Raw genomic sequence first — 122,107 nt, 5'->3', positions numbered from 1 at the left:
TTTTCACAATAAACGCAGCCAAACATGAAAACGTTCATGTACAAATTGTGAAATTCTGTTAATTCCCAACAAAGTATTTTTGTATATAATAAAGATTTAATATTGAAAAATAAGTGGTTTTTTTTTCTCATTGTGCTTTTTGGAGTGGTTTTTTTTGGTCATACTCTAGTGGTCCAGAAGCAGTCTGTGCACATCTGCCTTTTATCTTTACCCAATCCTTTACTACTTTATCCTTCCTGGGAAATACTGAAGTATAGCTACGGGATAGGGGAGGTAAGGCAGGGCATGAAATCAAACCTTTCATGAGATAAGCTCTACCCTTCTCTGAAGGACCCTCAGCTGTTTTAACCAACTCCATTTGCATCCATCAAACCTTGAGAAAGCATTTTCTGTAGGAGGCCAGCCTGTCACAGGAGATTGCAGCTTTAGCTGAGATGTTGTGGCTGCACATCCAGCTCCTCTGAAGTGGATTCTGAATTAATTTGGATCAGTACAGGCTGGGTCCCTGAAGAGGCTGTCCTCATTTAGCTTGGGGGAGGGCAGGACAGGAGTTACTTGGAGAGAGACAATGCTTCTGCTGTACCACTGCATCTTCGTATCCCCAGCTGCAGGGGGGGGGGTTAATATCAATGTGAATAAGGATCCTCATTTTAAGAGTATGAAGGAAAGAACTGGAGAGTAAAATGATGAATATATAACCTATCCTAATGTTTGTTTTTCCTGCAGCTACACTGCACAGTTTGAGACAGGTCACCCTGGGTGACCTGCTGCTTTAGAGGCACCTCTGTGGTCACAGAAGTGCTGCCAAATGGAGGAAAGCTGGGAAACCCCTCTACAAAGAGCACATAAAAGGAGAGGGCCAAGACTGGAGTGCAGCCAGTGACTTCTGCAGGCACACTGATCAATCCTAAAAGTATAGCAGCAGCTAGGGCCAGGAGCCAAGAGCCTTAAGCAATCTTCATGACTAGCAGGAAGTCTGAGGTCTCTGGGGCACACCACTGTTTGCCCAAGTGTCTCTCACCTTGTGTGCATCCAAGGCTGTCCCCACAACTCCTCCTTTCTGGGAATCTGCTCTCACCTCAGGCACAGGGCCTGGGTGTGAGGCCTGCATAGCACGCTGGTATCACACAGAAACTCAGTGTGGCTTCCCACAGCACCACAAACACTGCCAGCACCACAGATGCCCTCACCTTGGCTTCTCCTTATCCTGAGTCTGTTCACCTAGGAAACACTTAGTCTACATTTAAAAGCAAAACAGCAGGAAACAAACAAAACCTCTTCATTAGTGATGCCTCCATAGAACATTTAGCACTTGGGGGTTTTTCCCCTCTTTAAGCAAATCCCCTCTCCTAGCTACAAGGCACATTCTGAAAGCAGTTATGCAGTACAGTGCACATAAAGCTTAATGCAAAACTGTAAGCAAGGCCTGTTAAGGAGCACACAGACAAGGGTGCTACATGAATGCCCACATACCCACTTGGCATCTTGACCTTTCAAGGTCAAGAGCGTGACTGGAATCTCCCAAAGAAGACCAATGGGAATTGCACACGTGAGGTTAGAAGATGTTCTATTGTTCTGACATAACATGTAATAGAAAGTATGATAAATGAATTAGATACAAAAGCAGCTTTGGACTTACCCATTTACATTTCCCCAGAGGCAAAAGACGACTTTCCCACGCACAGACACTGCTCCCAGAAGCATAGTAACATGCTTCCATCCTCCTACAGGGCATTTCCATATACACCAGTGCAAGGTTTGGGCAAAAACATCAGCTTTGTTATACAGAGACACAGAAAGGCCAACAGCTCAGTGGTCGAAGCTGTCCTGCACTCTCAGGGTATGGAAAGGTACTGTGGTGCTTTCTTTGCCAAGTCCATTTGCTTGGGGAAGGCTTAACTGACAGGAGGTTTTAATGACCTCTTGTGCTCAAGACCAAGTGGGAATAGAGCAAAAAGACGAATCCAGGATTCCTACCCTCTAGCTAAGCTGCATGCCAAAGATCACCACCGTACCTGAAGAGAAAGCTCCAAATGCAATTTAAACAGCTGAGGCTTGCTATGGTGAGCATAAACTTACTAGAAATCAGAAATGCTGAACATAGGCATAAATCCCTAAGGTGGTCATAGCTTTTGAAAAAGAAGCTTCTTTATTTCTTGCAATGAGGGGTTCCTATCTGTAAAGCTTAATAAACGACAGCCTAATTGAGTAACCTCTTTGAGAGTCCTCCATTCCACTTGTTCCGGAGTGAAGATGTTTTGCACATCAAGTCTTAAAAGAGCAAAACATTTACTGTGTTGCAGAATCCTGGATTTCTACTGCCTGCTTGTTTGCTTCCTTACAAAAAGCAGTTTGTACTTTGCAGTTCTCTCCCACGCATATTAATGCAAGCAATCAGGCTTCTACTGCCCTGCAGATCTGACAACTACCAGAATAGCTATGTTCAATTTCTGTTCCAGACTTGTCTTTTTTAATTCCTCCCCTTCATCCCTTATTTATGTATTTTCTACTGCAGACATAGCGCAGTGGCACTGCAGAGCAGTAGCACAACTGATGGCAGTTCCAAGCGCTCACCCGGGGTGTGCCAAGTCCACCCTGACCTCCACAGCTCCTGCCTGGACTGCTGCAAGTCTGAGTGGCTCTACTGCAACTTCAAACACACCAATGCTACACTGCTGAGCTACAGAATAAAGAACAGTCTAGAGCAAGAACTGGATACTCAGCAAGGCTCCTATACACTTCCACCTAAAGCACAAAATCCACACAATGCAACATAAAGAACAAGAGGGATGAATCCTGGGTCTTTCATAGTTACAGCTTTTACAGAAGACTCTGTTATTTCCAAATTAATGTTTGATGAAGCAAACAGCCTCTGCACGACATCAAATCTTCCTCTGTTGGTGAGAGTAGCCACTGGAGGACTGCTCAGTGCCACAGAGCCATCAGCTGAAGCAATGTTGGGCTGTGTGTGTGAGAGAGCAAAAGAGACATTAAAAAGGTTTTCCAAGCAGTGTTGTTCCTGCTATCACACAGCTCAGCTCTTGCAGAAGCACCAGGGAGCTTGCAAGGCAGTGGCAAAAGGACAAGATTCCCTTTACTATTAGCCTTGACAAGTCCAACATGCTCATCCAGAACCAAAGACCTCTGCTACTGCGTCACTTCCCCCGGTTCAAATTTCCTCACGGCAAATCACACTGGACTCTCGCTCTCACTTTCAGCAAACAGTAAAACTCCTCTTGCCCCTATACATTTAAAGCTTTTACTACTGTTTTTGTCTGTGAGCTCAAAAAGCTTTAAAACCAGACCTGCCTCATTCCTTTAGCAGTTACAACGAATGGGCTCAGAGTCCTGCACCTTCAGAATCTGCCAACACCCAAGCACTGCTGCTATGAAAGTGCCTTTTCTGTTCCCCTAGGGCAGGCGATGACTGTTCCTGAGACTTCAGCATGGGCTAGTGACACTCTCCAGGCATTAAAATTCAAACAAGTTGCAATTTTCTTTCCTTCACAGCCCATGAAATCTCTCAGACACAGAACTCTCTCAGACATTTCAGAAGCTGGGTGTATCCACCTGCAGCAAATCACCTGCATCTCCTGCCACTGGCAGGCTCCTACCTTGCCTAGGCGAAGCTCACAGCTGAAAGTCACGCTGGAGCCTGACATCTTTATTGCGTGCGAAAGGCGAGAGGGCAGGGCACAGCCCCTGCTGTGGCCGGGGCCCACATGCCGCAGTCACATTCTGATTACTTACCAAACAACACAGTGCTGGAACAACTTGGAGATCACAGCAGGCTCGCAGCAAGACAAGAGTGTAATCAGACAGCTCTGTAAAGGAAACATGAAAAGGGAAAGACTGTTCCCAGTGAACACTGCGTGAGGCTGGCTGCTGAAAGGGGACTTTCCTAACAGAGAGTTCTGTTACAGGGTTCTGTTGCTAAGCTAAGACAGATGAGCTGCATTTCCAAGGCTCATCTGCAGGCAGAGCACCTTGTGAAATGGATGCTGGAGACCAAAGATATTCAGTGCTGAGTACAGTTGCTGCAGGAGCTCTGCTGAACATGTGAGGGAGGCTGATCCAGCCTTTTCCTGTCTGCTTCCCAGAGTGCAGAATAAAACACGATAAGCAACGGGTATAAGCCTCACACTGACTATCCCTGCCCCTGAAAAGAAGGCAGCTTACAGGAAAGATTTCATCCCCATCATTCTCCTCATCACCTGAAGTACCTCCCCAGTGCTGACTTCAGCAATATCACAGTTTGAGAGCAATGACATAGCTGAAGCCACTCTGGGGAAGGGAGATGAACTAAATGATCCCTGTGGTGCCCTTCAACTCTTAACTCAAGGCTGTAATTCCTAATAGAAGCAGCAACAAGCATAAACCAGCTTTTGATTCTTGATCCAGCTACATTTACACCTGGACATTAGCAGCAGACATTATGTCCTGAGCCAGGAGATAATGTAACACACTCAATTAACTGTGACCTGCTGTTAATAGCATCTGACAAGTGTTACCACATCAGCAGCTTTCTGTTTTCTATTTCTCTTCTATCCCTGTAAATGAGTTAAGCTTTCCTACTGGGACACTGTGCCTACATGGATGTCCACTGACATTTTGCTGCAGAGTGCCACATCTAACCAATTCCACACTGGATTTCCCTTCATAATCTCTGTGTCAGAAAATCTGATATACATGAGAGAGGAGAAAAGGATGGCAAGGAGTCCATCTTGGACTTTGCAGATAGCTTCTAATTAACACTGTGGTGCCAACTAGATTGTGAGCATGGCATTTGTTTGGCATTTATGTTTCATCTCCGGGGTTTTTTTTTCAGCAGCTGCAAAACAATCCTCCAACTGCAGGGTCTCTACATTAAATTAATTTTTGTTAAATACAGTTTTGCACTTAAACAATAAATGCTGCTACACTGACTACAAGACCTAACTGGTAATTTTCAGCATTTAGGCAGGAAGAACTCTAGTATGCAGTAAGAACAGAAATTAGCTTGCCAAACTGGCAATGCCCACACTCAGCAGAAAGCAGCATTGAGCAGTCTTGGAGAAACATGTATTTTACAAGCAACAGCTGTCAGTGAGTGAGGGCTGGATTTAATTTGCAGCCAGGGATGCTAAGCATGGTATATGAAACCCATAAAAAGCAACAGAACAAACTACATTCATGCAGCTCACCACCAACTGCACAAAAAGAGCCATAAGCACTTTGACACAGAGGGAGCTCCTCAAAGGAGGATTAAAAGAGGAGGGGTTCTTCTCTTCATTCACAACATACCAGAGATAGCACTGATGAGGAGGTGAGCAGCTGAGAAGAGTTCTTCATCCTGAGGCTGATATTTTTGCAGCAAGTCACTCTGTAAGCTGCACCCTAAGAGCTGTAAGAAGTCAGGGAGGTCTCCCTGAGCAGACTTTAACTCTCTCAGATCTGGCGTGCCTCCTGTGCGGATATCATCTAACTGCGAGTGGAAAAATAAGCACATCTGTTTGAAAAGAGCAAAGTTCAAGCAAAACAGGAAGGTTCACTCTATCTCCAAATTACTTGTAAGAAGCAAGCAAAACTTTCTTCATCTTACCACGTTCTCAAGGGCAGTTACCATTTCTTCATGGAGCAAGAGTTCACAAAGGGTTTTATATAAAGCTCTTTGCTTGTCTTCCGGCAGCTTCACAAAGGGCTGGAACTGAGTCTTCAACCGTGACAAATCTTTCCCAAGAAAGCAGTAAAAAGCAAAATTAAGCATTACTATGCTAATGCCACTTAAAACAGTTAACATTTTCTCTATGCAGTCTGTAAGATCATTTATCACCACATCCTGATTTCCATCAGCACAAGTTACAATGCAAGGCTGGAACACACCTGATTTTATTTCCCTAATGAGCCAAAGAAGCATAAATGACAATTCTAAGAATCCAAGAAGTCAGTATTTTAATGTTAACTGAACCAACCCACATTAAGTTTCTCACTTTAAAGTTCATCTCCAGAGAATATTCATTTATAAGGCAGAATGAAGAGTTCTGCTCATAACCTTACTTCTTAATCTGTGGATTAACAGAAATTACAAAGTCAGTGGTGTAAGTCCACACAGAGAATTAAAAGTTCCTGCTGTGATGCCGAATTGTTGCTATCCTCATATTTCATCAGGGGCACCAAAGAATTGCATCCCTTAATTCTGTAATACATTTTTTGAGGTCAGAGGTTATTTATAGCATCCTAGCCTGTATCAGCAATGGTGTGACCAGTAGGAGCAGGGAGGTGATCATGCCCCTGTACTCAGTACTCATGAGACCACACCTTGAGTAATGTGTCCAGTTTTGGTCACCACAATATAGGAGGGACACTAAGGTGCTGGAGCAGGTGCAGAGAAGGGTGACGAGGCTGGGGAGAGGTCTGGCAAACATGACCTATGAGGAGCAGCTGAGGGAGCTGGGGGTGTTCAGTCTGGAGGAGAGGAGGCTGAGAGGGGACCTTATTGCCCTCTACAACTATTTAAAAGGAGGTTGTAGTGAGGCTGGAGCTGGTCTCTCCTCCCAAATCACTAATGACAGGACAAGAGGAAATGTGCTCAAGTTGCATCACGGGAGGTTTAGGTTGGATGTTCAGAGGAAGTTCTTTACTGAGTGGGTAGCCAGACGCTGGAACAGGCTGCCCAGGGAGGTGGAGTCGCCATCCCTGGAGGTGTTTAAAAAATGAGTGGATGTGGTGCTTGAGGCTATGGTCTAGTGATGAAAGATGCTGGGATGAAGGTTGGACTGGATGATGCCGGTGGTCCTTTCCAACCATAGCTATTCATAGTCATTAGATGTTGTGCTGAGGGATTTGGTTTAGTCAAGGACTTGTCAGTGTGAAACTAATGATTGGAATTGATGATCTTACAGATCTTTTCCAAACTAAGAAATTCTATGATTCTTGATTGCAACACATACAACAGAAACACAAGGGAGTTCACTGCACTACTTTCTCCACAATTCTACTATGAACAAAATGATTATGGCATCAAATCACCATTTTGTTTAAAGAAAATAAACTTTCAAGTCCACAATACCAACTGTATTCCACATTCCAAAAATATGGGCATGCAAGAGTTCTTAACCTTGTTTAAGTGAAACTTCCCCTCGTGTCCCTCTAGTCAAGAAACACACTCTCTTAAAAAGGTGCCTTTTATATCTGAAAATTACTTCACTGGGAAAACCAATCCAAACCAAACCCCAAAAAAGCCCAGCCACAGGCAGATGTTTTTTTGTATCTGATGCAATTGTATGACTGTCTACACAAATAACAGAAGAGGAAATCTACTTTAAATTGCTTTAGTAGATTTTTTTTTCAGTGGGTTTTTTTTTCCCAAAACATAGTTTAGGTTTATTAAAAGAAACTTCTAAGCCTTTTAAGCAAGAAAAGCACAAAGGTATGTCAAACTAAAAGAAAAACCAAAACAGTACCATATCCTTCTGACCAGGGAGGCTGTGGATGACTCCTCCCTGGGAGTGTCCAAGGCCAGTCTGGATGAGGCCTTGAGCAGCTGAGTCTAGCTGAGAGGTGTCCCTGCCCATGGTGAGGAGGTTGGAGCCTAAGCCATTCTATGATTCCTTCACAAAGTGTTTTTTATACATACACAGAGAGTTATTCCTTTCAAACAAGTCTACACTAGAGAATGACAGAAATTATTTCTGGGCAACAAATACCTATTTTGGCCACACTCAACCTGTTCAACAGCCATGAACAAACAGTGAAATTTAGAGATAACTGAAGTGACAAACTGATGGCAAGTAAAGTGTGTTCTGTTTTCTCTTTTTTCATTCCTCTGCCCCTTCCTTCCACACCCCTACAACAAACACCTTGGTTCTGGCCCATTATGCCATTTCCAAACTTCCAGTTATATCAGACATTAATTTTGTCAGCCTAAACTGACAAAGATTTCTAAGAAGCTTATCAGAAAATAGTGAGGCTACATGAAGACAGGGGAGATGCCTTTGTAAATTTTGAGACTTCAAATGACCTTTAACTGGGAAGCTTTACTGACAATATTACCAAATCATGAATAACAGTATTTTCAGCGATCCTTTTTGAATCATCATTCATCTTAGAGAGCTTATCTAGAATGGACCAGAGCTGAAATAAAAGCCTGATTTTGTAAGCTCAGCTTTATGACAAAGGGATTTAGGATGTTCCTAGGGAGCAGTCCACTGCACATACCTGTTGTAGAAGTATTTTTTTTTCTATTCCTATTCTTTCAGTGCATTCCCCCAAGAGTTCCTGATAAAGGCTATTAAAATGAACTAATATAATTTCTTATGTACTATGGTACCAGATTATTTCCTCTTATCACATTGCTTAACTCGCTGTAATGTAATCACATAGAACATTCCTGGTAATACCTTGTCTCAATACACTTAAAGAAGCATCACTGGGAATGAGGTTTTTAGTCCCCAAGTACACCTCATTATCAACAGCATCTGGCTGATAGAGGAACGAAGCATCTTTGAATAGTGCTGAATGGGGGTAAGCTGAGTCTTCTGTGCTTTCTTTTTCAAAACCCCCTTGCTGTTCATCCAGCAGACAGAATTCTGTAATGAGAAGAATTACAATTTAAGAAATAATTCACCATTTGCTGAATAAGATGCTAGCTTACATTATCTAGGGTTCTCACATGTGATTCCTCCATGTCTCATTCCTTTGACATGGGAAGAATGCCAGTATTTGCTGTACGTGAATTAAGGAGCACTCCTACAGCTCTGAAGTTTGGTTCAGTGCCCACAAAATAATGTCCTCTGGTGCAAACAACAGCTTCAAAATGTGACACCAGCTCTGGTGGATTGAAGGCAGCAAATAACAGGAGACCTTCTCTCTGACACTGCAAACCTGAACGTTGCATAAGAGAGGTATGAATTCTTCACATTTTCTACTAACCAAGAGATGTGCTGTAATGCAGGCTACAGAATCCACTCAAGATGGAGACATGTGACAGCAACTTCTGGGATTCCTAAGAACTCTGTGAAGAGTCCCTTACAGAGCTTCTCCTGGTTGTGGCGCTGATAGACTCCTCTTTCTCAGCCAAGCCACAGGTCCATCCTGAAGTTCACAGAATCACAGAATGTTAGAGGTTGGAAGGGACCTCCAGAGATCATCGAGTCCAATCCCCTCTCCAAAAGCAGAATCACCTAGGGGAGTCTGCACAGGAATGCATCCAGCTGAGTTTTGAAAGTCTCCAGGGAAGGAGACTCCATGACTCTCCTGGGCAGCCTGTTCCAGTGCTCTGTCACCTTCACTGTCAAGAAGTTTCTCCTCATGCTGAAGTGAAACATTCTATGTTCTCCAGATGAGTGGAAAATAGGAAGCTTTTTAAAGTCTCTAAAAGATTTCATCAAGGCATGTTCACTGGCAGAATCACTCTGCAATTCACTGACTTTGCACTAACTTCACGGAATAAAAACCCACACTGGATCAACTGTTCTGCCTCCTCTTCATGATGAGCACCTGCCTACTTCACCCAAACAGGACTGACCATTTCCTGCCACCCCAATGCCCCCAGTTTGATACAGCCAAGGGACTCCTGGCACAGACACAGGGAGCCTTTGTAAGTTATGCTGAGAAGTGTGAAAAAGCAACTTTAACAGTGACAGAGCACGGAGCAGACTGCCCAAGGAGGTTGTGAAATCTCCTTCTCTGGAGACTTTCAAAACCTGCCTGGATGTGTTCCTGTGTAACTTGATCTAGGAGAATGTGCATGAGCAGGAGGGATGGACTAGATGATCCTTTCAACACCCATCATTCTGTGATTCTGCCATTCTGCATGATCCTGTGCTCGTGTGCCCAATATTGTGCTCCAAAGATGTAGAATGTAAGCAAAGCCCTATGCATATCCTGGTCATCTTTCATCTGTTCAAATGCAAGATCTGAAACTGTTCTCCTGGCACACTGCAGAGGTTCTAAGGAGAATGCAGAGAGGCTAGCAAGAGAAACTCGATTTTAAAGTCATACCTGGCAGCAAAGGTTAAAAAAACCACAACCAACCAACTAATCAAGCACAGTGCTCAGATGTACCAGGCGCACAACCTAAATATAACCTTCCTGAAGTTGTAAGAGTGTCTCACCAAATTAAGGACATTCAAAGCAGATGAGAAAGCACAGAGAGCACTCCATCAGCAAAAAGCTTTTTCAAAGGGAGAGCAGACAAAGAAATCTCTGCCACAGAGAAAGAAAGATGACAGAGACCTTTATGCCTGCATAACCTTTCACAGAGAAGAGTGAGCTACAGAGGAGCAGAAAGCTATTAACACAAATTAAAGAGCCTCCTAAAGCAATAAGACTCCAGACAGCAGCTAAAGCACTGCAAGGCCAACATGCTCGTGTTACTTCCACTGATAATAACGAGGCTTTCACAGGACCCCTGAAGGATGAAGACAGAGCTAATAAACTACCTGCCCTCCTAGGGCAGAAGGATGCTAGGAAGGGAAATCATGCACAGCATCATGTGAGAAGTTTAAGAGATACAGACCCTGGTGCTAAACTCTGAGGCAGGACTTGATTCAGAGGAAAAACACAGGACTCTGAAAGTCCTGTAGTACTCACACTGTCGATTTTGTATCTCATTAATTTCTGTACTCTTAAAAAAATTAAAAAGAGAAGGCAAAATAAGTGAATGAAAAAATAATACAGCCACCAGTGACAAACCTCCAACAGTGGTTGGATCTTGTTAGCTATTCAAAAACATTATCAAAAAAGGAACAAACCTGGAGAAGATCAATGAAAACAATCAAAGGCAAAGAGACTCCTTTGCGTGCAGAAGCTGAAAAGATCAGCACTGTCTAATTTACATACATTTAAGAGGAATTAAGTCACACATATACAGCAATGAACAGAACAAAGCAAGTCAGCCAGGTGCTACTATAGCTTCTGTTTGGTAAGGCAAGAACAAGACAGCCTGCAGCAAAAGTTTAGAGACACAAAATTGCCACGTCTTTAACGGGAACAGCTTTTACATGCAGTGGAAAATTAACCTGTAGAAATAAAACAGAATTACAGGGAAACATGGCAAAGGGATCAGAAAAGGATTAAACCTTTTATTCTTTTTTTTTCTACTTAGAAAAATATCCAAGCATGTCCAGTCACATCAGCCAGAATGTTCCATGGAAGTTTATATATCAGTCTTCCTTATAGAATAACTGAAGCACTATCAGTGGTAAAGAAATAAAAGAACTTCAGCTTACACGAATCTTAATCTGTAATTATCTATGAAGAGAATCCCATTAACCATTACACCTGCTGCTGGTCATTTTCAGTCTCATATGAAAGGACTACATTAGTCTCTGGACTTAACTTCAAAGGCTATTTTATTTCCATAAACAGACTGATCACTTACTCTTGCTGGCATATCCCTAATTTTGTTGTCAGTTCCTCCACTTTGCTTTCTCAATGACAGTCAGGCAAGGGAAGACAGGCCAAATTGAAAGAAGCAAGTTGTTGAGACAAAACATGAAACAATCTGTGCTGGTTTTGAAGCTTAAAAAATGTAACATTAAATATGAAAAAAAGTGGAAAAAAGCAGAAGTGGAAAAAGAGCAGAGAAATACAGATCATTAACAAGATCCATGTATAATCAGCTAACAGGACACAGGAATTTTCAGCTATAAATCACATCAGTAGGCTATTAGCTATACACCTGTGTAGCCAGCCTTAACTGCACTTGATTTCTCTATATTACAATTCTATTATAACCCTGAAGTCAACGTTGTGTCCAGTTTTGTACTCCCCAGTACAAGACAGACATTTGCATACTGGAGCAATCAGCAAATAGCTACCAAGATCCCTGGGGCTTGAGAGCATTGTGCATGATAAGCATCACGTATGGTAAGAGGCTGAGAGACTAGGTTTGTCCAGCCTGGAGAAAATACTGCTGAAGGAGAACCTGCAGCTGCTATCTGCATCTATCCAACAGAAGCAGGAAGAGAAGTCAGAGCCGAACTCTTCTGTATGATGATAGGACAAAAAACAAGAGGCAGACATTAAAAGAAACCTAAAAACAAGAGTTCACCGTGATGGCGGTCAGACACGGGAACAGTCTGCCCAGGAGGATGATGCAATCTTTGCCTATGGTGACAATCAACACTTGAATAGACAAGAACACAAGCTGCTTGACCTCACTCTGAACTTAGATCAAACTTCAAATGTTTGCCCTGCTTTGAGATGGAGCTTGAGCCAGATGACCTGCAGCCTCCTGAAACCCAAGTTATTCTGATTTTGTGACTTATTCCAACAAGTGAAAAAGCATTACCAAATCAGAAGAGCAGCATTTCACAGCCTCCAACAACAATCACCACCACCTTCACACACAGGGAAACACAAAAATCACTGCCCGACAGATAGCTCTGTCCACAGCTGAACTGTGTGCCACATAAGGCAATCTTTATACTTACCAAACTGGCCACTGGGCTTTATAAACAGCTCAATTACTCCATAAGCAATAGTGGTTGCAGGAGGAATTTCAAGGATCACACTAGAATCCTTCATCATACTTCCATTTTCATTCACTGAAACCTAGAGGACACATTTAGTCACCATTTACCCAATGCAGCTATTGTGTAGCTTAAACACAGCATTAATTATGGGGAAGAAATACAGAGAATTTGCTTTATTCTCTATGATGTCTAACTAAAGCACAAGTTACATTTGACATCTATGAAAACAACTGGATGAGCAGTGAGGTAGAGGTACAATACCAAAAGCAGCTTTCAAACTCTTACCTACCTTCTCCTAATAAAAAGTTGGGCTCCAGGTGCAGCTTTTGCCACACATGAAATGCTGTGTCAGTAGGAAACAGGCCCATTTCGGTAACCTGTCCTACTCTTTTCTATTCTGACACCCCTTTTGCCCAGGAAAGTGGCCCTTGGCAGAGGGTTGCTGAACTGCATAGATTTCTGCTACCCGAGACACCCTGTAGACAGAAATTATTCATCTGCAGCTTAAAAAAACACCCAAAAAACACCCTTACAATGTTTTGACTTTGGTAAATCCTCCCCAACTCACAGGCAATTGTTCAGATATCCTCACAACACAGCTCGTCTCTACTTTCATGATCAAAACCAAATAGGTTCTCAATAAACATCACAACTCAGACACTGCACAATTTTTGCTGAATAAGTGCTTGGTTCTTCAAATAAATTTGCTTCAGCAATGCATTCTGCTCTTCAGCTTTCACTGAATTGTTATACATTCATGTTCTGCTGTAGACAGGAAGCTACATAGAAACTGACTCTCAATTTGACAGTATTGATGGAAACCCCAGTCCTGGCTCACGCTAAAAGATGGCATTTTTTGCCAGTAAGGCAACAGAAAAAAGCGTTTCACCTTTCTGAAATTTAATAGCTAAGCAGTGCAATGAGATCAACATGCTAAAGAAGCATGAAAAATACTCTGAAGTCTATTAGGAGATATTACAATTTCTTCTCAGATAGATTTGCATACTATATTCCTGTCAGATTTTTCATGACTTTTACCTTTACTATTTTTGTACTGCATCCCATCACACCGCTGATTTTTTCCTCTGTCTGGATATGTTCAGAGATGGTGCACTTCTGAGTTGTTATTATCTTTTCTCTCAGGATGCACAGAACTTCACGTTTTCTTTCTATTACTTGTTGCAGCAAACTGCTGCTTAGATTTATTGTTCTGAAAAAGAAAAGATGCCATTAACAACATAAATACTAGAACTGAAAAAAACCCACACTTTCTTAATTGTTTGAAGAAACTGTTGTTATCTTTACAATAAAAGCATGAGCAAACTCCTCAGAATTATTGTCCTCTTTTGTTATTTGGTAGCAGTAAATATCTGTATTCCACAGTAAGTCCCAATACATCTATTGAATACTTGATTCCCTACTCTGAGCAAAAATAGCTGTCATTTGGCTACTTTATACACAAAAAAATAAAATCAAGAGAGAACTGAAGAAAACTTCAAGCTTCCAATTCAATACGAAAACCACTAGCCAGACTCCTGGACACGGGACTGAGTTCTCTGCTGCCGTGACCTCACATTAACACGGACACAGCAGGGGACACCAGATAACCATCTTCTTCAGGGTCTCACATTAACACAGAGGACATCAGTAAGTCAGTGGGTCAAATCCCGCACTCTTTACTGAAAAGAATGATTTCAACCAAAAAACCTACCCAGGAGTACGAACACAAGACTTGTGCTCCTGGTCCATATTATGAACCCCCTGCAGCCTAGTACACTCACTGCATACATTATTGAAGCATACACACAATAAAAATACCTACAATAGCATAATACATAATAAGCATCTAATACAATAGTGTTAACTACATACACATCACAAAGATCTGCTTAGAAGAAGCTGCAGTCAAGCTGCTGGAAGCTGGGAAATATATAGCAAGGAAACTTCCAGTTTGTTTAGTTTATCTTTTTGTAATCAAGCCCCATTTATCCTCACAACAGCCCTCAGTTTTCTCTCTTTTTGCTGATCAGGTCAAGTTCTATTTCTTCTCTCCCCTTCTCATTCAACTCATCTTTGCCCCACAGTCAGCAAGCTCACCAGCCCCCTTCATTTGATTTCACTGCTATTGTCTACCTTTAAATAACACCAGCTGTTCATGGCTCCCAGTCTTAGCCTCCCTTCCTTCTTACAGTTCATTGTTACCACTCTCCAGCCATCTGGCCATACTCGGTCTCATTTATGTCCCTGTCACCATTCAGTCCTGTCACCCCTGTCTTTGTACATCCTTCTACCTGCTGAAGGTGTGCTACCAGGTGCTTCTCAAAAGGAGAGGTGGCATGGGGCTCCTTTGTGCCCAAATACTAATCCTTCAGAGCCATCCTGGATGAGGAGAGCTTCAGGCAACTACCACTGGAAGATTAAAAGATTGCTATCCCTGGCTTAAGTTATTCAGTCTTCTCCCCTCTTTCACTGTAAATGGCTATTCATGGGAATAAATGGCAAATCCCCAAAAATATGACAGAAAGACATGTCTGACTTCACTTAAATAGAGATATCTCCACTTTTAATTAAAAAAGTTTTAGATTTATTAGGTTCTGAGTTTTGGATTTATGCAGTCTGTGTAAGTCTGAAGTCAGCTCAGTTCTTGATTAAATTAAAAATATCCTGAGGCAATTTTTGATCTTTAGAGAGTTACATGCTTATATGAAAGTTCAATCAGTTGGAATGAACTGTCCAAAAACCTTACAGTTGATTGTTTAAACAAGGGGAAGAAAATCCCTCTGAAGCAATGCCACAGCCACTAGAAAAGCACCCCCAAACATTCCTGAGATTATTAATATAACTTTCTTCTTTTGGTGCAAAGCCATGCTTTATGCTTGGAATGCAATAAATCTTTGGATTAAACAAAAATTGAAGACAAGTCAAGCAATCACAAGCACTGCTGCTCTTAGAAGTGCCTGCCAAATCAGAACTATCAGTTATTACATGAATAGACCATTAAGCCTATCATGTACTTCATAATAATTATTTATGATTCTGAAGAGGTGTGCTAAGCATTCTGAAAATACAAATTAATGCATTAGGAATTTGCAATTTTAACACTCAACCTAAGAAGCCACATTGAAAGAAGAACCATAAAGAAGCACAAAAGCAATCTGGCATTTGCTTTCACATGATGTACTTTTTAACTGCTTTAGAGGATGACAAACTTACAGGATATACCCAAGAATTACAGCAAAAATAACAAAACAAGCAAAGCTAGAAAAATACTGATTGGGATTGGCTGTTTCTGAACAAGAAGCATACAGAATGTGGTTAAAACTCTTCACAAATGAATGAACAAAAGAATTCAAGAGACTCTTCCATCCATCTGCAGTATTCAGCTTTGGATCAGACCCTCTCACACTGCTGAGTTTGAGGTTCAGAAGCAGAGTAGCAGAGTGAGAGTCAGAAGACACAGGTAAACTTGCAAAGGAGGTGCAGAAGAAATGTCTGTGGCAGCACTTGAGGAGTTGCCACAGCACTGGAGGCTATGCAGTGACACAAACACCATAAGGGCACAGAGTTACTTGCTTCAGTCCCTGATGTAGAGCTCTCTGCAGGCACTGTGTCTCAGAGGTGACTTGGGGTCCTCTGCACAAAGCTGTGTTGTGTGTCAGAGGTATGGCCACAGCCAGAGCCTCAAGATTCAAGTGACTTCAGTGAGATGTGTTCAGCTGTAAATCTGGCAGAAACGGCCTCCTAAGTTCAGTGAACACATTCAGAGCTTTAAAACACATACCCTTATCAACAGCTATGAACACCTTTTCCTTTAGAACAGCACAGTTAAATGTGCTCCCCTAGATTTCTGGCTCTGAACTTTCTACCACAAAGGCCCTCATCACTCTAGAGGGGTGTGTGGACACATCACAAGTTATTATTGGGGTGCAGCAGCCTATGGAAGGCAAAACATTCTGCTGTTTTCAGCTACTCAAAAAGGAGACAAGATGAGGTAAGCAAATACCTTGCTTATCTAAATCATCATCTAAAATAGTTATCAAGAGCAAAATGCAACTGGTTTAAAGTTTGACAAGCAGAGCAGAGCTTTAAGTACTGAGGGCAACAGTCACTGGATCTGTGTGTTGGTGCAAGAGACGAACTCATCTTCTAGCGTAACACTGAGTATCAAGAATAGATCTGAAGGACAAGAGATGGCTGAGCTAAACTCCTGAGAACATGTGCATGCAGGCACAACAACTGCAGTGCATTTTCTTACTTTACAGACCGTGTTCCTGTTCTACAACCAGCACTCTTACCATCTCTTTCACCACGTGTCATACAGGAGTATGATCCATACTACATCACTATAATCCTTCTCACCTTGGGAAGCAGAGCTCAAGTACTCAGAAGTAACTCTACATAAAATACAAGGAGTTGTTGGTTTGCTAAGTCCCATTACCAACACAGAGTATAACCCTTCTGAAACACAGATAATTTAAATGATAAGGGTTATGGGGTTTTGTTTGGTTGGTTGTTCTGCTTGAAAAATCTCCCTGAGGTAAATGACTTACTGTGTTGGAAACTGTAGGTCAAACATGAACAGAAAAGAATTTCCTTGAGTTTTGGTCTCACTCTCTCCACATCAAATTGTATTAAACACTTTCATTTGCCTGCAAAGGTTTCCTTCACTTTCACTCAATTTTTTTAATTCTTGCATGAGGAAAATAGTGGAGAATAGAGGCACAAAAGCAATCTGTTGCAGAATGGAATCAAAAATTAAGAAAAGCAGAAACCAATGGAAGGCAGGAGAAAACAGACACCACTTGGCAATAAGAGCAGGCTCTTACAGTTAAAGAAGAGAGTCTGGTCTAAACCCCACAGCTGACACTAAGGGTCTTTCCTTCAGGTGCAGGATCTCTGGTACCATTCTCCACAAAGGAGTGAGGCTAGGATCATGGTTCCTTCATATCTTCTCTATTCATCTGAGTAACCCACTCCACAAATCCTCAAAGCAAGGTATTTCTCAAATTTACTACAAATACCAAAAGCACTGGTTATTACTGTGAGTACCCTTCTTCCTCACACTGAACTCAGCACTGTGACCTGCCTGCAGAGATTTTCACTAGTCCAAACAACCCATGAGTGAAAATCTTTTCAGTCCTGCACTGGGCAATGTTAGCTGAACACACCTCTTCTCACAGATGAGGAGGCCTGCTCATGAGGCTCACCCAAATGCAACTTATTCCATAACATCCATATGACTGACTTTGAAAGCATTCAAACTGCTCAGCCAGAATTCCTCAGCTTGTTCAGTCCTCTCCACTGCATTTATAATGCGCAGTAGTCTGATGTCTTCCATACCAATGCTGCTTGCTGCACAGAGACAGCCCTCACCTAGCTTTGTTCCTTCTCTAATAGAAATCTCTAGATGAGTGTCATGGAGTAAAAATCCACCAGCCCACACTCTGCCACTATTCATCAAGCAGAGACACGCAAGATTTTTTTTGTTAATTCATTTCCAACGTAACCTCTCTGACCTACTTCTTGCAGTCATACTGGAACACAGTCATCTGCTTCAGTCAGCTCATTGATAGCATTTCACGATTTTCCCTACAGAATAACATGACACTTACTTCATAGAACATCTTCCCCAAGAATACCAGAGACTTCTGAGAGTGCAAGTGACAGACAGTACCTCTATTTTCTAAATGGCATCCTCCTGTCTCATCACATTCTGTGACTTCACATAACCTGTGTCGCCCCCATGGTAAAAATCTGAATTATTTTCTCACCATACACATAAATGCTTAAGGATTTTTCAAGAACAGATAGCAGAATAGGCTGAATTTCCACTTCACTTGGATCAGGAATAGGTACCTATTTCTGTCTCAGTGTGGACAACAGCAATTAAAGTGCAATATGCAATACTGTAAATATATCTTTCAATCAAGCTAATAACACCTCTTTTTCTAATATGCTAATCACAGTTAGGAATCATTCCCATGAAATCATGGAAGTGTGACAGGCACACTTTTCTGCAGCTGATGTAAACTGACTGACTGCTGCCACTTGGTCCTCTCTCTTTCCTCTGCTGTCAGTGTCCTTCAGAATTCCTCCTTCAATCACCTCAGTGAAAGACTAAAAACAAACACACAAATTTGTTAACCCAGGAGAACTACAGAGATTATTACCTCCTCATAATCTTTTCCCTGGAGGGGAGTATACAGAATGGTTGAGATTGAAAGGTCACCTAGTCCAACTGCCCTGGTTGAGCAAGGACATCTAAAGCAGACTGCCTAGGATCATGTCTCCAAGAAGGGAGATTCCACAACCTTGCTGGGAAACCTGTGCCACTCCTTAGTCACCCTCACAGCATAGAAGTCTTCCTTGAACCTCCTGTGTTTCAGCTTATGTCCACTGCCTCCGGTGGACACAGGAACTACACACCAAACAGTGAAAAGAGCCTGGTTCTACTGTCTTTGCATCCATCTTTCAGGTATTTCTATTAAGACCTCCTCCAGATGTCTCCAGGCTCAACCTTTGGCCAAATGCTGAGGTGCTCATCATCATTTTGTCCCTTCACTGGATTATCTCTAGTATACTCATCTCTCCCTTGTACTCCAGGTGCAGCAATCACCTTCCACCGCCTGTTTGCAATACTCCTCTCCTCATGTGGTCCAGAGTACCATTTGTCACCTTTGCAACTAGAGCACATTGCTAACTCATGTCCATTTCAGTGTCACCAAGAGCCCAATTTGCTTTCTACAAGTTGCTTTCCAGCTGGTCAGCCCACAGCATTTACTGGTGTTCCATTAAGAACTTCACACCTTCCTTTCTTGGGCTACATGATGCCACTAGCCCAGCCTGCTGACATCCTGCTGGATAGCAGCACAAGCCTCTGGGTGTTATCAGCCACACCTCCCAGTTTTGTGTCATCAGCAAACTGGATGACAGTTGCTGCAATCACCCAGATGACTAATGACAATCTTAAATAGGACTGGACTCAGTATTGTCCCATGCAGTACACTGGCCTTTAACTAGACACTGTACCACTGATCGAAACACTCTGGGCCCAGCCATTTAGCCAGTTTTCAATCCACCTCACCATCTGCTCATCCAGCCCAGCAGCTTCTCTATGAAATCTTATGGCAGACAGTAGCGAAAGCCTTAAAACAGAAGATGAAATGTACTCTTAAATGCATATTAATATCACTGTGTTAAAGGCACAAGTCACCTCACAACAGTCTGTCACAGCACTTTGTGAGTTAGCAAGCACAAAGTAAATCAAAAAGCAAGAATAATGCAAGATAAAATATGCTGGTTTTTTAATAGCTAAAAGAACCACTTAATATATTGCATGTTATGTTATTAAGTGCGACACTGCTCCTGCAGATCAGGAAGGATCTCATCCCTCACCCTTCAGCTGTCATCCCTTTTCAGAAAAGGAAAAGTCAATGCAGCATCTGGAACCTAATTAAAAGATCAGCAGGATTCTCCTTCAGAAGGTTCACATACAAAGGGACAGGAAACTGATTTACTGCCACTCAGCACTTCCAGCTTGCTGAACCTTGAAGACTCATGTGACTTCAGTCATTGGCTTTGACTTCTTTTAGAGTTTGCTGCTTTTGACTTAACTGGACCAATGCAAGACCAACACTTTAAAATGCAACATAACTAGGCTCTATGTACTGAAATACTAAACAAGCAAGCAAGCACAAGCAACCTGTATCAACAGATGAAATCAAGAACACTTGGCTGAATCTCACCTCAGAAGGGCTGACGGACAAACACCCTGACAGTACCACAACGTTTTCCATCCAAACCCCACTACCTTGTAGGTAGCAGCATTCCCAAGCACTGAATTCCTGAATTCACACAACGCTCCATGAACAAGACAAAAGCTAGAAGCTTGGAAGCAATCCACCATAAATCACTGAATATTTATGAATGAGTAACTGGATTTTCATTTATGAGGACTGCCACAATTTCCAACAAGCCTCGGTGCTATGCTGAAGATTCCGCTATCTTCACAACTTTCAGTGACCTGGCAGGAGTGAAGTCTTGCCTGATACACGGTCAACTGGACATCAATTACACACTTTGCTCTGGAGGCCTTAACAAGCTATGAGCATCTTTTTTATGAACTAGCTCTTTGTATGAAGTGGCACACACAGTGACCTCATTTACAGTTCCGAACAGATTGGTGTAGAGCTGATTTTCCATGCTTAAAAAGAATACAATATATTTCTACGTATACATCTAAATTTGGGATTAGAATCCCAAAATGTGCTGAAATAAATCTGATTTGCTAGGGGAGGATTTGTTTGAACAGAGGAAGCAACTTATTTCACAGGACTAAGTAAAATTTTACTGATCTAAACAGAAGTTACTCTAGTCTGGTTTGCTACAGGACCCTATCTAGTCTTAGAAACAAGACTCTAAATCTTGATTGACAGTATTTTTCTAATACTAGATGCCTAACAATTTTACAGGCCCAGGATATTCTGCTTTTAATAAGGTATTCAGTACAAACATAGAGAGACATCTTACTGTCACAATACCAGGTTGGAAGGAACCTCAAAGATCATTTACTCCAATGTTTCTTGGTAAAAATGTCTAGACAAGGTGGCCCAACACCCTGTCCAGCTTAATGTTAAGTGTATGAAGTTGGGGAGACTATCACTTCCCTGGGTAGATGATTCCATTATTCCAAACTTATTAAAATGCATTTGGTGATTTGTGAATGCTCACAATTAAAAGAAAAGCAGCCATTTGTTCCTGTGAAAATGGGGAATTGATCATTTCTAGAACATTGGTGTATCTAAAGCAAACTTACTCTGCTTCTGATGCCTTTTGCACTGAAAACAAAAGCCTATCTTCTTCAGAGCATCAGCAAAGGCTATTAAAATGTATTACACCACCTACACCTGTAGATCTTGGGTACACTGCTGTTACAAGCGAACCACCTTCATCTCTCATGTGTCAGGACTTGCAATAGACAGTAGACCCCTGACTTGTCAGCTAGTCACCAAGCAGGCTTTGGTCCACCACTGTCTTACTACAAGATTAAACAAATCCAATTTCAGTGATGTAAAGGAAGTGTTACCTATGCTGTAAAACTAGGATTATAGCTCCCCTCAGCTATTACGGTGCATGCCAGTGAATTTCTAGATCTATTGCTGTATTTTCTTCTACTAGTCAAAGATGCATTGACCATGCTTGCTCACTTCAACTCCAAATAGTCTAATTCTCTGGCACAGTTGCTCATACACAAAAAGCTTTACCAAGCCTAACTGCAAGAATGCTGGTAGCCCTGAATTTGGTTTCCATAGCATATGCCCAAGTAACAGAGAATCCAATCCGATTTGTTTCCATATTGTTACTTCAGTACAGTGCCCCAAAGAAGGGATGATTCAGCTGTTGTTCTATAGATTCATGCAAATACATAAGAGAAAATTGAAGAGAGATGTTTTTAAAACGAAATGGAAAGTTTTGACCACTGAGCTTTCAAAATCTGAACACTTTCATTTTTGCGTATATGACTTATCACCTGAAAACCAGAACTAAACAAGAAAATTCTCCAACAATGGCAGTGCTACATTATCAACTGTACAGTGATCACAGCCCAAGTCTTTTAAGCTCAGCAATCTTTCCTGGTCATTACAATGCCCATGTTAAAAACATACCTGTCCTTGACGTCTTTCATAAGCTGCTGCAAGTCAATCTCCTGCTTCCTCAGGTTTCCAAATGAGGACTGGTTTTCCACATAGCCCTTTCCTCCAGCTGCTAGGCTGATCTTCCCAAAAGAAGTTTCAATACTTGCTTGAACAAAATCTTCAAACTTCCCCGTATATTTTGCAAAGTCAGACTCCACAATGACTAGAAAAGCAATAAAAAGTAATTTCTATCTGTGAAGTGCTGAAATGGTTCTGAAGTGACTGGAGAAAAACCCAGAAACTAACAGAAAATATGACAAGTTAGTGAAGACAAAAAACACTCCTGAAATTTACAGCTCTGCAACTCTTCTGCTTCCTCTGTGTTTGCATCGTCTTTGCTCCACTATCTTTTATATTGTGCCACTTTAGGAAAACATAAGGTGACTGAAATGCTGAGCCCAGACGCTATGGAAGACATATAAAGTACAATTGAAACATTTCAGCCACAATGAAAACCTGCAAAGCAGATCTGCTTGTACAGCAGGGTTAATGCTTTGCCATTATCTTGACACATTTCATTACAGGGCTGTCCCACAGCTCACTGAAAACCAATGGAAGTATCCAATTGAGACAGCACTGTTAGTAAACAGCAGGGCTGTATGGCTTGACAACCTTCAGCACTCAATTTCAGTAGTCTATCTAGGCAAAACATTTTGGGTTTCTGTTTTTTCTTTTTTTTCAAACAAACATTTATTATTACTGGCTTTAGTTAAATCAAGTGAGAAAAGATCCAGTTATCTCAATTTTCATGGATGGAGAATACCTTAAAGCACTTCTCTGAAAGAAGCCCTTCAGTAATACGATTGACAATAATAACAAAAAAGATTGTGCTTTGCATTCTTTTTATCTGCAGTAATTGTGCTTTACCTGGTTTTATCGGTTTGTCTTCAGTAAGCACATCACTCAGGGTGACTGTCAAGAAATGATACTTGGGCTTCTGCCAGCACCAGAATCTCTTCCTCTTTGTAACTAAGCCCAGAAGCTGCAGCTTGTCTGAAGCATTCAAGTGGGAGACAGGGATCAAGTCACCTCCACTGTCAGTTTCTCTCACAAAATTCTTTGTTGCTTTTGCAAACATCTTGGGAAATCAGTTACAGCCTGAAAGAATACATCTGTTTTTCAACAACTGAAGTTGCAAAGAATAAATATTTACAGTGTCACTTTAAGAAGCTCTTTACTGTACCAGTACTACCACAGGAATAGCAAGTCTCACCTCATCTTCTCTACTCTGCACTGGGAATCATGACAGCTCACTTATGTCAAAGTAAAACGTTTTCACAGTAACACACAAAGGAACTTTAGTTAAAACTTTAAATAAGCAAGAGCAAATAGCAAAGAATGATGCACCTCAAACACGACATGCAAGGCTTAAACACTGCAATAATAACACATGGCATTTATGATCATCTAATAAAAAAAGAAAATAAATGTGTGAGGAAAGAAAAAAATAGTTCAGCCTATAGCCAAAAATCTCTTTCAAAGAACACTCACAAGTAATTAATCTGTTAAGAAGGAGAAAACTTACACAGCTTACCCAAAACTCCAAGAAAAAGAATCTACTAACCAGCACCTCACAGAGACTGACTGGGATAAGGAGAGCACTGATGCAATGGCAGGGGATTTCTGCCTCCCTGCAGAATCCTTCTTTTATTACCTAACATAAAAAGTTATCTTACTCCATATAAGGCAACTGGGTATTACTCACATGAATTATCTTATCTTTTTAGTAATGAGTGAACATATTTATGGATGATAATTATTCTATAAAAAGTGACAAATATTTGTGCTGGCATCTCAGTGACTAAGCCTTGTTTTTGAACTACGCCTCTGGAAAGTTGCAATTATTTTTTTTTCTTTCTGAATCTTTTTACCGTCAATATTTTCCAAGTTTCTATTTCCATTAGCATAATTATTGCTAAATTGAACATATGTTATTGCAACTGTTAGGTGTATCTGTTAAACAGCTACATACATCACCTCATTCTAGCTTTTAAATGGCTTTAATTAAGAAATATTAGCAGCTCTTACTGACTAAGGTTTTCTTAATCCTAAGTAAAGCGTTTTGCTGTATTTACAAAGAGCTTTTTCAATAAGGAAAACTGGCTAAACTTGTAAACGTTGTAGAAAATTACCATTCAGAAGTGCTCAACACACAGCTCTAATAAATTAATTTTTAATCTTTTTAAAAGAATCTAGGGTGTTTTTTTTTTAGTTTTTCAACTCCCTGTTATTTGATTTAATGATATTTCCAGAATTAAATCAGTTTTTCAAAGCTGGTAGCATTCCTTTGAATCCTCCAGCTGACACTAACTGCAAAGTTCAACTTCAAAGATCATAAGATGTCCCAAGCATGTACCCACATGTTCATGATTAATCATCTGTCTTGCTCTGAAAAGATGTTAGATGGGTCATTTACAAATACAGGCCAGAATAAATTAGAACAGCCTTCCAACAAAAGTGGATATTGCAGTGGGCATTTGGAATTATTCAGAGAAAATGGAAAACTGAATAAAGGTATTAGTAACTGCACCAGACTCCACGTTTTAGTATCAGCTGGAGGACATAAGAAAAAAAAGAAACAAGATTTTTCCAAATCATATTTCAGATAATATTCTATCCAGTGTTTACCAATTCGTAATAACCCTGTGGCCTACTCTTAGTTCTCTATGTAAGCAAGTAAAGGGAGTTTCCCAACGTCACCAGCAGGGAAAGGATTTGAACATGTCAAAGTCACATAACCTTTCACTGAGGAGCCTTCTGGGAGTGTCACTGTAATTGTGGCTGCAACAAACCTGCAGCGCAGCCCCAGCTGTATGTCCTGGGAATATTTGCACTGACTTTCTTGTTCTCTGACCTTTTCCTAAACTCTGAAATAAGACCGATCTTTTGCACTTACATTCTGCTTCTTAATTTGCTTGGTTTCAACCTCAGTGAGGTTTAACAGAAAATTTTATGGTAAGACAAATTGCAAAACCCAGTTTCCAATCATTTTGGCATTTTTATACACTCAGTAAAGAACAATTAACACCATTTATAAAACTTCTGGTCCACGGTGGTTTGACTTCACTCACAGCATCTATGCTTTTGACTAACAGAAAAGACACCAAAGGAAGACCACAGAGTACTTATGAGGACTGTCAAGGCTCACCAGAAAGGAGAGTTGGGACTGTCTTTAGCTTCAGAATGACATCAGTGATTCTCACGCTTTGCTGTGCTGGGAACGTCTTTGTAGGGAGCATATTTGCTGGTGCAATTGTACCTGCAAAGCAAGAATATTCTATCCAAATTCCTGTTACATCTCTTTGCTTATGATGCCTTTAACACTAAATTAAAAAATGCACCCAAATACCCTCTGGTTCACTAGCTCACAAAACAAAGACATGGAGTGAATTAATATGCTCTTAGCCAACACTAAGGAGTTAACAGGTACCAGGATCAACAGCACCCTGACAATTTATAGGCACAGCATTAAGAAAACTCTGCCTTTGGACTTTTTTCCTCTGTAAATTTTTAGAGATGTGTTTAATTTGGTAGAATTAAAAGGGAAGGTTTCAAATATGATAGGAAAATTCTGTCAGAGTGAACTGACTTGCAAACTGACAGCTAGGAATGAAAGGAGAAAAGGAAGGTGGAGCACCTTCCTTGCCTGAGATACTTAAAATTAGCCTGAGGCTGGGAGGATTACTCAAAGAAGGGGATGAGAGCAAGTGAAGATAGGTACAGCAACTCCATTGTTCACTTAAAAGCTTACTCTGCTTCTTTCCCTTATCACAGCTCCCTAACTCACTACAGTGGGGCACCCTATCTAAAGAGACATTTTACAGATAGTCAGCATTTGCCTTTGGCAGCACAAAAGCAAGTTCTCAGTAACTGACCAGTATTTCTTACATTCTGTACACACATACACTGACCTTTAGAAAATAAGTATCAAAAAAGCTTCTTTTGTAAGATTACCCACCCCTTACCCAGCTCATAGGGCACAGTAGGGAATTTGGGAAAGGCCTGACAACAGGATTGCCCAACATCAGTTAAGGAAATACAACCCCCGAAGGCCAAAGACGATCACACAGGCGCCAGCGCCAGTAGAGCTGTTAGGCATTAACTTTGCCACGCCGTGGCCCTTGAATTCTAATGAAATTGTAGTTTACGCTTGAAGAGCTACTGAAGCACGGGAGTGATGACAAACACGATGTGTGCCTTGGTACAAAACCTTCTTTTCACCTTTCTAAATAAGTGAAAAACAGCCATGAAAGCCAATTCACAAAGCTTAGCAGGGACGTTCAACGCATGTCAGCCCCTTGAATGCATGTGATCCCCAAAACCTCATCAAATAAACGCTAGCCGTGAATGTAGCCCTCTTCTGAGCCTTGAGGACTTCCGAGCATATGACTCAAACACCTCACTGCGAAAACGCCCAACAGCTCCAGGCGCCCTACAGGGACACAACACCCACACCTGGGGCTGGCAGGTGGTGTCCTGCGAAGCCGAGGCGTGAGGGCCTGCGGTGGGAGCTGCATGCGTTGGGGATGGACCCAAGCTGCCCTTGTCCTCAGTGGGCAAACCAGTGGCCACCTCACCAAGAACTGCGCAGAGGCCGCTCACGCAGGCGTTCGAGTGCGGGCATCCCTCTCAAGTGCTGCGCCTAAACCCCTCTGAAAACTACCACAAGTGAACTGGAATCATTCAGCCTCGTTCTCTGACAAAGACGGAAAGAGGAGCACCGGCAGCCTACGCGACCGCAGCAGCTCCTCTGAAGGGTGTGACAGGGCCGGGCGGGGCAGTGAGGGCCACACGGCACGCCGAGGCCCGGCGGCACCCTCTCCAGCCAGCCGGCGGGATGCGGGGACTCAAGCCGGCGGAAAGAGGCGAGCGGCGGCGGCCAGGGTTCTCTCCGTGGGCGCTGGAGAGGCGGATACAGCCTGCCCCCACCACCTCTCCGGGCCCACTCCCGTACTCACGGCTTTCCTGGCGATCGCCACCGCCGGGCCTTGAGGATGCGGCGAGTCCCGCCCGCGGGGCGTGCCAAGCCGCGCCCGGAGGCGAGGTGCCAAGGGCGAAGCTCTGCGAGCAGCTAGGGCAAAGCCCTACAGCCGAGGGTTTTTTTGCCGGCGCTGTGGCGTGGCGTGGCAGGAGGAGCTCAAGCCCCGCCCGGGTGGTCAGGCCGTGCGGGGAGGGCGCGGTGGCGGCGCTCCGGGGCGCTGGCTGAGGCGCAGCCGCCGCCGCCGCCGCCATGTAGCGGCAGGGCCCCGGCCCAGCCCGCGGCAGCTGCGCGCGGCGGAGCCCGTGCGCGACCGTTACGCTCGTGCGAAGCGCGGGGCAGCGCTGCCTGCCCTGCGCGCGCCTCGTCTGCCCCGGGGTTTCCGAGTCCTGCCGCGAGGGGCTGCGCGCAGGGCACGGGCGGCGAGCGCTGCTGGCCGGTGCTGGGCGCAGCTGTGCGGCACAGGCACTCAGCTGGGGGGCTGCGTGGGCGAGTGCGAGGAGCTGAGAGCACAGAGGAGGGCTTGATCGCACCACCTGAGCCAAGGGATGGGACAGCTGGCTTTGCATGGTTACTGCGCTTCAAGTAACGCGGACGGCTTCCCTTCCTTGCTGGTGCTTGCCTGACAGTGATACTTCATGCAATCATAAAGTTGCTTCCCTTGGAAAAGACCTTTAAGATTCAAGCCCAACCGTCATGTAATTACCGAGGGTGATGCTGAACCATGTCCCTTGGCACCACACCTGTATGTGTTCTACACACCTTAGGGATGGTGATTAAGCCACCTCCCTGAGAGCCTATTGCAGTGCCCTGGAAGCCTTCCAGTGAAGATGTTTCTTCTAAGAAGTTTCTTCTAATATCCAGCCTAAACCTCCTCTAGTGCAACTTGAGGGCATTTACAACTCTTCCTATCACTTGTTACCAAGAGACTAACCCCTACCTCACTGCAGCCTCATTTCAGGTTGTTGTAGAGGGCCTCAGCCCCTCTTTCTCCAGACAAATTCTATGACATGATCAAAATTGTTGTTGCATCCTCTCAGCTCTAGCTGAAATCACTCATGGTCAGCAATGTGAGGAGTCGGTGGCCCATGTGTGAAATCTGTAAGCAACAGCACTGCCCCTTATTTGGTTTGCAGCTTTAGGGCTGTCAGTGTTGGATTTGAGAAGACATAGTGGTCTGAATAGGAGCTGCAAAGTCAAGGGCCCCAGTCCAAGGACCCTGAACAGCAGCGCTGCTGCAAATGAGAAATGTGGTCAGTGGAGCACAGAGAGCAGGCTAATGAACAGCAGCATGAAATAGTGAGCTCTGTCACTGCTTCTCAGCCCTCTGAAAACAGTGCAACACCAGTATAAAACAACTTGCTTGTTCCTGATGCCAAAGGACTGTTTTCCCAGGATAATGAATGTCAAAGAAATCGTTTTCAAATGAATGGTGCCACAGATCAGGTACTTATCTTGTGGTTGGAAGGGAGAGCATGTGTGACTGCAGGGTATAGTCACAAGTGTCACATAACCAGTTCTTAATGGCATGACATCTGGGCTTTGGTACAAAGTGGACAGTTGCATGCCCTTATATGAGCAGTCCTGGGTGAGAGGCAGCAGTTAATTCATATAGCTAAAGTAGTATCTGCTTACAGCCTGCATTGGCTAAAACTTCCAATTCAGTTCAGCAGCTTGTAGTCCCCCAGGTGACAGTCTTAGTGAATTGATGATAAACAGGTTTCCCTTCTGAGGCTGCACCTGCTCACAGAAATTTGAACAAGTAATTTGAACTAAGTATCTGCATTTGTGAAAATTTCCTTCATATAGGGTAAAAAAAAACAAACAACAAAGCTCCATCCTTAGAGAAAAATCACCCACACATCCTTAGGAGATGCCTTCTGAAGGATCAGCGCCAAGCTGCTGGCTCACTGGCTCTAGGAATAATCTCCCACCGTGGCCAGTAATAGCATGTTTAGTCAGCTCTCCTGTTTTTCCAGGGAGTGGCAACGTGTGATTCATTTCACATGCAAGTGCCTGCTAAAGCGGACTTTGAGAAATCAAGCCAGGAAGTTGCAGTGAAGCACATTGCCATGGAAATACTCACTGGGGAAGGGAGGATGCAAATAAAGGCAGTGAAACTTGCTAGTCGTTTTGAGGATGTTACCCGTGGTTGCACTAATGCACATCAAATAAAGGGTGCTCGCACCAGGAGCATTTCTGTCCAAGAACAAACTTAAAGAAGAAATCTTGTATCCACTTGAAATACACAAGCCAGCACAGCAGAGCTTTCAGGTGCTTCTTGTTAATTAGAAGAGACACAAACACAGGTCTGGATGTCAGCAGCCAGTTTTGGGGCTATGCAGCAATTAACATAGAGGCTTCAAAGACTGTTTTCAAACCTGGCTGTAAGCAGGAAATGTTTAGGATTGAAAACTCACCTTGAGCCTTCAGTCTTTGTGGAAATGCTTGTGGCATGTGCTGCACAAGTCAGAACTCACAGCGCTTGGTTACTTCCTGACCGACTGGGAGAAAGACACGTCGTGAGCGTGATCTGCACTGGGAGCTGCCTGCCACACGCTCCCATCTCCTGAGCTGAAACCTGAAGTGCACCACTTCTGCATTGGAAAATCCTTCTGCATTACTCCTGCAGGAGAGGAGAAAGAGCAGGAGAACACCAGAGACTTTCGCCTGTAGGACAATCCGGGGTTTTGTACAGGACTGGATTTGTCTGCCTCATTTAAATAAGTGAGACCCGTGACAGACACAAGGACTCCACAGCAACAACTACGAAAATGAGTAATGCACATAATAAAACATAAATGACAGTAGTCTGGAAGGGAAAATAAAACCGCCCACATTGTTGCATGCCCTTTGAGCACGTCTGTGTGAAATTCCTCAGGTGATACGAAGATAAGGAATCATTGTGCAGGCCACCACAAGATGTCAGCATTGCAGAATGGTTATTTCTGTCAGGTACTGAAAGGGGCTTTGCACCCTCTGACTATTTCCCTTTAGAATTCTAACTTTTAAATTGGGGTTTTTTTTGTATGATGCTGTAATCTGGCATTATCTTTTTCTAACCCTTGACTTAGATCATGGTGTCTTGAGTACAGATGTTGATATGGTGGAAGATAGTACTGCATCTGCCTTTGGTGTGCTGTGGCACAGGTTTCCTCTCTGCCACTGTGAAAGCTCTCTTCTCCCTACCTGTGTTTTAGGGTTAGCTGTAGCCTTCTAAAGATCTGCCTGTGAAAATTTTGTTATTATTGGATGACTTTACCATGATTTAAAGAAAATGATCAGAAAAGCTAGGCTAGGACCATGTCTAACAGGTTGTGGTTACAGTTAGTAATGTCTAAATAATACAGAGGACAGCTTACCTGAAGCTGCATGAACTATGTGCTTCAACTTTAAACTGTAGATTAGATGGCAGCCACAGAACTTTATTTATGACTTGGGGCAATTAATGAGGCAGGAATTATAAAATATGTAGTTATTTTATTTCCACAAACTGTATACAAATGAGTTAGATTTAGGTTCTAATTCATTCGGGAAACTCTTCACAAGGATGCTTATGGGCAATTCATTAATTTAGGAGAACCAGAACATTGGAAAAGGTTTAACCACAAAATGGCTTTGCCCCACTTATAAATAGGCAACCTGGAGCCCTAGGGAAAGTCTGTTATACTCACAGTGGTGGAGTAGAATTCAGAGATAGTCCCTGGCTTCTTTGCAGCAGTGTTGGAACTGCTCAGTGTCTTGATAGCTGTTGAGAGGTTTTTAGATCTTCCCAGCTCTAGCAGGGTGCTGGGAAAGAGGCAGACAATCTCTGGCCTGATCCTGGTTCCTCTTGGCACAGAGGTTTGAAGAGGTGCAGGCAGGATCTCTTGCAGAGCTGCAGAGAGCAACGTGTCACTGGCATTTCTCACCATGCCGTGAGGCACTTAATGTCTTCTCCTAGTAAACTTGAGGCGCTTAAGTTTCCAGGTAATTCAAGCCCAAAACATCAGGGCTAAGCCCGTCTGAAGCATGAGGCAGAGCAGAACACATTGTCCAAGCTGAGAGCAGTGAGGCAGAGCAGCAGAAGCTGAGGCAGAGGCAGCACAGCTGCTTGCAGTTTAGCTCAGTTTGTATTGTTTGCCTGAGTGTGTAAAGGCTCCTTTGGCCACAGACATTCACCAATCAAAATGGCATTTACAAACTTGACCATATTAGGTGAAGCCAGGGCTTGCTCACCCTTATTTGGGCAAGACACTAACAAGTGCATAAACACCTGTTTATCACTTTGGGAGGGGTCATAACGACCCAAGCCTTTGTTTTCCTCCCACCTTTGCTTCCCCCATCAGCAGAAGGGTGGGGCAAGCCAGGACATGTTTTAAGCCCATTAGCCTTCCAGGACAATTTACACTAATGATAAATGAAGACTTAGGAGGAGATAAAATTTCTAACATGTCTCAAAAGTCTTCTTTCCATAATAGTTTATTATGAACCATCTGGTCTTATCAATGTTTTATCAAAGCCCATCTGGCTGCTGTATTGTTCAAGCTATGCAGCAGCAAGAGTTCCTTACAAATTAGCCAAAGGAACAGCTATCAAATTATTGTGTAAGAGCCCCAAACATTTATGTCATCCTACATAAACAGTTGTTTTAAAAGCATATTATTCCACATTAAGATGAAGAAGTCCAAAAAAAAACACATCAGAAAGCAAATCTAAAGTGAGATTTATTCCCTATGCCTCTTCATTCTTCTTTGTTTTACATCTTTGGTTTCAGGCAGTTTCAACATGATCTAAAGTGCCAAATGAGGAAAAACACCCAAATATTAGGGTGTGGTTTTGTTTCAACAAAACATTGCAAATGGAGGATATCTGTCACTGAGCCTCAAAAAAAAAAAAAAAAAAAAAAAAAAAAGGGAGTCCTATCAACTTTGTATCTGTGCACACACACATCTTGCAGACTGCAAGCACTCTGGCAGGGTTTGTTAAAGTACAACTGTGCAGCACATGGCACTATTTAAAGTATGGTTGTACAGTGCTTAGCACTACAGGCAGCAGGGTACAACCAACTGTAAATCATTATATCACGTGGATTAGCATAGCATAGAATCAGTCAGGGATGGAAGGGACCACAAGGATCATCTAGTTCCAACACCCCTGCCATGGGCAGGGACACATATCAATTTAGCATCTTGCCCTAAAATTTAGCATCTCACTTCAATTTACATCTTGCCTCCATTTTATATCTTACCCCAAAATTTAGCATTTTATCTCCATTTTATATCTTACCCCAAAATTTAGCACCCTATCCCAACATTTAGCATCTTATCTCCATTTTATATCTTACCCCAAAATTGAGCATCCCACCCCAAAATTTAGCATCTTAGCTCCATTTTATATCTCACCCCAATATTTAGCATCCTACTTCAGTAAGTTGCATTCCCACTCATAACTATACAGTTAGGATTTCAGTTCAATAAAAAATGTGATCCTAAAATTAGCGTGGTTCATACTGAGTTTGTATGTTATAGAGAACCTCAGAGTCACAGTGAATGGAAGAACTAAGGCAAGCACATCTAAAGGCTCCATGGGAAGTTTGGGACAAAGCTGGCAAAACAAGAAGAGTTGATTGATCCATGGGGAAGAGCCTGTGACTGAAGCTACCTATAGGGAGGAAAGCTGACTGTAAAGAACAGTTTTTCTTTATTCTCATTTACACAGTTCTCTGGCATCCTCTGAAGGGATGTCTGCACTCACACCCTCACAAACACTATCTGACTGCAGAGGCAAATGATTTGGGCAGAAATTCCCAAAGAATCCACAGCATGTGGTTGCAGTTCCTCGTGGGGCAGCCAGCTGGATGGTGTTTGGATTACACTGACGGAGAACTCGAGCATGGCTGTAGTCAAACCTCGCAAAGTGTTCAGGAGCTGATATTAATATTTCACTGACTAACAGCAGGCACTTGTTTTCATCCACTACAACGTTTGTAGCACTAGTGTTATTATGAATAAAACACATTTTGTCTCTCCCTTTTGTTTTTTTTGTGCCTCCTTTGCTTTTCGTGTGTGGTTTTTGTTTGTTGTGTAGTTGTTTGGTGGGACTTTTTTTGTTGTTTTTTTTTGTTTGTTTTGGTTTGTTTCCCAGTTCTTAAAGAGGGTCTACAGGAAAGATAAGCAGCTACTCTTTATAAGGGAATGTAGTGATAGGGTGAGGGATGACAGTTTCCAACTGAAGGAGGGTAGATGTAGATGGGGTATTAGGAAGAAATTCTTTGCCATGAAGGTGGCAAGGCACTGGAACAGGGTGCCCAGAGAAGCTGTGGGTGCCTGCTCCCTGGAAGCGTTCAAGGCCAGGCTGGATGGAGCTTTGAACAAGGATGGAAGTGGAAGGTATCCCTGCTCATGGCAGGGAGGTCAGAACCAGATCATTCCATAATTTTATGATTCTAGTTTGCAGCTCCTTAGTTCCCTTTCCCATTACCTGTTACCTGTCAGCTTGATCCCTCTTTCAGAGCTGAATGATTACCAGGATTCTTTTTCCAGGGCAATATGAAAAGGATTTCTGCAGGAGAATGAAGTGAATGCACAGAGACAGAACCTGAGCATTTTGTTTAGATGTTGAAGCAAGCCTCAGCCCACAGAAGTAGCAGATGCAGGGAGGAGACGACTATAAACAGCGAAGAAGCCAGTGCCTCCAGAGGGTCCTGAGGTGCTGTGACCTTGCGCTGCTACTACAGAGGAGTCAGAGCTCCAAGAGCTTCCCCACCCAGGGTCTCAGCAGCAAGAGCTACCAGTGGCTGCATGTGCCTTGTGCTGTGGAATTGCACACCACAAGGGAGACAAAAAGGGAAAAACCCCACCCCATTTAACATGAGGCTGATAGTTCAGCCCCACTGGGTACTGAGGTTATTGGTGTCTCAGCTTCAGCATGCAAAGGGTTTTCTTTTCAGCATCTTACAGAAGCTGGAGTGAGAACATTCCCGGGATTTCCCCACCGAAAGGAATCAGCTTGAGAAGGACACAGTTCTTCTTGAAACAGGGAGCAAGGGCTGCTGAAATTCGTGTGGGCTGCTAACTGCATGTGAGCTCCTTCTGCACTACTGAACAGTGTAGCCCCCAAAGCCAGCAAGGTGCTGTAGAGGGGTAGCTGTGGGTCAAGCAGACTGGGCTGCAGCTGCCCTTCTGAACAGAAGGTGGCAGCAGGGGGGTCCTGGCGATTCGTACAGCCGGTGGCCGGGGCTGGAGTCACCCACACCCAGGTATTCACTACGCTGGAAAAACACTCAGATGTGAAACTAAGGGCAGGAATATGACGCTTAAAAATGTATTTTATTTGCTCTATCATAGAACTGAAAATGGTGTCCTTGCTGCTTGTACTGCCCTTGTGTGTTCAAATGATTTGGGGCAACTAGCACCTGAAGTGGGTGATGCAAGTAACCTTGGGTGGGAGATGGGAATGCACTTCCTCCTGCAGAACTGGTCGCAGTCATCTTGAGCTGTGGCTTATTTGGCTCTTCTGCAGTTTGTTTAGCCTCAGCAATGACAATACACCACAGTATGAGCAATGCAGTTCCTTAGAGAGAAGGGATACCAGCCGTGGCCCAGGAGGAAGCATTAGCCTGAAAGGAAGCAACTGGAAACTGTTACTAGGAAAGAATTAACTGTAGTCGTTCTTATGGCTAGAAGCCTGTGATTGCACACTTCAATACCAAGAATTTCAACAACGTATCTTGTCGTTCCTCTCATTTATTTTCCCCTCATCGTTTCAAACAATTCCTGCCAGCATCACAACCAAAGCATTCACATAAGCATCAGCTTTAGAAAGCTTTGGAGCTATACAGAATACAGTGGAGTTCTTCCTATGGCCTTTCCAGTGACAGGAGGCATCCAGATCTCTTTTCCCAGTTTCTGATACTCACAAAAGTGAGAATACAATATCCTTGGGTTCTCTACCCTCCTTCAACTTAGAACTTTTACTCTCCAACATGAAAGAGGAGTATGTTAAGAACGAGTTGGGCTCACAATCTGCTGGTAAGTAGAGAACTCAGAGAAGGTCAAGCTTGTTCTAACTAGCCTGCCTGTGAAAGTTCTCTTCCCCACTGAAGGACCTAAGAATTTGGTGTGCTGCTTTTGAATTTCATAAGACAATTGATTTCCCTATCCCCCAAACCTATGCAGCTATTATATAGCTCTACTTGCTTTCAGAAGATTCGTTCCATTGACTGAAGTGCATGTACCAAACAATTAGTACAAGCAGAACGAGATCTCTTGACTTCACTCCATCTTCAGTCTGTCAATGGCTGAAACAGCTACGAGTAAACAAAACAGTAAATCTCTCAGCTATTAGACAAGTTCTCATCTACTGATGAATCTACACAATCTTTCTCGCTCTAGGCAGCAGTCTTAGGCTTTGCAGACATCTTTATAAAATCTAAGAAAAAAAAGGATTTTTCAAGGCATCTACTGCAGCAGTTCAAGATAAGAAATTAGTGATTTAGGAAAGAATTTTATTACAGAAATTTTTAATAAAGAAACCCAATGTTAACTAAGAAAAAAACCCCAAAACATATGACCCTTAGTAAGACAGCAAGTAATCCATCAGCTAAAACTCCCTCAAATTAAAAGAGTGTCCTAACACTTAGAGGAAGTCAGTAATTCCTGAAGAATGTGAAATGACAGACAGAAACAGCAGCTGATGTTCATGCACAGCATCTTTTCTTCCAGGAATTTATTATCATTCCAAGAGCCTGTAAAAACATCAGCGAACCCACAGAGTCCGAGTTGCAGTTAACTTAAGCCTCGGTTACACACAGCTCAGTAGAGCAATATTGATTTACCTCAAATGAGGGTTTACACATAGCAATTGCAAATATTTCCCTTGGTACAGAGTAAGCAAAGACACAAATTAATAACTCTAGAGCAGAATTTGGTATCTGGCCAGCTTTTAACCCCATGAAAAACTCAGAGCAACCCCACAAATTGTTCTGCATCTGCTGCACTAGAGGGGTTTTAAGTTAAAAATCAACAACTTCAGCATGGACAGCAATGTTTGGAAAATGAGAGAAATGTAACAGAGGTATTAAGAAAAAGCCAAGATGTGTCTGTTACTATGCAGAGCAAGCTCTGCTCATCTGTCAGTGTTTTTCCTCATGCTATAGTGGTTTGAGTCATTTGTGGTAAGCAAAATGACTTTAACATAGAGAGATCACCGCAAATGAACAGACAGCTGAGCTTAAACACAAATTGGATGCGAAGTCTACACAAGCCAAGTTTACCTTACACTTCTGTAGGGGAGAACAGCCTGCTTTCAGTCTGGGCAGCCCTTCACCATGCTGTAGGTACTTGGCACGTTACTAGCTCAAGGGGCAATCTTAAATTTACTCCATAGCCATTTCTTCACAAGACAAGTTCCTACTGGCCTGGGTATCCGTGATTAGGTACTAGTAATGAGCATCCCTTGCCATCTTCCTCTCCCTTTTATAGTTATGAAAAGATACTAACTGCTTCTGTAAGCACCACTTTCCCCAGCAATTTGAACTAAATGCTAGTTATTTCAGGTACCAATTAAAAAGCATATTAAATCTCCAAGAAACTGATCTTCAATGAAGTGATTTCCATTGGCATGATGAGCAAGTTCCAAAGCTCTTAACCCAATACAGAACCAAAACGGCTGGATTTCAGAAAACAGAAGTTGATTCTTTACCACTATAAAAGCTGTTTTTCTTTCAGGCTCCATCCTTATTCTGCCATGCACAACAGCTGTGTAGGAACAGATTTATTGATACAATTCTCCCAGCTCTTCCTGGAACCTCTGTGCTCCCTTACACCAAATCTTTATACTCACTGAGCCTGGGAAATGCTACAGGACCACACTCAGGAATTACAGGTTGACCAGGAATTACAGTCAGTGCACTCCCACATTTTTCAAGATCCTAAACCATCAGTACTGTACCTTATGCACAGTGAGACTATGAGACATAGTTGAGATTGGCTCTGATTGGCAGATCTGTCCTGCATCACCATCTTTAACACAAACCCCACCACACTGATACAATTTCCCTCCACTGATTTATGTTTCCTCGGTTTTGAAAACTGTTTTATGGAGATGATGTGGTTTGTGGTCTCCACATCTGTGCTAAAGCAATTTATGCTTTTCAGAATCAACAATTCATGTATAGCTATAAGTTAGTTCCATCAGCTTACCTCTTTCCCTGCCTCAGGTGTTCAGTGTGTTAGCCATACAACTGCCACGGAGTGTGTTCCAGGTAACTGAGAAACAACTAGAACGCAACACCACTACCAGACAGATTGGGAGAGTGATAAATAAGGCTTCCAGCAGATGGAAGCTCTTTCACCCTTGCCATTTCTGGCAAGGGTGAAAGATCACTACAGCAGCTAGACTCATTTCAGCTGTCACTAACAACCTTCGAAGAAAAGATGCTTCCAACCCCTGGGAAAAAGTCAGGGTGCTCTGTGGCCTTTTTCAAGTATGATTTATTAACGTCCAACTAAATCAGTTACAGAGACATAAGTAATAAATCAAACTGTGCATCGAGGTGCTCCAGGATTATTACACATTTTTGGAGCAAGTGAAGCAGAAAACAGGAGTGATCCTGACTGCAGCAGGTTCTCAAAAATGTGGAAGTCAGTGATAATTCTAGCGCACATGATGTACCTCCCTGCATTCTGAAATCACTAATGCTCTACCAAAGCAAAGAACAGTCAGCATTTAGCAGCTTTGGGTATCTAATACCTCATACGTGTGGCATTTTCCCCAGTATTTGATCTAGTAAAATCCTGCTAATGTAAATAACAAGACTGCCAGATTCTGAGGGACACCAACCATCTCAAAGGTGTGGAAGTTGAAGGAGCTCACCACTTCTTGTGGATCAATCTCCCAAACATTCTCACGAGCTTTATTACAGTTTTGTTGTATAAAACAAACCCACCAAACCCACAGTCTGTATAAACCCCAAACTGCTTAAAATAATTATTTCTTTAACATATGGCAACTACTTGTGTGGGAAATGTCTCTTATTGCTTTCAAAAGCTGCAGCAAGAACAGTATCTAAGAACCAAGCAGTACAGTAACATATTTGGTGGTAAGTTACACCATTCACTAAGTTTCCACAGATAAGCCAAATAACATGCAGCTTCTTATGAACCCACAGCTACTGGAGTAAGTTGCACCCACCAGCAGCTAGAAAACAGAAAGGATGAATTAGTGAATACTGTGAATCATATTTATATGGGCATAATCCACAAATGAAAACACATTCAACTCAAAAAACTCCCACCTTTCCATTTTATCTTCACCACTTTGAATAGCACCCTTGCAAGATGCATTCGGTTATGTGGAGAAGTTGGGCTTTGTCCTTCTGTTTTATATGCACTGTGGGTCAAATTTTGCACTCCTCTTCATCTTGCTCTGCCTGTATGGGCTGTACACAAAATAAGGTAACGCTGAAAATTTCCTGCTCTGCAAAGCTGGTCATCTAGAGAGATGGCAGAAGAGAGTTACACAAAAGCAGATGCAAGGAGATTAATTAGGAGTATGCCAAGGGTATTAATTAGGAGTATGCTGAGCAGATAGAGCTGCACATTTCCATAGCACGCTACCCTTACCAGACTGTGGTCTGAATCCAGAGTGCAAGTGGGAAGAAAGTCCTGGTCACGATCAAGAAAAAGATTCAGAAGTAGGCCATAATATTTACAGAGAAGGCTTTTTAACTCCAATTTTTAGGCATGATTTATCATTTAAAGCTTGTTACAATGAATTGTTTTCCTGTTTTTTAGGGAAAAAAATCAATGAAGTGAAAATGTGACACTAAAAAGGGAATTCCAGCTATGAGGGACAACATAGACAACCTAAATAGAATTGTAAACAGGTGAGGGAAGGCAAAGGGCATGGGAAGGGGTAAGGCTTTTCATACAATACTTTTTTGGTGGGGGTTGAGACTGGCACTGAATCTTTGTGTGACCCCCAAAGCTGTCCCTGGTTGCACGTTTCACTGCCATGAATACATAACAGGTGAAGGTGTTTGCAACCACCACCTCCTTCAGGAGCCAGGTTTTAGAAGAGGCCAAGAATCCTGCTTCAGGTCCTTCAAAACTTGGTGGTGAAAGAACAGATCTCTAGGATGGGTTTTTTTGGTCAAAACTTTTGAATGCTTTGCTCTTCCTTCCAAATGTCTCATTTTTTGAGCTCTGTATAAAGGACCCAAATGCTGTAATTCAAAAAAAGCATCTAAAAAGAGCAGATCAGTGCTGGAAAACTAACACACAAAGCATATCTTGGAGAGCAGAGATTAAGAAAGGAATGCAATGATCAATGATGTGCTCCATTTCCACTTAGTCTAAAGGGCACTTGATGCTATCAAGTATAGTCTCCTAAACAAATACCTCTCCAAAACTACATTAGGTAATGTGTATAAAGTTGTCAAATAAGAGAGCTATAACTGTAGGCAACTGCCATCAAGAGATGTTAAGACTGATCCACTTTGCTAAACAGCTTGGGGATCATTGCTGTGTACAAAAGGAAGCAGCAAGTGACCTGTTATGGCTTCTTTTTCTTATAAACTACTTAGGGTAGAAATAGGGAGGAAAAAAGTCTCTTAGTGTGAGTTATTAAAAACAAGTGGCTTACTTGTATGGCAGGAAGCTAAAGTTTTGCACCCATTACTACACCTCAAGTTTTAGGGAAGAAAACTACCAAAATGTCATAGTTTACCAAGACTAACTGTAGAGAGTATATTAAGGTTTCTGAACGATGAATGCATTTGTATGTGAACGATGAAGGTATTGGTATGCAGAAGCACACAGAAGAAATAGAAAACCAATATTCTCCCACTCCTCAGTGTAAGGTTGACAAAGGATTGACAACTAAATCCGATTGCCTTGTAGAAAAACAAGTAAGGACCACCATGCTGCAGTCAGAACCATGGTTACAGAGCGTTTGCAGAAGCATATCAGAGAGATACAAAGGAGATACTAATTGTACAAAGATTTTGCTTCATATATTTAAGAAATGCCCTGAGTTATGCTCAGATTTTTTTTTTCCTGGAGATGACAGTAAGATTCTGAAGTTTACCTTCTTGACATGGGAATTTCATCAAGTCAATGCTGCTTGTCATTAATCCAGTGACTGTAGTGATTTTAAGATTGTAAGATACAAAGCAACACTGCCAGTCTGATTTCTCAAAAATCACGACACAAACACCCAATATGAGATTAGTTTTGTTTAAAACTTGCTGATTTTAATGCATTACAATTCTCCAGCTTTGCCTTTTGGCCTCTATTCCTTTCATTTCAGATGCTATCAGTTATGTCATATGACAAAGTATGGGGGAAATCCCTTCCATACATGAAAAGTACAAACCCAGCAATTAGATGAGACAGTGATCACAGCAGCTGCCAAATATGTCAATGAACAAGTTTAACCCAACCTCCACAAATTTTCTTTACTTTCTTAAAAGCTTTCAAAAATATTGTATTTTCCCCATCCTCTTTTGTTGTCAAAAGAATGTTATTTTTAGTATAAATAGTAATTGCCAACAGCAAGGATAATTACAAATACCAACTCATTTCTGTGCCAAGTTCTGACAGTTGATAGAAGAATAAAACACAAGAAGGGAGCAAGCCATGAAGAGATTCTTTTCCTTGAAATGCCAAACAGCCCCCAAAGATTCAGATTTCCTTTGGAGTGGAAGTGCAGATTTTGTCTTGATACTGATGTGAACCTTGCCTTGTTGTAAGCCCCTGACATAGCAGCCAAGCCTTTGAAAGAGATACTAAATGAAAATAATTACACTACATTCTTTGGTAATAAATTACAGGAATAATAATGAGACAGAGTGAAAAATGGTGGAAGAGCATTCATCTGCCTCTAAGCCTTTAAAGAAACAGAAAGCAAATTTCAAATACACATCTAATCTGATACCACAGATCTGATTTTAAATGGCATTCATAGGATTTCCTTCATGTGACATATAATAAATGGCTCGATTTTTAATGGGTTTTCTTTAGAACAATGCAGCACAAAGTGCAAGCTTTTCTAAGCTACTAGTCCCTCTAGGAGTCTCCTTTATCCATGCCATGTCCTGTTGTAAGTCATTTTAACATGCCAACAACATTTGGGTTTGCTTTCTGCCATTAAAGTGGCATGTAAGAAAATGAAAAGGCAGTGATGATGGTGCTAGGATATAGACCTATACCTTGATAATTGCATTGTTGCCAGAGAGTCACAGACACATAGAACAGACCTGAAGGATCCTAGGTCAGGCTTGAGTTGCAGATAAGTAGGAATATAAAATTAATGTGTTAGTGACTGTGCCTTTGTGAATTGATGGAAAAAGCAGGAATACTGCCCCATGTCTATAGTCTTCATTCAAAAGAGCAATTTCTACTACATTTGTTTCCTGCTAAACTCCTGACCTGTGTTTTAGTAGGTTCACAAATCTAGCCACATGTATAAAATGACAGGAAAAGGGATGCAACCGATTTAGTGCAAGACACTTAAATATTTATCCGACCATAACACACAAACAGAGGAAGATCATAGACTCCGTACACTTCTCCATAAGGCAGATGGTCATATTTCAAATGTAAGATATGCTGTTTATTTCTTAAGAGGTAGAAAATATCAAAATACTAAGAAAAAAAATCTCTAGCTTAAAGCAATCAGCTTGCTTGCTTTTTAAAAAGTCTTACTGCTGCAATTTTTAGGTTAATAAAAAACAAACGAAGCTACGGAAGCACAGGATTTCGTGCTTTGTGTAGGTTTGACTTACTGGAAAAAGAGAGAGCTTTTTTCATCTAGTCAGTGCTCAAGCAATATATACAAAGGATCTCCTCTTCTTGCCCTGTTGGGGGCTATAAATTTCAAGTGGAAATTTTTTTCCTGGTGGAAAATTTTGGCGATTCCTGAATTTCTAGCACTACGTTTAGCCAGATACAGTTCGTGTATAAGGCAGTAGAACCACTGATGTAAGCTCAGAACTACCTCCTCTGTAATGCTAAGAAGAAAGCTAACAGAAACAAAAGCTTATGGAAATATTTTCTACAGGCAACAAAAGACCATACTCAGTTTCCAGCACCACTGATGTCTGTTTTATCAGTTTTACACCAACCTAAAGACAGCTCGACTACTCACTGAATTGTGGAAGCCTGCTTAAGAGTTTGAGTTACTAAGGCTTGCACTCTGACTTCTCAGCACGGCTAGGAGATGCTGATGCTACTGTCTCCAGTGTAATTCAATAAGGCATAAGTTAGAACTGACATCATTACACATTGGAAAAGTAGTGTAAAAGCTCCTCTTTTCTCTCTCTCTGTTAACATTCAGTACTATTTATTAAATATCTTTATAAAAAGAAGTTAGGTTATTTATACATTCAAACAATCACTGCAACAGTCAGGGTAAAGGAAGCTAATCATCAGAGTCTAAGTTAAGCACAGTTCTGGAGATACACTCACTTGCACACATACACACACACTTCACATATATTATATGTGTGTAGGTGTGTCTGTATATTTATATATATATATTTGTATATAGAGAGATATATTTATATATACTTCTTTTAAAATCAAATCCAAGACTACAGCACAAAATGTCTTCAGTTAGCTCCTCTTTCACCAGAGGACAGGATTGTCCAGTTTGGAAAAACCAGGTTCTTTTCTAAGTTCCATGTACGTTCCATTGCTCACCCAGGAGTCATCACTGGATTTCCTGTTCAAGATGAAACAAATACCTTGAATGTAAAGCTAGTATTTGCCATATATATGCTGTGTAATGCAGTGTAGCACTGTGCACAGGTACCAAAACCAGCCCATGAACCAGGTGTAACTCAGTGCAGCCTTCGAACAATGCAATATAGATTGAGAGCCAAACTGGTATGGCTGCACTGGGCTTTGGAGATGCATCTCGGTAGCCTGGTGTTCAGCTGAGATCAACACTCTTACCTCACTGTCATATGCCAGTGCTTAGCACTTAAAACTGCAGTCCGGGTTTATTTCATGGTGTGAAAGGCAGCTTTGAGTGGAAAGTGCAAACTATCCTTTTACCTCTCCAAAGGTATAAAACAGCACCACTGTTACTGCATAAAGAAATCTTGGAGCTCTCAGTCAAGAAGTGAGATTCATCATATCAGGCACCATATCCTGAAGGAATCAGTCTGCTTTTAGTCTGATGTGCAACATATTTGTTATGACAGCTAACTGTTCTTTTAAGTAAATCAAGGCTTATGATTTCTTGAAGAATCAGTGTTAAAAAGCCAAATGCACAACTCGTATCTACTCTGCACTGGATAAACCTTTTGCTATATGGTAATTAAATTCTTTACTCTGTTATTTAAATCTACACCACAAATCTCAATTTTCAAATCCTCGTTGTGAGGATCCAAATCCTCATCCTTACTGACAATTCTTATTGTGAATATACAATTATGAAGTATTAGCCTCGGCTCTGCTGGAAGCAATATTTGTTTCTTTTTAGTATGTGTGATTGCCTCGTGATGAGTTAGCTCACCAGCTTGTCAGACACACAGTGGTCTAAGCCATTCTCTTTTTCTCTTGATTTAAATGTCTTTGTTTTTATTTAGCACTATATATGTACACAGAAGAAAAAAACAAACCAGGATTCCAGATCAGTTCAGAATTTCAGTAGATGATAGCATATGCTCTTGTATAGTACCTGAAAAACCGAGGCTGATGCTCTAGATTGTTCTCTTCCAGTACCTTCCTCCGTTCTCTTTGTAGCTGCTCAATCCTCTGCTTTTGCATTTCAGCTCCTTCAATATTTCCTTCTTCTAGAAACCTGTAGCACCAGCAGTAATAAGAGACAGAATTGGTGCTCCTGTCCCCCATCTTTGCCAGGTTGTCCAGAGCTGCAGATCTAATCTTTACAGCAGTGTCTGAAAGGTAAACAGCTACATCTACAGACAACTGCACTATCAAAAGGCACTTGAGGGAATAAAAGTCTCACAACAATTTCAGAGTCATTGTTATTCTCTTTTACTTGGAGGTTAGCAACAGTAGAAATATCCACTGCAGAAAGACATTTCAAGTATTCAGTTTTTGGTTGTTCAAACACAGTCCACTCAACTTCCAGTACCTGAAGTACTGAAGTTCTAACATCTTTGGAAAGGCAGTTACCTGGAAGCATCCAAGAGCCAATTTTAGGCAATGCTAGTCTGTTTCAGATGCACATTTATGCAGAAACTGAAAACATGCTGCTGGTATCTACACAAAACAGTCTCAGCTTAGGCTAAAGTCAGCGTAGAGAAGATTCAGAACTATTTGAGGAAGATATTTAAGAGTTAAAACTCAGTACCTTTGGTCTGGCCTAAAACGTGTATCAGTGGATGGGAGGAAAGGCCTAGTTTGCAGGTCCAGTTCATTTAACTCCAGTGCAAATTGAGTGAATCCATACCACTGTTCATAATCTTTAGGCATTGGATCTACAGAAGAGAAGAGTACATTCAGAATTCCAGTTAAATGCTGTTCTCTTTAGAAGGAAAATTCCAAGCTTCTCTCAGTCATTTGTTCATTTCAGTTGTGGGTGAATAAGAGGATTTCAGTAATGTGACAAGACAACATCCCCTTGATTACTGCTCTGCAACAAAGCAGAGTTTTGTTCCCTCAGCTGAATCAGAGCAAAACTGTGATCGAGACCTGGCTATTATCACAGTGCTTTTTCAAAACACAGTAGGCAAAACCTTGACAGGTTTGGGAGAAGTTCAGATATGGCTGTCATTAGGGAGTGAGCTCTGTGGGCAATCCTCCAGTGATTAACATGAGATATGTACCAAGTCTCTACACAAAAAGAGGAGGGCTTAGTTCCTCTTTCTTCCTTTTTTTTTTGGTCTGTTTTTCTTTTCTTTCGTTTTGGTTTTTTTTTCTTTTAGATCTTTCTTCCATTTAGACCCCTCAATACCTACTTCATGCCCAAATACCTGCTTCATGCCTGGAGAAGAAAAAGCTTTGAGAAGACCTGATAGTGGCCTTCCAGTATCTGAAGGGGGCCTACAAAAAAGCTGGAGAGAGACTATTGACAAGGTCTTGTAATGACAGGATGAGGAGTAATGAGTTTAAACTGGCAGAGGGGAGATTCAAACTAGATGTTAGGAAAGGGTTCTTTCCAGTGAGGGTGGTGAGATACTGGCACAGTTTCCCAGGGAGGTTGTGGCTGCTTCCTCCCTGGAGGTGTTCAAGGCCAGGTTGGATGAGGCCTTGAGCGACCTGTTCTAGTGAGAGGTGTCCCTGTCTATGGCAGGAGGCTGGAACTGGATGAGCTTTGAGATCCCTTCCAACCTAAACCATTCTATGATTCTATGAAAGATGAAAATCCTAGAATCAACCAGTTTGGAAGAAACCTCCAAGATCATCCAGTCCAACCTAGCACCCAGCCCTGTCTATCATGGCACTAAGTGCCTCATCCAGTCTTTTCTTGAACACCTCCAGGGATGGCAACTCCACCACCTCCCTGGGCAGCCCATTCCAATGCCAGTCACTCTGGCAACAACTTCTGACATCCAGCCTAGACCTCCCCTGGCACAACTTGAGACTGTGTCCCCTTGTTCTGTTGCTGGTTGCCTGGCAGAAGAGACCAACCCCCACCTGGCTACAGCCTCCCTTCAGGTAGTTGTAGGCAGCAATGAGGTCACCCCTGAGCGTTCCCTTCTCCACACTAAACAACCCCAGCTCCCTCAGCCTCTCCTCATAGGGTCTGTGTTCCAGGCCAGATAGTGAATGGAGAAAAAGCAGGAAATCATAGGATTACTTGAGTTAAATGATGCATTCTTCTGGTGTAAATTTAAAATGCTTGACAGAAATCTAATATTCCACATAGAAATAACAAGAATTTAGGGCCCAATAGAGAGGTTAAAAGAGTAAGCTGATTCCTAAACAGATCTTAAATCCTTTATCTTAGCCATTCTGATTACTAACTTGCTCTCCATATGCAGTTGGAAGATGACGTTGTCCCACAGTATAAACTGTCATGCCACTTCCCAAAGAGTCGGTGCACGACGTTCCCAGCTTTATCCATGACACTGCCTTCAATCTCATGTGCGTTTGGATTCCAATACTTTGCCTAGAATTCAGAGAGAGAAGAGGAAAAAAAGAAGCATAAAAGGTGCAGTGTAACTGATCTTCCCAACAGCAGCATGGTGTATGTAGAGTGCTTTTCTGAAATAAAAACTATTCGTTTAGGTGTGCAGTATGGTATCATATGCAAACAACTGCTATTAATCAGCTTATTAAAATACTAACACTGAGAATTTCACTGATTTTTGTCTTTTTTAGGGGCAGTACTAGACAAAGCATAGGTTTTCATTGATTTTCCTTTACTAGGAAGAAGCCATCTATTGCCAAAACCTAATTTTCGTTTCAGTTATAAGGGCATTTACTAAGCCACATGTAAATACCTCTTATTAAAGCAAAAGCTTTGATTAATGCCACAACTTCTCACAAACTTCCCCAAGGACCTGCAAAGGTCTAGAAAAGAGCATTAGGTGGAGCACCCTCAGAAGCACGAGTTCTACAATTGCTGAATGTGCAACCACGGCACAAGCCAGTGGGTTAGCAACCTGCATGTTGTCAGTCTCTGTCAGCTGACACCTTGTGCCTATCTCTTATCAAAGAAAGTAGCTTTTTCATCAGATTTCTTCCTTTCCTTTCCTTCCAGTTTTCCACATCTCCAGTGCAATCACTAGAGAAGTCAGTACTTCACTTTTTTGTCTGGCTTTACCTAGCAAACAACAGAAAAGCCAGAGTTTCTCAGAGTCATAGGTAATTGCAACTGAACTACAGGAAAGTACAGCTTCTATGCTGTTGTACTGAGCTCCTGCAAAGATTATCTACCCACTGTTGTGCCAGTGAGTAAAGGCACAGGCAACACGGTTGCTGCTGTAGTTACCTTAATGAAAGTCAGTTTGCAGTGGCAAGTGTCATCATTGAGATTTTTGATGATGATCTCTCCATAGTGTTCAATCCATCTCTGCCCACTTAAAATGTTATGGATGCAAGATGTCACCTTGTTCCAAGCAAAATGGTCTTTAAAGCTGTAAGAAAAAAAGTCACACACACACAAAAAAAATCTCATGCCATGTTCAAATGAACTCAAACTTGTACAGGGAAAAAAACATCATTTTTTCCCCCAAGAATGCCTCAATGTCTTGTCTCACACCTCCTCAAAAACAAATCCTATGACAAACCTCTTCTGTTTTCCAGAAAACCCTTTTCACTTCCACTTACAAACTTTGAATTCAGTTTTCTCTCAATTTGCTTGTCCCTCTTTACCAGTTTTAAGTTTCCCAAAAGCAATTATTCTAGAATCTTCTCCTGGCTGAAGTGCCCATTTCACAGCTTGTAACACAGTGATAACTGAAAATACAAGGACATGAGCCACTGGAGTCATCAGAAGACTTATTGAGTGGAATGAGCTTGGCTCAACCTTTCAGGGCTGAACCTGTCTACATGCTTCAGGCAGGAGCAAAAGTTCTCACTGGGTTGCAGTTGCACACTGGAAGACAGCAGACAGGAAGAGGTGAACAAATAACCAATTGGTAATACAACACAGAATGATGGAACCAACCAGGTTGGAAGAGACCTCCAAGATCATCCAGTCCAACCTCTCACCCAGCCCTATCCAATCAACTAGACCATGGCACTAAGTGCCTAAGTTTGCAGAGGTGCAGACAGGATCTGTCTTAATGCCTTCTCCTGGGAAATTTGGACAGGATCTGTCTTAATGCCTTCTCCTGGGAAACTTGAGGCACTTAAGTTTGCAGGTAGTTCAAGCTCAGAACATCAGGGCTAAGCTGGTCTGAAGCATGAGGCAGAGCAGAACACGCTGTCCAAGAGCAGCAAGGCAGAAGCAGCACCGTGAGGCAGAGGCATCAAGGTAGGAGCAGCCTTTTATTAAAGAAGTAGATGTACTTATAGAAGAGATTTATAAAACCTCAAGAAAAGGAGTCTCCTGAAGACATATATTGTACAATTTGTTCTGGGGTATTGAGAGCCAAGTTGCTACCAGTAAGCTAAAGGGTAAACTTACAAACTTACCAGTTTCCCCATAGCAACTGCCTTGCACACATCCCATGAGAAAATTAGAATATTTCCTTACCTTCCCTTAATCACTTGCTTTCATTTGCTGTATTGCTGCAGTAGGCACAGAGGCAGTTCTTACAGACTAGCAGATACGTAACCAGCTTTCCCCAGTTTTCCTGCCCCTACCTGCAGGTCACAGGCTCTATCATGCATGTGAAAAATACTGTATATGCTCAAAAAAAATAACCTTCATGCTTCAGTTTTGCCTACAGTCTCAGTACCATATTTGTACCAAATTCTGTATCAGATACATGGGGATACAAAACAGGACATGGAGACCACATATCAATCAGATATGTTTTCCAGATCATCAGCCCTCCTGTGCCCTAATTTATTAGTGACCTTGCCTCTGAATCCTCACTCACATGCTGAAAACTCCAGCTTAAGCTGGCCACTATAAACACAGCCTTTTATACATTATCTTTTGGATACTATCTTGCTGTATCACAATTTTACCCACACTAAAAGGCATCTTTAGTCTGGTGAGTGCTGGGTTCATGGTTCTTTTTCTTCAGATGGCAGAATGATTAACTTCATAGACTCTCTTTGGAAAGCAGATGTAATTGGAACATTACTCACCTTTCAGATCTCTGGTTTTGCAAACATGATGAGTACAGGTCAGATTTTAAGGGATCTGAATTGTTGACCTGTAATGGGCACTCTGACAAGGCAGAACAGCAAACATTGCACTTCTTTTTTCAGTCTTAAATTAAACTATGCTCAACACATAACTACAATGATTACTTCCTTCCTTGTATAATAAGCATCAACCATGCAACTGCTTTTGTTTATCACTCACAATAATTATTTTGCAGTAATGGTAGCTATTTGCCTCACCTACAGACCCCAGGGTGTTAGGGTCTGTACAGATGGAGGTACAAAAGACAAGAACGCTAACACCACTCTGGCCCCCAAACTCATATTCAAGCAAAAGAATCCATAGCTTCCTCTACCATGCAATTTCCCCCTGTGAGTTAAAAAAAAAAGATATGTAAAGCTTAAAATCAACTCTTGAAAATAGCAACTTAGCTATTTTCAAGATACACAGAAATGCATTTTTTTTTCCTCCCTCATCTTTTGATGTTTTTTTTCTAACCTTTGCCTGAGTTAGTACTTCTGTTTTATACTCCTAGTTTTGATGGGTTCCATGTTCCTCCTTCCTCCCTCCTGTTTTAAACTTAATCACAACCACTAATTCTTCCAAAGATCTGATGCTGCACAGCACTTGCCCATCTGGGAGAGATGTGGTTCCAGTGTGTGCACGCATGTGGGTGCCCGAGTGAACAGCAGAGCGTGGCTGCAGCACTTACGCTGGGAGAGTTACGTGTGTCGTTCCAACTGGAACAATTTCCATGGACTTCCCCCAGAATTTGTTTTTCCATCTCACATCTGCAATGGGAAGAGTTAAAAAAAGAGACAAGTTTAGTCACAAGCACAGGTGAGACTATTTCTGCAACATAACAAAGTGCAGCATAACAGAAGTGTTCAAAGAATGCTGGGGGGGCCTTTGAATGTGGTTTTATTTGCTTTGGGGTTGGTTTATGTTTGAATTTTTTACTTTCTCTTCTTACTTTGTTTTGTTTGTGTGTTTTGGTGTTTTGGGTTTAAGGGTTTTGTGTTGTTTCTTCCCTGCCTCCTACCCCCCCCGGTTACTTTATCAGTTATTTAAATAGCAATGAACAGAGGTTTAAAGGTGTCCTCTCTCAAAAACTTTTTTGCAAGAGAGAAATATGAATAAGCTACAGACAGCACAAATTTCTCTGCTAATCAATTGCTAGTGAATGAGTGCAGACATTTCCAAAAGCAAAAGCAGAATTGCAAGTAAAAAAAACATAGCAACTAAGACCATCCGCAGTGAATAAGCAAGAAAACTCTTCAAAGGACACATTTCAAAGAGGATTTGATCCAACTTCCTCTGTAAGTTTAACTGGCCTTTTAAAATCTTGTATTGATCACAGAAAGACATGCCCATGGCTCGTGTCACTTCTCAAACAAACAAAAGAGATGAAAAATCTCAATGCCAGTTTGGTTACATTTATTGAGCAAAACCACCTTGAAGATTAAGAAGCATAGAGATGCATGGCAGAAGTAGTATAGAATTAAACTGGGCTGTATTATCAAGCAGTAGATTTCACAGTAACTTTAGAGCTCAGGGATACTGCCCTTGCTGTATTAGACACTAGGAACTCCATAGAATCATAGAATCAACCAGGTTGGAAGAGACCTCCAAGATCATCCAGTCCAACCTAGCACCCAGCCCTATCCAATCAACCAGACCATGGCACTAAATGCCTCATCCAGTCTTTTCTTGAAGACCCCCAGGGACGGTGCCTCCACCACCTCCCTGGGCAGCCCATTCCAATGGGAAATCACTCTCTCTGTGAAGAACTTCCTAACATCCAGCCTATACCTACCCTGGCACAACTTGAGACTGTGTCCCCTTGTTCTATTGCTGGTTGCCTGGGAGAAGAGGCCACCCCCCACCTGGCTACAATGCCCCTTCAAGTAGTTGTAGACAGTAATAAGATCACCCCTGAGCCTCCTCTTCTCCAGGCTGCACACCCAGTATGAAAAAGAGGAGAAAATTAATCTTTGGTTTCCAAACAATGCTTGTACTAACACAAGGAAAACCAAACCAGTTTCCTGTGCAACTGGTCAGGGGGGAATCTATGATGCTGGCTGTGAGACAGGTAGTCAAGCCACAGTTAGGAGATTACATATCTCCTGAGTATATATATGCAAGTGATAGAAATGAGCCACACCAAGCTGCCTACCACAGCAAAGGCTGGAATGGGACATAGGGCAGAATTCCTCAAGGAGAAAAAAATGATACTTTTCTTATCAGCTATGAGAAAAAGCTTTTAGCATTTTTGTTTCTCAAGTTTGATGCTGGGCCAGCATCTTTAGTGACAGCAACTCTCTTGTGATTCCTCTATTGCAGAGGTTTAAAACTACCTGGAGTATGATAACACTGAACCAAATTCTGTACTAGATTTCTCTCTGCAGCAGGATAGGAGAGGAAGGGCAAAGGCACACACTGCTTAGTTTAACAGTTAAAATATATTATCAGAACATGTTGTGATCTATGTTCTCACAAATGGTAAAGAGAAAAATATCTTGGGAACCAGTGTGCAATTTGATAATGCAAACAGTTGAAGAAAAGCAAAGTGTTATTTCAAAGCCATGCTCAGAGTACCTTGGGCACAGATACTGTAATGACTGAAACTTTCTATTCTCCATTTGCATTGTTCTTGTGGCCACAACTATTTGTGAAAGGAAAGTTAGCCTCAGAAGTCGGAGAAAATTCTTTCCTAAAGAATTTCTAAGAAGTTCTGCTTCCCTAGCAGAACTTCTGGCTGACTAGAGATGATCGAGACATTTCTTGATATTGAGACAGAGGAACTAAAATCAGTATCTGGTGGGATGACAGCACTACTCTAGCAGTGCTGCTGAGGAACGTTTCCTTTTCAGCTGAACAGATAATATGGTAAGGCATTTTGACACAGGTCTTTGCACACAGAAAGAACTCTTTAACAGTCTACCTTTCTGATCAACTCCATGCTAATCTTCCCACATCAGTTAATATAGTCCCCTATCAAGAGGCCACAGTACTCACAAACTGCCTGTGTTGGAAAAAAAAATCATTGTCTAGGTATCCCTTAAGCTCAGTTGAAAAAGCTCATTTTAAAACAAATCAAACAACCCCCCTGAGACTCTGCTGTACCCTGACTGAGTCTCTTATGCTCATCAAGACCAAATCTCAGACTATTTCTCATTGGTCAAATTCTCAGCTCTCATTTACAGAAGAGCTTTGTCCTCTAAATGCAAATGTTTAAATATTTGAGTGATAACCATTGTAAGGCTCTGTTAAACAAATCAGTCTCATCATTTTTATCTAGTCTTAGCTGCAGTTTGCAGTTACTGAATACTTTTTTTTTGCCAGCTCTGTTTTTTTGGCTAAGACAGAAGGACTCATGTCCCTCTAATTTCTTTTTGCTTTATTTACAAAGCAAAGAATTATACTGAATAATGGAACCCAGACTAATGAGAGAGTTCCAATTTCTCTACAGTATGGTTTTATCTGTGATAACTATAATCAAGCCAGTAGAAACAATCATAACAGAATGAAAGGTTATAATATGACTATCACGATGAACTGACAAACCTCTAGCTGAAGTATTTTAACTGAGTTAAAAGGCACAGTTATGTTCTGTGTACACTCCCAAAATATCTCATCACACAGGTGCTGTGTAATCTATTACAGGTGCTGTGAGTGGCTAACATCTTCAGCAGCAATACATGGCTCCAATATGCTTCCTTTGAAAGAAGATGCTAGCAATCAAATAGCATGAAATATTCCATACTGTAATAATGTCAGCAGAAAAAGACAAGGTAAAATATTTTTCTCCTGGCTGTGATGTTCATTTTTGGGAAGTATTTGCCAAGGCCCAGGATTTAACTTATCATTTTTCAAGCTGTGTTTGAAATTATTGATTTTATAAAGCACCTGAGGTACAACTCTTCTTTCCTAAACAATCACCCCCAGAACAAACCTCATTTTAAATAAATGCAGCTATTTGCACATGAAAAGAATAATCAATGTTTTCTAATAACCTTGAACATTACTGTAATGGCAGAACATCTGTGCTAGTTTGAGCCTGGCTGGGATATTTTGGTGAGAAGAATTAGATGATAGGCTGTGAAAAGGAAACAGTGGTGATGTCTACTGCACTCATGGGCTTGCTGAGATTATAGAATCATAGAATCAACCAGGTTGGAAGAGACCTCCAAGATCATCCAGTCCAACCTATCACCCAGTCCTATCCAGTCATCTAGACCATGGAACTAAGTGCCTAAGGGAGTCGCTCTCTGTCTCTTGGGACTGCATGAATTTCTCTCTGACTTGACTAATCCATCTGCCTGACTAATCCATCTGCTTCCTAACTCCCCTAGCCGACCCTCCAAACTCTCCTTGAAAGGTAAGGCAAAGTCTGGGGTGAGGTAGAGGGGTGGGGAGAAGGTGGAAAGGTGGTTGGGAGCCCCTCCTGGGGACTCTGGTTTCTGGGAGGGCTGTTGTGGTTCTGTATTACTTTTCAACTTGTATATTTTCTGTATATATTGTAAATATCTGCTTGTATATTGTGCTAAGCTGTAAATATAAACCTTCATTCAATTTCCAGAACCACTGGGCCTAGTCTGGGTGATTTTCTTAAGTGTAGGGGAGAAGGTAACACCCAAACCATCACAACATCCAAATAAGCAGCATGCAATTAAGTACAGGCTAGCATTTCTTAAAGCCATTCTAATACAATTTAAGCAGAGAAATTAACTTCTTCCCCAGATTCTGGATATTTCCTATTAAGCATACAACAAAAAGAGTATGAACACTGTAAAAAGTAGATGATAGACTGAATAGTTACCTTGCCAAAAAGCAAAATTCACAGATTCAGCATGGCATGCAGAAATAGGTGGATGGTGACTGACCTAATAGTAAGATACAAAAGTGGAAAAATAAGATGAACACAGTAACACCTGAACAATTGTTTTGATTTGGGGTTTGTTTTGCCCTTCATTTTTCATTCATACATTGCATTTACAGTTTGAACATTTACTTCCATTTCACAGTTGTGTCCTGCAGAGGGAGTCAGCGAAATGAGTAAGGTACTGAGACCTAAGAAGCGTTGAAAGAAATGGGAAGCACTCTTTTATTTTAAAGGCCTGTGAATTCTGTTCATTGAATGAAAATCTAACTATATATGTTGTACACTGTCTCTAAGGTGATAATTACATTTATCCTTAGGCCCTCTTCACACAATAGGAGTTGCACTTTGAGCACTGTCAAAAATTGAAAAACTAAAGGGTCAAACTCTTCAACACCTTGAAACTCTGACTATGATGGAGGAGACACTGCAGTAGCTCTGAGGTGGGACAAAAAAAAACCAAACCAAACCATGGAATTCCATGCAGCAACCCCTACTACTGCAGCAGTGACACCCCAGGTGTTACTAGCACGCAACTCTAACCACACACACTGCATTTTGTCAGCTTTGGGTAACAGCACATACAGAAATTAGGGCTACCACTAAAACAGCAAAGCAAGGGCTGTGAGTAAATAACAAATACACAGGATCACAGGATGTCAGGGGTTGGAAGGGACAACAAAGAGATCATCAAGTGCAACCCCCCTGACAGACCAGGACCACACAATCTAGCTCAGGTCACAAAGAAACACATCCAGACAGGCCTTGAAAGTCTCCAGACAAGGAGACTCCACAACCTCTCTGGGGAGCCTGTTCCAGTGCTCTGTGACCCTTACAGTAAAGAAAATCCTCACTGTGTTGAGGTGGAACCTCCTATGCTGCAGCTTACATCCATTGCTCCTTGTCCTATCCCAGGCAGCAAGTGAGCAGAGCCTGTCCCCCAACTCCTGACCAGCCCTCAGATGTTTAGAAACATTTATTAAATCCCCTCTCAGGCTTCTCCAGACCAAAAAGCCCCAGGTCCCTCAGTCTCTCCTCATAAGGTAGTGCCCCAGTCCCCAATCATCCTTGTAGTCCTCTGCTGGTCCCTCTCCAGCAGATCCCTGTCCCTCTTAAAGTGGGGAACCCAAAACTGAAGGTAGTATTCGAGATGAGGTCTCAACAGGACAGAGGGGAAGAAGAAACTCCCTTAATCTGCTGGACACACTCTTCTTAATACACCCAGGATCCCATTGGCCTTCTTGGCCACAAGGGCACATTGCTGTCCCATGGATAACTTGTTACCCACCAGCACTCCCAGGTACCTCTCACAATGCAGACTATTAAAAGGAAATAAGTAAATAATAAAGTAACTGCATAAAGTGAAAGTGTCCTTGGTTGTAAATTCTCCCTCCTGGATGAATGAAACCAAAAACTGACCAGGACCAGCAATATGATGTTGAGTGCCTACAAGGACAACTTCATTTTCAAGTAGGATTTCTATTTCTCACTATGACTTTAATTTCTTAACCACCTGCATGACTCAAATGCAGTTTTACTTTCTTCTTTGTTACTCATTTTTCAAACACATTACCAAGATTTTATTTTTTCTTTAGACATCCAATTATTTACTGAGCATCTTCAACTCAGCTTAAAAAAAAACCCAAACAGCCAGATAAAAATGCTGATTACCTTCAGCTATGCCCTAAATCCACCAAGAGCAATGCATTCTTTATCTCACACACCACACTCAGATTAACCCCAGATGTCACTATAATTCATGGGTTAAACTTAGCTCTCACTTAAACTGTTATAATTCCAGAGTAAGGTCACAGTGCTACGTGGAGTTATTCTAAACTTATTCTAGTACCAGACCAGAATCCCTGTTATTCCATGTGCTTTGCCCATCTATTCCATGGATTACACACTACCTGCTCTAAGAAGTTAGAGTAAATGTCAAAATGCTTGAATAAGCAATAAGCAGCAGTTCCTGATGCAACAAAATATTTAATGCTTTCAACCTACATGAAATACCTTTCCTGCCTTGCCTTCCTAATATTCTTCCAGCCTGTACTATTACAGCAACTTTAGCACTGATGTCACTTAAGGCACATATCAGAACAAAAGCTGTTAACAGCCCAAGCCCACTCATGTATTAACATTCCTTTTTAGAGAAAAGAGAGAAAGCAACCTTCAGAGTGATTTATCCAGTACTCAGTGGCAAATCTCTTCCTTTAATTCACTCTAGCATTCAGCTCAGTACCAATCTTTATTCAGCACTTTATTACTCCTATTTGGTGTTATGCTGGTAACTGCAGTGCTGTGTACATATCATCTTAGAATGAAGGGAACACAATGAAGAACCAGGTACACTACTTGAACTTAGAATTTGATCTTTACTTTGTCTAATTTTGCTTTCCTCCCCCCCCCTTATTGTCACTGATGTCTGTGGCATTTCCTGAAACTAAGTAATAACTAATGTAAAAAATGCTGAATCTTCACAAGTGGCAAAATCAGTTTTCATTTCCTAAAGCAAGCCTCTTAGAAGGCTTTCCTTGATCAAATTCCTAGGTTGTACACCCTTGCACATTGTACTTTTTGTGACTTTTTGGGTCATGTCTAGACAGAATGAAAAAGCTTTTAATTATTCTGCTAGGCACCAGATTATTAAAGCTTTAACTCTTTTTAAACAGAAGCATCAATCAGTGATTTTGGTAACTTGACTGGTTTAGACTCAATATTTTTCACCCATATTGAATAATTATTCCTCTAATGAAGAATTATTTCCATAAACACTCATTATTTGGTGTCTTATATATATCCTTCACCAACTAGACTGCACTACCAAGCTTTAAAGGCTTAGCTCACAAAGTATTTGGACAGGAAGCAGAAATATTCGTGGTGCCACAGAAAATACTAGCAGTTGATTGACTTACACAAAGACTGAGCTTGTTTTAAAAGAGGTTAAATAGCTGAGGGTACATTATTTTTAATGATCACACATAAAAGAAAATGACCAGAATGCAAACGCTTGTTGCAGTCACGATCAGATTTCCGCATGGGGAATCGCTGGCTACTTAACCAAGTGATCTGCTTACTGGAGTTGGCAGCCTTTGCCTTCTCAAGTGTCAGCTGCTGGTTGTCACCCCAGAGTTAGCAGAATTTCCTCAAAATCTTCCAATTTTCTTAATTTCTAATTCTGCAACATCCCTTGAGTTTTGCTGGGCTTGGGTTATTAACTAACGCTAGTAATTCCAGAGGATTCCAGCCATGCATTCGGAATTAAGCAGAGCATCAAGTAGCAAGCTTAAGGGTTGCAGCATCAAGTACCTGTTCTGCAAAGAACTGGAAACCCTTATCTTCACGAATACATTCGTAGGTTTCTCCAAGCACAGGATTAAATGGCTTACTTCCAGCTCGGTAGTAGCTGGAGGCATATGCAGAGACTGCAAATGCAGCTATATACACCTGAGAACAAAAGAGGGGAAATTTGGATTAATTTCTTTACCACAGCCAGGCAACATTTTGACTAAACATTCCAATTTAATAAGGGGGGAAAAAAAAGGTCTTATCCTGATATCAGTTCTGTATTCTTCCCATCATTTGCAGGCTACAAACATGCATGCCTTCTGCAAGTTAAGTGCTCACTCCCATACTAAAGAACTATTCAGTTTTCAGAGAGTCATTCAAGGGTTCAGAGATGGAACTATTTGGGTCAAAACCTGCAAATTTCATTAATTGAAAACAGCCTTCCTGAAAACTGTTTGAAACAGCTTAGCACTCTGCAACACAGTTCAAAGCACTAACTTTAAATATCATTATTAGATTTTGTGTTATAAGTGGCTTTGATAGTTATGGCCTAGAATTCTTTAGATCTACCACCTCCCCTTTTCCTAAGCATGGCACAGAAAGTACTGGGTCAGTTTTCACCAAATTTGCTGTGCACTGCTAATGTAGTTTGAATGGAATTGCCTTTCAGTCTGCTGTGCTATTACCTACACACAATTTTTCTCTTGATTATGACCAAGACACAGGCAGTCATTCCATACTTTTGCAGTCAGCTCAAGTACAATTCCTCCTAAACCTGAGAGCTGTTCAAATCAGGTCTCTTTTGTACCATTTCCCCCCCTTTTCATCTCCTTTTCCTTATCTTGAGCAAGTGTAGATGCTCTCATTTCACAATTTCAGAAACTGACTCCACTTCAGAATGGCTCTTTTATGAATGACTGCAATTACTGTGCCACAGCTAGCATTAATTTTGCCTGAGGAATTTCTCAAAGGCAAAGAATACTTCATTCTGAGGTAATTTCCAGATGCTTGGGTGTGGGAAGGAGGGAAAAGGACTCTTTTTGTTCCCAGATGAACAACCACTGCTCATTTCCTTTTCCTTTTAACATACATTCTCAAGAAAACTATGCACCAAACCCCACAGTTAATAGCCACACCTTCTGTCTTGAGAACAAACACTGAAGTGTAACCCTTGCAGAGTGTCAAAATGGTGCATGAGGTTTTTCAAACAGTATTTATAAAGTGACTATTTACATTCATTGATAGCTTCATTTTAATATAAGATATATTGAGTGACAAAGGCTGAATTCAGTTTAAGGGCCAAATTATAGCCTCCATTTAGGAAAATGTTGAGATACTTTAATCCTATATTTACAGGCTCACATATTAAGTAGCTCTAAAATGCACTTTTCTCTTGCTCTTTTATCAAATGCTGAATTCAGGATTCTGCACTGGCAGAAGATGACATAATCATTGTACCCAACACACATCCACATTGCCAGGTTTTGAGATCCTGAACATTTTGGATCAACTCCAAAACTTCACAAACCCTGTTAATAAAGGACAGGGAGCTCATTTAGTTAATATAAAGGTAGTTTGGAAATGTAGATGTAGGGGTGGAAGACACAGCATCCTCTGTGCACAAATGTGTTACCCAATTAGATGCCCTTACAAAATAAATAGATACAGCTTTCATACTTTAGAGGGAAGTATATTAGTTTAACTCCCCTTCCCTTTTTGCTGTAAATGCTTCATCTCACAGAGCAAGAGTTGCAAACCAGCCCTTTGTGTAACCTTGCAGCACAGCAAGCTACTTGAGGAGAGAGACTTCCTGACAGAGCCACAGGAATTATGCAGAAGAATCTCGACTAGTGGGTAACTAAATACGCACAGACAGACGTTTGGAGAGTCTGCCTCTCTCAGCTGGGAGGAAACAGAGAAACAGAACAGAACATCTTCATGTCTTTGGCAGATTGTTTTTATATTTGTTCTAATTATATTGAATGTTACCAAGTATTTGGAACCACATATTCACCATCCGTTCAAATGGGTTCGGCGTATGTGCTGCTTTATCCAGTAATTCGCTGTACTCCAGCTCCTCGCAGAGACGCTGAAGGGTGTTAAGTGGCTCATTTAATTCAACAGGCATGGCCACTTTGGAGAGATCCTTGCCTATATTATTTCTCAGGATGTTCCATAGGCTGATGTTACTTGTATTAGGACATGGAGCTGGCAAACACGTTCTCCGTTTAGAACTGCATCCCATTCCACTTTCAGAAATGCAGTCTGAGAAGGAAGGAAGTGGCAGAACAAATCAGTTCACTGTTTACTTAGTTTAAACCTCTCTGCAAATTGATTGAAATGCAATCATCCTCACAATTCATTCCAGTTTTTCACTTGTGGTTTGAATGTAGGCTGTTACAAAAATGATAACATTAAGAACAAGATTTTAATTTCCCTGCGAGGTACATGTGATGTGTTCCTCTTACAGGTTATAAGAAAGGCTCATGTTTCTATTGAATGTGAAAGTGTAAATATTAGAACTATTTTATTATAGAGATGAATTCCTCTCTGTTTGAGGGACATAAAACCTCCCTTTTTAACAGAGCTTCAATCAGGGCTGACGTTTGTCATAAGACAAGGCGTAACTTACAGAGCCAAGCATAATAACAACTCCTACCTATCTTGTATTACATTCACTGAATACTCCTACCAGGGAAATGTACTGCACCACAGAATTATATGCAAGCTTTCCCCCAGTGCTCTCCACAGTGCTTACATTTAGCAAATTTTAATGCTTTTAGCTTTCAGATATGCCCAAATATTGATGAAGAAATCTCCTGTTTTAAAGGTGGAAAAGCTGAACCAGCTGTGGAACTGTGGGTTTGCTAAAGATAAAAAAAAGAGTCAAGAGTCCTTGACATGAGTATCTGAGGTCTGCGTTGTTACATCAAAGCAATCAGAACAGGATAAATAGTTCCAAGTGTGCTATGAAATGATTTGTGGCAGGATCAAAATAGAGCTACAAGCTTCTGCAGCTAGTCTAAAGTGACTACACTGCTTAGCTGTACATCAATCTCCTTTTAGAGAGGAATACAGTTGCCACGACATGGATATATTTTATCTCTACATGTGCTTAGAGACACATAGGAAGCTCCTACTCTAGAACTTGTTACCATTATAGCCTCAGCCTGACAATCCCTGTCCTTGCCTGGCTTTTCTCACACAGCTTTGTCTTGGAGGAATTAAAGCAGCACTGGGCAGCACATCTGTCCTGTGCTGTACATGCCCGAAGAATCACTGCTTTTAAATGCACATTTTCAAACAGTATTTCCACTGCTGCTCCACTGACATAAGCACGATATCAGCAGTGCTTCCAACAGTGACAAGGCACAGATAACCACAAGGCCTAACTGCTCCATCACTGCCATGTAGGCTACCCTATCCCTCAGATGCAGGTTTTCAAGTGCTTACTCTGAAAACTTTGAGGAAGAAGCTTCCATCTTTCCTGCCACTCACAAACTAAAACTTCTTAGTAGTGCATATGTCCAAGCTACTCTAACAAGGAAAGGTGAACTATTTGCAGTCTAGTACATAACTATTTTTGTAACAAATGGCATGGATACAATGAATATTAAATAGATAGATGGATAAACATCACACACACATACCCAAAACAACTACACTGATAAGATTTAAGAGGTTGGCTCCTATACTTGCCCCTCTTGGAAAAATGTATTTGATATCAGAAGAAGTCAAAAAGGATGTTCCATTAGATACCTAAGGAATAAGATGACATCTGGAGAGGGAGTTAAAGGCTAAAGATTTATCCTTGTTCAAAAAGGCCTCTATAAAATGGGATTTTGCTATGTCCCTTGACAGCTTTTGATTAAAAGCAGAATATTAATTGACTGAACTACATATTCTGGACTGGCCCATTAATTGGGATAAATTAATGACAAAAATGCAGAGAAATAACTAAATATACCCAGATACCAAACCTTATATACAGGGAAGTTTGCCCATTCCCACAAAAACAAAGCAAACCAACCAACCAACCAAATAAAACCAACAAAAACCACCAAACCCAAACCACCCCCACACCCAAAACACCACCAAAAAACCCAACAACCACAAATAAACAAAACACTACCAGAAAAGCACACAAACAAAACAACAACAACCACCCAAACCAAAACCCCATTCAGTCTTGCAAAAGCTGTGACGAACAGCCAGCAACAAAACTGAAGAAGATTAACACATCTGACCTCCAGCTGTCTCTAATTAGCAAGACAATTAGATAAGCTATTTACTAACAAGACTGTATGATTATGACATGCAAAAAAGTAATCCTTATGGTTATACATAAGGCCTGCCAGTGTGCAATTCTTCTCACGTTCTGTTAAACATGGCTCTGCTAAAAACAACAGAGCTCTGCAGTTTGTAAATCACAAACTGAAAAAATAGAGTGACAAGGAGATTACTTTTTGAAAAGAAGCAAGCAGCTAGGTTTTGCTACTTTGAAAAATCCTGTTGCCATGAAAGGAACTGAAAGGGAGCAGGAATTGCACCAAAGCCAAGAAAAATCATTATTTGACCATTCTACTTCACCAACGGTGCCCAGGCCCTGTTACTCAGATTAGCCAGAATGTACTGTTCAAAACCAAGTCTGAGGGTGAATGAGCAAATGTGCTAGTTTGAAGCAAGCTAGAATGTTTTGGTAAAAGAACTAGATAATGGGCAGTGAAATGAAAAACAATTGTGTCTCTTCGCTCACAGTCACGCTGAGAACTCTGGGAAGAAGAAGTAAAACATTCTCCATTTTGTCTTTCATTCTGCCTTTGCCTTCAGACCTAGTCACATCTCATTAACCTTGCTCCCACTAACCCTGCTCCCTAACCTCTTGGCTGCACCTCTCTTCTTCCTGAGAACTGGGGTAAGGTTGAGAGGGTAAGGGGAGGTGTTGGGGTGGTTTGAGAGCCCCTCCTGGGGACTCAGGTTTCTGGGAGGGGAGTTGTGCTTCTGTATTGTTTTATCCTTTGTATATTTCTGTATATAACTGTATATATTGTAAATAGCTGCCTGTATATTTGCTGCTGTAAAATAAATAGCTTCATTTATATTCCCAGAGGCTGTCTGAGTTAGCTGGGGCAAATTCAAAAGTGTGGGGAGGCAGGTAAGAGCCCAAACCATCACAGCAAAAAAAAAACAGGTGGCTTACATCTCAAAACTTTTAACATCAAATTATTTCTAATTTGAGAAGAAAAAAAATAGCCCAAACAAAAAGAATCCTCAAAACACAACAAAACACTGAACTTACCTAAAGTTTGTCTTTCATTCTCCATGTCATTGCTTAGGTTATCTTCTGAGACATTATCACTGATATCACTAGCATAAGAGTCATCATCTGATACCTATGTGTGGAGATAATAACCAAGGTATATCACTCATTAAAATAACACTACATGCACGTGAAAACTGTTAATCTGTGATGCAATTATTGTCTTAACAGTTTTGAAATGGCTAAGCTGTGTTTCAGTATTGTAGGAAAGTACTAAAAAGTCCTAAGAGGCAACAGAGTTTCGGAGAGATCACCATCAACCAGTGGGGTTCGACTAAGTGACCTTTAAAGGTTCCTTCTAACCCAAAGCATTTTATGAGTGAATGACTGAAAATTCAACTATTTCAAGTGGAGACATTTTTCATCTTTTTGAAGGCAAAAACTACCTTTCTCATACAAAGAGAGAAGGGTTTTATGGAGCCCAAGGGAGGTGACAGTGAGCTAGTTAAGTTTCATTGTGCATGACATTAACCTCAAGGTACCTACAGGTGTCACAAGGAGAAGCGTGAATACATTTCTATGATACAATTTCTTAAGCACTTGAGGCAGACAGTAAAATGAGGCATCTGCAATGGTCAGCCACAAAGCTGCCATTTCCCTCAATGTGCATAAAAGGCTCCTTCCTAGTAATTGGTACTTTTTACTGTTAAAAGGCAATGTCAACCAATAAACACACACACATCACATTGCGATGCCAGCCGTTTCCCTCAACATATATATGGGATATATATATGTGCATATAAGGCTTCTTCCTAGTAATTGGTACTTTTTACTATTAAAAGACAATGTCACATCACATTAGTTTCCAAAGGTTGTGAAAATACTCATTTTCTGGCAGTCATCCAACATGCAGTTAACACTCAAAGGCAAGTAGGAGATAAGAAATTGCAACAGAATGCAGTAGTCTTAATGCTCAGACCTCATTTTCTGAAGAGCTAGCGGACAGTAGGACTTCTTGTGCATCAAAAAACTCTGTGAGAGAGTCAGCTATAGACAGCCTGCTTTCATTGGAGACCTGGTGAACCAGACCTCTGCTTTCTTCTCTTGAATTTTCCTGTTTAAAAGAAATAAAAAGTTTTGAGAGGAGATGTACTACAAATAGCTTTCATGCATGCAACTCCACAGTCACATAGCTGAAGGGGTTGTAAAACACTGGGAGAAGATTGCACATGCCCTCTCCAATTTAGTGAAAGGCAGCATGTGTTTCAAGGGAAGATTCAAAATGAAAGTAAATCAGACCAAAGGGGGGGGGGAGGGGGGAATAAAAGGAAGGAAAAGGCAATGCATCTTCAGTAAATCAGTTGTGGTGCTGCATGTACTTCTGATATTTGACTGATTTAGCCACATGTACAGAAGTGTATCAAGTAAAAGCTCACAAAAGGAAAAATGAAAACTCCATTTCTATATATCCTGGACTCACATAGCCTTCTGAGCTTTGCAAATGGATTAAACTATTCTCCCCAGCCCCTGCTTAATACAAAGCCTGCAGCGCAGGGGCATACAAATTGCAGTGGGGCAATGTTACTTTCTATCTAACAGCAATGCTTTCCTAGCTCTCTAACTAGATCATTTACTATGCTGTGCTTCAGAAAGCTTTGCTTCATATCCACAACTGAGATAGATCCATGTTAACCAAAACCAACAAAGCCACAAAAGTGATGTTGCTTTTGCTGCCGTACACGTTTTTGACTGCCACAAAGATCTTGGTAACTCCTGCCATGGAAGTTCTACAGATTGTTAGTGTTAAGTAGAGTTCCAGAAAGTGACCCAGAAAAGGTGGAGTGACCAAGTGAGACTTAGTTCATTCTGTGGATGCAGTAAAAAAAAGGTTGGAGAACATGGTGTACCATTGTTCACACTAAGGAAAAGGGCTAGCTGGTCCAAAGGACTCTATTAGCTGCTCACAAGCTTTTCTGCATGACATGCTTTACTAACTTGTAACCATGAGTGCCCTATCATAATTCTGCATGAAACATAATGTTTTACTTTCAGAACAACATAATGATCAATCTGACAGGTCTACAATCAAGCTGGCAAATCTTTCGAAGCTTTGCTGCTGGTAGATTTTACTATAGCATGGAATGCTATTCAGTACATGCTGATAGTGGTGCCACGGTAACAAACCAAACTGTTAGACAAAAGACTTCAAAACAAACAAAAAAAACCCCAAACAAAAACTAACAAAACCACCAAAAAAACCCAAACCAAAAATCAAAAAACTCCAAATCCCAACTTCTGGTTTAGCAGTAAGAAAAGAGGAAGCCTCAACATTGTCTCTAGGAAGGTTGTTACACTAGCCTACAAGTGAAAAAAAGCCCAACAAAAATCTTCCACAAATGAGCACTGATACTGGGATTGTTTCCAATATTATCTTAAATCTGAGAAGGAAAGTGAATGGGAAAGGCCCATAAAAGAATAGCAGGATTTTGTATCTCTCAGATGAGAGTTTCTGGTTGTTTTCTTTCATGTTCTTACTCTGGTACAATAAACTGTAACATAGACCACCCAACAGAGAAACTAAACTTTTACTTTATGCAAAAGTTTGAGATAACAGCTTATACTGCTTCAGTTTTCACAGGTCTGTGGTGGCACTTGATGTGTCATTTATAGACAGTCCTTCTCAAAGCAGCACCACTTGGTCATAGTCCTCAGACAAAGCTAAACCAAAACTTCTCAGTATAAGTTATTTCATCCTTGAGTTTCAACCCAAGACGTGCCAAAGGGAATTTGTGAAAGAAACCTCTAAAGGACGTTTTGAAAGCTATTTTTATCATGTGTGGGTGGGTGTATGTATAAATAGTGCACAGAACAAGCTGCAGAAATAATCCATTGTCATTGCAAGGACCTCTAATAAATAAGAAAATAAAGAAATCTTGACATTGAAACCCAGTGTTTTAATGCTTGCCTGGATAGCAGTTTAAGTGGTGTTCAGATTTTAATGGGATTAAAAGCAACTTACATTAGAATGATCAGCTACCCTAAAGAAAAAAAAAGGAAACACAAACGAGCAGCTGAATAACCAAAACACATCTCTGCTAAAAAAAGAACTAAACCAGAAGTGGAGAGAATGACTAAACTGTCTTTAAAAGTAAGAGGAAATAGTGTTATATAAAATGCCTGGTGTTATATTCACTCAGCTTGTAATGAAAGATTTATACTACAACTACAGCAGAAGTTTCTGCATGAGGAAACATTTGGGCAAAAATCTATCACAACTCCCACAGTTCTTGCTTCCCTCATTAGCACCATTAACACCTAGATACCATGGTCTATTCATATGCCTTCTGCAGCAAGTCAAATAATTGCCTGAACATCAGCAGCACCTCTCAAACTAGCTAACTGCATATGTAGAAGACCCCCTGGCTTCACATACAGAGAACTAAATGGCTTTTGTATGGCTAAATTCTTTGATCCTTTCATGGCAATGTCTGATAGCTGTTCTACAGCTTGAATGATCCACCTGGGTAGCCAGTCTTCTGTGCTAAGCAGATTTAGACAAGCAACACAAAGAACTACAGAACTTGAAAGCTAACACGGAAATAACAGGCAGAGAAACAGCAGCATGAGGGTAACGAGGTGGCAGCTCTGTTCATGCTGAATGGGAAGCGGCCAGGAAATGAGGGAGAACACCAGGAACCAGTAGCCAAAAAAGCTATGGAAGTATGCTCAGGAAAACTGTTCACAAAGGAAGAGTCTTTTAAATGAAGTATTAGTAATGGACCCATCAGAAATGACTCATACCCATGGAAGCAGACTCACCTTACTAACACAGCACACCATAGGGAAGACACAAAGAACACAAGACACAGCTATGCAGCACTATCTAAGTGTAGGAGCTTGAGGAACAGAAACCACTGAAAGAGGAAATCCATACCCACCTTCACCAAATCTGGACTTGATTTCGCATTAGATGCTGAATCAAGGATCATAGATTCGGCATGTATTCTGCGTAACCGGTCTTTAAGATCTGTGTTTTGTGCTATTGCCTGGAATATTTAACAAAAATATTGGGGATATAAAGTTCTCTCAACTAACTTGAGCTCGGCTTTATTTTGTCAAAAGGGGTGAGAAGTACTTAAAGCGCAATATAAACACAACCATCATAGGACTATTTTCTTTCCCACTGGTTCAGAAATTCATTAATTAGAAATGCTTCAAATCTTGGTCCTTATCTCTCAAATTAAAACTATTTTTTGTTCATTGTGAGGGAAGAGATACAGAAATGGAGGGAATAAAGCTGAAGATTGCAAGGCAATTTCCAGATTTCAGGTTTTGCAATCTGATAAATTGTAATCGTTTGGGGGGTATTACATTCTTTCCAAACTCCTTTCCTTCACCCATATCCCCAACCTAAATTCTTACTCTTGCTACATCCAATACCACAGGATTTTCCCATTATCCTGGTATGCTGACAGTTCCCTTTGCCTTACACTGACAGAGAAATAGGACTTAAATAAGACAAGTACAGACACAGTTTATAGCCTACCAGCTTATAATGGCAATTATCAGAATAGAAAACCCTCTGCTGCAATTGACACTTCTTATTTACTCATGCTGGGTGCATCTGATAGACAGATGTCAGTTAGAGGAGACTTGTAGGAATAGAATGCAACCCTGCCTGTGACAAAATTATCTCTGAAAAAATCCACTGGGTTACTAAGTTTGAAACAGTACTGAAGGCTTACTGCCCATTTTAGTGATCTGAATCAATACTAGGATGTGGAGAACCTTGCTGTTTTACACATCTGCTTTGGTCCACAAATGCTTTTGATTTTGATAGTTAATTTTTGTTAGAAATAGTCTTGAGAGTAGGAAAAACAGTAAGCTCAAAATGATGATGAAGGGGAGAAAGCAATTTCTGGCTTTACATGCATGGTCTGATTCACCTTACAGTCAGGTATCACTTCTGCATCAACTGCTGAAGTGGACAGCATTGTGTAACATCCACAACATCAAGTAAGTGCAAAAATAAGAATTTACACATCTTTCCTGCTATAGCATCTTCCAAATTCCCTTGTTTGCCACAAAGTGTCTTCTTTCTCCCTGAGAAATAAAACCATTGTACTTAGGCCCATTCTATAGTGCTTTTCTCAGGCTGTAAATCAATGATACACTCTTAATGAGGGAGAAGAGATAGAGATGCTAATGTTGTCATGTTTTATCCACTTTAAATCTGTTCATTTTTCTTCCTTTGCTAGTCTGATGAGAGCGAAACAAACTTATGTTTGATAGCCTTCAATCCATGAGTCTGATTTTTTTTGTTCCCCACACACAGAAAACAAACTGAAATGAACAACAACAAACATTAAGTCAAATTCACCAATGCAGGAGTGTCTTAGAAGTATGTCAGATTTATCATACGTGTGCTTCCACATGCCTTCCATGACAGCTTGCTCCTATCTCCCACAAGATCTCCACTGTATAGGGTCAGAAAATTTCTGTTGGCATTATGGCTTTACAGAGCTGTAGACTAAGAATAGCTCTTATAGGTGTGTTAAGCTCTGTTGAAATTGCCAGAGTTCACAGGAGACTTCTGGCTTATCAACTATCAGGTAATATCTAAAACAATGACTTTTAGAAGACATTTCAGACAACAGAACTGTATTGCTCAGAAAAAAAGAAATCATTCTAAGCTGAGTGTGCAGAGTCCCAAAATCTTAACATATATTTTTTAAATATAAAATGGTAGGCATGCAACACCAGAAAAATAAAAGTCACCTGTTGAAATATGATCTGAAAGCCAAAACTAGAGAAGCATCAGAGTATAGTTATCATGCAACAGCTTTCAGCTTTGCCTAATGCTGTGAAGACATCATAACCTCTAAAGGCCTAGGCAGAAAGGCATGTTATACACTGGAAAAACTACAACCACATGCAGCTTTTGCAAATGTGCTAGTTTGAAGCTAGCTAGAATGTTTTGGTGAGAAGAATTAGATTACAGGTTGTGAAAAGGAAATAATGGTGATGTCTACTTCACTCATAGGCTTGCTGAGAGGTATAAGAACATAAATATAGATAACAGAGTCACTCTCTGGGCTTTGTGGGCTGAATTTCTCTCTCTAACCTAACCTGCCATCTGTGTGACTAATCCACCTGCTTCCTACCCACCCTGGCCAACCCTCCAAGCTACCTTGAGCATAAGGCAAGATCTGGGGTAAGGTAGAGAGGTGGGAAGAAGGTGGAAGGGTGGTTGAGAGCCCCTCCTGGGGACTCAGGTTTCTGGGAGGGTTGTTGTGTTTCTGTATTACCTTTTAACTTGTATATTTATGTATGTAACTGTATAGATTGTAAATATCTGCTTGCATATTGTGCTAAGCTGTAAATGTAAAGCTTCATTCAATTTCCAGAGTGGCTGAATCTAGTCTGGGTGATTTTCCAAAGCATGGGGGTGAGTAACACCCAAACCATCACAGCAAAGGAAAGGGAAATTTTCACATTGAAATAATCCTAAGGTGATCTATATCATATTTATCAATGGCAAAAAGGCCCCCTTGCCTTTGATTAGGAATTTGCAACAAACACTGAAATTTTAAGGCCATGATGATGATTGCCCTCACTGCTTTGCAGTCAGATCACTGTTTGGTCAACACACCCAAACGTGACCAACCTGAGAGTTCTAGCTTCAGCTAATTACAAAAAAACATACCAACCACAAACCCACCTTTTTAAAGAGCACAATCTTTTGTCATTTAAACTCTTACCCTAACAGCTCATTGCTGCTTTTGGATGACTAACAGCTAAAGTTGGAAGTCAATATAAACAAGTTGTACTTGTATATGCTTTGAAGCGCCTTGATGTAGCACGGGGAAGCTCTAGTGCATGAAAACTTTCATTTCATGCCAAGTCACACAGTGAATACTTGAGCTGTTTAGGAAAAAAGAATATATGAAAAGGAAACCCACCGCCCACCAGAAAGCAGTGATTAAGCAGTGTGTGTTTTGAGAGAGGGCAAACTCATTGTCACAGAGCAGCCCTCTGATTCTTAACATCAAATGACACAGATTATACTGAAGAGCTGCATCTATTTACCAAACCCGAGTAATTTCACAACATCTTAACATTTAGGAAAGAATCTTTTAATAACGTAGAATGATTAAATCAACCAGGTTGGAAGAGACCTCCAAGATCATCCAGTCCAACCTAGCACCCAGCTATATTCAGTCAATTAGACCATGGCACTAAGTGCCTCATCCAGGCTTTTCTTGAGCACCTCCAGGGATGGTGTCTCCACCACCTCCCTGGGCAGCCCATTCCAATGGGAAATCACTCCCCTCTGTGAAGAACTTCCTCCTAACATCCAGCCTATACTTCCTATATAATAACTTACTGTGATTCAATACTTCAAATTTTAGCACAGAACAGACTCTGAAGAAACAGAAATTAACTACTATGAAATTTAGAAGTAGTATCTGATGACAGAGAAGCTGGCAGAAGTGAATTCGGTGTGTCACTTACGGATGTTAAGGCATTCTTCAGACCAACAATTTGTGCAGATGGAGATGAGGATGCATCATGCTCCAGCATCTGCTTCAGCTTTTCTTTCTCTGTAGATATGGTGCTGAAAGCTGACCTCAAGGTGAAGTAAACTAGAACCATTTTGTAAAAAGGGACAGTTAAAACCAGCTACCAATTGCATACACACAAGTTATGTAAAAAATACTACGCAGCATCATTTGCAGAGAGGAATAAAAATTTAGGTTGAGAGATCCAGGGTGGGTTACTAAACCCAAGTTATATTAATTAAGGTTACAGGGTAGATTATTTTTTTTTTAGTAGGAGAAGTGTTTATGGTGAATGCTACTGTGTTGACTACATTAGCCACAGTCAAAATTACTCTGATTATTTATGACAGATGGCAGCAAGGCTAACTAACCACATCTGCTCTTCGCTTGATTTTGTTCCCCAATTAGCTTGGATCTTCAGATGGTCATGACTTTTCTCCACATTCCTTTAAGAATTCCAGTGGGGGAGAAGAGAAGAAAAAAGATTAAATGGAAAAAAAAGTTCCAAAAAAGCAGCTATAGCACATAGGGTGCCACAGCTACAAGGTTAGTAGCTTTCCCATAAGCTAGTCAAGTGCAGTGTTGAGTTTTGTTATCTCTTTTTGAGATAAAGACATTTCGGCTTGTTAGATGATTTAGTGACTCAAAGGGTCAGACCCCAAATGTTGTGCATGTCACCCTGCTGCTTGCTTCTATTGCTTCCTGAAACAGCACCACCATTCTGAAATGTTTAAATCAAACAACACATCGTGTAATTTTAAAATCACTAGATTTTACAGGGGGAAATGCAGTTTATTTTGTTTTTACTTTGAAGACATTTAATCTTTTCTTTAACCACAAGGAATCATAGAAACATAGAATCAGTCAGGGTTGGAAGGGACTACAAGGATCATCTAGTTCCAACCCCCCTGCCATGGACAGGGACACCCTACCACACATCAGGCTGCCCACAGCCTCATCCAGCCTGGCCTTAAACACCTCCAGGGATGGGGCCTCAACCACCTCCCTGGGCAACCCAGTCCAGGCTCTCACCACTCTCACGGCCAAGAACTTCCTCCTCACATCCAGTCTGAATCTCCCCACCTCCAGCTTTGCTCCATTCCCCCCAGTCCTGTCACTCCCTGACATACTGAAAAGTCCCTCCCCAGCTTTTTTGTAGGCCCCCTTCAGACACTGGAAGGACACAAGAAGGTCACCTGGGAGCCTCCTCTTCTGCAGACTGAACAGCCCCAACTCTTTCAGTCTGCCCTCACAGCAGAGCTGCTCCAGCCCTCTGATCATCCCAGTGGCCCTTCTCTGGACATGCTCCAGCATATCCACATCCTTCTTGTAATAGGGGCCTCAGAACTGGATGCAGTACTCCAGGTGGGGTCTCAGCAGAGCAGTGTAGAGGGGAAGAATCACCTCCCTCGACCTGCTGGCCACACTTGTCCTGATGCAGTCCAGGATCTGGTTGGCTTTCTGGGCTGCAAGTGCACACTGCTGGCTCATTTTGAGCTTCTCATCCACCAAGGAATGGGAACTTATTCAAGCTACATTTGTTTATGTAAGATTTCAAAATTCATCTAACCAGAGAATTAGAGGATTTCTAAGGGCCTAATCGAACCTTGTAATACAGTCATGGGAACTGCCAATGAAAAACAAATCTATCCATTGACAGAGAAACAGAGATGAAAAATCTGAGCATGGATGCACGAAAAGGGCAAAGAACAAGAAATTTCTGACACTTGTCTCTTCTAATCATCCACTCTAAGTGGCCTGAATCATCATCACTTCATGGAGTGTTTGACATAATCTAATTTCCTCTTCTAAGAATATATTCTCAAGGTGTATTTCAACACAGCAGTGCACCAAAGTTAGTTTTCTCTTCAGTCTTTACCAGCATCACAGAGGGTGGGGAGGAATACATATTTAGATGACAGGTAGACTATCATCTATCCTATTAACCCTTTGTGGATGACACAATCAGAATTTTCATTTAACACACTGTATAACCAACTTACATTTCCCAAGATTTATCACATTATTTCTTCTGTATCAAAGCTAAAGCAGAAGCTTTCTTCGCCTATTCTAGAAGGGTTGTGGTGTAAAATGACTTTGGAAAACAATTCTTTTCACTCTTAATAAAAAGACACTGTGTTAAATAGCACCAAGACAATTGTCCTTCCAAATGTCCAGTTTCTGATACTGCCATTTCAGGTAATATGATCTTTAGTGGGTGATTTCTTTGCTCTGCTTAATGGCAACTTTTCCAGCTGTGGCCCACTCCCCCTTCTTTTATCTTTTTGGGAACCATGTATCAATTTTGACTGTAACTGACTGTAAAGTTTACTATCTAGATGCATTCCTTATGCAACGGAATCAAGATATGCCAGCAACAGAGCAGAAAAACAAGCAAAGAATACTTACTGATAACCTCAACTCTTGTGCAAAAGGGGACAATGTCAATACTATCAAAAGTCTTTTAGCTACAAATGTCTTCCTCAGAAAGATCACTTAAACAACAAAAATGATTTTTGGTGTGAGAGCAATGAAGCAAAGCGCTGCTAATGAAAAATGATTTTGAGAGAAGAAGCATTTCCAGCCTAGCTGCCCCTCTGGCTGCTTTACATGATTTTACTCTTCTATATCCACTAAAAATAGGTTACTACCATAGCAACCCTTGCATCATCAACAAATGTTGACTCTCAAATACAGTGAGGCACAATGAATATACTAACATATATGTGCTCATATACATGCAAACACAGAGGAGTATAATATGCTCTTGTGCTTAGAGTGGTTAACTTTGGGCATTTTCTCTTTTGAAAAAAAAAAAAATTACAATAAAACAAAGCTCTGTCCTTTCTGAAGTAGACTGTTTTAAAAATGTGATACTAAGAGACTTTCCTCAAATTGCTCAAGATCCCAACATCTGTAATTCCTCAAGAGAATTAGAGGAAGGCAGGATGTTTGCTGCTTTTTCTAAAAATGTAACAGGAAGCATTCTCAGAAGCCACATCATCATTTAAACCATGATGCTATGAAGCCACATAAGACAGACAATTTAATTTACCTTTATGTGCAACGTGAAATAAATCTTCTTGCAGTTTAGTAAATTCTGATGATGTTTCAGAGCCATCGGAGTAATTTTTCTCCTCTACAAAATCTATTGTAGATAAGTTTGGATTGGAAGCATGCAGTCTCATAGGGGCAGAAAATACTGAAGGCACCTGTAAGGAGGACAGCTATTTCAGAGGGTTTTGCTGAATCACAGAATGTCAGGGGCCAGAAGTGACCTTGAAATATCATCCAGTCCAATCCCCCTGCCAGAGCAGGATCACCTAGACCAGATCACACAGGAACACATCCAGGTGGGTTTTGAATATCTCCAGAGAGGGAGACTCCACAACCCCCCAGCCAGCCTGTTTCAGTGTTCTGTCACCCTCACAGTGAAAAAATTCCTCCTCATGTTTACATGAAACTTCCTATGCCTCAGCTTCCACCCATTGCCCCTTGTCCTGTCACTGGGCACCACTCAGCAGAGCCTGGCTCCAGCCTCCTGGCACTCACCCTGCACATATTTATAAACATTGATGAGGCCACCCCTTACAAATTGGATTACATAGTGGAGGCATAAGAAACAGAAAAAACTACTGTCAGGAACCAACAGACTTGGAATGGATGAGGCCTGGCAAATGAAAACTTAGAAATGACTTTGCCCAAGGTATCACAATGGGAGATTTGGCAAAGCACCAAGAAAGAAGGCCAATAAGAGCTGTAGCACATGCTGTACTGTATTTCCCCACTTGTATCTAGTCACACAGCCTCTGCATGTAAAGGTGTACATAACTATCTGCAGAATGTGCAAAAGTGTGTCTGATTTATTACCACTTAAAATGAGGACATTATTTAGGAAGGACTCATTTCTTAGACTGATCATGCCAAGAAATGGAAATAACTAGATCAGTAACTAAGATTTGAGAAAGACAGGCATTACCTGTAATGTTCCTTTAGCCTCTTTCCCAACAACCCTGGATCGCCACCTCCTGTGTGATCTCTTTTCCTTCTTTGGGCTTTCAAAAGGTCCAACCTTTTAAGAACACACAGAGTGAAAGTAATACAGATTGCCATAAGGTTGGCAGAGCTAAGAAGAAATACCTTTGTCCTTTAGGATATGAGGTTGGTTTTGGGAATTGCAAGGGAAAACCTTGTTCTGCTTTTCAAACAACAAACCTGCATAGCATTTATAGCAGGTGCTGAGTATGTCCTGTGAAGAACATCCATGCTCTGTAACAGCTGGTTCATTTCCAGTAAATATGTGTGACAGTTGGAGAGGTCTGTTTGGAACAAGAGAATATTTTCAGTTGCCCTCAAGGAACAGACATAACCAAAAGTCTTTTTTTCTTCGTAGTATAGTCTTATTTTGACTGTAACTGGCTGAAGTTGTTCATTGACTAGAAGTACTTTATTAGACAACTAGATAAAAAGTTTGCATCCTTCCACCTTTCAGTTCAAACTCAAAATACTGACATGTATCTATACATAGTGTATAATCATCAGGACATTTTATCCTAGTTGTCTGCAATAAAATGAGAATAACGTGCAGTTTGGGACTAGAGCTCCTCATGGTGAGGTTAACAATGCCATAGGCATCAATACTGAATTGTACTTTTAGAGCTAGGGCTGAGTCTCCTTCTAGATTAGGGCTGAAGCTCACTGGTGGGTGGAACTTTACGAAATAAACACCACACCAACACTGCCAACATGAGAAAGATTCTCATGCTCTTTGGACAAGTTGAAAGCAGAAAGTGACTTCAAAGTACAAAGATGGAGTGCTTCTTAAATGACTACATTTTGGATGCTTCCCTTTATTTAATACCCAGTTCAAGACAGTTCAGGTCTTACTAGTGAAAGGGGTGTCCATCTATAAAAGAAAATGTAAAGAAACATACATTTTTCTTAAAGAAGTGCTCACAATTCATAGCCCCATATCTGAAATCACTAGTCCTTCTGAAAACAAGTAGCCAGGTAAGTAACAACTACCCTTTTCCTTTCCTTCAGAGAAAGCTCTAATTATAACTACTATAGCACTCTCATTGTAAAGAAAAACTAGGGGAAATATTAGCTCCTTTCAACCTCCTTCAAATATCATTACCTCTTGAGCATTTTTCCATCTCTTCAGAAGACTGTAGCCAAGATGAAATCCTGGACTCGTTACTCGAAAAGGAAAATGACAAGTTACCGCCAGCTGACAACGAATTCTGTTTGGTCAGGCTGCCTGCCTGTTCCAAAGTAGAACAAAGTGAACTGTTAGCAAAAAAAGATTTCAGTGTTGTATGCATGAATTTTGACATGGTCAGGGATGAAGACCGAAGGCATCAGTAACACGGAGGAAAATAATGTGTGTGAACTAGACCAGGAGTGTGGTCACTAAGCATCGTGTCAGGATGTTTAACAGAACTGCTGCCCACAAGCAGCAGAAACACTAGGGAAATCATATAAATTTGCTGAAAACTAAATTTAGGGCAAAGTTCTACATAAAGCAAGTCAACTTAATACAATCTGAGCACCTTAGCTGAACAGAAGCAGTTTTTAAATGGTTCATTAAATGTTTAAAATGTGCCATTGCATGACCACTTTATTGGTATGAGAAAAGCTGTCTAAATTGTTTGGTTCTTCTATGAAACATACCATTTACAAACCTTGTTACATCATGTTCACCTCTTATCAAAGCTTGGGTAGTCCTAGTTTTAAAGCTGTTCATAGTAAACATGATCTGCATCTCAGTCAGTTGTGGTTTTCTTAGTTGGTCTTTTAAAATTTACAATGTAAACTCCAACTTGAGTCACAGAACAGAATAAAATGCAATACACATGTAATATCATTCAGCACTGTGTCAGTTTATATAGTCACTGTGCAGTGTTATATAAATATATATATATCAATATATATCAGTATCTATCTATAAAACAATAAACACAGTTATTTTTCAATTAATCTGTGTATATTAATGTATATAATTCAGATTCAATGTGGCCCTGGGCTGCCTCATCTAGTTGGAGGAGTCCCTGCTCACTGCAGAGAGGTTGGACAAGACAGCTTTTGAGGGTCCCTTACAACCCAATGAAATCTGTGAATCTGCAGTTTAACCATTTTATTCCTGCACAAATCTATGTGGGATTTATGCATCTATATATGCATTCCCAAATACTAACCCAGCACCTTTAAATAGCACAAATAAACTGAATTTAAAGACAGGCAAATTGAATTGGTATTCTGTGAACAAATCCCACATTTATAACCAACTTTTCCAGAACTCCTAGGCATGAGAGGGAGAATCAGGAGGGAAGAAGGAAATAGGCATTTCCAAGTAACAGGCAAGAGATGGTGTGGGTAGCTCCAGTTAGCATAGTTTTGCTTTTGATTTGTGCAGCTAAGCTTCAGAATCCAGCATTCCACAACACATGCAGACACCCCCCCCATCTCCCAACAGCAACCAAAAAACCCAACAGATGTAAAAACCAATCAGGTGTCTCTATAACCAAGTAAAATGCAATGTAAAATTCACTCAATATATTTTTTCTCAAAATAACCTAGCTGCTGGATTGATATCAACTAACAATAAGCACAGGCTGGTGTAAACTGGCAAAATTCCATCTAGCTTCAGCAGACCTAAGGTGATTAACTGCAGCTTAAGAACTATCCCCTTCTATTTTTCACATGAAAATAAGTAGGGCTTCTTTGCAGTGCAAATCTGGATTAATAAATTAGAAGTGAATTAGAGTCTTTCATGCCAAAGAAGAAATGGCTAATTTCCTCACAGCGAGCATAAATTTCAGATGGTCACATGGATTCATTTTTGTCTTGCAGGGGGAGAGGGAAAGCACAGACATGTATTTATCATGGGCTTTACAACATTCCACCTTTGAACTCAGTATTCTCCTCTTCTATCCTTGCTGTCTTTTTGGAGAAAAGAATGAAACAGCCACAAGAGGTTTGCTGCTTCCTTGAAGACACAGCCTCAGAAGGGCAGGCTGTCAAAGCCAGAGATGCCAGCACAATGGAAAGTGTGGAGAAAGCTCTGCAGAACAGCCTCATTACCGCAGGGTGAGTTACTGCTCTTTCAGCTGCCTGCTTGCACAGATCTACTGCCTCTCAACGACTAGCAAAAAGCTGTTCAGGCACACATTGTGTCTGGTAGAACTCGTATTCAGGTACAGGATACTCCTACCAAAGCGATGAACTGCAGGTATTTGGGAATAAGCCCACTCAGATCATGCAAGCAATAGAGTGAGAGAAAGGAAAACCTTAAATAGAAGGATAACAAAGAGGTGAATGTTGTGTGGGAGACACTGCAGAGCTGACAGAAACAGAGGATGGTTTCAGTTATAGTAACATAGCTTTGCTGAAACAAACATTGTCCTTGGAAGATATCACTGATGCTAAATTGGAGCAGAAGAGCTTCTTCAGGTGAACGTCAGCCAACTGATATGCAGACAGCTGAAGATAGAGGTTGTGTTCAGGCACAGAACACAATCACTCTTCCAAGAGAGTGTATCAAAGAGGTCAGTTAGGATGCTAGATAAATGCTGAAGGGAAAAGCAGCTCTCTAGCTGAGTGCTCTTCAGACTAAAAGTCACCTGCAAATGAAACTCAATCTGCAGTTTTGAAAGTCATAGTGAAAAATGTAACTTGAAGCACTGAAACAATGAGACAATATTACAAGATTTAACAGCATCATAGAGAAAAGTGCTTGAGACTAAATCAATAAATAACTGTGCTCTTGACATTTTAGACTTTAACTAAAACCCCACCACGAACTTCCAGTATACTCTTTAAACACAAATTAGACCAATTTAATCCCTGATGAAAGGTCTTTTATTTGCAAATCACAACTATTACCTTTCTACCTGGAGCAGAATCACAGAAGCCAGGGACAGAGTCAGTAGTAGTAGAGGCAGGGAAGAAAAGGTTATTGACGTCATGAGGAAACATGGAGATTTCATTCTGGCGGTACATTCTGTGATGGCGAAGTTTTGCTACCCACTCATCAAACAGCTCCTGAGATTTCACCTGCACAAAATTTCAGGCACTTGTAACATTCACATTTCCAGCCACCTAGAAGGAAACTAAGTTATTTTGTGCTCATTAGGCAAGTAGCTTGGCTGACCTTTATTGGCAAAGTATCAGGAAAGGTTTTCTACTAAAATACATACTGCGTGACCTTAAATGTGACAGCAAATTAATCACAGCATAAAGTCAGGGGAAGCTTCAGTTAGCACAGTTCTGCATTCCAGTGCGAAACATACAAAGTCAGGGGAAGCTTCAGTTAGCACAGTTCTGCATTCCAGTGCGAAACATACAAAGTCAGGGGAAGCTTCAGTTAGCACAGTTCTGCATTCCAGTGCGAAACATACAAAGTCAGGGGAAGCTTCAGTTAGCACAGTTCTGCATTCCAGTGCGAAACATACAAAGTCAGGGGAAGCTTCAGTTAGCACAGTTCTGCATTCCAGTGCAAAACATACAAAGTCAGGGAAACTTCAGTTAGCACAGCTCTGCATTCCAGTGCAAAACATATAAAGTCAGGGGAAGCTTCAGTTAGCACAGTTCTGAATTCCAGTGCAAAACATAATATTTAGGAAGTTGTGGAATGAAAAAGCCCTCAACATGAATACCACTATTACTACTAAACCCCCTAATTTGTCATTACTTAGTTTGTACTTTTTAAGGTTTATTCAAGGTTTCTCTAAGCAGAAATACAAATTTGATTTTGGTGATGTATTTTAAAACAACTTCTTCCACAAGGGTAGATAAATCTACACATTTGACTGTGTAAAATTCTTCTTATGTGTAAGAGAGAGAGAGCAAAATACAACTACTGAAAATAAAAGCACTCATGTAACAGGTGCATACCTTTCACTTAAACAAGTGCTGGGTGAAAAAGGGCACTTCTTTAAGTGAATAGAAACTTTCAAGATGGCTATTCAGAATAGGGTTACTAGCTGTAACAGTACAATAAGGCCTCTCAAGCTATAATGGGTAAACTAGTCTACTGAGACAGGAAAGTAATTCATTAGTGTAACTAAACCAGACTACTACTATTCAAAAACAAGTCCCTGGCATACAAAGCTCATGTTAGTTTGAAAGCAAGGATATAACAAACTTGAAGACCTACCTTCAGATGGTATATCTGTTCTTCAGTATCCAAATCTATGCATTTTGTTGATTTCTTTACAGACATGACAGAAAGTCCAACATCAATACAGCCATGAAGCTTCCCTCTCTCTATCTGCAAAAAAAAAGTAAAAATAGAATCATTTCAGAATAAAGCAAAAGGATAGATATTACCTGCTGAAACCATCATTTCCCTCCCTTCAATCTACTGTTTAGAACAGCTGAAACTATTTCCCATTGCTGACTACATGGCATTGTTCTTATTTTGGTTAGTGTTGTTATTCTATAACAGTCTTAAAGGGTTTCAAGTCACTTACATCAGCTTGGCATTTAGAATACTTCAAAATCCCTCTGTCCAAAAAGAAGTATCTCTGTAATCAGAAATGCAGAGAATTATAAACAAACAAAGCACCCTCCAAAAAACCCACCCCATCTGCCCTGTATGTCTTTGGAGAACACTTTCTCTGCTCTTAAGCAACCTTTCTGACACAAAACCACACCAAGCAAGTCCCACTCACATGGCACCAGGCTTTCAGATACACATTTCCTTTCCCACCTTGTGCCAGCCCTTCAAAGGCCATTTCCTCTTTTTCAGCAAGCAGCCCTCCTGCTTCTGTGGCTCCTGGGTACAGTTCATCGCTCCCCGGAGTCCTTCTACAATCTCCCAGCTGTCCTGTTTGAACAGAAAATCCAAATGTAGACATTTTTTTTCCTCCCAAAGAACAGAATTGTTAAGAGAGACTCAAGAGGAAGAAGTTTAATTTAAAAACAACCAAAACAAACCCAAATAATCTAACTGTAGATCCACCTTTACACTTTGTTACGTATTTTCCAAGAGACAAGATTCCTTTTTGTTATTTTGGTGGAAACAATACACACTAAACAAAACATTTGTTTTATGATACCACCCTTCTTTGAATGTACTTACCAGAATTTTATATGTATATTTTTTGTGTGCATGCATACAGTGGCTGGCCACAGCTTAGTCACAGTTTACCATGGAAAACCCTCTGATATTAGAGGTGTTTGGATGAGGTTCTTAGTGCCATGGTCTAGTTGACTGGATAGGGTTGAGTGATAGGTTGGGCTGGATGATCTTGGAGGTCTCTTCCAACCTGGTTGATTCTATGAGGTGTTAAGTGACCAATGCACCCTCTGATATCAGAGGCACAAATGGGCAACACTAAAAGGATGTTCTGTAGCTTTTGAAGAGCAAATAAAAGACAACTGAAAATTAAAAACTCTCCTAAACTCTTCTGCTTATATTCAGTAATTCAGGAGTTTGTGTTTGGTGCAAATTGTAGCCTCCCCAGTGCAAATGTAATAGAATAAAACAAAATTAAAAAGCCAGGGAAGTAACCCAACTACTATGAGGAACATGCCATAAAGGGAGAGTAAAAGAAAAATAAACCCCATCCTTCATCTGATAAACCTCTAATTAAAAGAGGATCTCTCCTTTTTTTTGCCATTAGGAATTCTTAAATGAAAGACCCTGCAGCAATGTAAAGGAGAAGAGAATATATCTCATAATATTTTACCAGTTTTTATTTATTGAGGTACTGCTAATGACAGGAGTTTAAGGATTTTCTATCGGAGATATCATGAATTATTTATTGTCAGCTACTATAGGATATGACAAATCTAGAATTATGAACAGCTGGCAGAAAACAGCATGTGCTGGCACCATGTGTTTTAAAAAACAGAATATTTTAACATACAGAATTTAATAACAAAAAAGACCTAATATAAAATGCTTTGAATAAACAGAATTATACCAGGTACATAAATTCAAGTGCATGGTCCTACATCTGGGTCGAGGCAATCCCAAGCACAAATACAGGCTGGGCAGTGAGTAGCTGGAGAGCAGCCATGAGGAGGGAAACTTGGGGGTGCTGGTGTATGAGAAGCTCATCATGAGCCAGCAGTGTGCACTTGCAGCCCAGAAAGCCAACCAGATCCTGGGCTGCATCAGGACAAGTGTGGCCAGCAGGGCCAGGGAGGTGATTCTCCCCCTCTACTCTGCTCTGGTGAGACCCCACCTGGAGTACTGCATCCAGTTCTGGAGCCCACATTACAAGAAGGATGTGGAGATGCTGGAGCATGTCCAGAGAAGGGCTACTGGGATGATCAGAGGACTGGAGGAGCTCTGCTGTGAGGGCAGACTGAAAGAGTTGAGGCTGTTCAGTCTGCAGAAGAGGAGGCTCTGAGATGACCTTCTTGTGTCCTTCCAGTATCTGAAGGGGGCCTACAAAAAAGGTGGGGAGGGACTTTTCAGGATGTCAGGGAGTGACAGAACTGGGGGGAATGGAGCGAAGCTGGAGATGGGTAGGTTCAGACTGGATGTGAGGAGGAAGTTCTTGGCCATGAGTGGTGAGAGCCTGGACTGGGTTGCCCAGGAAGGTGGTTGAGGCACCATCCCTGGAGGTGTTTAAGGCCGGGTTAGATGAGGCTGTGGGCAGCCTGATGTGTGGTAGGGTGTCCCTGCCCACTGCAGGGGTGTTGGAACCAAATGATCCTTGTGGTCCCTTCCAACCCTGGCTGATTCTATGATTCTACTTAAAAATACAGACTGACTGAAAAAACAAATTAAAAAAGCAACCCAAACATCATCAAGAGTGCCACTTGTGCTCATTTATCCATCTCCACAACCCTTAAAATTCATCCCCAGAAACCTAGACAGCAAATTACATCAGGTAATATGCTCATTACCTGAGTAACAAGGCAGAACAGCATATTAGAAAAGATAGTCATTAAAGCGCTTGAGGAAGGTGATCTTTTATTCCACCACACTACTGGCAGCACTCCACTATTTCATTGTTATTATTTTCCTTGCACTGCACTTTACAGAACAAACTGGAAAGCTGCTTTGGTTCCCTGGCTTGAGTTCACTCTGCCAGCACAGAATCACAGAATTAACCAGGTTGGAAATGACCTTTGAGATCATCGAGTCCAACCTCTACCCTACCATCTTCTCATTAGCTAAACCATGGCACTAAGTGCCTCATGCCACCTCCTTTTAAACACCTCTAGGGACTGTGACTCCATCGCCTCCCCGGGGCAGCCCATTCCAATGTCAATCACTCTTCCTGTGAAGAACTTCTTCCTAACATCCAGCCTAAACCTGCCCTGGCACAGTTTGAGACTGTGACCTCTTGTTCCATCATTTATTGCCTGAGTGAAGAGACCAACCCCCACCTGACTACAATCTCCTTTCAGGTATAGGCTACAAGAAGAAGAAATGTGGGGCTGAGCAGCTCCAGTCATTCCCACAGATCACACAATGATGTTCTACTACCTGAAGGTAAGTAAAAAATACACACATGTTGTGCCCCTACAGGTCTGGGGTTTATCCTTGTCAGTTTTGTAACAAATTCCTTCTTTACTCCCTCCAGTTTGAAGGATGCTTTTAGGGGTACTTAGATGCCATTATTTCTAACCAACAATCATGAAATCATATTCTTCCTGTTGAAAACCTGAAGTTACACTCCATAGTCTTTAGCATTTATTTTTACTACTCTGAAACTCACATAACATTCTCAGTAGTCATGAACCATTTCCTTCTTTGTGTAAATTACTATGATTATAGATCAGGCAACTGAGCAGTTACTCATGAAAATCATAAGTTGGTGAGCTGACAGCAAAAGGCCTCCTGGGTTGTCTCCTAGGAACATCAGCCTAACACTAGGTGCAGCAACACTCTGCTGCTAGAGTCCAATGACACTGGGCTTTCACAGAGTGAAGCTGGCAGAGGAGGAAGCAGAGAACCAGCTAGTGCCTGCGGAAGGACAGTTAGCTAGAGCTTGCTAGCTACAATTTGACAGCTATTCAAATGCAAAGCCAGCTCTAAGCCTCCACAGTTAAGGTCGGCTTCTACCTTTTTGACAGATCATTCCAGTCTACAGTCTTGGCTTAGAAAGTGGAAATGATGTTCATAGAATCATAGAGTCAACCAGGTTGGAAGAGACCTCCAAGATCATCCAGTCCAACCTAGCACCCAACCCTGTCCAATCAACTAGACCATGGCACTAAGTGCTTCATCCAGGCTTTTCTCGAACACCTCCAGGGACAGCAACTCCACAACCTCCCTGGGCAGCCCATTCCACCACCTCTTTTGCCTTAAACATCAGGCCATCATACTACTTTCTGTATCAGTCTTAGATTTCTTTGTCCTGTTAAAGATTATTTATTACCTTGATATAATCACAGGGATTGGTGCAGCTATGACAGCGAGCAGCCTCTTTAAATACGATGGAATGCAGTGTAACGCTACAGTTCACATTAACAGAGCAACATCTTAACTTATTGCTGCTTAAATGACCACATGTGGGTAAAATCTCATCTCCTTAGATGACATGATCTACTACATGAGCCAACACACAAAAAATTATTACATTAACTGGTTTCAAATTAGGGACCTAGATAAATGTAAACATTAAAAAGCTAGAAACCTGACAGAACCAGTGAGAGATAATTCTAATTAAGAAAAGGTTCATCTGTGAGATTAAGAATAATATTGTGTTTATATTTGTGCCTTTAAATTAGCCAGAAGAGCTTAAAAGCTATTTTGCCTGATTACCAAGCAAACAATTTCCCTTATCTCTGCTAAAATATATTAACTGCAGTTCCCAAACACTTAACTTTTTCACTGATAATTCATCTGATAGTAGTCAATAATAGCGAAGAATCACAGAATCATACAATCAGTCAGGGTTGGAAGGGACTACAAGGATCAGCCAGTTCCAACCTCCTTGCAGCGGGCAGGGACACCCTACCACACATCAGGCTGCCCACAGCCTCATCCAGCCTGGCCTTAAACACCTCCAGGGATGGTGCCTCAACCACCTCCCTGGGCGACCCAGTCCAGGCTCTCACCACTCTCACGGCCAAGAACTTCCTCCTCACATCCAGCCTGAACCTACCCATCTCCAGCTTTGCTCCATTCCCCCCCCAGTCCTGTCACTCCCTGATATCCTGAAAAGTCCCTGCCCAGCTTTTCTGTAGGCCCCCTTCAGACACTGGAAGGCCACAAGAAGGTCACCTGGGAGCCTCCTCTTCTGCAGACTGAACAGCCCCAACTCTTTCAGTCTGCCCTCATAGCAGAGCTCCTCCAGTCCTCTGATCATCCCAGTGGCCCTTCTCTGGACACACTCCAGCATATCCACATCCTTCTCGTAATTGAGGCTCCAGGACTGGATACAGTACTGCAGTTGGGGTCTCACCAGAGGGGAGTAGAGGGGAAGAATCACCTCCCTCGACCTGCTGGCCACACTTGTCCTGATGCAGCCCAGGATCTGGTTGGCCCTCTGGGCTGCAAGTGCACACTGCTGTACATCCTTTGCAGTATTCTACCTAATGAAACAACTTTCATGAACTTTAGATCAAGTTCTCATAGACTTTAGTTAAGCTTAAACACAGTATATGGTCTGGTTGCAGGAGGCAAGCATAAATTTGAGTACAATCAAGAAAAACCCAAGAATCCAGATTTATCTTTCTAGAAGGAAATTTTGTCTGGGCATCTCCTGCAGTCCAGAAACAAGGTGTCTCCCATGTCCTGCAGAGAGCCACATTTTTACTGTTCCTCAGGTCTGTGAGGTGGCCAAGGATGTGCCTTTGCAATTAAAATGTGAGAAAATGGGAAGGAAAGCTGAAGTCAAAGTACTTCTTCCCATGAGGCAGACCCAATGGCTTGCCAAATCTCAGGTGGTGAAATCAAGTGTCCTGCTCACACTTCTGCCCTAGGAACCTCACATTTCAATTGTAAACTTTACAGAAGGGTAGCTTGGTTGAGTTAGAAATAGATCCTTTTAAAAATATAGGACTATTTAATCAACCAAGTTAACCTAAGAAAAGGCAAGGAATAGCTCAGAGAATGTTAACAGTTTGGTGACCTGCTGGATAGATGCAAGGCAAATGCTGCAGTACAGCATCTAGTCCTCTTCCACATACCTCTGCAAGAAGAACACCAAACTTTCTCACCTGAACCACTGAACTCCCACATTTTTCAAAACTCTGCTGCTGTGACTGGTTTTGGATCCATTTGCTCCTGTCAGAGATCCTACAGAATCTTAATCCTTGTTTTGTTTTGCAAGTGATCTGATACCTCATTTGATAAGGAAAAAGCAGCAGTTGGCTATTGCTGGGGGCAGCTGCAGAAGCAAAAAGAAACTGCTTTGTCTCTGAAATGAAGGTAAATAAATCAAGTTGGTTGGTTGGTAATCAACTGCTTCTTACCTGTCTGAAATAGCAGGAGTAAACTGAAGAGAGCCAGGATTTCCTGAAGACTAGTGGAAGCATTCAGATTATGTTCTATTTTGCTGATTCTTATACCAAATAGGGTAACAGAAATATCCTAAACTATAGCACTAAATTGAAATAAACTAACCACCATCTGTCCTCAACTCCACCCATAATGGGCCAACATCTGAACTAAAGTATCAACACTGCATTTGCTACCAACACAGAAACTTCACTTGAGGATGAAGCAGGAACATATTCTTTTACTTTTCTCAGGTTCAGAGGTGCTCATTTCAGATCAGCACTGGAAATTTACCCTGCAGTTGCTACTTGGCTTACATCTGCTCCATAGCTTAAACACCATACACATTGGTCTTCAGAGATAAGCCTACCATTAGGTAACTGTAGCCATCCCCCTCTTATTTAATGAAATAAAAGCATTCTAATTTTCTGAAATATTCTGTACCATACAGCACCTCAAGGTGAATTATCTCAGGAGAAAGAATGAAGTAATGAGTTTGAAAGGCTCTCAGACTGATGCTTGCACTTGCAGCAAACCGAACAAAACAGATGACAGTGCCAGACTTTCTCCCAGCATAAAATGCAGTCAGTTGTACTAAATATTTTTAAGTGCTAAAAATAGAAACCCTCTTGTTGGAGGATAAGGGTTGGCATCAGCTGCAACTAAAGCATTTGTTATGGTTCATAAAACTGGCAGAAACGATTTAATTTTCTTTTTTAGAACATGAGTGGTTCAAAGCAGCTCTTCTAAGACAACGCTTTTCCCTACTGAATCTACTTTAGAAGTTAGTTAACACATTAGACTTTCAAACAACTACCACAATATATCTTCTTTTCATCACTGGTCAATTTAAACTCATGTATGATTAGTGACAATTTTCTTTCCTCACAAAACACAGCCTGAGTTGTGGCTTTATGGAAGAGATTCCTTCCCATGACTGAAGGAGAAAAGCAAAGAGCTAGAGATGTGGCAGTCACCTCCAACTTGCTATGAGGCTTCAAGGTGAAGGTGAACTTAGAAGAACAGGATTAACTGCTAACATATTTGCAGTGTGAAGATGTTCCCATCTGGCAGAAAAAGTGCACCAGGTTTAGTAAAGGAAGAAGTAGGCTTCTCCAATTTCTGCAGCCTTGCTTCAGTCAATCCTTTTTTTGGCACAGTGGGCCAACTCCTGCATCACAGGACTCTACTTGTGATTAACACCACTAACACACTTTGCTGTGCGGGAAGCAGTAGCCAGATTTTAGCAGGCACAGCAGACCTGTACTACACAGGTTCTCTATCCCAGCTTATGATTTGCTGCTACTGCATATCTGCAAGGGAGTCTTTACCTAGAAAATAAAAGAAACTCAAAACTCAGATGACACTATTTGGGGAGTATAAATGAACTCTGCCTGCATGTTTCAGAATTTCTTTCTACTTAATCGGATTAAAAGAACTGCTGTGTTAGATCAGCAGCACAGAGAAAAGCACCTGTCAGGCAGATCTGTCATTAACCTGGAAACAACAAGCCAAGCTCTGAAGGTCCCTGAGAAAGGAAGAGTTTGAAGGAATAAGAAGTCCTCCATGGAGTTGTAAAATGAAGGAAAGAACCATCAAAAGTACTGCACTTCACTTTCTAATCTGCACAGCATATAGTATAATTACTTAAACATTCATGATACTATTAACTATAACTGGTACTATTACTATAAACAAAAAAGTATCAGTAGCAGTGTTACATTATACTCTTATACCAGGGATTTGAAAATAACTATCAGAATTCTGTGGTATTTTTGTCTATTAGGACATTTTTTAGCAGATTTATAGAACTCCAGATTGTTGCTGTTCTCTCAATAGAATGCCTGAAATTAACACACAGATGAAAGGGGTAAATTAAATAAATCTAAGACAGTGGCAGTACTCATTCCCAGTCTGCAGCCCTAAGTTGGTTGATATTAGTAAGGACAGATTGCAGAGCTCAAATTTATCAATACAAGAGGCTGAGTGGGAAAAGTAGCAATTATTGGCAGAAACAAAATTACTTGATCGGACAAGGAATCCACCATGAGAAGCAGGGAGCAAACGGACAGGACACAAAGACCACCTCAACACCCTCACTGCCCAGATCTCCCTATCCCTACTGCACAGGATATTGAAATCTTTGTTCTCCCCAGCAGAACAGTTTGTTCTGTAAACTGTAAGACAACTTCAAAGACCACAAAACTGGAGATTGACAGGATGACATTAAACCTTACTGAATCATTCCTTTTCTCCAAAGAAAGCAGGTGAGAACGAAAAGGGTAAGGAAGTAGGACTCACTAATGATAGTATCTAAAGCCTGAGCTACTCAGCAGATGTGGTCAGGGTAGATGGCAGTACAAGAGGTTCTTTGCAGAAACTGCTTATGTGTAACTAGAGATACTTATACTGGCTGTGCAACACACCAGTGGAATTAGTCATGCTCATGTAAATCTTATTACTTAAATAATACATGACAATACTTGATAGGCAGGAACCACTGAAACAAACAATACCAAATGTTTTAAACTACACTTTATACAGAGGATATTAAAAATAATGTTGCAGGAAAACAAAAAGGGGTCCTTACAGCAAGGATTTCTTTGCTAGGTATACTGGAAATGCAAAGCATTGGACTGGATGATCTTGGAGGTCTCTTCCAACATGGTTGATTCTATGATTCTATAATAAATTGTGCAGAGATTTGTCTGCCTTGCCAATTGTAGGTATGGAGCCAGAAGTCCCAGAAAAGCAGGTGCTATTTCAAAACACAGCTGAGGTCTCCAAAGCTTTTGGATGATTGGGATGCTCAAGTCCAATTAAAATTGCCACCTGAGGCCACTCCACTAAGCCAGCATTTTCAGGAATAAAAGTTTATCATGAGCATATTGCTTATGATTTGGCAAGCGTGGATTGAGCATGCTTAACTTTAATTCTCAGCATGTTTCTTGTCTACAAACAAAAGCTATGGTCATGAGTCTCACTCATAACATTTGTAGACATGCCTTTTAAAGCTGTAAGGTTTGAAGAATAGCACCATCTCTGCAGAAAACAAAGCATCTTTTGTGTTAGGCACCCCCATACACGTTGCACATCTACTTCCTTTTGTAACTTGTGCTACAGCAACAACCAGCACACACAGGCATTCACAGGCACTTGTTCATTGTCAGAGAGGATCTATGTCAAGCTTCAGAAAAATGTGCTCTCTTTCACACATGCACACACAGCTTCCTCTGGAAACTTGAAATAAGCAGAGCAGTTATACAATAGCATACCAGAAGTGGTATTTCACAGGGAAAATTTGGGATTTCAGGGTCAAAACACTGAGACCAAGATGGTACAGCAGCAGTGTTTTACTATAAAGACATCACATATGTAAGGTGATAAAAATCCAAATTCACTTTTAACATTCCAACTGCCTGACATTCAGCAATGTGTGTTCACTGTATTTGACTCAAACCAAGATGTTGCTATCAAGAGGAAAAAGGAGAGTAAGGTAAACAAAGAAATGAGTCAACAAAAAAAGTAAGCAACAGGAAAACAGAATGTAAGAGATCTGCTGATATTCAGGAGCAAACAGAACTGCCTATCCTAGTAATACTTGCTGTTTGGTTAAGGAAGTTTGCATTACCTGTCGACTTCCCTGCTTGGAGGAGCAGCTGCTAGTACTTCTTGAAGGAGACAGCATTTTCTGTGACATGCCAAAGCTTTTTTCTTCACTCATGATGCCAAATCATTTACTTCATGTAAGCTTACTCAGAACGCCGTTAAAAGGTAAGTTAGAAAATGTGTTGGGAGACTGCCGAGAGAAATGCAGGACTTGCCCTTTACCCAAACGCAGCCCTGGGGCATGATTTGCACCCCATGGAAATTCCTAAGAGAAAAGGAAAACAAAAAGAAAAGTTATCAGATGACATGTCTTCCTGTCATCCTGTAGAATAAATCCTAGTAAAGTCTTTGGTAATACAGCTGACTGCATTACTGGACATTATTACAAACCATCAAAAAACCTGGGGAGGGACATTTTAGGCTCTCAGGGAGTGACAGGACTAGGGAGAATGGAGCAAAGATGGAGATGGATTGTTCAGATCCAATTCAGTGAGGAGGAAGTTCTTCACCATGAGAGCAGTGAGAGCCTGGAATGGGTTGCCCAGGGAGGTAGTTGAGGCCCCATCCCTGGAGGTGTTTAAGACCAGGCTGGATGAGGCTGTGGCCAGCCTGATCTAGGGTAGGGTGTCCCGGCCCATGGCAGTGGGGGTGGAACTGGCTGATTCTTGTGGTTCCTTCCAACCCTGACTGATTCTATGATAAACACTTTCAAATATTTTCAAGCTTTTAAACAAGAACAACATGAATTTGGGATCCTAAGCACATACTCCAATTGCCACTATTTATTCAGAGGACAAAGTAGAGTACAAAACATCCTTTAAAACATTTAGCTTCTATTTTTAAACACACACACACAGAGTATAATAAATACCTACATAAAATAGACCCAAATAGCCTCAAAATGAGAGAAGCCATTGGAATGGGCTGCCCAGGGAGGTGGTGGAGTCACCATCTCTGGAGGTGTTCAAGAATAGACTGGATGAGGCACTTAGTGCCATGGTCTGGTTGACTGGATAGGGCTGGGTGCTAGGTTGGACTGGCTGATCTTGGAGGTCTCTTCCAACCTGGTTGATTCTATGATTCTAAAACATTTAATAAAATGCCTCACAAAAAAAGGACAGTGAATTAAGCATGGCTTCAGGTTGTAAGGGAAAGGAAAATAAACCTACCTATAGAATAAAGCAATACATAAAAGTAGTGAGCACGCAAACTCAGCTGCATGCAGCTGTGCATCGCCACTTTTACCTGGTGTCTGAAAGTTGTAACTCTTGTCAGCATCACTTGCCTCAGTCAGTTACTGGAAGAATAATTAACAGTTTGTTTAATAACAATTCTGTTTGCAGGATATGCAAATAAAAGCCATGCCAGAAACGCCCAATGAGGCTTTCCAGTGTGGGCAAGAGTTGCCATGGTAACTGCATTTTTTAATTTCTCTTTTTTTTAACAACCAAGCAGAAGATACCCAAAAGGATGGTGCTTTCCACAACTTGGAATGGTGCTGGAGTTCCATAAACTGTGAGGTGTGTCCATGCAGATTTTATTGTCTTGGGCAAGGAATCTGCCTGTTAAGAGGAGTGAAGGAACCACCTCTGAGGAAGGTAAGGAAGTTTCCACAGAGAGAAGAGAAACTTCATTGCCAAAATGGGGAGGCACTACTTCACAATCCCTTTGCTTAACATCATGGTAACAGCCCTGAAATGGGATCACTGGTTATTGAAGCTTGCCATTCTTTTCTATCTGAAGAGGCTCAAAAACTTACTTGTGCGATTGGTGTCTTATTTTGCCCTCTTGGAGAAAAAGAAAACTGACAAACTCCTTAAAAACCAACAACAACATCAAAACCACAACAAAAACAATCCAAAACAAACAACTGTGCTAGTTTGAAGCTAGCTAGAATGTTTTGGTGAGAAGAGCTAGATTACAGGCTGTGAAAGGGAAACAATGGTGATGTCTACTTCACTCATAGGCTTGCTGAGATGTAGAAGAACAAGAACATAAATATAGATAACAGAGTTGCTCTCTGGGCTTTGTGGGCTCAATTTCTCTCTCTAACCTAACCTAACCTAACCTGATGTCTTCATGACTAATTCACCTGCTTCCTAACCCCTCTGGCCAACCCTCCAATCTTCCTTGGGCACAAGGCAACGTCTGGGGTAAGGTAGAGAGGGGTGGGAGAAGGTGGAAGAGTGGTGGAGAGCCCCTCCTGGGGACTCAGGTTTCTGGGAGGGCTGCCGTGTTTCTGTTTTACCTTTTAACTTGTATATTCTGTATGTAACTGTGTATATTGTAAATATCTGCTTGTATATTGTGCTAAGTTGTAAATATAAAGCTTCATTCATTCCATTTCTAGAGCTGCTGAGCCTAGTCTGGGTGGTTTTCCAAAGTGTGGGGGGAGGGCAAGACCCAAACCATCACAAAAAGCAAATAAAGCTAAGTGTTATATTTAAGATTAAGATAATACTATGCTGCAGAAAACCTCTCCCTAGTACCACAGCCTAAAGCATTCAACTTCTGAACAGAGACCTTTTCCAGTCTACAGCACCTCTTTAGCACTAGAGTTTTCTTCAACATTTCAACCAACATGCCCTCTTTTCACCTGAAACAAGGTTTCTTTTCATGGCATTTACCTCACCCAGTCAGAAATATTCAATTACGCCCAGAGAAGATCTATGCTCAGCGACAGTAATGAAACAGCCGCAGTCTTCAAAAGTCAAGTGAGAAAGTGAGCTCTGCTGAGGCTCTTTCAACATTGAGTCAGCTTGGCAATTATTTTTGGAAACCATCAGACAGGTACATGGGCAAGAGAGAACAACACAGGAGCTGAAGAAAATCAGAACAGCAGTGTGATAGCAAGGTCTGAATTGGGCCAAGCGCAGGAGCTTTAGACTGAAATTACTACTGAGATTAGTTGTAGTGCATTTTGGAGAAGGAACAGTCATTTCCCACCCAGAAGATAAATTTATATGGCAATTCATTAAGAATCAGCACTTTTAACACATCTATATTTATCTCTCTTTATGCACATTTTTAATAGCAAGTATGAAGTATGACTTTCAAGCTGTATTTGGTAAAAGCATTTAGTAATAGCATCTCTGTTAACAAGCAGAGGTCAAATATTCACAACAGGGATGGAAACATGCTTCCTGCAAAATCATTGCTCAGATTCACACTTGGAAAGTACCATGCAGCAAGTGCTTTACTTTTTTATGCACACTTGCTCAGATAGCTGATGGAAAAGTCCTAAAGTATTTTGTGAGCCTGCTTCCAAAATTTGGCTATTGAATTTTCCTTTATTGCTTCAAATTAATTTAGTAAACTGGGCTGAATGAAAGGCTTCTGTTACCACCCCTGAAGAAGGTAGAAGTGAAATGTGCCTTTTGCCCAAAATGTTTTATTATTGCTTTATTGGTATTTCCCAGCAATCTAACTTTTTGCCCTGAGAAGTCCAGATTTGAATATGAAAGTGTGTGTGAATAATGAACATGGCCCAAACTCATCTGTGAAAACTGCTGCATGCTCCAGCAACTACTATGTGCTCCTCTTAAAAAGTTATCTTCAAGTTCAGGAAGAAGAAAAGGAAATCCTGGTAGCCCTTCAACAATAATCCACTTATTATTTCAAGAACATGGAAGAATATGGATCTTACATCCCAAGCTGAGTCTCATATTCTGGCTGTCAGCAGCAGTGACTGGGCCTCTAGGGCAACCTATATTTTAGATTACCTGTGCAACTTAAGTTTAGAATCGTAGAATCAACCAGGTTGGAAGAGTCCTCCAAGCTCATCCAGTCCAATCTATCACCCAGCCCTGTCCAATCAACCAGACCATGGCACTAAGTGCCTCATCCAGGCTTTTCTTCAACACCTCCAGGGACAGTGACTCCACCACCTCCCTGGGCAGCCCATTCCAATGCCAATCACTCTCTCTGCCAACAACTTCCTCCTAACATCCAGACTAGACCTGCCCTGGCACAACTTGAAACTGTGTCCCCTTGTTCTCTTACTAAGCATAAGAGCAATTGCAACTTTAAAGCAGGTCTAAAGATCGTTGTTATGCTAAGTTAAGATTGCAACTAAACCCAATGTTTTGAGGTCAGAGGCCATGATAATCCAAATGCTTCATATTTCACACATTCTGCTCCTCCCCATGCCTCAGGGTGGGCTCAGAACTGTGAGGTTTCCCAACTTTCTTCTGGAGCACATGGTGCCATGGACTCCAGCCTACTCCAAAAAGACAAACCAGAGGTGTTGGGACAGAGGCAACTCCAAATAAATTTAGGACAGGGTTTTTTCACAGGTGCTAAGTATTGGCCTACTTCTTCACTATCAACTCGTCAGCAGCAAAAGTAGGCCAAGAGTACTTTCACAAATGACCTCGCCAGGTGCATTTTAGGGAATTAAGAATACATGAGTGTCAAATATTATTTATAGCTACTATATACTAAACCCATAAAAAGCACTTATCTCTACTTATCATGTGTTACTAAAAGCCTTACCATTCTGCATCAATTAAAGCTAAACATGATAATATGGACAATAGGAAAACCTATTTAAAAACCCCAAACATCTCAAGTTGTTCTCCTAAACATCTCAAGTTGTCCTCTACATCTTTAAAATTGCATGAGTCCAAAGCAAACTCTCAGTATCACAATTCTCTTCCAATTCTCCTCTTCCAACTCTCAAAGCAATAAGCTTATAGCAAAAGCCAAGCTTTAACACATCTCACGAAAGCACAAAGATAGAAATTCAGAGGGGGAAAAGAAAACCACACTGAAAACTGGAATGAAAAATAAATTCCTCAACATTATGCAATTCTCTTTATTACGGCTTTGGAAGAAAAATAAAGTTTTAACAGCTGCTTCAGAGCTGATTCAGCAGTGAAAGAACACTGCAGAGAGATTCTGAGCAGCAAAACCGGAAGCATGCATCTCATTCTGTAACTGTAGTCAATTATGGCTTTGTGGATAGAAGAATAGGAACAACAGAAAGCCTGATGAGAGTCATGTGGGCATACCAGGCACAGGGTGAGTAATCCAAATCAGAGTTGCAAGCAACACTGAGTGACTTCCACAGAATTAAAAATAAGCTGTGCTCTCTAGGTGTTATTAAATTACATTCATTCACATCAGTTCCAAGTATTGCTTTCAAGGCTTTCTCTATTATAGTTCAAGTTGTCAGCTTTAATCTGTATCAGTGCCTCACCTGGCTCAAAATAGGAAAGAATGATTTATAGACTACAAATATGCCACATACAACTATTGGAGATGTCTTTTCAAGGCAGGTATTTGCTGTTCCCAAATTACCATAAGATTCATACTGTCGAAAGCCAAGCATGCAAATACTGTCCAGTTGCCAGCTATTCCCTTCACAGAAGAAAACTTGCAGGAACAAACCAGAAATAGTTTAAAACAACTAGAGTTGTTAAAACTGTGTTTGAAAGCAACAGCTCAAACGGCTTAGAGAGGCTAATAGGAACAGAAGTACTTCAGAACTGTCTTCCAGCAGATAGGTGCTGGCTCTTCACATCCTCCAATTCACAACCTCTGTTCATCAGATGCCTTCATTAGTCACAGACACATACTACTCTCTGAAGTAGTCTGTGATGCAAAGTAAGAGTTACATCTAGCCCACCTCCCTAATGAGGCTATTGTAGTAATGAAATCATGCTATTCCAGTGACCCAAAAGAGAAAAATGTACTTCAAACAGAACTCCCCTGTCTAATGAAGAGAGACATACTGTGGGAAATGCAAAAAGCTACACATTCTACAAGCATAGATTCAGAGAATACCAGGTTGGAAGGGGCCAAAAGGATCACCTTGTCAGAGTAAGAATATAGTTTAAATGAAATTGCCCAGAACCCTGTCAAGTTGGACCATGAAACTGTCTAATGTAGGGGAATCCACTACCTCCTTTTGGAGTTTATTCACATGTCCAATACTTAGAATGATGATTTTTTCTTTTCCTGGTATCCAGTCCAAATCTCCCCAGTAGTGATGTGTGCCCATTGTCTCTTGTCTTTATCTTGTGACTCTTTGTAAAAAGGGAGCCTCCCTCCTCACGATAGTCTGGTACTGGTACATGGTTATGGAGTCTCCCCCAAGCCTTCTCCTCTCAAGGCTGAGCAAACCCAGTTCTCTTAACTTTCCTTCATATGACAGTTCTCCCAGCCCTCTGATCACACCTGTGGCCCTTCTCTGGATTCTTCTTAGCTTGTCTGCATCTTTCTTGTGTAGCAGGGACCAAAACTGTACACATTACTCAAGGTGTGGCCTGACCAGTGCTGAAAACAGCAAGAGAATGACTCATCTCTGCTTGCGATATCCTTATTGACACAAGTCAGCATTAATAAGGTCTCTTTCCACAGTGCTGCTCTCAAGACAGGTGCCCCCCCAGCCTGAGCTGTATTCCAGGGTTATGTGTTCCCAGGTGCAAAACCCAACCTTGGCCTCACTAAACTTCTTACAGCTCTTTCTTGCACACTCAACCAGACTGAGAAATCTTCCCAGGGGGCGATTCTCCCTTCTTGGGCATCAGCTTCCCCATTTCTCTGTGTCATCAGCAAACTTCATCAGGGTGCTTCTTAATTCCAGTATCCAAAGTACTGCATTTAATACTAGAGTACTTTTCACATATAATACTCATCACTTGATACAATAAAATCCTCTATATTCCAGTGTACAGAAAACCAAACAAACGAAACCCACTCTACAAAAACCCTAGGTACAATCCAGTAGAATACCTCCCAAGCAAGACCTCAAGGAAGAATGTGCTAAAACACCGAGTCAGACTCTGAAGCAAACAGTATCACAGTATCACCAAGGTTGGAAGAGACCTCACAGATCACCAAGTCCAACCCTTTACCACAGAGCTCAAGGCTAGACCATGGCACCAAGTGCCACGTCCAACCTTGCCTTGAACTGCCCCAGAGACGACGACTCCACCACCTCCCCGGGCAGCCCATTCCAGTGTCCAATGACTCTCTCAGTGAAGAACTTTCTCCTCACCTCCAGCCTAAATCTCCCCTGGCATAGCTTGAGGCTGTGTCCTCTCGTTCTGGTGCTGGCCACCTGAGAGAAGAGAGCAACCTCCCTCTGGCCACAACCACCCTTCAGGTAGTTGTAGACAGCAATAAGGTCACCCCTGAGCCTCCTCTTCTCCAGGCTAAACAATCCCAGCTCCCTCAGCCTCTCCTTGTAGGGCTGTGCTCAAGGCCTCTCCCCAGCCTCATCGCCCTTCTCTGGACACACTCAAGCATCTCAGTGTCCTTCCTAAACTGGGGGGCCCAGAACTGAACACAGTACTCAAGGTGTGCTGTTTCACTACATGTTAGAGAAAATAATTCAGCCCTTATATTAGAAAAATGTGGTATAAATTTAGAAATAGGGCTATCAGCATCCTAAAATATAAGTGTATATAAAAGTACCACCTTTTCCTCACATCCACCATAGAAACTGAGTATAATGCTGTATGCAACATGATTAATTTTGAACGCGTGATCTTGGCACTGTTTTCACCTCCCAGGAGATCTATGACAGATTTGACTTGTATAAAAAAGAAAAGAAGAAAAATTGCTGGTTACATGTTCCAGATAGGGGTGTTAGAAATCTTGGTGACTAGGGATACAGAAAATACGTGCAGTAATGGCTGTACCCTTACGGTAATTAGTCAGATGTCGTACCGCCTTTTACGCTCAACTTTTAATTGCAGTGAAGAATCCTAACTAATAGCACTGACCTAGCTCACAGTCAGGTCCTACATAATTAATAATTCTCCTTCCTCCCCCACCCCAAGGAAAAAGCCTAGCCTAGGGACAGCCTGGCAGCTCAAGGCTCCTAAGCACGAGCTGCTGGACTGAGTGAGGTCCCATATGCCCCCTGCCAGCTCTTACTGTGACTTCACACATCTGAGAAGCCAGAAGCTCAAGGCCATGCGAACCAGTTTGTGACCTGGTAACAAAGAGGATGAGAGTCTCCCTGTCAAGATCATGGAGCAGAAAGTAACAGCTTCTGAGCTGTGATCAAACCCTGTGCTGGGAGCACAAATGCTGCACACAGCAGCACTAACAAGTCTGACAGCCCTCCCTGTGCTCTGATAATAAAGCAATAGGTTGTTTGCACCGGGAGTGCTGTTCACCTAGAGGAGACCTCACCAACGAAAAGGTGAAAGATGATTGGGCAATAAAAAAGTGAGAAAAACATCCAATAATTTTCAGTAAGGAAAGTAAGAGGTACATGGATATCATTTTACAGCCTGTACTGTACAGAAAGGCCCATCTGTCAGTGGTAATGTCCCAGAGTTGATACGAGTGGAAACATTATTATCAGACTTCTGGCACAAGCTTGGTTGCCTTTCATTTTCCTGCTATCTATTCCTATTTAAAGTTCTGCTTTGTTCACTAAGACAAAGACACTCCACTATGCCCCAAGGCTTATTCCTTTTTAAAACTGCACTTGCTATTACTAAAATGTTAGTGAAATACAGACTGTTTCCCCTAGGCTGTGTTTTGATAGGCACAAAGTTAGTTCTGGAAATACCTGTCAGTCTGCCAGCATGCAGTAGCTCAAGATCTTAAGACAGCACTGCCTGCACTTCAAGAAAAAGACATGGCTTTCCTGTCAAGTCATTGAAGGCATCCATGTGTCTTTGAATTAAATTGTCTCTCTGTGACCTGACAAGCTGCATAATGCTGTGAGATGCATAAATCTATCACGGCTGACGTCAAGCAATGTATTTTATTAAACCAGCAAATATAGATTAACTATGGGGAAAGAAACACAGAATCAATCACTCATGGCTCCAGATAGAACAGCAATTAGGACTAGTGGAAGAGTTTTGGCTCAGCAATGATCCTGACCAAAGGCTGAAGAAAAAAGAACAAAACTATGGGGTCTATATGAACAGCAAGCACAAGGCAAAGATCCTTCACCTTCTGCAGGAAAACTAGACATGTCCATTAAAGAGCAGCAGGATCCAACAAGCCTGCCTTGCCCTTCTTGAATCCTGTTGAGTAGAGTTGTAGGTTGGACTTGGTGATCCTGAGGGTCTTTTCTAAGCTGGATGTTTCTGTGATTCTGTGACACTGGCTTTACACACATTAGCATAATCTACTTGCTAATAAATATGAGCACAACCCACAAACCAAAACTACTAACAAAACCAATCAAGCAAAGCCTACAAACGTCCAGGGTCTCCCTCCCAGATACTTGATGATTTCAGTGTAGAAAAAGCTATTTCTTGTGTATGCCACTGAATTTCTAAGAGACAGAAGGTTATTAATGGGGACAACACTTCTCTTTAAAAATATTTAGTGCTTCTCCTTTGTAAGCAGGCTTATTAGCTTGAAATTTAAATCTCATTAGCTTTAATGACCATGGTAACAAGATTCAGTTCTTCCTAGGATCCACTGAAATTTATGCACTTCATAAAGTGTAATAATCATGAGTTATGAAAATACAACATTTCTTTTTGATCAGCCGATGATATCTTTAGATGTTTCAGTCTTTTAAGTTCATTCCAGAGCACCTTTTTCAGTGTACTTTACACTATTAGTGGTAAATGTTATGCAGAGTATTTCTTTGCAGAAGGTCATTCATAGCTCAAAACATCAAAAGGGCATTTAGTATTCTGAAGAGGGGCAGGTAGTTGTTAGGACATCACAGAATCATAGAGTGTTAGGGGTCAAAAGCAACCTTCAGAGATAGTCAAGTCTAAGTTCCCTACCAAAGCAGGATCACCTAGGGCAGGCCACACAGGAACTTATCCAAGTGGGTTTTCAGTCTTCAGAGAAAGAGGCTGTCCATCACCCTCACCATAAAGAGGTTTCTCCTTATGTCATGGTGGAATTACTGTGTTCCAGCTTGTACCTGTTGGTCCTCATCCTATCACTGGGCACCACTGAAAAGAGACCATCAGCTTCATATTGACACCTACCCCTCAGGTATTTATAGACATTAATCAGATCCACCCCTCAGCCTTCTCCTCTCAAGAATAAATAACCTCAGTTCTCTCAGTCTTTCCTCATCGCAGAGAGGTTAAAGTGCCCTAATCATCTTTGTAGCTCTCTGCTGGACTGTCTCCATGTAAACCATATAACCACAAACTTCCCAGTGCTGTTTCTTTAACACCTGAATAGACCTTGACACTTTAGGGAAGAGTTATAGGAAATAACACAACAAATTACACTGAGAACAGTTAGTGTTACAAGTGCTAAGTAGTTTTTCCACTAACACTAGAAGTGAGAGTTTAAGTGCAAATTTTCAATTAAAAAGAGGCAAATACACAGAAAAAAGTACACACAGAAAAGTGTTTATTTTCAATAAAAACATTATGGCTTGGGCTAGAGTTTTTCTAGGACAGGATGACACCAGCAACTGTTGCTTGGAAATACGTATCAAGTGCATGTATGCAGGTGACAAACTGCAAGAAGCAAATGCAGATGGAGTTAGCCATGCTCTTAGAAGATCCTACATCACACTTGGTCTTAAATCCATTCATATTTATGATTGTAACAAACACCTTGACATTGAAAACCAGGAAAGAGGTTCCACAGATAAGATTTTCTGCAACATTATCCTCACAGCATAGGATAAAGATGAACTGAAAGAGAACTAGAAACAGAGATGCAAGGTGTGGGAAATGAGATTATAAATTGGAATGATTACAGGCAACGTTTACCATTTTATATTACTTAGGCAAAAGTATCAATTATAATAGCTGGGTCAACCAAAAAAGATGCAGGCTAAAGATGAGGGTCTCAGACTTGGTTAACAATAGCTCTTGAGCAAGAAAAAAAACTCATAAAAGAGATCCTCTCATAGAAAGGTTTAGGTTGGAAGGGACCTCAAGGATCATCCAGTTCCAACCTCCTGCCATAGTCAGGGACATCTCCCACTCCAACAGGTCACTCAAGGCCTTATCCAACCTGGCCTTGAACACCTCCAGGGAGGGAGCATCCCCAACCTCCCTGGGCAACCTGTGCCAATGTCTCACCACCCTCACTGGAAAAAACTTCTTCCTAACATCTAGTTTAATCTCCCCTCTACCAGTTTAAACCCATTACCTCTTGTCCTGTCATTACAAGACCTTGTAAATAGTCCCTCCCCAATCCTCCTGTAGGTCCCCTTCAGATACTGAAAGGCCACTATCTCCTCACAGCCTTCTCGTCTCCAGGCTGCAGAGCCCCAACTCTTATAGCCTGTTCTCATAGCAGAGCTGCTGCAGCCCTCTGAGCATCTTCACGGCCTCCTCTGGACTTGCTCTAACAGTTTAATGTCCTTGTGTTGGAGGCTCCAGAACTGCATACAGTACTCCAGGTGGGATCTGAGGAGAGCAAAGGGGGAGAATCACCTCCCTTGCCCTGCTGGCCACACTGCTCTTGATGCAGCCCAGGACACGTTTGGCTGTCTCAGCTGCATGTGCACACTGCTAGCTCATGTTGAGCTCTCCCCAACTCTAATGGCAGACCACCACTACCTCCTTAAGTTCTGAAATGCTGGTGAAGAACCAGAACCTGGCTAGGGTTACCTCAGAGGTTCTGCTTGGACAGAGCTTTTAAGAGAGCTTTTGACCTTGGAAAAGGAAGAATGAATAGAAAGCTGCAGCAGCCTTCATGCTTTGGAAGAACAGAAGGTCCATTTCAGAGTGAGTGAATTCACATCAGATTTTGTCCTGCCACTGCCTAGCTACAATGGAACACAATCTAAAAGCAAGTTAGGAGATCATGTGAAAAAACAAAACTCCAATTAAGGCTATGAATAATGTAACATTATTTCCAACAGCCCAGTACATAGAAGATGTATAAAAAGTAGTGAATTAAAACTCTATGGAAGTCTACTACAGTATGACATCCCAAATGGAAAAAACAGATTCTGCCTCCACCAATAGAGCTCAGAGTTAATAGAAAGCTGCAGACAGCTTTTATGGGTCTCAGCAGCAGCTCAGTGCCTCCACTGGCTGCTTAGAGCTCAAATTCATATTTACTTTTGAATCTGAAAAAGCAATTAAAAGAAATTCTTGCTCCCAAGCAACTTGTACTGTCCCTCTTCTGGAAATCTGTTGTTTCCTTGCCAAAAAGATAATCACAGGAGCCCTTCCTCAGCCACTTTAGCAGAGAGAAATTCATCACATGGGTTAGGTAGCTCATACATTTCACTTTGGCCAAACTCCAGAGATGATCATCACCAACATGCGGGCAAGAAAGTGGAAGTGGTATTACTGTCAACTGATCTAGACAGATCTGGAGAAGATACTCTGTCCCTAGTCTTATATTTAGATTAATGCAAGCTACCAGCTATCCATTTGAATTTAATTAAAGCCAAAAGAAACTCTGCATGATTAAAAAAAGCTTCAGCTACACTCAAGCATTTTTAGATGTTTAAAAGATAGAAGGTTTTCATTAGGCTACCTCAGCAATATGAAATAATTAATAATTTTGGAAGAACCTGATTGGAGCACCAGTGAAAAGATGCTACAAATTAACAATTCATATTTGTTATTTCTAATGAGTACATCATCTTCTAACCACAGTTCCAGTCACTGGAAACAGGCTACAGATACAATGGACAACAAAGTGAAGGGTTTTACAATGTGTGCAGTCAAGCATCACAGTTGCTTCATAGCATTTTTGCTGGTTATACTTGAACTGCAACTAGCCACCTGGATTTTAATTACAGGCTATAAAAGCAGCAATGACAGAACTGTTTACAAGCAATGCAGATTCTCCTTAAACTGATTAATATTACAAGAGTGCCACCAATCTTGGTCCTTGCCATCTCTCTACTTTCCTCCAAAACTCTCCTCATTTTGTTTGTTTCTCAAACGCTGGCATATGATACTTGCTTTTCTAGATCATCAGGACTCACAAAACAAAAACAAAATTAAACCTGTGGTTAACTATGAACAGGGCAGCATAAACTACACCCTGACAAACTTATGGAATCATAGAATCAACAGGTTGGACATCTCCAAGATCATCCAGTCCAACCTAGCACCCAGCCCTGTCCAATCAACTAGACCATGGCACTAAGTGCCTCATGCAGGCTTTTACTGAACACCTCCAGGGACAGTGACACCATCACCTCCCTGGGCAGCCCATTCCAATGCCAATCACTCTCCCTGTCAAGAACTTCCTCCTAACATCCAGCCTAGACCTCCCCTGACACAGCTTGAGACTGTGTCCCCTTGTTCTGTTGCTGGTTGCCTGGGAGAAGAGACCAACCCCACCTGGCTACAGCCTCCCTTCAGGTAGTTGTAGACAGCAATGAGCTCACCCCTGAGCTTCCTCTTCTGCAGGCTGCACACCCCCAGCTCCCTCAGCCTCTCCTCACAGGGCTGTGTTCCAGGCCCCTCCCCAGCTTTGTCACCCTTCTCTGGACACATTTCCAGTATCTCAACATCTCTCTTGAATTGAGGAGCCCAGAACTGGACACAGGACTCAAGGTGTGGCCTGACCAGTGCTGAGTACAGGGGAAGAATAACCTCCCTTGTCCTGCTGCCCACACTGTTCCTGATCCAGGCCAGGATGCCTTTGGCTCTCCTGGCCACCTGGGAACACTGCTGCCTCATCTTCAGCTACTATCTACCAGTACATCCTCTACAATTTTTCCTATTATGTACTCAATGAATTTCTGAAAATAGGAAAAAAAGACAAAATTTCAGAGGCAGGAGCTAAATGTTGGGGGTTTTTAAAATTTGTTTTCAATAAAAACATGTCTGAAACAACATATGAAGTTGCAGGGAACATAATACTGAAAGCTAATTTTTTAACAGATGGCAGTCATGAACCATCTTGGCACACTTTAGTTTTCTCCTTAGTTTTTATTAATATTCCTCTTTCATTGACACATTCCACAGTTTTGCCAGTAAGTGATACTTTTAGGATAAAAGCTCTGAGAAACTCATTCAAATACAGTTGTCATATGGTAAAATATAGAACACTGAAAGGAGGAAAATACTTTTAAAAGCTTATGGCCTAAAACTGCACTTTTGATATAAAATTCTCTTTTTGAAGGCTGCTCAAAATGGAAACTATAAAGTTTTTCATGAAGTTGTGATCAAACTTGAAGCCTGCAGACATTAAAGTATTTTCATAACTCAGTTTCTTCTAGGGAAAATAATACACCTGAACTACAGACAGTTGAAAGAATCACTGAACTTCATTAATTTGTTTTATGCATTTAATTGTGAAAAGGTCAGAAGATTAAATGCATGCAGAAGGTGGAAAGCTGGATGAAGAATGAGGAGAAGTTATTGTGAATGGCAATTTGTTAAGAAAACATAGTTTCCACATAAAATACATCCCAGCTTTTCTCTTAAGTATTACATTCTACCAGGTTTGAGCACCTCAGAAAACACATCCAAAATATTCAAAGCTTTTAGTTTTGTTACTCCCAAATTACAAGGATTTACAGGGAATATCACATTCAAAATAAATCTTGGAATGACAGATGGCAGTTGGAAGGATTACGTTTGGAGAGTTACATCATCAGGATTTGCAGTTTTCCAGTCTTCTGTAGTCAAAAAGAAGGAAAAAAAGCAAGACAACAGTCTGTCCTAGCAGCAAACATGCAAGGTGGCCATGAGAGCCAGCAGCCCCACAGCTCCTGTTTCAGACTGTCCTTCACAAGCATGCCAACTCGCCTGACTGCTCATCAGCATCTGGGGAAAAGAGCAAGGCAGCTGGAGCAGATTTTCGCCCTGTGTGCAATGGAGAGACTGCTGCAAAAAGTCTTCTGGAAAGACCTATAGGCTTTGCTGCAGTAGAAGAGGTGAGCTTCTACATAACAAATTATTTATGGGTGGAATTTATGAGCAGCATTTTGTGTTTAGCAACATAAAGATGTCACTAACCACACAAGTGGATACTGCAGGTATCTGATTGCCCAACAAAACTCTGCAACTCTGCACATGCCAGCAGAGACTCCGAAGGACAAACAGTTTCTATTTTGACTGAAGGATCAGCTTCCTGACTTCTCTCATTCTAATGATCTCCCAGAGTAGAAAATTCATGCTAATTAGAAGACTCTTAAAACAGTTGCTACTGTCAAGAAAACACAGGAATAGCTTCAGAGTGACACACTGAAGGATTGTTCTCTAGTGTGATACCACAATCCTAGCTAGGAAGACGAACAGTGAAGGTGATCATTGCTCCAACTTAGTAACCAAACTATAAAATGAAATACAGTTACACAACAAGAAGGATTTCCTATCACACTCCAGAATTGTTTGCATCACCAAGAGTGATAATTTGCAGAACAGATCACTTATGCTGAGTAGTGTGCTAGTTTGAGCCTAGCTGGGATATTTTAGTGAGAGGAATTAGATTATAGGCTGTGAAAAGGAAATAATGGTGATGGCTACTTCACTCATAGGCTTGCTGAGATGCATAAAAACAAGAACATAAATATAGATAACACAGTTGCTGTGTGTCTCTGTCTGCCTGCACTTTTCTCCCTAGCCTGCTGTCTAACTAATCCTTCTGCTTCCTAATCCCCCTGGCTGATCCTCCAAACTCACATTCCATGTAAGGCAAAGTCTGGGATAAGGTAGAGGTGTGGAAAGGAGCTGGAAGGGTGGTTGGGAGCCCCTCTTCTGGGGACTTTGATTTCAGGGAGGGCTGTTGTGTTTCTGTGATGCTTTTAACTTGTGTATTTCTGTCTATAGCTGTATATATTGTAAACATTTGCTTGTATATTGTCTAAGCTGTAAATATAAAGCTTCATTCAATTTCCAGATGAGTCTAGTCTGGGAGTTTTTCTTAAGTGTGGGGGGTGGGTAACACTCAAACCATCACAAGTAGGTATCATACTTTTAAAAGGCAAAAATCAAGAAATACAGTACAACTCTATTGACTACCTGGTGGTATTATCCCATCCTACTCATTTTGGTCACTTGAATTACAATGCACTAGAGCTGCATGCCAGTTCACTTAGAATGTCCACACATCAAAAGGCAAATAATCTATATCTGTGTCAAGTGCAAAAAAAGTTATTGAATTACTTGGAAGAAAATATACTGAACTCTCTCCTAATATTTTTTTCCTCCTTATTAGGTGTCTGAATAAAGAAAGTGAGACAAATAGGAGATCTCTGCCAGGCTCAGAATAGCATTCACTGAAAGCTGATTGCATCTTCATGCTTTCCAAAACATGACCCTGAAGTGCAGATCCTTTTTTGGGTTAACTCAAAACTGCATTAAAAGCTTTCCACAATTCACATTTTGCTGTCACATAAACAAGGGCTCCCCAGGCACGCACGTTCTGACCTACCACCAATCACTGGCCTCTTAAAATCACTTCAGTATCATTCCCAAAACCAGGATATATATTTACCTTTACTCCCTATGGTGTCATTTGCTCTTGTGGATTGCCAGTACAACCCCAGCATACCTGCTTTAAAGTAATTAATACATTCCAATAAATGCTGCAACAGACTGAGTTTGCTGCCTTATATAGAGGGATCTAGCTTTGTATTAATATGGCCTGGGGACTCCATGAGCTGCTCAGAGTTAACACTTCTTGTGGCCCCAGTCTCTGTCTGGAATGGTTTTCTAGAGCTTGACAAGGATGTGGAAAAAAACATAGGATATTGGAAGTTAAAATCAGCAGCTTTAACCACCTTATACAGCAAATTTAAGAGGTTTAAGCTCACTAAGTGCAGGAATTGTCAAGTTGGACATTATGCATGAAAAAAGTAAACGTGACAAATGCGTTTCTTCCCATGTGAATGTAATGATTCTCAGTAAGTGCATCTAAATTAAGTCACACATTAGTTATGTCTCAACAGAGCAGAACAACAATTAACATTTCCTGCATAATCAACAACTGGCTTTTTTAATTCAGACCCAATTCCAGGGACGCTTCAGGCCTGACTTTTTTTCAACTGAGCAAGCAGCAAGCTATAACTTCAACAACATCCACTTAATCACCTTTCATGCCCACATGCACAGAAATGGGGTAATTCACAGGTAGCAAGTCAAACAACTTGAAATCAAGCAGGTCAAATTGAGTTACCAGTTTAGCTGAAAACACTAGACAGCCTTCCAGATGATCTTTCTTACAACACATGAAATTAGGATTTGTTCCCCACTTGTAACAGAGATAAATAAAAATCACCAATGCTGTCATTTACAAGAATTTCAGGGTACTCTGATTTACAAATGCAAGCAGAAATAAAAATACTTCTTCTGCAACAGCAATAAAATACTCTGTCTAAAGAGTATTCCTTACCCTGAACTTTATAACATGTTCCTGTTTCAAATCAGCTCAACAAGTAAAGACCTTGCTAAGGATACTTTGTAAGAGCTCAAATAAAGCTATCCATTAAAAATAGGGAAAAAAGGAAAAAAAGAAAATAAAATAATTGTTTTGAGACTTCAGTGTAATGACAGAAAATTTACTAACTAATACTCAGTAAAACATTTCCCGATGCTGCAAGGCTGAAGAACAACTAAAGGTCACTGCCCATTAGATTACACTGGACCCATGACAGAGCATATTCGGATGCTGAGACAGGAGCCCCCAAGCTCTGAGTCACTGCATAACCTCAACAGATCTGAACATTTTACTCTGCATCACTTGGGCTTTCTGAGTTTGCCAGTCTGTATTCCGCCTGCTTGGACTGCAGCCTTCTCTACCAAACACTCCTTCAGCATCTGTATGATGCTGAAGGTGCTCAGCCCTTACATATTTATAAACACTGATGAAATCACCCCTTAGTCTCCTCCTCTCCAAGCTAAACAGCCCCAGCTCCCTCAGGCTCTCCTCATAAAGAAGATGTTCCATTTCCTTAATATTTTTTGTGGCCCTGCATTGGACTCTCTCAAGCAGCTCCCTGTCCTTCTTGAGCTGAGAGGCCCAGAACTGGACACAATACCCCAGATGAGGCCTCACCAGGGCAGAGTAGAGGGGAAGGAGAACCTCCCTCAACCTACTAACCACAGCCCTTCTAATACACCCCAGAATGGCCCTGGGCCTCCTGGCCACAAAAGCACACTGCTGGCTCATGGCCAGCCTTCCATCCACTAGACCTCCCAAGTCCTTTTCCCCCTTTCACTGCTCTCCAGCAGTTCAGTCCCCAACCTATACTGATCCATGGGATTGTTTTTTCCCAAGTGCACCACTCTACACTTGCTCCTCTTGAATCTCTTTAAATTTCTCCCTGCCCAGCTCTCCAGCCTGCCTTAGTCTCACTGAATAGCAGCACAACCCTCTGGTGTGTCAGCCACTCCACCCAGCTTGGTGTCGTCAGCAAACTTGCTGACAGTGCACTCCACACCATTAATGAATACACTGAATAATACTGGTCCCAGTACCAACCCCTGATGAACTGCACTAGTTACAGGCCTCCCACTAGACTCTGTTCCACTGACCACAAATCTGACTTCTTTCCTTTTAGCAGTTCCCAATCCACCTCACTACTCCATCACCCAGAACACACCTCCTCATAGAATCAACCAGGTTGGAAGAGACCTCCAAGATCATCCAGTCCAACCTAGCACCCAGCCCTATCCAATCAACCAGACCATGGCACTAAGTGCCTCATCCAGGCTTTTCTTGAACACCTCCAGGCACGGCGACTCCACCACCTCCCTGAGCAGCCCATTCCAATGCCAATCACTCTCTCTGCCAAGAACTTCCTCCTAACATCCAGCCTATACTTCCCTGACACAACTTGAGACTGTCTCTTCATTCTGTTGCTGGTTGTCTGGGAGAGGAGACCAACCCCCATTCTGCTACAGCCTCCCTTCAGGTAGCTGTAGATAGCAATGAGGTCTGCCCTGAGCCTCCTCTTCTCCAGGCTAAACACCCCCAGCTCACTCAGCCTCTACTCATGGGGTTTGTGTTCCAGGCCCCTCACCAGCTTTTTTGCCCTTCTCTGGGCACATTCCAGTACCTCAACATCTCTCTTAAACTGAGGAGCCCAGGACTGGACACAGCACTCAAGATGTGGCCTGACCAGAGCTGAGTACAGGGGAAGAATAACCTCCCTTGTCCTGCTGCCCACACTGTTCCTGATCCAGGTCAGGATGCCATTGGCTTTCCTGGCCACCTGGGCACACTGCTGGCTCATGTTCAGGTACTATCTGCCAGTACCCCCAGGTCCCTTTCTGCCTGGCTGCTCTCCGGACACTCTGTCCTCAGCCTGTAGTGCAGCTTGGGGTTATTGTGGCCAAAGTGCAGAACCCTGCACTTGGCCTTGTTAAAAATCTTATCCCATTGGCCTCTGCCCACCCATCCAGCCTGGCAAGGTCCTTCTGCAGGGCTCTCCTACCCTCCAACAGAACAACACTTGCTCCTAGCTTGGTGTCATCTGCAAACTTACTGATGCTGGACTCAATCCCCTCATCCAGATCATCAGTAAAGACATTGAACAGGACTGGGCCCAGAAGTGATCCTTGGGGAGCACCACTTTTTTCAATTTAGCTATGAAGATGCTGTGGGAAACAGCGTCCCTGCTGTCTATACATATCTGCAGCAATGCTATCACCTGGTTCAAGAGCTTATGATCCTTTTCTAATTAAGTTTGAACGTGCACATTTGTTTTCCTTCTATGACAATGCTTCTATTTTAAGGATGCAACATGCTAGATTGATGCATATAGTCAGATTTCTGAGCTATAAGTTAAATAAAATGGGATGCATAATTATGTAACTGGAAAATATGAATTTATCTTCCCACAGGTGACAACTCTAACAGCACAGCTGGAGCAACCCACACACACTCAGACATCCAGGCAAGAGACAGTGGCTCCTTATCCCTTGCAAGCCACTATTTAAAGGGTCTTCAACTTATCTTCCCACAGGGCCAAAGATCCCACTTCAGAAACATTCCTCAAATTTTGTGCTGCTAGTCATGAATAAACCAAGTCTGAAGATGCTAATAAGATAAATCCCAAAATACTCAAGCCTGCCTAAACAGAAGCACACTAATCCTGTGGCTTGACCAACATAACTTCGCAGAGGTAATTATACTCCACTCCACGAGGACAAAGAAAAGAAGAAAACTGTGAGAGTTCATTTACACTGAATTGCATTTCAGTCTCAATGGAAGTTCTAAAAAAACATTTCAATTTGCTTTTTCAAAACAAGAGGCAAGACAACACTGTCAGGAATACAATTAAATACGTCTAGAAATTAGAATTTAGCCTGCTTATGTTTTACAAAACCCTGAAATCTGTTCATGGTTTGAAAAATGTCTTTCCACTTCTGCTTTAAAAGACATGTTATACAAATCCCAATATCTGATTTAAGTGCCAAAGCACAGAGCTGTAAGAAATTATCACTCATTTCTTTCCTTATCATAGAATCAACCAGGTTGGAAGAGACCTCCAAGATCATCCAGTCCAACCTAGCACCCAGCCCTAGCCAGTCAACCAGACCATGGCACCGAGTGCCTCATCCAGTCTTTTCTTGAAGACCTCAAGGGATGGTGCCTCCACCACTTCCCTGGGCAGCCCATTCCAATGGGAGATCACTCTCTCTGTGAAGAGATTCCTCCTAACATCCAGCCTACACCTCCCCCGGCACAACTTGAGACTGTGTCCCCTTGTTCTATTGCTGGTTGCCTGGGGGAAGAGGCCACCCCCCACCTGGCTACAATGTCCCTTATATTTCTCTAAAGCCTATAGCCTCTATCCTCTACATCCTTCAGCTGTGCTACTCTCTGCACTTGCCAGAACCACACAGAGATGATGATTGTTGTTGTGTGGTGCCACTCCCCTACCACTACATCCAGTTTCACTGAAGCACAACCTGAGTGATACTGCTTTGCCATAATGACAGTCTGAAAAGAAAGATGCTCAGTATTTAGAAGTTGATTCTTTTCCCAAATACTTCTGTGATATTGGTCAAACATCTTCCATCTGAAATACAACTGCAGGGAGAAAATACAGCTAAATACACAGCCAAAAAAAAAAAAAAATCAGTGAGAGCTCGCAAGCATTTCTGGGAGTGGGAAGAAAAGAGTCTCAAATGAAAACTGAAGTTTCTCACTGCAAGTGTCCTGAATAAGACATCTCAATTTTGTCAGGTAAGCTTTAATGTTGCAGTGTGAACCTACTTCAATGGAGGGGAGGTGTTTACATTTCCCCCCTTCTTTTTATTTCAATTTACTTCAGCTGTTACAGTTCCTTGCAGTTACTTTCTTTAGCTTGGTGTTTGGGGATTCACTTGATTTAAATTAAATGAACATTAATTTTCAAGTTGATGCATTAGGTCATGGCAATCAGAGAATCAACCAGGTTGGAAGAGACCTCCAAGATCACCCAGTCCAACCTATCCCCCAGCCCTAGCCAGTCAACTAGACCATGGCCCTAAGTTTTTGGATAGTTTCTGGTAGAAGTGATACACATCACCTTTGAAAGCAGACTTATTTTTGCCAAATATATCCAAAGGCAATCCCTAGAATATGAATTTATTCAGCCTTCTGCATACCATTAAGGTATATTAAAACAAGATGCGTGATGATTTCTATAAACTTTAAAAACAATTCAAATATGGTCTTCTCACACCAGATCATTAAGTCACCCTGATGAAGATTATAGGAAGGGTCTGACAAAAGGGCAAAATGTTTCATGAATATTCATGATAAGGACTGAAGCATTTTCCTCCACAGCATATGGTATTAGCCAGTGCCAAAGACAGCTACAGAGAAGTACAAAGCACATCCACCACCGCAGCCCCTGCACCATGGCCACCAGTATTCTTGCACATGGGGTTTGCAAAAGTAGGGTACATTGAGATCTCACGACTTGCAGAGGGAGATGCTGAATCATGCCCTTAACAGCCTGGTGGTTTCTTTTAGATTTCCTTGATAACTGTATGACACTAGAGGGAGGGGATGGGGACAGATGAAACCACAAACTCACAACCATGTGCAAAAACTTCAGGTGAAGCATCAACTACATTTTGGCCAGGGAAAACAAATTGCTTTCTAGAGTCAGTGAAAGTATGAGTCATGGTCTGAGGGAAGAGTAATCCTGCATTTCAAAAACATTAACATTTTGGTTGTTGAGTGACTTTGGAAACAGTCAAGTGAACTTCTCCACATTTCAACCACTCCCCCAGCAGGATTTGGGTTAGTCAGGAAAGAAACCTTGTTTCCAAACTTGATACCTCTGTGTTTCTCTGGAAAATTGAACCATACAGCCCACTTCTGCAGAACAACTCACACCACACAAAGCCAAGAGGATGACTTAACTAAAGCAGTAAACACTTCACTTCTCTCACAAGACAGCCACAGTCCTCCCTCACATACTGCTGGTCTCTCTTTTCTTCTTCAATACATCCTCCAAAAACACGAGTGAAATGAAAACAAAATATATGCTGTCAAGGATTAATTTAAAAGAAAACAGAACCAAAAAACTTTCAGTATTTCAAACACAGAGGTGTGCTCTTCCACAGCTGGTCACACAGCAAAGATAAAGCACACACAAAAAACTCTCCAAGTTCACTAAGGGGTGTTTCCTACCACAGAACACTTCTACTTTCACGCCTTTATGCTTACTAAAAGAGTGAGCCACTGTATTCATTGATGTATTTTCCATATTCTAATACCATAGATCATAATCTCTGATTAGTTTAACTAGTGCTGATTTCAAAGTCCTTGGTAGCTGTTCCTTGTACAATGTACTAAGGAAAGCAAATTACTTTCTGACTCTGTGTGTGTGTGTTTGGGTTGTTGTTTGTTGCTTTCTTGATTTTTTGGGTTTTTTTGGAGTGTGGCTGTTAGCACATTTGCATATTTCATGACCTGTTTTTCCCATTAAAGAACAGAAAAGAAGAAGACAGAAGAGCTGTGTCTTGACTCTCAGAGGACAGATGGATTGTATCACTGCCTGGAGAAGAGGAGGCTCAGGGGTGATCTTATTACTGTCTACAACTACCTGAAGGGGCATTGTAGCCAGGTGGGGGGTGGCCTCTTCTCCCAAGCAACCAGCAATAGAACAAGGGGACACAGTCTCAAGTTGTGCCAAGGTAGGTATAGACTGGATATTAGGAAGAAGTTCTTCACAGAGAGAGTGATTTCCCATTGGAATGGGCTGCCCAGGGAGGTGGTGGAGGCACCGTCCCTGAGGGTCTTCAAGAAAAGCCTGGATGAGGCACTTAGTGCCATGGTCTAGTTGATTGGTTAGGGCTGGGTGATAGGTTGGACTGGATGATCTTGGAGGTCTCTTCCAACCTGGTTGATTCTATGATTCTATGACTCCAGATAACAACAAAACATTCAAAAATGAAGTCAAGCTGTGGTCATCAGGGGCATTTTGAAAAGCCAGCACAAAATAGTCCTGTTGAAATGTTTAACTTTGAAATTCTACTACTTACATTATGATTACACTGCCCAACAAAAGCTGCAAAAAGTGATGTGAATTGCAACAGCAAATTAAAAAAACATATGCTTAAATCACAGTATTATTATTAGGATTGGAAGAGACCTCACAGATCATCAAGTCCAACCCTTTACCACAGAGCTCAAGGCCAGACCATGGCACCAAGTGCCACGTCCAATCCTGCCTTGAACAGCTCCAGGGACAGCGACTCCACCACCTCCCCGGGCAGCCCATTCCAGTGTCCAATGACTCTCTCAGTGAAGAACTTTCTCCTCACCTCAATGGAAGGCTTTAAGGGGGCTCTGACCCTGGAATTCAGAAAACCTGTTCATCACCCACTTGGAGTCACAGCTGCCTATTCTTAAGTGTTGTATATTGCTCATTCAGTAAGGGGACAGCAAATGGGAACCAAAACCACTATTAATTCCTTACCTAACAAGCTAACAAAACACCAACAAACTGTGCAAGGGAACAGGTTTTACACTTTGAAGTACAGCCAGCAAAAAAAATAAAAAAAAACAAATCAGTACAGTGGTACAATTGTACATTTCTGGATCAGTAAATGAGTTATGATGCACATTTTATAATTTCATTTTTAAAATTACTTTTTTTGGGGGTATTTTAACCAATTTCCATGCAAATGCAGTTTACCACAGAATATCATCTTAGCCATCACCCTAAAAATAATAAAACCTGTGAGTTAAGAATAAGAAGCAGATACATGTGTGTGCTAGTTTGAAGCAGGCTAGAATGTTTTGGTGAGAAGAACTAGATTACAGGCTGGGAAAGGAAAGGAAAGCAATGGTGATGTCTACTTCACTCATAGGCTTGCTGAGATGTATAGGAACAATAAATAAAAACATAGATAACCACTCTCACTGGGGCTGCTGGCTGAGCTGCATCTCTCTAACCTCACCCTCCATTGTAGACTAATCCACTTTGCTTCCTAAGCCCCCTGGACAAACCTCTGTTCTTCCTTGGGACTGGGGTAAGGTTGAGAGGGGTAGTGGGAAGGTGAAGGGGTGGTTGAGAGCCCCTCCTGGGGACTCAGGTTTCTGGGAGGGCTGTTGTGTTTCTGTATTACCTTTTTACCTTGTATATATCTGTCTATAACTGTATATACTGTAAATATCTGCTTGTACATTGTGCCAGCTGTAAATATAAGCTCCATCCATATTTCCAGAGCTGGCTGAGTCTAGTCTGGGTGATTTCTAAAGTAGGGGGTGAACACCCAAACCACTACAATGTGATACCATATAAATTATTATTTAAGCAAATACATACAGCTGCCTTGAAAGCACTTTTGCTAAGCTTACTACCAAATATTCACATATAGTTCATCAGGTTTTAATAAGAAATAGTTTATCCACATATACATTAAAAAAAAATTAAACCCAACTAAAATGTTTTTCTTCTGGATTTAGTAAGACTTTTGTAGCTTTCTGTTATGTAGCATGTTTCCTCTTCAGAGGCTAGAGAACACAATCTGCTCTATTTATATTTTTGCATCCCCATTTTGTTACATGCTAAATTTAGTCAAGGGTTCACCAGCTATGAAAGCCATCTACAGGCATAGAAAACTGGCATACTTATACTACCCTCATGACAAATCAAAATCCACTGAACTTTGCAGTTCCTAACTTTGCAGCCCTTCTCCCTCAGAGTCCCAAATACTGAGATAAATGATGAATGCTTTTCTCACTTCTGAACCAAATGTTTTTCCTTAAAGGCTGTGACCAGATGCTAGAAGGTATTGCATGTTGAACTATAAATTACCTTATCTGAGAGTGACCACTTAACACAATTTTGTCCAGTGATGACAAAAACAATCAGTAGGTAGGGAGTGGCATGTCATTGTTTGCTAAAGCATTTTTTAACACAGTTCCAGCCTTTGGAAGCAGAGCTGCTGCCCAAAAGCTGGCATTAAAACCACACATAAAGGGTCAGGGTGCTTTTGCAGTCCTTCTTGGAAGCAAGAGTAAATTCTCTAAAGATTCAGCAACACAAACTGCTTCTGTAACAGCCACAGATTCAGCTTTGTAAAGTGAACTTAAGGTAACTTCACTTTAGGTTGAATTCACTCTGAGCAGCAAATAAAAAGTATTTCCTTTTTCAAGTGCATGGAGATATTCAGTGAAGTTACACCACATGTTAATGTGAGATTTAATAAGCTCAAGAAATTATTAATTCATTCCAAGAACAGGGTGGTACTACATCAGTATGACAACAAAAATATTGTTAAGATAAATACCAGTTCTTCTTGCAGCCTTCTGCTACAATTATTGGAGGAGTAATGAAAAATGTCTGGTTTGTCACTGTTCAAAATCTGTTGTTTTTTTTTGTCCCTCGTAGGTCTAACACCCTTCTCCTTAGCATCTATCAAAATGTTTTCAATGGAGAATTTTCTTGCGCTAGAAATGTTAGGATAAGTAAAGTCTGGTCTGGCCTTGATTTTTTTCACAGGTTTCCTGCATGACTCCCTGTGAAAGTCATGAACATACCCATTCCACAGGAACCCCTTCTGTTAAAATAACCACAAAAGCTACAGACTGGGGTGGGGCAGATCTATGCTCATTTTTGCCAAGGACACAGAAACTTTTTGCAAGTCACCACACAGTTGTGAAACACTGCTTTGCTACTTAAACATAAAGCTTCCCAGCATAATCAGCTATTTTGTAACAGTATTGGACAAATTCTGCTATATGCACAGGTAAAAGCATCCCACAGCAACTCGGCACTTCTCAGAAAGGGCCCCTTGTAGCAGTACGGCAGTACTCACTGACAAAAATAAACCAGGTAAAATCATTCTCCACTCTGTACTTTTTTCCTCTGACTCCTTTTTAGCTTCTCACTTGTAGATGCTGAAAACATACATGGATATGAATGTGCTTTAGAGCAGCCACACTTGGCAAAGATTCAACCCTTGTGCCTGCTGGACAATTTATAACTATCCATAGCTTTTACATGCTCCCAGTAGAAACAAGGAGAGATTTAGCTTAAAGGAATTCACTAGACTTAAATCAGCAAATAAACCTACACAAAACCAGATGCAGGTATGATGGGAGAGGACTGCATAACAGCAGTGCTGTATTCTGATTGACAAGTACAAGATCCACATAAGCCTGTTAGCATTAACTTCAAAACATTTAGTTTATACACAAATAACAAGACTGTAAGAACTGCACAGTTCAGAACACCCAGACTTCCACACCTGCAAACATGCACATTGCATGCACCTAAGTCCTACAATATCCTACCTGCCCCATGTAGCCCTATAATACTAATTTAATGCCTACAGGTTCAGAAGTCCAAGGAAATATTAAACAAAAATTAAAATGAAGCACAAGCAGTTAGCCAGAAAGCTGGAGAGCATTGTCAATGTCCCTATCCCAAAAGAGAAACATCACTTTAAGTACTCAGCATGCATTCTGAGTACGTACACATGCTATCAGAGAAGACAGACAACACAAGTGCCACGACTGAAAACATGATCTTATCTTTGGCTGTGGTTTACGGAGAGCATTTGAGAACAAAACACAAAGCACAAAGTATTCAGTGGCACAGTGGGTGAGAAGGTCCCTTCCTGAGTTGGTAGGTGACCAGTGGGAAAAAACCCAACACAGTCCAACCCAGCAAATGGTATTATTTTTCCAGTTCCCTCCAAAGTAACACAGCTTTGAGGTACTTTTGAACAAGTACCCTCATTTCAGCAGAATATAAAAGTTAACACTACTAGAATTTCAGGTCTACCTATTCCATTTCCTTGAACCCCCCTTCAATTCCTCTAGACATACAATTAAGCACAATGGATCATCCCAAAAGCAGGCTGCAGAGGTGCTTTTACACCAGCCATACCTACAGTCCTCTCCCACTGTGCATTGATGGAGCGATTCTTTGCAGCAAGCTGCTTCTTATGCAGCTTCTTTCATCACATCCACTTCAGGCAGATTCAAGCTCCATATCAACTCCTAGCTTTCCTCCCATAGGGAGGGCATCATATCCATCACACAATGAAGACTTACAGTAAGTGGGTTGGCTCTCAATGCCAACTATGAAGAACACAAATCTTCTCCTCTTTCACAGCAGTAAAAGCTTGAGCAATTCCATCAGGCAAGATGTGCAAATTCACATGGGTCTGCCGTTGGATCTGAGAAGCAAGCAGAAGAATATACATACCAGGTGAGAAATAAAACTCCCTGTTGCCTTCTCCATTTGTACCTGGGAATTATGAGGGAGGTAATGAGTACAAAGTATGAACACCTGGAAAAAATTCTACCTCATTTTCCCTAGGTTACCCTTCCCCACACACCACAGTATTCTCCTAAAATACAGCATCTACAGCTACATATTCCTCTCCTGAAAGATATGTATTAGAATTCCAGCTTTGCAGCATTCTCTTATGTAACTAAAGAACTAGATTTCAGTCTACTGGAAGACTAACAGAGCAATGCATTTTGTAACAGAAATCTTTCTTGCCTCAAGGATCCAGAAGTCTGCACAAGCACATAAATCTACTGAGGATGCAGGGAACCCATTTAAACATCTTGTCAGCACAAAAAAAGCCCCACATCCCCAAACAATCAACCCAACACAACACTGACAAAGAAGAATCCTGTGTGGAAAGTGATGCCAGAAGTGCTACACTTTGATAAACTCAGATCAGTTTTCAACTGTTGCTTTGAAGCAAGCAACATGCAGTTTCAACATTTAGTCAAATGCATTTTTTTTTCTGAAGATAACCCAGTTTTACAGTTTTATTTGCCTGCAGGACTTCTCTGTACAGGATGAACACTGCCAAACAGAAACAGCTTATGACAAAGTTTGATGTGCTCAATTTCAGCCTCTGTATTTGCAGACTGTATGGTGCTTCGTTCCAATTATTAGATTTGAATTTCTGTTGCACCAAGTCAGTTCCCAGATCAGATTGATGATACTCTTTCCAAAAGTCTATAATCAACACCAGATGAATCAGTGCCTGAGTACCACATACAATTTGCTGTTTATAAAAAATAGCACATAATTAAGGTTCCTCTCCTGCTTGGAGGCTTTCCTGATCTTTCGTCAAGACCAATATGAGAAACAGAATTAAAATTAGAGTATATTATTTGTATTCTAGATTCAAAATGATTGTTATAATTTATCTTTTTTCCCTAGTCACTATTTCTATATGCTGTCAATAGACACCTCACTACTGTCTACAACTACCTGAAGGGAGGCTGTAGCAAAGTGGGGGTTGGTCTCTTCTCCCAAGCAACCAGCAGCAGAACAAGGGGACATAGTCTCAAGTTGTGCCAGGGGAGGTCTAGGCTGGAGGTAACGAGGAAGTTGTTGCCAGAGAGGGTGATTGGTATTGGAATGAGCTGCCCAGGGAGGTGGTGGAGTCACTGTGGCTGGAGGTGTTCAAGCAAAGCCTGGCTGAGGCACTTAGTGCCATGGTCTGGTTGACTGGCTAGGGCTGGGCGATAGGTTGGACTTGGAGGTTTCTTCCAATCTGGTTGACTCTATGATTGTATGATTCCAGTAATGGAACTAAATTCTACTGTTCTTGAATTACTGCCATTACTGCCCATATTTAGTATTATTCTTTAAAATGTTAACATATTTTCCAAGTGAGTTTTCAACTCACTGAGTTTAGAGCAATAGTTTTCCCTTCTCTCTTCAGCTGTCTACATTTAATAACTCCTAATTTCATGTTTACATTCAATTCCTTGCATCTTCTATTTGTTACATTCCCGAAAATGCCACCCCCCTCCCAGCTTGCCTGGAGACGAAACATCTGTGGTTTAATTTTAGAATTAGCTGTTTTTAATGTATAGACTCCTGTGTTTTTAATAATAGAAGTACTAAGGGGCAAAGCTTTTAAAACTGGAGTAAGAAAGAATACTTTGTGTGTTAACTTAGATATTTTAGATTAAACTGAGGTTCTTTCAAATGTGCTGCCTTTTAGGAGTTACTGTTAGAGTCTATTGACATTTTTAGCTTGTGTGAGCATGCAGTGGGCAGACAGCTGGAATAAGAACATATTTGACTTATGAACCAGCCTTACAATTTTATTATTCAGACTTTCCCAAATCTATGTCTGGCATTTTTCCCAGCAACTCAAAAATGAAGCTGTTCCACACGTAAAACTTCCAATCGTATACTAAAAACCTCATGGTTAAAAGACAACAGAAACACCCTCTGATAAGCCTTTGAAAAACAAAAACAAATAAAAAGAAAACGCTCACAAAAACCTATCTCTGAAAAATAGTGATTTTAATTCTTTGTGTTATTTGCATGAAAAGTGTAAGAGACATAGGACAACAAATAAACTTATATAGGTTCAGTTGTATTAGTTATCAGGAGTATGTTATTTATCACACTGAAATAGCAGGGAAGCTAGAGGAGCCCCAAAGGAAAGTAACAGGTACAAGGAAACACAACATAAGCATTCTCCTTCCCTAGGCCATCAGCAGTTCTGTGCTAGCTTCCAAAACATGCAACAGCCTAGAAAAATAATCTCTGTCCTGAAACAGCAAAACACTGCAGCAACTCCAGAGGCTGAGGGATAGGAAAGCTGCATTGCTATTCATAGAATCAGTCAGGGTTGGAAGGGGCCACAAGGATCATCTAGTTCCAACCCCTTGCCACCCTACCCTAGATCAGCCTGGCCTTAAACACCTCCAGGCATGGGGCCTCAACCACCTCCCTGGGCAACCCATTCCAGCCTCTCACCACTCTCATGCTGAACAACTTCCTCCTCACATCTAGCCTGAACCTACCCATCTCCAGCTTCCCTCTATTTCAAATCTCAAAGCCTTTATTTAGCTAAGAGTTACCCCAAAAATTATCTAGATTTTTTTACCATATTATGCAGCCTCCTGTGTAAGAGTTTGACATGATCTTCACAACTGAAATCCACAGCACCAGGACAAACTAAATGCAGTGGCCTTCACTCTGAATGATGTTTCTAAAGCATCTGGGATGCCCATCAGGGAGTTAGGGCTTATACTAACCACTTAGCAATCTCATAAAACCAACTGATGCCTTTGCTCTTCTACATCTTTCCCCATTTTGGCATGCACAGCAAGCCTTCCTAATGCCAAGAATGAAACTGTCCCTTGTGCTAGTTTGAAGCTAGCTAGAATGTTCTGGTGAGAAGAACTAGATTATAGGCTGTGAAAGGAAAACAATGGTGATGTCTACTTGACTAATAGGCTTACTGAGAGATACAAGAAGAAGAATCAAAACAGAGATAAGGAACAACTTCTCCTGCTGGGGAGCTCTGAGCTGCATCTCTCTCTCTAACTTCACCCTCTGTTTTTTTTCTGATTAATCCACTTGGCTTCCTAGCCCCCTGGCCGAACCTCTGTTCTTCCTTGGGACTGGGGTAAGGTTGAGAGGGGCAGGGGGAAGGTGGAAGGGCAGTTGGGAGCCCCTGCTGGAGACTCAGGTTTCTGGGAGGGCTGTTGTGTTTCTGTATTACCTTTTACCTTGTATACTTCTGTCTATAACTGCATATACTGTAAATATCTGCTTGTTTGTTGTGCTAAGCTGTAAATAATAAGCTTCATTCAATTTCCAGAGCCAGCTAAGTCTAGTCTGGGTGATTTCCAAAGTGTGTGTGGGGGGGGTGGGGAACACCCAAACCATCACATCCGCAAAACTTGCTAGTCCAATAAAAGGGCCAAACCCTCCCCAAACCACTGTGCTGCAGGGAGCTGATCAATGAGCAGAGGGATGCACCCACAGGATACTCTGTTTCTGAATATGCTGCACTACATGTATACTCTTTCTAAACATTCCTGGGAAATCCAGACCAGCCTAACTGATTGATTTATAAACATTTTAAAAATCATTACTAAAAAAATCATCACACTCATACAGGCTTATTCACAAAGAAGCATTACAAAAAAATCTAGAACCTGATATACTGGAAAAGTCAAGCAGTAAACATCTCTCACAGTGGGAGACTGTAGCTCATGTAAGCATCATAGAGAGATGTTCATTTAATGCAGAACTGGAAAATTAATTATTTGTTACCCAAGGGAAAAAAAAAGGAACATGCAATAACTGACCTGCTAACAATTCTACACCAATTCCTTCAGCTGCTTCGTACTGTACTAGACTCAGAGCAGCTGCATATTTCTGTCTATTTCTCTAAATGCCTACAAGGACTGTAACAAAAGCCTAATCTGGCAGTAGAGTGTAATCCGGTGTGAATCTCTATCAAGGTGAGCTGGGGAGGAAACAAGCCAAACTCTCTCTTCTCAAAGTTAGCCATTTATTTCTAAATAAATAATAGCTCCCACTAAAACCTGTAACAACATGACTACAGAATAGAATGAGAGCGGGAAATGGATCCAGTTAATAGCCAACCTGGAAGAAAGCCAGATTTTTAGCCACAGTGCTTGCTGAAACAGTTTACTTTGTGAACGTGCTGCCAGCATATAGGAGGTAAAAAAGGGCAAATCAGACAGCTGCAGACAGGAGGGCAGAGAAAAAGTACCACTTCTGGAAGCAATACAGTGTTATGCTTGTTTACACTGAAACTAGAAACCAAAGTTGACAGGGCGCAGTGGCAACAGCAAGTGACTTGTCCAAAACAACCTGCAACAGATAGACCACCTGGAATTCAGTTTAATGAGCACAAGAAAAAGCTAACAGTAATGCAAAGCCTGCCTGAAAGCAAACACTAAAACCTTATAGTTTGCACGATGGATCAGCTAGATTCAAATGTCATCATACAGTGCTAGCTTTAATTGCTCTGAGCTAGATATAGCTCTCAGAATTTAATAGCTCCCCCCTCAGCTTTTCTGTCTGTCGAGAAGAGAAAAACCTTCCCATCAGAAAAAGCACAAAGGTATAGAGCTGTGTGATACCACAGAGAAGCAAAAACCAAACCACTAAGATGATGGTTAGTGTCCCAACACCCATTCAGAGCTACTGTTTTCAAAAGACCAATAGCTTTATCATTTCATCACTTTGGTTCCAGCTGCAGTAGGTGTTGCAAGCACACATACCTGCACTTCTCCAAACTAAGCTATTTCACAGAATTGCAGAATTAACCAGGTTGGAAAACACCTTTGAGATTATCAAGTCCAATCTATCACCTAACACCTTCTAATTAACTAAACCATGGCACTAAGTGCCTCATCCATTTTTAAATGGTTATTTTAAACACCACCATGAACAATGACTCCACCACCTCCCCGGGCAGTCCATTCCAACGCCACACACTCTTGCTGTGAAGAGCTTCTTCCTAATGTCTAGCCTAAACCTGCACTGGTGCACTTGAGGCTGTATATTCTTGTTCTGTTACTGGTTGCCTGGAATTACAGCCCAATCCCCACCTGGCTACAATCTCCCTTCAGGTAGTTGTGGAAAGCAAGAAGGTCTCCCCTGAGTTTCCTCTTCTCCAGGGTAAACAACCCCAGCTTCCTCAGCCTTGCTTTATAGCAAACTTGGACCAAAACTTACCCCACGTTTCCAGTCAGGATGTTACACTTACCAGTAAGGTGCCTTGGTATCCACATGGCTCTCCCTGTGCCACCTAGCCAGACACCACAGCGAAGAGGAAGAGCAAGTCTCCTGCACACACATGCAGCCTGACCTTTCCCTACATCCACTGTATTGGTACGACACGAGAGGGCACCCAAAATCCGCTGTGTCGGCAGAGACTGCAGCACCCCAACAATGGCAGAAAATTAATTCCCTCTTCTGCTTTCTCACAGCCAACAAGGATTTTATTAAATTTAAACAAAGAGTTCTATTCAGCAGGCTTGTTTCTCTTAGAGCTGATAAAGGGTTTCAGGCACAAAATGTGGCTGATCGGTAGAAACATGTCCTACAGATTCAGCATTTCTGTTTCACCATCATTTTAGAGGTCATTATATAATTCAGTACCATTTAGGGCTACTGGCCTAGCCTAGTATCTTAATTGTAAATAAGAATACTTCTTCCAAGAGAATTCC

At 41.4% G+C, this 122,107-nt stretch overlaps 2 protein-coding genes across 4 annotated transcripts; both read right to left on the bottom strand.

Moving 5' to 3' along the window:
- Window positions 1–1,550: 1,550 nt before the first annotated feature.
- GSDME (gasdermin E) lies at window positions 1,551–27,427 on the bottom strand. The gene is made up of 11 exons (XM_064167048.1): window positions 27,112–27,427; window positions 25,302–25,412; window positions 23,021–23,251; window positions 22,124–22,316; window positions 13,497–13,668; window positions 12,417–12,537; window positions 8,379–8,567; window positions 5,582–5,709; window positions 5,284–5,464; window positions 3,751–3,824; window positions 1,551–2,962 (listed from the first exon to the last, which is right to left on the bottom strand). Exons 3-11 carry the CDS (start codon window positions 23,229–23,231, stop codon window positions 2,732–2,734), a joined length of 1,500 nt encoding a protein of 499 aa, XP_064023118.1. The 5' UTR covers window positions 23,232–23,251; window positions 25,302–25,412; window positions 27,112–27,427; the 3' UTR covers window positions 1,551–2,731.
- A 12,910-nt stretch (window positions 27,428–40,337) lies between these two features.
- OSBPL3 (oxysterol binding protein like 3) lies at window positions 40,338–116,213 on the bottom strand. 3 transcript variants are annotated; one of them, XM_064167276.1, is made up of 23 exons: window positions 116,177–116,213; window positions 88,854–89,096; window positions 79,523–79,639; window positions 79,284–79,337; window positions 78,968–79,081; window positions 77,695–77,865; window positions 74,948–75,074; window positions 74,026–74,129; window positions 73,790–73,882; window positions 72,866–73,022; window positions 69,764–69,894; window positions 66,187–66,294; window positions 63,228–63,362; window positions 62,288–62,381; window positions 59,003–59,253; window positions 57,010–57,147; window positions 53,641–53,704; window positions 49,531–49,609; window positions 47,028–47,172; window positions 46,058–46,202; window positions 44,442–44,568; window positions 43,803–43,925; window positions 40,338–42,839 (listed from the first exon to the last, which is right to left on the bottom strand). In XM_064167276.1, the coding sequence occupies exons 2-23, from the start codon at window positions 88,944–88,946 to the stop codon at window positions 42,743–42,745; spliced, it is 2,667 nt and encodes an 888-aa protein (XP_064023346.1). In that variant the 5' UTR covers window positions 88,947–89,096; window positions 116,177–116,213; the 3' UTR covers window positions 40,338–42,742. The 3 variants fall into 3 exon arrangements, with proteins under 3 accessions (XP_064023346.1, XP_064023347.1, XP_064023348.1); XM_064167277.1 differs by lacking the exon at window positions 66,187–66,294; XM_064167278.1 differs by lacking the exon at window positions 116,177–116,213 and having other exon boundaries at window positions 79,523–79,634; window positions 88,854–88,936.
- Window positions 116,214–122,107: the final 5,894 nt, after the last annotated feature.

The sequence above is a fragment of the Pogoniulus pusillus genome, chromosome 28, assembly GCF_015220805.1.
Source record: "Pogoniulus pusillus isolate bPogPus1 chromosome 28, bPogPus1.pri, whole genome shotgun sequence".
NCBI lineage: Eukaryota > Metazoa > Chordata > Aves > Piciformes > Lybiidae > Pogoniulus > Pogoniulus pusillus.
The sequence above is the reverse complement of the archived record's forward strand: the minus strand, read 5'-3'. Positions and strand labels throughout refer to the sequence as shown.

Bases quoted from the DNA above. Each gene is read 5' to 3' on its own strand.
- OSBPL3 (XM_064167276.1), bottom strand. From the start codon at position 88,946: ATGAGTGAAGAAAAAAGCTTTGGCATGTCACAGAAAATGCTGTCTCCT. The intron at 79,640-88,853 runs GTAATGCAAACT...CTGTTCAAACAG, and splicing joins CCAAGCAGGGAAGTCGACAG to GACAGCTGGGAGATTGTAGA. The intron at 62,382-63,227 runs GTCTGAGCATTA...CTCCACACATAG, and splicing joins CTAGCTCTTCAGAAAATGAG to GTATCAGATGATGACTCTTA.
- GSDME (XM_064167048.1), bottom strand. From the start codon at position 23,231: ATGTTTGCAAAAGCAACAAAGAATTTTGTGAGAGAAACTGACAGTGGA. The intron at 12,538-13,496 runs GTAAAAGTCATG...TGTGTCCTCTAG, and splicing joins GCAGTACAAAAATAGTAAAG to GTTTCAGTGAATGAAAATGG. The intron at 5,710-8,378 runs GTATTACCAGGA...TTCTTGGGAAAG, and splicing joins TTTAAGTGTATTGAGACAAG to ATTTGTCACGGTTGAAGACT.